At 35.2% G+C, this 144,179-nt stretch overlaps 1 protein-coding gene across 1 annotated transcript; it reads left to right on the top strand.

The window, feature by feature from the left end:
- The first annotated feature begins 62,394 nt into the window (after positions 1 to 62,394).
- LOC109073908 (cadherin-18) lies at positions 62,395 to 128,962 on the top strand. The gene is given in 15 exon segments (XM_042768065.1): positions 62,395 to 62,871; positions 63,409 to 63,424; positions 77,339 to 77,475; positions 77,477 to 77,560; positions 77,562 to 77,625; positions 83,967 to 84,101; positions 95,295 to 95,324; positions 95,327 to 95,473; positions 96,938 to 97,126; positions 99,505 to 99,757; positions 103,578 to 103,714; positions 108,301 to 108,422; positions 110,537 to 110,654; positions 123,222 to 123,473; positions 128,081 to 128,962. Coding segments are annotated over 15 exon segments (2,487 nt in total). The 5' UTR covers positions 62,395 to 62,622; the 3' UTR covers positions 128,635 to 128,962.
- The last annotated feature ends 15,217 nt before the right edge of the window (positions 128,963 to 144,179 follow it).

The raw sequence follows: 144,179 nt of genomic DNA, 5'->3' as shown, positions 1-144,179 counted from the left end.
GGGATTACCTTTCGAGAGGCTTCCATTTTAATTGCAGTTAACTGAACAACCGAAAGTCATTAAACATTGGGCCATATTTTTTAATGATCGTATGGTCTAAATCGTACAAGGCACAATTGCACTTAGGGCATGTGCGGAATCATATTTTTATAGTTTAAGGCTGGGAAAAAACTGGATTTCTGATTTAAACAATAGTGGCGAGGACGTGAAAAGGGACGAACTGCATGGGCGAGGACTAACAAAACATGCCTGGCGACGCATTGCCCCGCTGGTGATTTATGATAGGGCCATATGTTTGTTTTTTTTTTTTTTTTTTATTTATTTCCTTGATCATGCGAGTTAAATATGAATGGAACCTTTGACAGACACCACAACAAACATAATACATCATACTCAAGCAACGCTTCCTCGTTTAAACAATTTGGTTATTGATTCATAGATGGATTGGTGTGTTTTCAACTGTTTATAGTTGGCCTCTGTGATAACTTGACCTTTTGTGCATCATGAGTAGGTCAAGTGAGACATGCCAATGACCTATGAAGCATTAAACTGTAATGACTGCGTAAGCATTAGTGCCGCATCACATCCCACAATGCTATGCACATACCGATCGTAATACCTGGCTCAATCACTAAGTGAAATGGTCCATCAGTGAACAGCGTCATAAGCAGTAAAGTCCCATTGGCAATCCAAAACACATTACAGGAATCAAAAGCGCGTTGTTTATCTGTAGGTGATGGGAACGTGGTGTGTGCTGCTCAGATACGCTAGCTAGATGAATGTGTGTTATTAGCGTGAGCGTGCAGTCATAAAGTGCATCAGAGAAGGTGTGCTTCTGATTACATCTGCTGAAAATGCCATAACTCTCATGTTAGACCGCTGTGAATGTTTCTGCATTAATGTTGGAGAGATGTGTTGATGGTCATACTGGCAACATCTTTACTTCTGAAGAGGTCATATGATGATTGATTCATGATTCATAAACGTTTGAAGGCATATCAGCAAATAACAGCCTGTTCAATTTTAAGAACCAAAAAAAGGTAAATTAAATTACTATATATATATATATATATTCATCAATTCATTCATTTTAATAATATGTTTCATTTCATTTGTTAATTGAATTGAATTTGTGGACCTCAGGGAATAAAATAAAATGCTAAAAATATACATTATGTCATAAAATTATTAAGCACATGGTATATGTGGGTGTGTATTTATAATAGATTATTTATTCTTATTTATTCTAATTTGTAGACCTCAGACAATATAAATAATGCTCATACATGGCGAATTGCGAATCCCTTTAACCCTGATTTGTAAGTATGGTGCTTTTTACTGTTTAATGTAGGTGATTAGGTACTAATTTGGGGGATATTTGGTCTTCTAATATAGGTAAAAACCACACCATACAAACACACACACACACACACACACACACACACACACACACACACACACACACACACACACCACGTTTAGTTAGCTGTCTAAATGGGGGACATTGCATAGGCGTAATGGTTTTTAACTGTACCAAAAACGGTATATTTCTATGGCCCTACACCAACTACACCTAACCAAACCTCAAACTTTGCATTTTACAATTAAAAAAAAAAAACAAAAAAAAAAAAATACAACTTTGTTTACTTTTTTTATACCAGTTTTACAACATGAGTTACGTCCCAAAAGGAGTGTTTGAAGATTCTGTCAGGTTTTTTAGCTCACTTTGGGTACACATTTGTCCCCAAAATGGTTAATTATGTCATACACAACCACACACAACACACACACACATATGTATACAGTATGTGCTGATAAATGTGCATCAAGATGCCTGGCTTAAAAAAAGAAAAAAAGACTCTATTAGATTTGCTATTGAATTTCCTCTGCTCTAGTTGGGCGATCAGGTTGTTTTGAAGGCAAATTGTGATTTTCCGTGATTGTGTCAGCCAGAATACAAGAAGGTAATGTACTGCAGGCCAAAACTTGCATTAAATTATAGTGAAATTTTTATTCTGACGATAAGAGGAAGTGCAAAAGGCCAACTATTGTTTCTCACCTCTTGACAAATTCTATTCTGAACTTCTTCAGTGGAGATGAGGGAGATGAAGTGAGGTTATTTTTCATTTTATCAAAAACTAATTTCTGGAACATTTACAGTAGTTCCTCTTAAAGGGATAGTTCACATAAAATTGAAAATTATGTCATTATTTTTTCAACCTCATGTTGTTTCAAACCTGCATGACTTTCTGTGTTCTGTTGAATACAAAAGAATACAGTATATTTGCTGTTGGTATGTCGGTAACCAAACAGTTGATGATAGCCATTGACTTCTATAGGATTTTTATGTACAATCTGTAACTTGGAAGTCAATGGGACCTGAAATATTTCACTTAGCAACATTCTTCAAAATATCTTGACAGAAAAATGACAGAATTTACATTTCTGAGTGGACTATTAATTTAAATTATTTTTAGATATTTAACAACATCTTTCTTCTGAAGAGATCACGTCATTTGATGGGGAATATAAAATAATCATTGATGTGTAGACTATTATTTATTTATTTATTTATTTATTTATTTATTTATTTGGTGAACTTAAAGGAATAAAAAATTATGTGTTTTGTAGAATATTATATATAATATATATATATTATATATAGATTATATATATATATATATAGATATATATATATATAATGGTTAGTATTTAAAGTACTATTTATTTATTTATGTATTTATTTAGAGTTTTTTTTCTTGTATTTTAATTCCGTTCATGTATATATCCCTTTTAGTAAAAACGTGGGTGCACTGTTTGTGTTTGCCGTTTTCATCATTTTTGACCGCTGTATGACCATCGACCAGATCAGCAAACTGTTCTTTAAACTGTCTCATTGGGAAATTATTCAAATGCAAATTCTTAAGTATGTACATTTTTCAAATGCAAATTCTTACATTCTTACAAATTCTCACAATACATACTTTCTATCCACTTTATATTTCATGTTTACTGTGTAAATGAATATTTTCTTCTGTTTTACTGTCAAATGAAGTCCAAATATTGAGGCTGATTAGAATTTTATGTTTTCAGAGAGAAAAACATCTTTGTTTATTCATGAGGGATGTGAAAAAAAAAAAAAAAAACTTTTTCGAAAAGTCCTATTCATGCTCAACGGTTGGTGTAACAAAGTCTACGGCACTCTATTCAGGATTCTTCCATTTCTTTATGCCTCAAATGCCAGCAGACACTTGCGTCTTCGTTAAAAGCTAATTATAACAAGACTTCCAGAGACCTCCAATGCTATTTATATTTAAGTGCCTTGACTTTATTTAGTGTGTGGTACTGTCATGCACCTAGTTCATATCAGCAACAGAACTTCATGCATTTTCAAGTGAATGCGTTGAGATTTTCGCAGGATGATGAAACTGGTGGTCATAACATTTAATCTCACAGGGTCTCTTTTCATATTGGTGGGTTCTAAATCATGTGTGCATACTGCTTTATTAAGCAACTTTGTTTATAAGCTGTTAAATAAGAAAAACAAAAGTCAGTTCCACAACATTATTGAGAAGTAGTTTTGCCTTTGTATCCCACCTCCTAAAAAGTTTTTTCATGCATTAGAGTTTTATAGGCTCACGTTTGAAACCAGCTGAAAAACATGCAGATAACCGAATTCAGAATTCACAGCAAAAGCATTGAGTGTGAAAGCACCCTTAGGTTCCATTCACACAGGATTGCCCTTCTTGCATTCAAAACCGCTAGATTTTTGGCATCTGTTGTGTGATGCGCCAGACACTCAATGGTGTTATCTACGGCCGCATGTTGAAGGTTTAATGATTTTACAAGCCAAAAGGATGTTATGTTGACTCAAAGGTAACAACAGTCTTTTTCATTTTTCAAATGCACTGCGCAGGTGAAGCTCTGTCACACCTGTGTGTGATGTGTTTATCATGCAGATTATATTATTGTTTGCAAACAGAGAAAGACTGAATCAACACAAGGATTTGATTACAGGTAGGCCTAATCTTAAAGGTATCATTGAAAAGACAGTGCTCAAGACGGGGGGGGGGGGGGGGGCACCAGTGGGGTTCTGTCTAGAACCACAGCTGTTAAAGCAGGCTTTATCCACGATCAACTGCATTCTTTTTGCCTGCCATTTGAATAATTTGAAGAGGCCAGCGATGTTCGATTTTCATGACTGCAATAAAGGCATATCAGTGTATTTTACTCGTTAAACGACATAAAAACAAAAACCGCAAAAGGACCAGCGATTACGGTGTAGTACTTACAGGCGAAGAGCACAATATATAAAGCCTTTAAAATCAGAAATGAGACGCTATTGTTGGAGCAAAATACTATAATCTTTTTAAAAGCACTTAAGGTATTTTGTCTTACAAACATGTCTTGAGCATGATCAAAACGCTGTTTCAAAACATTTCACAATGTTTCGCAACGTTGGAGAGCTAGTCTTAAAATGTTCAGACATCAGTGTGAAGTATCTATCCTATATATATTTTCAATCTACATTTTTTGCATGTTTAGCGGTCTTTAAGCATTTTAAACCTTGAAAAATTATCATTTTAACAGTTGTGTCGATTGTAGCTGGAATTAAAATAACAGAGAAGACTTGTGCATTCCCTTATCAGTGTTGTATATTAGCACTGAAATGAAATCCGTCAGTTACAACTTGTGTAGTTATCTGGAGCAACGATAAAGATGTTTAATCATATTCGGAAAATTTTATGTCAGGTGTTTCTTTGCATGCAACAGCGTGTAAAAATGGATTTAAAGTTAGATTACCAATGACCTAAAAATGCACTTTTAGAAATTATCATTCAAATCGCTTGTACAACGCTGCAGAATAATGCCACAAGGTACTTGCTATACAGTGTATAGGTACTAATCGATCTAGAAAGAGTTTCATTGCCAATAACAATTGTCTTGGTGGGACAGGCGCTAAATCTATGGTTAATGCAGGTGACTCTGTCCAGTTTTTAGTTTTTTATTTTTGGAGAAGGGGGGTTTGCTGTAGATAAACACAGTTTTTTGGTCATTTGTTCAAGCGCTGTCTACCAAGCGGGGGTGGTGGAAGACAGTTCAACTGGTGATCTCTAGAAATCGTGGTGATGAATTGATGTAGTAGTGGTTGTGTTCTTTGTTGGTGTTTCTGCTTTACCACATGTCCACTTTGAACACCTCAAAGGGCAGTACGAGAATAAAGATATAAATATAGTTCTCCTGGTACGATGTGTCCGCAAAATAACACGTAACAATACTGGAAAGGATATCACCTGAACCTGCAAGAAGACACAGTGGTGAAGTGAGAAAGTGTGACCGTTGGTGAGACTTTACATCTCATCCTGAGGTTGCGCAGGTTTAATCGTTCACGGTAGTTGGTCCAGAGGTGCAACACTAACCAGAAAAACACATAACCACCGGGTGTCTGCGGACAATGCACTAAAGCACTTATGATCCTTTGCAGTTTAAGTTTTTTAGCGCATTATTTTGTTGACTTGAAACAAAATTGTTTAACTTTAAAATATATATATGTGTTGTGTGTGTGTTTGTGTGTGGTTATGTGTGTGTGGTGTGTGTGTGTGTGTGGTGTGTGTGTGTGAATTCACGAAGTCAAATTGCAATTACACTGTGATCAAAGTGCATTTTTATGCCATAGAGTGGGATCTGCATGTTTGTTAATTGAAGTTATCGTGAACTCGCATATGGTGTATGGTTTTGATTATTTAGTACTAACAAAAGGTGGTGGGAACAAATGATTGGTAATTCACTGGGTAGCGTGAACACTATAGTTTGACTGATTTTGAAAATGTAGTCGGACCAGTTAAAAACCAAACCTACGGCCTTGGACGTGGTTTTGGTGAAATTGATTAAGGTCAGCCTTGAACTGAGGGCAGTGTCTTGAGGAGGCTCAAGCAACAGGGTAAGAAAGCTGTCAGGACTAGATTGTTTTTGTGTACAAAAGGACATGGTCTTCATTGACGGGATGTTTAGACCATGTTGAACACGCTGCAGCGACGTTACAAGTGTAACGTTTATTATCCCACGTGTATGAATCTAATATAGAGTAAAAAAGGGGGGGGTGTAATCTACTAGTATTTAGCTCAAAAATATCAGTGTGAGGGTGAAGTAGGGAATAATAATAAATAAATAAAGAAGGGTGGAACAGAGGTAAAATGTTGGCTTGGGAATTTTAAATTGGTCATTTTGAAAAAATGACGTAATTTCCCTATGTTCTCACTATAATTTTACATCCACCTTACTTCTTTTGTAAAATCCCTTTAAATTACAAAAGCCAGTGCTAATAAGGGATAGAGTCACCCAACAAGTTAAATTCATGGGTGTACGCCCACCTAAGCATTTCTTTGGCCAAACCTGTACGAGTTATCTTTGCCGCTGTTGTAGCACAAAACGGAAGATACTTTTGAAAAATGATATAGGAATTCTCGGGGCCAAAATTGGACACTCTATTGGGTGGACCCTTTGACGAGTCAATAGTATAATAAGATTGTAAGGTTGTGTGAAATACATGTCGGATGGTGAAAAATAAAATAAGTAAAGAAATAAATGGGGTAAAACGAAGGGGTGGATGCGCCTTGGATAGAGGCACCATTCAGCTTTGCAGAAAGTGACGTCGTCATCAGTATTAAATGAAAAAAATACGAAGAGTTAATGGAGAAGAGTCTTGAAGCTTTGGAGAGTTTGTATTTATACAATTTATGCAGGTATTTCGTTTATTTATCTTGTGTAATGTTTGAATAGGACATCAGTCGTGAAGAACCATGTAGAGTTTTCACAGACGTCCAGAACAGTAGGGATGGGGCAGGGACAGGGGGCACCTTTGTACGACGGTGTGTGTTAAAATAGACCGATATGCAAAAAAAAAAACAGAGAGAAGAACAAGAAGAAGAAGACAGTGACAGCAGCATGTTTGGGGCGGGAAAACAAGAGCACAAACTTCAGTAATAATTAGCAGGCATTTGGAAGGTTGAGGTTTGCGAGTATTTTGTGGTTGTAGGTTGTCCAGTTTCACAAACAAAAGATATAACAAGCAAAAAAAGAAAGCAGGACACAACTACATACTGGTGTCTGTTTTCCGTAGCCCAGTCGTCTTGAGCAAAATGATTAGGACTTGTAACATAACAAGCCACAGCACATGTCTTGTTATAAACACTCTTCAAAAGCAAACTGACTGTGGTGTAAACATGTCTTACTACATGAAAAACTATAAGGCACTACTTATTTGCCCTACATATGGCATATTAAGTGGGAGACGAGGTCTTTTTTTGAATCTGTCTGCCTTTGATCTATAGTGGAAAGCAGAAGAAAGGAAGCGTGAGAGATATATTTCTTTACGCAAAAGCGTACATAGAATTCAATGCTAGTTTATGGCGGCTAGAGAACAGTCAGACACGTGATTGGAGGAAATTTGGTTTCATGTTGTTTGTGCCTATTCGTCGTGGTGCTGCCCTGGAACAACGTATGTCGGGACTGTCGACGGATTAAGAAGGAATGGATGTTGTCCTGGGCCGGTGGAGGGGATATAATGAAGAGTCCAGAGTTCATTGTGTTTGGGTCTATTACATCATTTCTGGCAATGGCTTGAATCTGATGCCATATTTGCCTGGCAGAGCTAGCCTTCCTCTTGGATGATATTTTTTTTGTGTTTTTATTTTATTTTAGGTTTCCCTTTGTGTTAACAAGAACAATTTAATTTTAAATTGTGGATGCGTGTACAACTAACAGGGTGTCGAATCACAATACACGCAAGAGTAATCCACTTTTATAATATGTGTGGGATGTTATAGGAATTTGAGAGTTTTAGGTGTGTTTTTATAGTTTCGGGAACTTTTTATTTGCTATAGGGTTTTTGTTAGACTGAAAAAAACGTAGAACGGGAAATGTGACAACGGGGAAAAGAAAGTGTGGCAACTCGGTCATCTAAGGCCGTGATGCAATCTAGTTTACAATTCAGAGTCATGACAATTAAAACAGAGAGGTAGAAGCAAGAAACACCAGAAGGGTTGTTTATCCAGCTGTGGGAAGAAGATCGTGATGATTTGTTTATCCTAAGTGCAAGCAACATCTGGCACAAGTACACCGACAGACAAACAGGCTATTAAAAGACAAGTCCAAACATTCGTATTGTTTTAAACAAAATCAAAAGGAGAGTTTGATGAAATATTTGGGGTTTCATAAACTATAGTATACCAGTTAGGATGCGAGTTGTTTTCTTGTGTGACTGTGTGGCCGTAAAGTGGTCAAGTATAAAGGTATTGAAAGTCAGCACTGACAATAGGATCGATCCGTAATGCGAGTAGGGTTGTTTTATGAATGTTTTAAGTCCGTTGGCAATGAACGAGTTAATGTATTTTGCTATTGTGATGTTATGAAATATTGTGTTCGTCAAATCATATTCTTTTAACCAGATTAAGTTCGCCAAACGGACTTTTAGATCCCAACTGTATAAAGTATAAGAATTTCCCTCATTGGAATTTAAATGAGAACAGTGGGAGTTATTCTCAGAGAAGGGAGGAGGTCGGAAGGGAAGAAAAAGGGAAAAAAAGAAGAGAGGGTAGGAGATCTTAATTTTCCTTAATTATGTTCAGGTGAGATTTCTAAATGGTTTAAGATCAACATACTAGGTAGGTTCTTAACTTACCTTTAGGTAACAGGAAAATGTGAATTTATAAACAGTCCTCCTGCTGTTAGATCCAGCATAGGAAACTGAAAATCCTAACTGTGGAACAGCAAAAAGGCGTCAATTTTACAGACAGAATGTTCTGTGCCCCTGGTCTCTTCTATACAGTGACATGGCATGGGACCCCATCTGATATCAAGGTTGTTCAAGATCAAAAATAGCACGTGTAACATCAGTCTGTTTTTGACTCATGCACTACTTTACGTCATGTCAGTGCTTTGTAACAGGAACACTGTGGTCACTTTTGAATAAATTGGGACGCAGCATGAGCCCCCACCATCCCCGGGTCCAGCATCTTCTTTAGGTGTCCACACATTGCATTGTACATGCTATTGTACTGTACATGTTGCACTATGGTTAGAAACTGTGCTGCAAATGATCACCACACTTGCACGGTTTTGTGTACTATGAATAGAAATACCCTTCCTTTGATCTTTGGAAGGCAAAACTGGTGCCCCCCGCACAGAAAAAAAAACCCTTGCGTTGAGAAACGAGTTGGTGCTGTCTGGCCCAATAATTCTAGCCGCTCTGATGGTTCGTTGTTTTGATTAGACTTGGATTGCCAAAACGAGGAAGGGGAAGGCATGCAGGAAAGAGGCCAGAAAAGTTTGAATGAATGTCTGCAATGCGTTCACCACGGAACAAAACTGTAACCCGTCACGAAATAATTCAATCGACTAGGATCCTTATCTCAGGCGTGGAAAAACTATTTCCAAAGCCCATTGTAATCAAAATCCTTTGTTAAATTCATTGATCATTTTCTCTGGCCCTTGAAGCCAAACAGTCTGAAAACTATCCTCCACAATGCTCCAAGTACATCTTCTCTCACTCCATCCCCTCAGATCTGTTTGCTAAAGGAAAACAGTTTCCCCCAGAACATCCCCATGTTACCCTGCTTGGTGGCTCCTGGCAAATGAGGTTAGACGGTTTTGTTGGGTTAAACCTCGAGATTTCGCTGAGAGAAAAACAGCCTTTGGATGGGTTTTTATTGTGCGAGATCGTCATACAAAGTCTCATTACTGGAAACTAAATCGGTTAATTCTTGTAGCTTTGTGTTCATTTTACACTTTTAGGAGCCAGTGTGTTGGTGACATTTGGTGACTTTTTTTATTTCAGGAAAAAGGAGCGTCCTTACATTTTGGTTGAATAGACACTTTCACCCATGTAAAAGGGGTTCTGAATAGCAATTCATGTTCCTTTAAGTAAAATCAAACTGCCTGCAAATTTATTAAACCTTGCAGTGAAACATTTCATTGCAATTTTTCATTGCGATTTTTGAAAACTGGATTTTACTGATTATCACTAAGCTTAGAATTATAAAAAAATATTATGAAAGTTATTGTGAATTATTATTAAATTAATGGATTAATTAATTTCCAAGTGTTAACTAAATTAAATTGATTAATATGTTTCCAGTACACATGACCTGTTTGCACTCTCGTTTTGTCCTTTATGAATAAAGCAGTTTATTAATTATTATTATTATTTATTATATTATACCATAATATTGATGAACACATGTTACACTGCTCCCCATAAAACACAGTCAAAGCTTTCAAAAAAGCTGATCAACCACCCCATTTAAAAAATGTAGTGTTACGCTTAGACATAGATCATATTTGAACTTAGTTGGGTCAATATATTAATGTGCTGAGGAGTCTGACATCATAACCAGAGCTCCAGCGCTTGTTTGGACTCTCGTGATTGGTGGAATTTTCTTTAATATAATCATGGCTAATGTAGTTTTTCCAACAAGGGATAAATGGTAGTTATAATGCAAAACTGCTGGTTTCAACACAAAAAAAACACATACCATACGATTAACAACCTTGCAGCTCACACGCTTGGTCTGACTTAAAAGGTTTAAAAGTTATCATTACAAAAATCAGTGGTCGGAGAACAAATAGAATGGGGGCATTTTTGGGCTTCTGGACCCCAATAGTTGCAGTGTCCACTTCACAACTTTCTCGGGAACCAACTTTTATATACCATTTATTAGAGAAAGTGAAACTGGTACCGCAGGTCCTTTAAACCACAAACCAGTATCTTTTTAAGCAAACACTATTATGATATAATGGTTGTTGAATTACGCGTTCAGAAAACAGCGTTCAACATCATCCAAACAAACCTCTGATTGTCAAATGTAATGTGAGTGCACATTACCGTATGTTTTCAACATCCTTTATATTTTCAAACAGATCAAGGAGGACATTTGGATTTCTCAGTTAATACTTGAAATCTAATATCTTCTTTTCTCCTCAGGTTATGAAAAGAAAAGCTTTGAAAAAATATGATTTTTACTCCACAGTGTCTCAAAGGTGGAAATGGTAGTACTAGTAATGTATCACAGAAACATATGAACAAGAGCAGCACTTTGTGATGCAAGTAGTTAAAAAAAAATGCCACTTCTAAGAAACTTACTTATACTGTTTATCTGTGGGCTTATGTTCAAGTCGGTGTACATTTTTAGTGATTACAAGCATCTGTCAACGGTTGCAGCATCAGAGCAGAGTTACGGAGGTGGGCACCCAGTTATTGGTTTAGGTCGCAAACCTCAAGTTTAACCGCGCAGATTACAACCAGTGGCTGGCATTCATGGTCACATTCTAGAGGTGAATCACAGGCTCAACATCTACCGGGACCAAACGGATCAGAGCGAGACCACTGTACAATTAAGAATTCCAGGATTCAATTAAATAGGAGCACTAAACGCATTAGTGCTCCTAAATTCAGGTACTTCTAACTTGGTTAATGGTACTTGTTGCAGCCTATCTCCTATCTTTAGTGTGGTGTAATGTGGTTCATTTTTATGTTCAGTCTCCATTTAAAAAAACACACTGCTCCTTAGAATTTATTTGATCAGGATATTGATTTAATATAAAGCACTGTAATGGAAGTGCACTTTTTAGCCGATGAACGTGCTCGAAGAGAATGGTTTCAGATAGACAGATAGATAATAGATAGATAGATGATATAGAATAGATAGATAGATAGATGATAGATAATAGATAGATAAAATAGATAGATCGATAGATAGATAGATAGATAGAAAGATAGATAGGATAGCAGATAGATGATGTTCCAGCGGATGGACAATACACTACTGTATAATAATAACATCTGATTGTATTCGTCTGAAAAAAGCATCAAGATACACATTAGGGATGGCTGGAGCCCGTGCGGGCGTGAGTTTAACTCATGGGGGACTTTGTCTTTTTTGGTGTGAACTAGCCTTAAAAACTGCTCCTCTATGTCTTTTAACTGTAAGTCATGCGATACTTTGTGTAAGACAAAAATTTAATAATTAGCACACTGGAAAATTATGGGCTCTGTTCCTTGGTATAAGAAAATAGTCATCTGTGATTGGTGACATATTCTTTTAAGGCAAATCTGTTGGAATGAATTGATATATATATATCTATCGAATATATATATATATTATATATATATATAATATTATAGCATATATCCGAATATATATATATGTATGTTGACACACCTTTTCACACTAAAAAATAAAACTTACAGCTATTTTTGAAAAAATCCCTAGGGATTGGCATTTTTTTTTTCTTTTAGTGGTAGATAATGTTTCTTCATTTATTTTAGTTTTTTTTTTGTTTTTTCTGTTACTGAGTCGCTGTTTTTTTCTGTTCAGCTTCTGAGGGACTTTGCCGTTCAGGTTTCAGGGTGGTTGTAATAGTCAATCAGTATGCTCTTTTGCTGCCTAATGGGGAAATTACGATGTTTTCAGGAATCAGACTGCACGCTCTACGGAGCACCCACTGTCTATTTTACTGACCCGCCTGATACATGTTCAAACCCAGGAGGATATACGAGCTTTAGTACACAACATCAGCGGTTGCAATTGGATTGGGTGAATGAATTTATACATAGAGATGAAGTCTACAGTCCCCCAGAACAAAAATGGTGCTTACATGGCCAAGACCAGGTAAATGAAGGAATACTTGGTGAACGAACCCAGTCAGTGGATTTGACAGACGTTATGATTATAAGTCTGTTACAGCAAGTGGACCTATATAACGTTTCTGTTTGTATGTATTTATACGTGTGTCAGTGTGGGTGTGTGTGTTATATATAGATATATATTATATATATATATGTATATATGATATCAAATACTATATATATATATTATATATATATTATATATATATATATTATATATATAGATATATATATATATATTATATATATATATGTATTATTCGTTGTGTTGTATATTATTAGAAATTATACATAGGGATTTGACATGTTTATAATTACTTAGGTCTTCACAATGGTTGTACTGTGTTTTATTTATTTCATATAATATGTATATATATATATTATTATTTCAAGTACATGACAATATAATAATATGAGTTTATTATTATATATTATCTGTTCAATGTTGTGAAATGGGTTTGACAAGTTAGATGTTACAAAAATTTATTTCTGTATATATTTATATGTAAATTCTAAATAATATTTAGATTATACTTACTAGTAGTATTGAAACACAAGTTATATATTGATATGAAGGTTTAGACAACATAGTTTAAGTATTTATCTTTTTAATGTAAATGGATATGCTAAGTATTTATAAAGTTATTTTAATTTAGATTATATGGTTATATATAGGTGTATATATATATATGATATGTATATACTAATATATATATTATATATAATATATATATATATATGTATATATGTATATATTATATATGATATATACATATATAGATATATATATATATATATGTGTGTATATATGTATATAGATATATGTATCTATGTGTATATGTGTATATTATCTAGATATATATATATGATATATATATATGATATTATATATATGTATATGTGTATATATTATATGATAGATACTGTATACCTACATGAATATAGATATAACTTTTATGTATTAATGTGTTAAATATTACTTTATATATATCCCAATTATCCTACATTAATATAATTATTGATATACATTAATCATGTATTAATTATATATATTATATTACTAACCAATCACAAACTGTGGTTGTATCAGTTTAATTAATATTCATACAGTTCTTTTCTTTGTGGCATTAAACCAGATATTATGTTAATTATATTAATCAACTCAGTTTCAAACTGGTGGAATTAGATCATTTTTAAATGTTAACATACAGCTACCGTCATTTTAGTGCTGCTGGTACAGAATTAGCAACCAGACTGTGTAAGATTTCTTTTAGCACTCAAACTTTTTCTGAGTATTATTCTGCAGGTTTACATAGATCAATGTAATTACAGTTTATTTGCAAGTACCCTACTGATCATAACACATTTAAGTGCCTTCACACCAGAATACCCATGTTGGGAAGACTGTGAAGAGCCAATAGTTTCCGTTGTTATCTGAGCCATCGCGCTCATCTGATAAGTGACATATTATGGCTGACGTTAGAGCTAGGGTGACCAATCCAAAACTTTTATATCAACGATCTATAGACCTCCACACTTGTGCCCCCATGTTTGCATCATGCTGAAAAAGCCAAGTTTACTATAGGTGTATTTTTGCCATCGCGCTCCATCTCTGCCAATACGCTCTTATGGCTTGAAGTAATTAAATTGGGACATTGCCAGCTGTGTTTGCAGATTAGATTTACGTATTCCCAGACCTCTTTGTCTCACAGAGCCATCCTTACGCAGCCTGCTCACATCTAACCTATAGGTGTACATAGATGGCACTGTATAAGACCTGCGACAGTGTGTAAGATATGCATCTGGGTAAAGAATTAGCCACCGGTTGTTAAAAATGGCACAGCTGTGTTTTTGACAGAGACGTGACATCACTGTTATTACCGACCTCCGGTCCTCTCACCCATCTCTTCATTGAGTCATCAGCGATTTACATCACAAGGGCGAGATCTGTCAGTAGACCACTAAGATTGTTGGTAGTTTATAGGTGCACGCCCGAAGCACTAGACACACTCGTTCTTGCTTGACACACCGGCACAGTTCAGTGCCTTCTGGGAAGACAGAATGCTGACAGCAGTCTGTTCGCAAGATTGGCTAGACGCCCTATTTGCTTGACGAGCACACGTACAGAGCTTTGCGATGTTTGTATCACAAGGGCGAATCTGTCCGTAGCAGCAGATTGATTAGTCCCATGGTGCACCGTGACACATACACAGACTCGTTCTTCTTGCTTGACCCCACAGGCACAGTGCAGGCATTCTGGAGATGGATATGCTGGCGAATCTGTTCCTAAGATTGGCCAGAGCCCTATTTGCTTGCAGGCACACAACCGAGCGTGGTCGATGTTTAAGCCAGTGGTGTAGAGATCCAGGAACGGATTGCTGCCCACATCTGTCGGCTTTGGGGGGCCGTTCACTAGCCACTCAGGCCACTGGAGGAGATCACTCTGCTCCGGAGACGGGGGTCTGCGGCATTTCCTGTAATGCACAGCTGGAAACCCAGGAAGGATCTGCTACCAGCTAGAGTTGAGACAGAGGCATGGGACAGTAAACAACGGATTACGGGATTTGTGTCGGTTGGGTGCAGAATTAGCTTTACTCGTGATGATCACAGTTGGCTCTGCAGTGTTTCCAGAACTGAAATATGCTTGATACATTGTAATTTCTTTCGTGGTTTTGGTGTTGTTCCTATATAAAGAGAAAGCTGAGGTTGGAAATTAGCCACACGTAGGAAGCAGGCTTTAGTTTACTTCATATCTTTTATTGCAGTTACGTGCTATTGGCTAGTGTGACTAGGTGGTATAAATGTTACTCATTCTAGAAGAAAGTATTTCATTGGCAAAAGAAATACAAATGAAAAAATGTAATTGCACCCCAAAAATGTACAATAATGTGTATTATATTAACTTAATATATCCTAAATTGGCATTGTACCTATATATATTTTAATAGTTATACCTTAATTCTCAATATACAATATATATATATATATATAAGATATAATCATAGGATATATTATTAATTTAATTGAATTGTTTTGTATTTGAGGTCTGGTATATGCTAAATAGATGACATTCAATGCGAAATAGCAATTACTTTTTTTATTCATTTCATCTATAAGCTAACACAGAATGAGACTCAACGCTAATTAGACGATAGCTTTTTTTAGTTGTATTGCATTTTCATGGAGGTCATCTATAGTCAATATCAATTGCCTCTATGCTAAATAGACAATAACACGAATTGATATAATTGATGTGGTTGGATTCATAGATTTTTTTTTTTTTTGTTTTAATAGATTTGTTTTAGGCAAACTGTATTGTTTGTAGAAACATCTAATTAAACTGTTTTATTTAGGATTTTTAATTATTTAAAAATATTTCACATATTTGACCAAGACTTAATCAATCCAGCGGTATGAGGCGACAGCAACAAAATAATTTGTAAGAATTAGGGTCCAGGATAGAATATCTTTATGTGTAACAACTGCAATTGTACCTGAGTGTATGTAGGTACAACTTTAAGACACAAATAATAACCAATCATGAGGTCAGTGTGATAATGGAAAAATACATGGCCTGGCCATTGTTTTTGGCAGTTGTGTTTCTTCATTGTTAGTTTTGGGCATCCACCCTCTCCAGAATGTCAGGAAACATAATTTTAGTTGTTTTCTCTTGGTTTAACCCCACTAACTCATCAAGCCTGCCTGACACAAAACATTGAGTCCCAAATTCCTATAGAAGCACATTCCTCTGCTCTCCAAAGCCGCCCAAAAAAGTATGAGGTGTTCGTTTCTGAGCAGCTTTTCAGGAAGCAAACTGACAGCTCCTAAATGTTTTCCCCCAAAGTGCATAATTAAGTGCTCATACTAAGGGTGGTTACTTAGACTCCTGTGTTGTGTAAAGGGTGATTTTTACAGAAAACACTGCATCGATGAAAAGAAAACCAATATACTGAAAACAGAGGATAATAGTGAAAAAATAAAATGTGGATCTTCATAGAATTGCAATATAATGACAGATAAACAACAGAAAGTCAAGTAATTCACTCTGTTTACAGTTACTAAAGACTGCTAGTGGCAAAAATATACGGTGTTGGGGGTGGGGGGGGTGGGTTTTTTTGTTAAGATACATCTTGTGGTGAATTGACAATTTCAGCAACATATTTCTCTAAAGTGCTTTTGTTAAATCAGCATGAAACATGACCGATGATTGCATAGATGTGTGTTTGCTTGGCTCTATCATAAGAAGCTCTGGGGTCAGAAATTCATCATGCAGAGGTGATAATAGGAAATGTCATGGCTCAGACACCTTTGTCGAACAGACGTGGTGGAAATCTTGTATAAGTGACGCAATCCCTTTAATGTGATTTCTTCTCCTTAAGATGATAAATAGGGATTACTTCAAGAATTAGCAGCCAGTCTGTACCTGCAACATGTCACTTCCCAGAATGCACATCTGATTGCTAGAACGGGGATGCTAACTAGCCCACAATTTATCATGCGTACTAAAATCGCTGTTACAGTGGTGACAAAGGAAGCCACATTTGACTAGTTTTCCCTGTATTATCCTGTTACACAGGCTAATGAGGTAAGTGATTAGCATGTCAGCCTTCCTACATTAGCATGCAGGGGGATTCACAATGATTTGTTTCGTCAAGCCATCATTGCCTGTGCCTGCAATTCATCTGAAGCAGACAGCAGAGAGGGGCGAAGGGGACATTCGAAAGCAGTTTTTTTGTTTTACAGTGTTGGTTTTGTTTTAAGCAGCTGAAAAAAAAAAGTGGTTTAAGGAGTAATATTTGGGCATTTTTTAGGGTTAGGTTAGGGTTATTTTTAAAATAATATTTAGTTTGTTTTATCTGTATTCACATTTTAAATTATTATTAATATTACTATTATGATTATGGACTGTATGATATGGATTAATATTTAAAACTTTATTTTATTGTTGTTGGCCTTTTTCCAGTTTGTTGTCATTTTATTGCTTTTCACTTTTCTTAAAGGGGGCATTGATGCTATTTTTCCAAATTTTTCCTTTCTCTTTGGAGTGTTACAAGCTCTTGTGCATAAAGAAATCTGTAAAGTTGCAAAGCCTAATATCTCAAATCCAAGAGATATTCTTTATACAAGTTAAGAGTCGCGTGTTCGTTGTGAAGCGAACTACTTGTTTGGCCTTCAAAAGAGGACCGACTAGAATCAGTGGTCAAGTTTATTTCAACACTGTTCCAGAAACATTTCAAACCCAAAGATCAGATGTGTGCTGGGCATTTTATGGAGTATGAGGACTGTTTCCTGAACCAGTAGCCTGCAATAGTCACAATGGCTGTTTCGTGATAAAGTTGGGCAGTTCAACTTTGCAAGAAAAGTCGCCACTTCTGACTCAAAGCCTGTAAGTACGTTTTTTATATTTAAAATAATTGCCAATGATGATTCAACCGATGCGAGTTTGAGCAGTAGAGTAGGCTTGATCTTTGTTGTTTTTCTGGTCACAAAATCAGACATGGTTTTTACGTTTACGGAGCGCAATATGCAAAATGCAACTGTAAAAAGACAGTATAAGTCATTATAATCAGTGTCCCCCACTGGATGCAACAAATGCCTCATTGAAATGGGTTTATTGGTTTTTGTCTCAATCTAGTGATGTCCGGATCACAAACTAATCTTTTCTATTTTAACCGGCTCCTCTTAGTGAACCGGTCGAACCATTTCACCAATTGAACTTAATCGTTTTGAAATGGATCGTGTCTCCAGTACCACTAATCCACAAATAAACTACAATTATTGGTTTTTTTTTGGTTTATAAACATGCCTTACACTACCTCTGATACAAAATAAACCCATATCCCAAGTTATTCCTACAGTACATTGACTGAACTGCTAAAAGAACCGATGATGGGATGTGCACGAGCAGAGCAGCTGGACTGAGGTCCTGTGCTGCTGGCCTGGGAGATGGCATAGTATGTTAAGGTGCGTACCATTTCCGTCACATGCTTGAGGCATTCGGCCAATCACAACCCACTGGATAGCTAACCAATCAGAGCACACCTCGCTTTTTCACAACAATGAGCTTTGTAAAAATCAACGCGTTTCAAAGAGGGGGAATAGAGGAGAAACAATAATGTACATTATATGGAAAATAATGTGTTTTTTGAACCTTAAACCGCATAAACACATTGCATTACACCAAATACACAAAATAATGTTCATTTTAGCAGCCATCATATGACCCCTTTAATATTGTTACTTCAACTTATTTTATTTAGTTGGCATTTCTTATTTAATTTATTTCTCACATATTCATATTTTTATTTTATTTCAGCTTTAGTTGTGTTGCACTTACTATAGGAATGATTTTAGTTTTAGCTTTAGTTAACAATATTCTTCTTAGGGTGAGTATTGTTGAATAAAAAGCTAATCGAAGTGCTTCTTGAGGAAGGACAATTTAAAAAAATAAATAAATAATAAAAAAACAGACCATAAACAAACTACTCCAGACATGAAGCAGCAATTACAATCAAAATACTATGTGCAGAAAGTACACAAATTGAAAACAGGGACAAGACAGTTATTTCAAAGAGCATTTCTAAGGTTTGAAAAATATTTCTGCATAAAGATAAAAAAAAAAAAAAATAAATAAATGCTAATGTCTGATGTTGTTTAAAACCTGCAAAAAAAATTCAAGTTTTTGTCCATACAATGCAATTCAGTAATACCTGAAACAACAGCGAACCCCATTGACATTCTTTGTGTGGAACAATTATTATTATTACTATTTAAATTTCTTATTTTGTAATTTGAACAATGCGTGTTTTCATTTTTTATTTTTTTTTTCACTACCCCTTTACCTTAAATTTGCATATTAGTCTGAATGCATGATGTCACTAATTGCAGACCGGGCTCCGTCTCATTCTATGCAATGCGCTGTTGCTAAATGTCAAACTTATTTAATATTATGTAGATTACCTTCAGAGTGTCTTGGATGTGTAGAATTTATGAATCATTCCACATGAAAATAGAGCAGTCCAGGCAGCGACTACAAAGCTGTTCTTGTTTACCAGGTAGCCTCTTTGAAACAATCATGTCTCAGCGGATCAAAGCGATTTCTACATCTAGTTGCTTTGAAAAACACACCCCTGCTGTTTTATTAGTTGTTGTGGATATTATAGATTTTTGTGATATTTTTTATTATTTTTGAGTGTGATGTTGTGGGGGTGTGTGTGAAAAACTGTGGTTTTTATACTCACACTGTCACGAGGGCATGCTTAAATAATAAGGTTTTATAAGGTGTGAAATAAGATGGTGCTCTGATGCAGCAGGGAACACCCCACAGTTATGTTGTTTATCTTTAATAAATAAATTTTTAGCTAATAATTCATCGCTTTTTGTTTCTTGTATCCCCTCCCACGAAACGCTTGACATGAGTTTTGTCTTTGCTTTTTGACAACTCAATACCCCTGTGGTTATTTGCTCATGCAGAACATGCTGCTACGTTGCTAGGGGTGTTGTCATAGTTACTAAGGAGGGTTTTTTAGTGCTTTCCAGTTTCTAGGGTATTCTGGGAGGTTACTCAGAGTTTAGCGTTTTTTTTTTTTTTTGTCTAGTCTCTTTCTAGATATTGCTCAGATCCTTCTTTTAATTCAAGTCCATATGAATTATTTTCATTTATTTATTTATTTATTTTTTCAAAGCTGTGTCTGAACTGACCTTTTTAGACTGACCTTTCACGCTGTATTTCTGCTGCTCTTGGCCTCTCTCCACTTGACCTGGTCATGTCATTCAACCTGAAGAAGATTATCTGTGTCTACAACAGGCACTCACACACTAAACATGGTCAGGTGCTGTTGTAAGCCAGCCGTATTTAGAGCACACTCACATTTTAGCTACTTCCATGTTGGACCTGTGGATTACAGAAGCGTTTCTTCTGGCTCTTTGTTAATCCCTCATGCAGAAAATCACACACACACTACACTCAGAAAACCCAGGGATACTGTACACCAATCAACACCAGCTATAACAGGCTTACACTGGGGGAACAGGATTTACCAAGGTATGGTAGATTAGAGCAGTGAGCCCCTTGTTGGATGTTCATTTGAAGGAATGTGATGCCAGAACATTGTCTAACATGAAAAAATCTTTCTGGTGCACTTGAAGCTTGTATGAATGATTCTTATAAATGTATTTAACATTTCAAAATAAGGTTCAATACACTGCTCAAAACTCACGTTTGAATAGTCAGTGGCAAATTCCTTTAAATATTAAAAAGGTACTTACAGGCTGTGAATCAGAAGAGCCAGACTGTCCTTGTAAAGATGTAATTGCCCCACTTTATAGAAACAGCCTTTGTGCCTTTGGGCATTGTAGGCTACTCTCCCAAGTTCAGGAAACAGTCCTCCGTAAAATGTGCTGCACACATCTGAATATTTGGGTTGAACTGTTCTGGAACAGTGTTGTAAATACAACTTAACCACTGATTTCTAGTTGTTTCTTCTTTTGGATGGCCAAAAAAGTACAGGTGCTGGTCATATAATTAGAATATCACCAAAAAGTTGATTTATTTCACTAATTCCATTCAAAAAGTGAAACTTGTATATTATATTCATTCATTACACACAGACTGATATATTTCAAATGTTTATTTCTTTTAATTTTTGATGATTATAACTGGCAACAAAGGAAAATCCCAAATTCAGTATCTCAGAAAATTAGAATATTGTGAAAAGGTTCAATATTGAAGACACCTGGTGCCACACTCTAATCGGCTAATTAACTCAAAACACCTGCAAAGGCCTTTAAATTGTCTCTCAGTCTAGTTCTGTAGGCTGAATATAATATATGAATATAATATACAAGTTTCACTTTTTGAATGGAATTAGTGAAATAAATCAGCTTTTTGATTATATTTTAATTATATGACCAGCACCTGTAGTGTGGCTTTCACAATAAAACACAGTGTCTCGACATGGTGGCAGTGGCAGCAACAATACTACAGTGAGAATAAAAAGTTACCGCTTTCTTTCTTTGAGTGAACATTTGGGCAGTGTTATGCAAATCTTACCACATCGTGATGTAGACATGTGGGGCCGTGTTTAATCAAGGCATTTTAGGAGGGTGTAATAGAGTCTTAACGTTTATAAACAATATCTCTTTGGGTTTGAGACTTTAGTCTTCGCAGCTTTAGGGATCTTATCTATGCACGAACAGCTTGTAACACTCAAAAGAGAAAGAAAAAACTTGAAATTGCATTATATGACCCCTTTAAGAATAGAATTAGAATAGAGAGTTCTAGAGTTAGATAGTCAAATAAAGATAAATAAAGCCAATTCTTGAAGATTCTTGAGACAGTAACACAACTTTATGCCATTCCTGAAAACAGATCCAAGTAAACACGTAAACCATACCTGGTATTTTCAAGGTTTTTGCTGATTCTTTCCATGCATGCATGCATTCAAGAAAAAAAAAAAAAAAAAAAAAAACAGCCCTATCATCAGTATTTATGGAGCTTATTTTACCATATTTTGTGTAGAATATCAGCAGCCCACTCTCAGAGAAAAACAGTTTTAAGTGAAGTCTTTAAGGTATCTGGTTACCAATGTAAACATCTACATATATTCGCAAACAGAGTATATCTTGTACCATCTCAGAGTAGTCTCAGAGTGTTTCAGAATGTATATTTTTTTTGTGATGTAATGCTAAATTTCTCCAGATCTGTTCCCATGAAGAATCTTGGATAGCCCGAGGGTGAGTACATTTTCAGCAAACTTTCATTTTTTGGTGAGCTATTGCTTTAAGAATAATAGTGAGATTTCAAAACACATTACGAATTGGGTCACAACACAGATTCAGTGTTCCAAAATGGAAGGATGTTTAATTTTACATTTCTGTTCAGCTCTCACAATATCGAGAGAGGAGGGTAAAAAAGATCAGAAAGAAATAAAAACAGGAAGAGACAGGGATAAAGAGGTGTGAGAGAGCTCTGAATCGGGCCCACATGTGGATCCACAGGCAGAGAACATTTGTGATCCGCCTCACTTCACCGTGGGAGAGCGTTTCCTAGCCCTGGAATACTGCCGCACATTGGATATACCAAAGACACATTGTGTGAAAGTGTGTACATCAGTGGGAGATAAACACAGTACTGTGGAATGCTTATTTTCTCTGCATCACTAGCAAATCCGGATTCAGCCGTGTCCAGTCCACGCTGGTTGCAATGCAAACCCATTTATCTCTGGGACTGAAGTCAAACATGGGAATAATTAGACTAGAATGTTAACGTTGTAAACAATGTAAATGTAAACATTGCATTGTCTGCCACAGCATGCCAGTGCAGAGGATAGACAGGGTGACCCCATATTGGTGATTTTGCTCATTACAAAAGACAGTTTGTGTCTGAAATGAGGCTTGGGTTGAGGACTGTCAGCTTTTAGTGGCATGTGCAACTGCAAGCATTGCTATCAATAATAGTTAGTTTTTTTTCTTTAACCACTTAACTTTAAGTATCATCTTTCAGTGCACCATTAAAAAATGAATTATGACCTAACAGCTTTCTGAGGCTTCCACGCACCTCATGTCTGATTTTTCTGACTGTCAAATGTGCACATGACACCTCACCCACAACAGCATTCTTGTGGGTCATTCATACATCATTCATTACAACTAGCTGATGTAATAGTAAAAGCAGTGTGTATAGGGCGTACTGTATACGTGATACTCGTGTGAATATCTCTAACAGCAAGATTTTCTCACCGTGTATGTGCATGTTTTTTTTCGTGTCTTCACTCCCTGACTGTGAATCTAGTCCTTTGAGACGTCTCTGTCTGCACCTCTACAGACACTTCATGTCACAGCGAGGGGCCCGCGTCATCTGCCATTAGCTCCACTGTCGCTGTGAAGATACCAAAAGCATGCACGTGTATCTGAGGGGTGACTCTGCTTCCCACAAACACAACCTGATAGACTAAAACAGCAGGAGCAGTGGAGACGGATGGATTAAAGCAGTGTGAGATCAGATGAGATCAAGACACATTTTGGCTCAATTACAGATCCTATCACAGCCATATCTGAAAACTACATATCCAAATATACCCAAAGAGGATAACTTCTGTCATTGCATGCTATTCTTAACCCCAGCAGATGTGATATACCTACATATGTTGGTGTCCCTATTAGGCTTCTTAACTTGTTTAACCAGTAGGCCTCCCTTCAATATAAACCAGTGCTTTTCAGCATTTTTTGCTGGTGAATAACATGGATAAGCAACAAACTAGTATAAATCATATTGGACCAACATGGACATTCATTCGTTCATTCTGTTGATCATTTCATCCATCCATCAATTGTTCTATTGTTTTGTCGTTCCATCCATCCGTCCATCCAACAATTGTTCTATTGTTTTGTCATTACATCCTTCCATTGTTCTATCATTCTGTCAATCCATCCATTCAACCATTGTTCTTTCATTCTATCGTTCTTTCATTCCATCATCCATCCATCCATCATCCATTGTTCTATTGTTCTGTTGTTCTATCCCATCCATCCATTGTTCTGTCATTCTGTCGTTCCATCCATCCATCCATCCATCCATCCATCATTCTGTCATCCACCCATCTATACATTCATTGTTCCATTGTTCTGTTGTTCAATCCATTCATCCATTGTTCTATCATTCTGCCGTCCATCCATCCATCATTCTATTCTTCTATCATCCATCCATCCATTGATCTGTTGTTCCATCCATGCATCCATCCATCCATTGTTCTATCATTCTGCCATCCATCCATTGTTCAGTCATTCTGTTTTTTCATCTACCCCAAAAGTTTTAATTTAGCTAAAAACCGAAACTCAAAAAAGAGTTTGAGTGATTTAAGTATTTGGGTAATTGAACTCTTTATGCTGTTCAGGGTGTCAGGGATAAAATAAACCAGCTGTAGTAACGTTCTTTGACAACAAAATATCTGTTACTTACTGTCATTATTGTTACTCACTGCTAGTCTTATTTTTGGTCATGGAAAAGTGTGTTCACATTGCTGATGTATATACCTACTGCAGCTTATCCACATTGTGTGCAAAAAACGAAGCAAAATGCAGCCTCAAAGAAGTGTCAATTCAGTGTCACCAGAATTATTCTAGTCTTCCATTTCGACTGAAACATTTTTTTTTTTTTTTTGGCAATTCAAATCTTTAAAACAGGGGTGTGTTCCTGGAGCTCTATATCTGCAAGGTTCACTTCCAACCCTTATCAAAAAAGCTTGAAGTTTTCTTGAAGAACTTCATTAGCTGGTTCAAATGTGTTTTTTAGTGTTAGAGCTGAACTCTGCAGGAAGGTCCAAGATTGGGCACCCCTGCTTTAAAAGATACTTAAGAGTTCTTTTAGGTTAAACCAGTCATTAAGTGGCGCATAAAAGAACTTTGGTTGTTCACATTACATGTTTATAAAACAATCAACTCTTGTCTAAATGTGCAGTTTTTGGCTACAATGTCCTGCTAAGTAAACCAGACTTTGTCATTAACAGCATGCTTACACCGCAAAACCGTAAACACTTAAGGACTATACTCTTAATTTGTTTGCATTGAATTGTATCTTCAGTTGTAATTGTTTAGTTGTAATTTAATTGTTTACTGTAAGTTGGTTTTGTTTTTCCTTGTGTGAGCAATGCCAGGGTTAACCCTAATGTTGCCATCCTGTATCAGGAAAGATTTATAATAGGTTGGCTCAGATACAATGATTCAGTGGTATTTTAATGTACATAAATGGTCTTGACAGGCATTATTTCATCAAAACAAGTTACGGGATCATGCTTTTAGTGTGTCGTGACAAGTAATTATTTGGTTGGAAGAAAAAAATACAGTTTGTTATTGACACAAAGAGGTGCTTATGCTGACGATCACAAAATTAAGCTGAAATAAAAACCCTGACTTTTGGATATGATACTCCATCTAAATGACATTTAAAATTATTTTATAATGATCAATCATGCAGCTCTTTAGGACCTCATTTTAATGAGGTCATTGAATACCGGTAATTTATTTATTTTTTCTTCATTTCCACACCACTGTTTAAATTGAGCTAATGAAGACAAAAAGGAATAGTTCACCTAAAAATACAAATTTGCTGACATGGACTCACCCTCAGGCCATCCAGTATGTAGATGAGTTTGTTTCTTCATTGGAATAAATTTAGGTGATTTAGCATTACATTACTTTGCTCACCAATGGATCCTCTGCAGTGAATGGGTGCCGTCAGAATGATAGTCCAAACAGCTGATTAAAAACATCACAATAAGTCCATATAGAGTCCATAAAAAGTCCATCCCCTGTTGTCCTCTCACATCAAAACCTATAGACATATTTGTTTTGAATTGTTTGCTCATAAATGTGGCTTGATCTGTGCATATTTCATATTTGTGCTTTTTTTTTTTTTTTTTTTTTTTTTTTTTGGCTGGAGAAAGCATTTTAATGAATAGAGGACTTTAGAAGCAATGGTTTAAAGTTAAAAATGTCTTGATGAATTTCCTTACATTCACTGATGGACTGGAGTAGTGTGGATTGTTGTGATAATTTTCTTATCAGCTGTTTGGACTCTCAATCTGACGGCACCCATTCAATGCAGAGGATTCACCATGATCAAGTGATGTAATGCTAATTTTTTCCCCAGATCTGTTATGATTAAGAAACAAACTCATCTAGAGTACATTTTCAGCAAATTAAAATTTTGGGGTGAACTATTCCTTGAAGAGAAGATGTTTTTTTTTTTCTTCTTTTTTCACTTTCATATAAATATTAATCTAAAATATTGTTGTTGTTTTTAAAAAATAAATCCTTGGCCTCATTGTTCATCAACAACCCAAATCCAGATCCATAATGATCATAATGCATGGGTATAACGCTTCTAACATAAACTCCACATGGATTTGCTATTTATGGGCAGTTCAGAGTGAGGTCAGAAATAGTATATTTACCTTTTAAAATCATGTTTTTCTAGTCTCTGCAGATGAAGCTTGATGTTCAGTCTTATCACTTTGTGGAAAGCCTCTGAAGTCAGAAATATCTTTTAAACAAAAGTCATTTTCTAATATGTATTTTACAGATTAAACAAGTAATAATAATAAATAAATAGAAAGAGTCAAAGTAATAAGACATTGATTTTGTGCACTTCTTTGATGAGCAAAGTTTAGACAATGCTAGGGCATCAAACCTATCTGTTTTAATTATTCCCAAACAGAGGAATTTGTCATTGATGTCCATTGAACCAGTGCAGAGTAATTGGATGGGGGCTGACAAGGGATTTTACAAGTACTCCCTGAGCTGGTTTTATGCTTGGCTTAAATTTTAAAGAGTAATCCACACAGGGGAAGGGGTGGATAAATGGAACACCAGCCCAGCAGACTGCAGAGATTTTAAGCCTTTGAATGTCCAGCAACTGATGATTTAGAGATTTCTAGTTTTTGGGAACAAAGTTAGAAGGTTTTTGCTTCTGTCTCAGTAGTCTGTGCTTTGGCAAACACTTGGAAAATAAGATTACTGATACCTTTCTTATATAAATGATTCTGTCTGATAACTTTAGGCAATAAAGAGCTTCAAAAATGTGTTTTTTTCTTTTTCTTTTTTTTTTTCTTTTCCATTGTGTTGCAAGTATTTTTTTAAAGCATTGAAGTTATAAAATTTTCATGAGGTCCAATTTTGGTGGATTTCATAATGTGACTGTATAGGAAACCTGACAGAGGTCAGTTAGTATTCAAACCCCATTACAGATGTGATGCCTATAGCATCAGTTCCCAGTGTTCCAGTATCAATGCATCCTCGAAGGAAGAAGCAAAATAAGAATTAATGTGTTTCTGAAATAAGGGATTTTGTAAAGCGAACTTGATCTTCAGGCCAAACCAAAACAAAACATAACTAATGCAGGTGTGCCCAGAGCAACTGGTTGGTTTAAAGTATTAAAGGAAGTGCAACAAATGAGCAAAACCATGGATCCACAGGCTGCCTGGAGCTGATGAGGTTAAATGTGTCTGTACGCTGCTGTAGCTTGAGGTTGTGTGTTGTTTTTGCACACTGAAAAAAAAAAAAAAAAAAAGAAACTGTGGTTAAGCAAATGTCTGAAGAAAAGTTCAAAATATTAAAAAAAAAAAAAAATTTGTGCACTCAATTCAAGCATATAATGTGCTCTAACTTCAAGTGAACATTACTTATCACTTCTAAGGACTATGGTGGTTTTATAATGATTGAAGTATTGATTCAAATGCAATTTATGTTAACAGATTTGAGTAAATTACACAGATAAAAAAAAAGTCAAATCTAACATGATGTTATATGGGATCAAGGGCAGTTTGTGACATACTATCAATGCTAATGCACTATGAGTGAGAGTTTTCACTCAGAAATTGCTAGTGAATTTCTCAAATAATTACAAAGAAACGTGAAAACAGAAAGAAATTGTGAAACATGTTCTACAACTTTGAAAGGGGGAAAAAAGCTATTTGAACTACAGGAATACAGTCATTATTACTATTGTAATCAAAGACATGTCTATATGTGAATGAGTTGGTGCAGGGTTTTGTGTAGTTGTGAGGTTTGTGGTACTGGAGTACACGAGATACTGGTTTCTAAAGTTGTGGGTATTCCCAGCATGCACTGGGGCATGCATATTTAATTAGGTCATGCAGTTTCAGGGTTTTCAAGCTTTATTTACACTGTTGTTATGGTTGATGATAACTAGGTGCTATGTGACTTTGGGATTTCACATTCTACACAAAAATAACACTACCATTTTATAATGTTTTTTATAATTTTTTTTATTTTTTCATTGGGGGGGGTCATTCTCAGGGCTGCATTTATTTGAGGAAAAATTCAGTAAATGTAGTAATATTGTTAAATATTATTGCAATTTAAATTAACTCTTTTCCACTTTATTATATATTATGATGTAATTCATTCTTGCAATGAAAAGGTTAATTTTCAGCATCATTACTCCAGTCTTAAGTGTCTCATCATCCTTTAGAAATCATTCTAAAAATGCGGATTTGCTGCTCAAGAAACATTGCTGCTTAATATTTTTGTGGAATTTTATTAAGTTTTATTTTTTCAGGATTTTTGATGAATAGAAAGTTTGATAAACAGCACTTATTTGAAACAGGATTCTTCTGTAAGATTATAAGTGGCTTTTACTGTCAGTTTAATGGATCCTTGGTTGAGTAGAAGAAAAAAAGAAAAAAAAGGTTTATTGACCCCAAACTTTTGAACAGTAGTGTACTTGTGTTAAACAAAACATTGCATTTTTAAACTTTTACATGCTCATATGTCCAGTGTGTGCGGGTTTGTGTCTGTCTGAGGTGTTTCAATAACAACAAATTAGAAAGTTGATGAACTTGGTGTTTTTTAAATAGTCTTAAGTGTAATTATTTTTAGCTGTATACTGTGTGATTTGGTCATGAAAATAAGTTAAATTACTGAAATGTTTCAAAACTCAGCTTACATTGTATTATATTGCAAAGTTAATATGAAATAGACTTAATGTACTTTTTAAAAACTAAGAAAAAAAAAATCAAAATAAATTACTATAGTTTATTTATGTTGGTGACACCTATCTGAGCTGTTATAGGGTTCATATTTTGCTCTTTTCTATATTGTTATTCACATATATTTATACCTTGCAGACATAATGCTATCCATTCTTAGACAAGAGAGTTTCTTGTGTCTGTCTCTCCGTCTTACGTCGTGTTGATATCTTGTCAGATTCTGGGTAGATGTGTTCGGTTACATCGACAGCGTCCCCAGCCCTTTGATATCTGTGTCAGATTTCATCTGCAGACATAAATACTTCTCTTCTCAGGGTGAATATTGATCATGTGCATCATGTACAGGCACAAGACTCCATTAGTCTCCTCATAATCATCACATGAATGCATACAGGGAGTATTTATGATCAGTTGAGAGAGACTAAGGTCTTGTTGTACCGTGATGTCAGGAGGGGAACCTTGTTCTTGTCAGTTTACTCTCACCTGCTGTTCAGATTAGTATGCTGAAGATCATACAGCTAAAAATATTGCCTTGAGAATAAAAGTTGCATATGAGACACAATTAAAGACACAGAGTCAATTAAAATTCTAATTTGATATTACTGAAACACCCTAGACAGGCGCTCATCACTTCACTCTATTCTGGCATGACTTGCATTTGTTGTAACATTTGCTTGGATATAGCTTCCTTTATAAAATAACTGTAACTTTAGTATAAGATGCTGAGTTGAAAGTGTGGTTGCATAAATGTGTTGCATAAATGTGTCACATAAGGTTATGTTATGTTGAGTGAACTGAATTTTTTTCTGGGCAGTTATGGTGAAAACGTTAAATTGTGTTTTTTTTTTTTTTTTTTTTTTTTCAAGATTTAAAAGTTTGGGCCTGTTTTTTGTTTGTTCGTTTGTTTTTTTACCACCACAACAGAGTAAATCTACATGCTGTGCATGTTGTCAGATTAACTGACATCACTGTTGACAATCCACAGGTAGTGATTAAAAATAGCATTGACCGATGCATTGTATTTATATTAACATTCAAAGGTTTGGGGTCTGTATGATTTTGAAAGTTTTTGAAAAAAGTCTTTTATGCTCACCTAGGCTTAATTTATTTGATCATTCAAAATAGTAAATTTGTGAATTACTTTTAAATATCTGTTTTCAATGTTTAATATATTTTGAAATATATACATACATTGGTAATTTATTTCTCTGATGACAAAGCAGTGCCACATGATCCTTCTGAAATCAATTTTATATATATATATATATATATATGTTATAAATGTCTTTACTGTCACTTTTGATCATTTTAATGCAACTTATGCTAGAGCTTAAGCCATTAACATTCCATTAAATCATTTATTCCTTTGTATTCATTCGTATACACACAGTTCATACATAAACTTTCCACAGGACAAGAAAGGGAGTAAGGTTTTAGCTTTTGTTTCTGCATAAATGAAGTGCTAAATCAGACCTCTTTACCAGCGCACTCCTTGTTTTCTGTACAGAAAGACTGAAAATATCTCAAAGTAATCGCATCAGTTATTGAAAAAGAAAAAGCTGTCCCTTAAGCGCCCAACTCAAGTGAGCATGAATCAGTGTGGGTTTAAATAGTAAAAAATTAAAAAGATGACATTTCCTGCTCAAGTACCATTGATTATTTAAAGGGGGGCTGGTTTGATTAGAATCACATAATAACTGAAGGACCCTTTCCTGCAGTTATAATTGTTATTCCTCTGTTGCTTGGGGAGACGATGATGAAGGTCACTGAAACATCTCGAAAAGGATGTAATGGGCTCCCACTGGGGGACCTTTGACCCACAGCCTTAAGCTACAGTAGAAATGTGAGCATTATAGCTTAGATTTTGGAGTCTACTGAGGGAAATTTCAAGGTCGTTTGAGGAGGCACCTCTGGAGCGATATCACTGCACTTTGTTCTAGGAAACTGAAACCTCTTAAATAGAAAGCCTCTGATATGGCCTCCACAGCTACTGTAAAAAATGACCTGTAAATTTTACAGTAAAATACTGGCAGCAGGGTTGCCAGCCAGTTATTGTAATTACTGTAATACTGTAATTGCTGTAATTTAGTTCACAGCATTTTCCTATATTTCCTCATTACAGTAAATAACTGTATTTTAAAAATTGCTGTATTTTTTACAGTAAACTTTTAATGTGTGTAAGCTATATTTAGAGGAAGGATGTGAAATGCAGTATATATTTTTCTGATTGCTGAATATTAATAACTGGCAGATGAATTTTAAATTTAAACTATTCATGAACTGCATAAGCTTTAAACAATATTTAACTGCATAAAGTGTTGCATAAAGCATAACTTTGTTTCACTTATAATTTCACAAAACGAAAAATAAAAATAATTCTATAATTAATAACTTAATCTTGAAAAACAGGTCAAAATTTATTTAATCTATAATTTTCACATTTGTATGAAAGAAATGTCATAAAACAGTGTATTTAGTATTATTTTAAATAAAAAAATAAATTGGAGATGAAATTAAATATTTTTATATTTTGAAACATATGCAGTTTTACCGTGCATAACTTTGAAGACACAAGTTAACCAACATGATCATAATAAAACTAAAAGCTAAAAAGAGTGATGAAATTTCATCACTTTATGAACAGTCCAACATGTCCAAACAACAAAGCCCCAAGTGAGTCCAACAAAACTTGATCAAAAAAAAAAAATAAGGGAGAACAGTTCAGCTTCAGATGCTGTTCCATCTCAGGATGCAAAGAGCGGCTAGAAATATTTAAAAGAACAAAAAAATATACGATTTTCTGCAAACCATAATGATACAATCAGATGCAAATAGAGGGATGACAGGGATGAGGGAATCTTGACCATTGAAGATCCCACAATGCCTACAGTATGTAGATTTGAAATTTACAGCAATATACTGTACATTTGCGTCAAACCACCACACAACCCCAGAATGCATTGCAGTTAACAGCAATATGCTGTATTAAAAAAAAAAAAAAAAAAAAAAAACAGTCCGCTGCTGTAAAACATTGCTGTAAATTTTACAGCAATTCATCATGTAGTTCTCCTGAAAAGCAGACTATAAAAGCAAATTAATTCACATATGGTAATTAACTTTGAATGTCCTTTTTTATTTTGCTTTAACATGTTGATCTGCATGAAAATGCTTTGGTTTTACTGATCTTTTCTGAGTATCTTTGTCTAAAATGAAGATTTAGAATTGCCGGATATGATTATGTTGTTGTCGATTTTGTCTTGTTGTCATGGCTGAGCAGATGGTCTACATTTCCCTCTTTCCGATTAAATAAAGCATAAATGTAACCATATTTCAGTAGCTTTTAAGACAAGTAGACGTGAATGCTTTCGCCTACTTTTATAATGTTACCTCTAATTATCAGTGATGGATGTTCCATATTTATCTCTGAATGAGCCTGACCTAGCAGTGAGTTATTGTACTGTGCGTGTTGTGTCTAGATTTAGACTGTTGTTTGCTCAGGCACTTTAGATGCCTGTAATTATTTTGGTGCTTTTTACAGTTGTATTATTTCCAAGTATGAATGCAGGGGGTGCTTTGTATTATGTGATTAAGTACAGTACACATTAGTGTTCATTTTGTCAGCCGTTTTTAATTCAGTCTTAGTCTTAGTCTTTTAAATTAGTCTTAGTCCTGAGTCAAATGTATATCATTTAAGCTGAATATCTCACACGGAGATCGCTAAATCCCAGGTTACTTGTTTGTCTGTGTTTTCAGATCATCGTCGCTGCTTCTGTAATGTAGAGTGAGCGTGTGCGCATGGTTGCCAGATTGCAAAAATGTACCAGAACACCGGGCAGGAAATGTATCCTTTTAATAGAGAAGCTCTGATTTGGGGTATTTGAACTATATCTCTTGATATCTGGCAACCACATACATGAAAGCTCGCATAGTAGAGGCGTGTACAGCAGTCCTATAATATTTTGTCTCATTTTGGTTTTTTTTTGGTTCCCTCTTTTGTTCTAGTGTATCTCTCATGTGTCTCTCAGTTCTTGGTCCAATCTCGTCTAGAAGCGTGATGATGGACCTGATCTGAGGGAGTGACAACTATAGTGTTTTCTGTATTCATTTCCCATCTCCATTTAACAAACCCACAATGCATTTCCCTCATAATTTGGCTCTTACTTTCAACTCGTATTCAAATCAATTTTACATTTTCGCCTTTATAAATGCCAGTGACTTGCCAAACAAGATCTACATATAAATGGATTTACAGCCAGCCAAGTCTTCATCTGTAGGCCTACTTCATCTCGAGGAATGATGGTCTAAAAATTGGATGTTAGCGGTAATTTTCAGCACAAGTGCTTCTGTGATTTGTACTCGTATAAAAATATGGTGGAAGTAAAAGCTACTGCTCTATTCCGCTGTCAGGAGTGGCACCTGTTTTAGAGTTAGTGTCTGGTTTCCGCCTCTGGCTGCGGAAGCTGTAGTTTGTATTGGTCATGTGACTAGTTTAATTGCCTGAGTGTCTTCCATGGCTGTCCGGGGAGATCGTCCTTCCTGCTGGGAGACGTTTTTCACCAGTTTGGCAGCTTCTGTGAATATGCATGAGGGAAATCGTGGAGATATTGCTTCTGAGTTGTTGCTTCTGTTGTACTGTAATGTCATAAGAATATTCAGCTTTGGTCTCTATTCACTTCTGTCATATTCTGGGACAAGACATTCTGAGAATAGATTCAATCAGAAACTAGTGTTTTGTTTTGCTTTGTTCTGTTGTGTTATAGGAGAACGTTCTCATTTGAGAAGCTACAGTAACAATTGCTTATGAAGCTGAATATGTAATTAAACATATATGGGTTTGCCATATATGGGCAGGCATGTACTGTAGTTATGTGGAATGATTGACAGTGCCGTAAAGTATTCTGATAGGCTAAATGAAAAATCTGATGGCATCCGGTGACATTATTTTTCTGCAGGGTACAGAGTCTAGCGGAGTAACAGAGACCGGTTAGGCATTTTATTACCCCTTATTCAGTGATATCTGCCAGGTAATCTGTCACCCTGAATTCTTTTAGGTTTTCTCTGTTTTAAGAGTAATTGCTGTTGAGCTAGCAATAATGTTGAGTATTTTTAATTAATTAATTTATTAATTTATTTTCAGAAAATGTGTTTTGTCTGTATACATTTTTTCTGGGTTCTGTGTTTTGTGTGTTGATTAAAAAAAAACATATATAAAAAATGCATAAACCTTTATAAATTTAATGCAACTTTCTTTTATATATATATATATACCATTGTAGAATGTACTTGTCTAAGTAATAATTAAAAAAATACAGTTTAATATATATATATATATATATATATATATATATATATATATATATATATATATATATATATATTAAACTGTATTATTTTTAATTATTGCTTTGACAAGTACATTCTACAATGGTAATACAATTTCTGTCATTGTATGTCACTGAATTATTTCTTCAAGGCAAACCAAACTTTTATTTTGGCTGATTTTGAGGTTTTTGTGTGTGTGTGTGTGTGTGTGTGTGTGTGTGTGTGTGTGTGTGTGTATCTTCAGATAGTTTTATCAAATTAAATGGTGAAATGTTGGCTGAGTGACTCTCAGAGCAACTATGGAGATGAAGTTCATGTCCTCATATAGTGAGACAGCAGATGTTGAGACATCCCAAGCATTATTGTGCACTTGAGTTTTTGTAGTAGACAAAATTGACCACTCAATTACATGGAGACATGCAGAACATATTCAAAACAAATCATAGGACACTAATGATTAGCCTTTATGCATTTGGCAGTTGCTTTTATACAAGCATTCAGGGTTTACTTTGGGAATCCAACCCATGACCTTGGCATTGCTAGTGCCTGTGGTTATTTAATTGGTGAAGAAGCTCGTAATATTTGCCTTTTCTTTGAAGTCAAAAGCAGCAGTGGATTATGGACTTTGACAGAATCCATACAGCTTCCTCCTTTGGTTCTCCAATCTTTTGCTCACACTCGACCACTCGCTGGTCATTTGTCTTTGTGTCACTGAGTAGCCCACGCATACCCTCCCACCAGAGCGGCAGCTTGAAATGAGATTCACTTGACTGCATAATCTCTCTCCACTGAGCTCGACGCAGATTAATTGCCCAAACGGGCGCTGTCTGCAGCCTCGGCCAATCCCCGATCACACGGCCAATCGCATTCCCCATTTCCACAGATATGGTGCTGGTGCACAAGCTGGAGGTGCTGCTTAGCCAGGGGGCCTGTGATGTTCAACGAACCAGCCCACGTTCACATTCATTAGATAGGTTAAACTGTCACAAGCTGGCTTTATTATACAGATAACTATATTCCATAAACATTTTTTTTTACATAATTATTCATTATTATACTTAATAATAATAATAATAATAATAATAATAATAATAATAATAATAATAATAATAATTATTATTATTATTATTATTATTATTATTATGTTATAGTTATTTTAGAATATTTTATAATTGTATGATACTATTAATTATTGTTACTATTATATGTTTTTTTCATATAGTGATACATTTTATACATTAATAGAGCATAAATTTGTAAGAGATTATTTTTATTATGGTTTCTTTTTCAGAAAACAAATCTTAGAAGCAGGAGACATCTGCAAAAGTCTGAATTTGCTCTCCATTTAATCTTATCGTTGTCTGGTTGAGCCAACCTAAAGATTTTAGAGAAATCTTTGTTTGTGTTTCTTTCCTATGGGTGATTGGCTGCTGTTAAATCATGTCTTAAGCTATATTATTGGAAGACACCGAGGTGAAAAGAAGCTGTTTTTCCAGATCAATATGTCAATCACAGCCACCGTAAAGCAGTATGTCAGTGTTGAAGGTCTTTCTTGTACTTAACACATTATAAAAATATTACATTAAAGGCTGTCCTCATCAATATGTGCCAAGCAGTCAGTCCTACATATCACTAACAGCATCCAAGTCTGTTGTTGATTTCCCATCAAACATGTTGTACATTAACACTGCCTCAGGTAAACATGCCTTATACAGTATGTTGCCACTGTAACTGCTCCTCAGTTTCAAGTGAAGACCAACATATATGTTACGTGTTCTGTTTTCACTGCTTGCTCTGCGACAGATGATCAAAACCTACCTACAGCTCTGGACAGGGATACAGCATGGCAGATTTTATCACCAAAATTGAATGAGAACACATACACTCTCTTTGGGGGATTTTTTCATTTTAAAGCTGCATCCAAACTTGTTTCCTTTACCCCTGCTTCAGTATGACATAGAAGGCATCAGGTGTTGGACACAACACATTCACATTTATTAAATATTGCATATTGCATATTGTATTAAGATCATTATTTTATTGTAATTTCTTAGTTTGTTTCTTTAATTTATTTTTGGTATTTAATTTAATTGGTTTTGAGTTTTATTTTTTACTTAACTTTTGACTTAAATTTTTGTTTTAAATTAAAATAATTGTGGCCAATAAAAGCATGTTAAAACTTTCACCCATGCTGTCTTATATGTGTTAGTGTACTCCTAAAACTGAATAAAATTACTTTTTAGCATTTATTTGATTTTTTAATTTACTCTCAGTCCATACTCAGAGACCTTTATTAATTTTAATTTAGTATATTATCTTTTAGATGCTATTGCACTCCTAAAAGTGAATGATAAATGATTTAAATACATTTAATATATTTATCTTTTATTTCTTTTTGACCAATAACAGTACATGTTAAAGATTTTACCCATGTATATTATCTCTGAGGTCTTCTGTATCCTGTGTACTCCTGAAAGTGAAAAATATCCTATTTTAATAGATAAATGCATTTTAAATTTACCATCTCTCTTATCTGGGAATCTGGGAAAATTGACCAAAAATTGTTGGTCTGTTTGTTGGTTCTGTTGGTTTATTGTATTGGTATGTTTTAGATTGGAAGGTTCTGGAGTTTCAGCGGCGTAACACCGAACAGTCATAGTTGAAAGGTCGTCATTGATTTTACCACAAACACATTGGAGTCGAAACTCTTCGACAGTCGAGTCCTGTGTGTGGGAAATGTTACCGCTTGCACTCCGAGGACAGGACATGTAGCCTGTGTGAATGATAAATGGCTGGAATGAGTGAAGTTGAGAAGTCAGTGACTGCCTGGTGTCCCCGCTGTCTTTCAGCAGTCCTCTTTTCCTCAGCCTTCACATCTCCTTCTCAGCGGTTTAACCGTCTGGCACTTCACACGCTCCACCTCTCGCTCCCCTCTCTTCCATACCTCCTCCTGCTGTCCGCCTAATTGATGGCTGAACATGCTGGAGAGGCCTTCACTCATTCTTTTATTAATATATATATATATATATATATATTATATATATATATATATATATATATATATATATATATATATATATATATATATATATCCTTTCAAAGGTGATGGAGGCTGGTGAAGGGCCTCTCATTCCCACTCCCCATCTCCTAGTCTCGTTTTTTTTTCATTCCCTCATTCACTACGTCTCTTCTTTTCTTCATTATTCATTAAGTTTCCCTTCAAAGCCCCAGACAGAAGGCAGAGAGAAAAGATAAGCTGCTGAACTTCAACCCACCTGCAGGAGTGAGAGGAGTAAATGAAAAAGGGATGACAAACCGGTATAATAAAATGGAATAGTTTGACATATATCCAATTTATTTTCTGTTTATATTCTGTTTACTTTTTAGACAGAACTGACTGTTTACTTTAATATTGCTGCAATGCATTGCAAACTGTTCTGCGCTGTGTTATCAGTGGATATGGATGAGCAAATGGTTTTGTTTGCTTCCGTCTAGTTGGTTTGCATCAATATTGATGCATGCTGTTCAAGTCGGTTGGGTAGTTTTGTGCATTGTTTGGGCTGTTTGCCCTCATATAAAGCTCACTGATGAAATATATGGGATGTGTGACTGTCATGGGTTTGGTTTTGTGTAGTTCTTAAGTCTGCATCACCTCGTGGATCATAGGACTTCAGTTGCACTTGTAAGATTTAATAATGTTTTTGAAAGTCTTATGTTCACCAAGGCTGCATTTATTTGATAAAAAAATACAGTAAAAGCAGTAATATCAAGTTCAAGACATTGGTGCTTGCCTACAGAACAGCCACAGGCTCCTGTGATGCAAAGATGAATTTTCAGCATCATTACTCCAGTCTTCAGTGTCACATGATCCTTCAGAAATCATTTGAAAATGCTGATTTGCTGCTCAGGAGACATTTATTTTTAGCAATATTGAAAACAATTGTGCATTACGGTGAATTATTTTTTTTTTTTTTTGATTTTTTGATACATTTATTTAAAATAATTTGTAAGGTCAAATGTCTTTCACGTTTGACCGATTGAATGTATCCTTGCCACATAGAAGTATTTGATGTTTCAAGTATGAAAATAATATTAATAATAAAAATTACAAAATACTAAATAAATACATTTACATGGGATGAAGTAATGAATTGAAATGGAATTGATTGGAGGCACATTATAAACCTTACAGCCTGGCTCATGAATATTATTATAAGTGATAAATATTAAACAATTAAAAGTATGAATAATCTAATAAAATTACACCCAGGTAGTTTAGATGTATAGGTAATGCGTATATATATATATATATATATATATATAAATGGTTCTTCTGCAATGAAAGAGAGTCCAAACATCTGATAAAAGCATCACAATAATCCACTAGTAATCTACACCACTACAGTCCATCAGTTAACGGCTTGTAAAGTGAAAGCTATGTGTTTGTAAGAAACAAATCCATCAAGACATTTTTAACTTCAAACCATTGATTCTTACTAAATAAAAAAGAACTCTATCCATAATATTGATTTCCTCAGTGAAAAAGATGTCGTGTCTGAATCGGGAGAGAAATATGCACAGATCAAGTACCCTTTACAAGCAAAAACAGTTTAAAACAGTTCTAAACAAATATGTCAGTGGATTTTGATGTGAGGACAACAGGGGGTGGACTTATTTTTTTCCACTGATGGATTGGAAGTGTTATTACAAATTATGGACAATTAGTCAATTTTAAGCTAATTTTCTTTTTGGGTGAATATTTCCTTCAATCTAGCTATCAGCATCTCCACAGAAGGCAACTGTATCGCTATTCAGCTCAAGTCAGTTCAGTGTTGATTCAGTTCCGTTTCGATAACAGTGTTGATGCTGCAGAGACGAGTTCATCAGTTATGAAACACATTTGGTGTTCGATTCGATTTATGGAGAAGTCATGGCCTAGTTGTTAGAGAGTTTGACTCCTAACCCTAAGGTTGTGGGGTTTGAGTCTCAGGCCGCCAATACCACAACTGAGGTGCCCTTGAGCAAGGCACTGAACCCCCAACTGCTCCCCAGGCGCATAAATGGCTGCCCACTGCTCCGGGTGTGTGTTCACAGTGCGTGTGTGTGCACTTTGGATGGGTTAAATGCAGAGCAAGAATTCTGAGGATGGGTCACCATCCTTGGCTGTATGTCATGTCACTTTGTTTTTTTTTTATTTAGTGTGTGAAAAATACCTATAAGTAGGAGGCCAATAAAACACGTTTCCAGAAAGCAGCCGTGTGCAACGAAGAAAATTAAATACTAGTGGTGATAATATTGATATGATCAAAGAAAGACATGAAATTAACTCAAGATCAGACGTAATTAAAATAATAGTTGTGTGCAGCCTGTGAGAAATCGAGAGAGAGAGAGAGAGAGAGAGAGAGAGAGAGAGAGAGAGAGAGAGAGAGAGAGAGAGAGAGAGAGAGAAGCTACAAAGGCTGGCGCACACATGACAGACGCACTGTGAGCTCTGAGACGGCCAATCAGAGCGCTCGGCTCGCCCGAGCTGCTGCAGCGGAGGAGTGAGAGAGGATTCTCCCACACACACGCGCGCACACACGCATCCTGAACGGAGCAGAGCAGCACACGCTCGACAAGGGAGCGCAGACACGCGGTGACAATGGTACGCATGGGACGGAAAGTCTGTTTGGAAACTTTACCGCACGCACCGGATGCACAATTATGGACTTGTATCATTAGGTAATGTGGAATATTTTATTTTTTCGTGCATCGTACAGAACATGTTTTTATTTTAATTTTAATAGAATGTAGGCAGAGAGTGAGTGAGTTATCTGAAGGAAGTTGCTGTGCATCAACCGACTAAAGAAAGTGCGTAATGCCACTTTATTTTCCGGCATGCACGAGACAAGAAGTCAACATCAGGATAAAAGGCATCTATATTCATTGTGCGGTATCTGTTGAGTATCTCGACGTAAACCAACGCTGTTCAGCCGTGTATGAGATGATGTGCGCTTCATCAGATTGCCAGACGCAGTTGAGAGGTGCATGTCTGCGGCTTATAAGGCTTACCTTCTTACAGCCGCACTTAAAATCCAGCGCTCGGCTGGAGCTCTGAGCCGGGGTCGCGCCGTCATCTAGATGAAATGAGAGGAGATCAGGGGCGGCAGCTGAATGCTAATTAATGTTTGGTTAGATTCCACTGCTGGAGAAGTTGTTGATGCACGTCTGCATGTGTGGTGTGGTGCCAGGTGCTTTGCTTCTGCTTAATGTCACTTTTTTTTTTTTTTTTTTTTTTTTTTTTTTTGAGGCAGCTTGTTTTCTTATTGGTACATTTTCCTTGCACACACACACAGACGTGCACACAAAGCTGTTTGCTGTTGGAGAGAAAACGTTGGTCTATTACAGCTGCTGAAGGGCTGGGGCTTGATACAGAGCTTGTGCTGTCAGAGGGTTAAATGGAAGATTTCATAAGATAGAAAGAGAATGATGGTGAAGGATATAAAGAAAGCTTTCAGACTCTTCCATTTGTGGAGAACATTCTTTTTCTCCACTCCTTCTGAAATGATTCAATTTGGGCCACTTTGCAGAGGAGTTGGTTGTAAGATCTGAGGGATTTGATTCTTTCTGTATAAATCACACTCAGACCATTGACATACAGGCCTAGTTATGTATGGTAATGATGTGGACGTTTCAAACAGGAAAATCTAGTGCTTCTTCACATGCCGCGACTTCAGTTGACAAAGCATGACAGAGCTGTTCCTCGTGAACCATTTAGTTGCAGATTTTGTTGTGATTCATTCTGATTCTTGAGCTTTGTAAGGAGTGCCTTTGCTATTTCAAGTTTATTTGAGAATTATTATAGTTTATATGTAATAAAAACGTAATTTTTATATTTAAATATTTATAAATTAATTGCAATTTATAATAATAATAATAATAATAATAATAATAATAATAATAATAATAATATAATTAATAAATATATATATATATATATATATATATATATATATATATAATGACAATATATATATATATTATTCAGTTATGAAACACATTTGATTCATTATCAATTTAGTGTATCAAAAATATTTAGGAAGAAGAATGGTTGTCAGTGCAGCCTTGAGTAGAAAGAAATAAAACTTATTTCCAGAAAGACGGAAACAAAACAACACTGAGAACAACCAATGAAGAGAACAAAATACTAGTGGTGATAATATTAGACGTAATAACAATAATAGTTTGCATGCAGTGTGTGCAGCCTGTGAGAAACCAGGTCAAAGAGAGAAAACAAGAGAAGCTTAAATAGAAATAACAAATGATATAATGACAATAATAATATTTTTATTTAATTTTTTAGCTTAAAACCTGTATAATATCATGAATTCTGATTATTATGCAAATAAAATATTTAAATACTTCCAAATAGCACACAATATAAAAATATACAAAAAAAAAAACAAAATTAAATCAAACACATAACTATGAACATAATAATAATAATAATAATAATAATAATAATAATAATAATAATAATATATTGACACTTGTTTGTTACAAACAGGGTGAAGGCTCAAAGATCGAACCCATCTACATCTGGAATCCATGACTACATATACTATTAATACTTATGGCCTTTTGAACACTTCATTGAGAGAAGGGACCATCTTTGAAGGGTCTTCTCATGAGAACACACTGTGTAAATGGAGGCCACATAATAAATCAATCTTTGAACCTTCAGCCTGTTAACCTCTGAAAGGCGGTTCACACCAAACAAAGCAGAAAACCAAAGTGTCAATGAGTGAATGAAACCCTTGAGGCGTCATAACCTTATTCAACCTAGTTCATCCTCCGCACAACTGACTCGTCCTAATAAAGCAGGAATACATGGCTATCTAGTCCAGACAGCTCATTACTTCCTGTAGCCCTTTAATTAAGCAAATACTCTTGATGCTAAAAGCTGCCTGTGTCACAGTTCACAGAAAGTCATTAATACCATGAATTAGACTAGCATTGGAGGCTGATTTGGCTTTGCCTGCAGGAGGCTAATGTCTATACTTCTCTGTTTGTTGTGTTAGCATGTCTGAGCAAGACAAATACCATGTGGCATATTGCTAAGTGTTGAGGCAGTGATTTCAGACAGCACTTTGAGGAGAGAAACATTGTTGGGAGACAAAAAAGCCTGCAATGAAGTGATTATCCTGCTGTGTGAGATTGTTAAGGATGCTTATGGTTGTCATGAAAATAGCGATTTGTCTCGGTAAGAGAGAAGAATGTGTGATGAAACATGAGCGTGGATCACAGACAGGCTGTGATGGCGCATGCAGTCTTCATCCTTGCGTTGTTTACCTGTCTACTGTTCCTTTGGTTTGTCATCTATCTTCTCTCTTTTCATTTCTTCTACCTTGAATATCATTGTACCTTACATTATTTCCCCTCCTTTCCTTTTCCTTTCCTCTTGTTTTCTTGTCCCTTCACATTTCTTATCCACTTTTGCTTTCATTTCCATTCTGCTTCCTTTTTCTTTTTTTATTTCACTGTCTCCTCTATTAATAACTATTAATAAGCAGCAAATTAGTAATTTATTGAGGGAAAAGTCATAGTCAATAGTGAATAAGTGTTCCCTATTCTGAAGTGTTACCCAGATTCAATCCTTTTCTTCCCCCTTCCCCTTTTATTTTCTTTATTGTTCCTCTTCCCTTTGCCTTTCCATTTTTCACTTTTTCATCATTCATCACTTTTATTTCCCAAGCCATCATCATTTTCTAATTTCTTGTGGCACATTTAAGGGCTTTAAGGCATTTCACGACACCATTGGCATTTTATGGAAGTACTATATTCATAAAGCTGATTTGTTTACCGCACCAAAGGTTATATCACCTCATTATCTCTCTATCACTTTTTATCCCTCGCTCTGTCATTTCTGAAATCTCCTAGCATTCCTGCATCTTTATCTGGTCTCCCACCTCAGGATTTCCCATGAGCTTCACTCCTCAGTAGCTCTCCTGATAGAACTAGTTATGAGAGAGACAGAACTCAGTAAAACAGAGTATAGCTCACTTTAAAACACAAAGCCTACTCATAGACTCATGCAAGTCAATACCCCCCACTCCCTCAATCTCTCTCTCTCAAATACACAGAGGGACGATTCACTAAGAATGAAATGCACACAATGACAGCACTATTTATTTGCTGGAAATGTCTTATTTGAATGCCTAGTTCACTAAAGAAGTGATACATATCAGTTATAGTGAAATGCAGTGGATGCAGCAGACTACTGTGATCTGCTGTACTTTAACATAAATGTACAGCACTGCTTCTCCAGTGATCCAGAAACCTGAATTGACACTTAAAACTGCAGAAAGTGACTGCATTTCAGATTATAATGCTCTTCTTCACCATTTGATGAAAAACTTGTTCCAGAAATAATATAAACATGTTTAAATACCTTATTACATAATGCTTTCCATTGTCGGTAATAACGTAACTAAACAAACAGATAAATAAAGCTATGTTTGCCTAGAAAATGAAAATAGTGACTTAACGTAAATGCAGTGAAGCACATTTAGCATGCATTTAATCCTTTTCAGCTCATTTAGCACCTGCTAAACTGGCTTGTGAGTGGTAAGTGAATGGGTTGCGCGCTGAAACACTGTTTAGAGCTTTTGCCCTGGTATCTTTCTGTCAGAGGAAAAAGGAAGCTATAAACATTTCTTTACTAATGCTCAGTAAGATCATCCTTTCGCACACACACACACACACACACACACAGAGATTTTGACATGGTATATTTATGACACACACACACACACACACACACACACATGTGCATACTCATCCCATACACTCACGAGATACAAAAGCCACTTCACACATCACGCAGTAAATTAGACTGCAGGGGAAATGTGCATTCATGCTAATTGCTTTGAAATACCACACTCATCCAAACATGTACAGCCACCTGTGACTAGATGAACAGGCTGCAGAGGATGACAAAGCAAAGAAAGAGCAACAGAAATGCATACGGAGAACGTGCCCCAAATCATACCCATGCAGGGGAAGATTTCGTGCAAAGGTGTGAGGCAGAAATACTAAAAAAGGAAATGCAGCAGAAATGATGATAGTGATGTTTTGTGGGATATAGTGTGGGAAAAAAGCAGTTCTGTGTGCGTCACAGTGTAAAGGAAAGAGATGGAGGGTAGAATGGATTACAGAGCCTGTTACACTGCAGTGATGCCGATTATTTTAAAGACTACAGTCATCTTTTCGTTGCCATGAACCTAAGACTCAAAACACAGCCTTTAACATCTTTGCCATTTTGCTACAGAGTGGTGTTTGTCATACAAATAAACCGATAATATTCACAAACACTACAGATATTGTAGCCAACATGTAGCCTATAGCAAGGGTATAGTGTTTATTTTTTTTCTTATTGAACGCTGTGGCATAAATGTGGAGAAAACTAATCTTTTACTTTTTATATAGGCTATATATTAGTTTGAGATGGATAAGATTTCTCTTATGCTCAGCAAGGCTGCATTTATTTGGTCAAAAAATACAGTAAAAATAGTTATAATGAAAAATAATATTATTACAGTTAAAAAGCACATTAGTTTTGCATGTTAATGTTTTAAAATGTAATTTATCTTGTGAGGCAAAGCTTCAGTCTTCAGTGTCGCATGATCCTTCAGAAATCAATCTAATATTCTGATTTGCTGCTCAAAAAATAAATAAATAAAAAAAAAAAAAAAAATCTTATAGTTAAAACATTTCTTACAGTTTAAACTGCTTAATATTTTGTTGAAGCCATGATACACATTTTTTTTTTATCAGTTATTTTCTTTTTCAATGTATTTAATCAGTTAAATTAATATGATTAGTTTTAAGTAACTTTAGCAAATACTGCTGTTTTTCATGTTACGGTACAAGTACAAGTTTAGTTGTACTGTATATGGGTTTTTCAGATTTTATTTCAGATTTTAGTTTGCATTTTACAGGTACTGTATGCTTAAAAAAATCTATTTTGTAATCACTGTAGTATTGTTTTCCAGTTCAGATATCTAAAAGTCATTGATTTGATTTGGATTTGATTGAGCGTAAGATATTAAGACTTGTTATAGAGAATGAATCTTGAGTGTATTTTGTCTTATAACACTGGCAGATTTTTCCATTTGTTTTAAATATAAATAAATCTTCTGGTGCAGTAAAACAAAATACAGTTCATGTAATGCAATCCATGAAAACAAGTCGTAATATATTAAGCAGTGTTGCTTCAAGTAAAATGATATTGTTTCAATGATGTTGAGATATAATAGTAAGTAAAACAAAAGACTACCATGGGGTTAACATTTGTTTTAAAAGAGTAGCTGTAGATTAACTTGTTCATTAAAGTAGTTTCAAAGTAACTTCCCCAATGGTTAGGTTGAGACTGTGCTACCCAGCTTAAACCAGACAGAGTGACCCCTAGGTAGAGTGGACTGGATTAGAGAGAAACACGACCCGTTAACACTGCTTGTTTCACTGATCCGTCTGTGTTCAAATCGATCTGTTCTCGTCAGTCAGACTGTTTCGTGCAGCACTTGCTGTGGTTTGGCCATGTAAAAGTATCCACTTAGTGGCTGTTCGAAGGAGTGGTTTAATTGGGTTATATGTATGTATATGTGTGACTGTGTTTACTGTAAAAGGTAATTTGACAATTTGACATGAAGATACAAGGGCCAACAAAAATATGTTTAAAATTAATTTCAGTTGTATCATTCAAGCTGGTTACTGTCTTTTACCGTTTTTACAGCAAAAAATGTTGTAAAAACAATTTTCACTCAAATAATATGTTTTATTTACAACTGAAAATTATTATTATTATTATTATTATTTACAATGCAAATTAAAACAGATATTGGTGTTATATTTATAGTTTTCTTAAATCATTACATTGCTTTGAGGAACAAAGAAAAAGCTAAATCCTTCAGTTTTTTTTTTTAAACACAAAAGTTTCTAAAGAGCCATATCATTGTCTAAAGGTTCTCCTGTGACTGCAAATGGCCGTAAAACACTTTTCGAAACCATTATTTTTGAGAATCCACCAACTCAGTAGACAGCATATGTGTGTGAAGATCGTAAAGAACATCAGATCAGTTTCATAACCCAGAGCGGCATTGAGAGCCATTGATCATACATTATCTCTTGTCAGGATGTAACGTTAGGGGGTTCTCGGACGGCTGTCATAATCAATAGTATTGTTCCTCTTTGTGGGCATTTGACTCTTCTGTCCGACCTTGCAGTGTCCATCTAAACCTGTGTGAATCATTACGATTTTCAAAGGGCAGAAGCATGATGAATCAAACAGCTCATGGGGTATATATACATTACATCTGGCATGTAGCTGAAAATCAGGGACAGTTCTTTACAGAAAGTCATCACCTATGGAGCTCTTTGTGCTGAAAAACGAGAGATTGTTTCCATTTCCAGTAGCAGTGGTGCCCCGCCGAGGATCTCCAGAGAGAAAACAGGCACTCATGGGTCGTCCAGGCAAACATTTTTATGTGCATTGATAAGTTATTTTCCTCACTTATAGAGAGAACGATGCGACATGTTGATTTTGAAAAGATCCATTGGCTATAAAAAGGCATGGCATGTTTATTTAAAATAAGGGAATACTATAAATAGAAATAAATCAAGAGCTTAAGTGCTTGCTTGAATGTACAGTATATTTGTGTCTGTTTGTACTTAATTTGAATAATCTGTATTTTAAACCATGGTTTAGAGACATCATGATTTAATCATATTTTTATACTTCTGCATGCACCCCCAGAGCTATATATATAGAGAGAGAGAGAGAAAGAGAGAGAGAGACAGGCAGATAGACTATGAAGACTATGACAGATATACTAGACTGTGTTGTCTAAAAATGCAAATAAACATGTCTAAAAACATGACATCTTTTTTGTGTTATTTTGACCCATTGTCTTTTCATGTTCTAAATGACAACATATTTATTTAAAATTTCGAAGAAATGTCATCAGTAGTTTACAGAATAAAAAAACATAACTAAATCCCATAACTAAAAATTTTAATTGAATCTTTTTCAATGAATTAATGATATATAATTATATAATTAACTTATATAATGACTACTGAAGTGTATAATTTCTAAGGAACTCATTATCTGTGCTCTTTTTTCATGTATACTATGTATAAAAATTTCGATATAAATCAATATTTAATGTTCATTAATGTTATTTTGTATATTTTCTAGGTAGCGATGCAATAATTGGGATAATGTATGGTTATTTGGTAATTAATACAAAATAAACCCCTTCAGGGTATATTATAAGACCCCTCTTCCATTACACTGCATATACAGTATACACTTGATACACTGTATCTCATCTTTTATTTTGTGTGAACATATGCATGTAGAGGGATCACTCTGATGATGCTGTTCTGTTTCCTAGAGAGAGAGAGAGAGAAAGAGAGAGAGAGAGAGGGGCTAAATCAGTCTCACAGATCTGAGAACAGAAGTAAGAATAGTCAAACATCACAAGTAATATGAGAGATATTATGTGAAGGGGAGAAAAGTAGATTTGATTAAAAGTGAGAGAAGTTATAACAGGTGCCATAGTGAAAGTTTCAATGTTGTTGTCATATGGTGCACATAGATTTTTATGTGTCTGTTCTTTGACTGAAGACTGTATTCACTGTAGTGTATATTTATATACAGTATATTTGTGTCTGTGTTTGTACTTAATTTAATAATGCTGTGTTTTAAAAACGTGGTTTAGAGACATCATGATTTAATCATATTTTTAGACTTCTGTTTGCACCCCCAGAGCTTCCTTTCAGCTTTTGCCTTTATGTTCGCTCCTTCTCTATAATATATATATATATATATATATATATATATGTTTTCTGTGTGTTTTTTTGGCTTTTGGGCAAGAGTTATTTTTTTGATTTTTGATGGTGAAGTTTGTTTTTGTTGCAGTCAGATGGTGATCATGCAGTGTCAGCTTACCTGAAACCTCTATATCTAGTGCTGCATACAGGTTTTTCTTCTTAATTTATTGCAGCTTGCATTTATTATGTCTGATAGTTTGTGAATGGATGAGGCATGTTTAGAGCAATTCTAAAATGCTAATAAATGCACACCTGTGATTGTACAAGGTATTATAAAATGCTAATAAATGAAAAAATGTGATTTTATGTTTTGTTTTATAATGCATTACAGGCTTCAAGTGGTACTGAAACAATCATTAATATATTCATGAACCATTATTCTGTGTATGAAGCAGCAGTTCCTTTGTGTATATGTTTAATGGTAGCATTAGCCAACCAATCAAAATTTGATGATGATGTTGTCACAAATTATGAATTTGGCATGATCCTGCATTATTGTTTTACAAGTATGGTCAAAATATAGTTTATAGTTGAAATGTGTAGTAAAATCTGTTTAATTACTAATTATACTAATTAAAATACTAATTAAATTAAATGCTATTAATTAAAATTAATTACTCTTTTTATCCAGTGAATAATAACTATTTATTGTATTTTATTTATTTATTTTACAGTTTTGCTTCTCTGTGTGTATATTTGGCATTTGAAATCCTCATGATATTAGAAAAGTTATAGTAAAAATACATAGGACTAGGACAAAAACTATTTTTAAAAAGTATTTTTTAATCATATAAATTAAGCATATATTTGTATTAATATTAATAATGTTATTTTATTGTTGGTTCAGGACTGACCAAGAAAAGCAGTTTAGTACTGTTTTCGATGTTTACAATATATTTTATTTATTGTTAGCTATTTATATTATACTACTATTTATATTAGATTTAATATCATTTTTATGTTTTTTTTAATGATATTACTTGTCTCTATTTTATTATTTTATTTTATTTTATGTGAAACTACTATGGTCTGGTCTTTATATATATATGACCCTAACCCTATGACATAAAACATCACAATTAAATGCAAAAAAAAAACCTAAGCCACTGAAATTTAATCTATAGACAAACCTGTGATTGCTCACCATCAAGTTCTATCCTGTATACTGTACTAGATTCAATAAAATGCAAAGTTCTTCCTCGTCTTGACTTGTTTGGGTCAAAATCCCACTCTGTATTGGTCTCAATGTTTTCTTGATTGCTCTCATGTGAAAATAATGCAAAGAAAGCCCTGCACTCTGAGTGCTTCTAGCTTCAATCTTTGCACAGAAACTATATTCCGTTCAGTAGAACTGTGTAAGCAGTAGAGGTGCCGCCCTTCCCTACATACCGTAGGACTTGTGCTGGGCAGCACTGCACAGTAAAGAGCTTTTTGTTGCTACATGATATCAGTAAAACCATAACTCTAAGTGTGCTGCAATGCAGCAGGGGAATAGGACAGGGAGAGAGAGAGAGAGAAACAGAGAGAGATGAAGAGAGTTTTAAAGGTAAATAGAATGTCAGAGTGAAAATGGGCTCTCTGCAGAGTGTAGCAGATGGATACTGTCTCAGAGGCAGTGTCCTCCTTCTGTGATGAGAAAGACAGGAGAATCCCATCTCTCTTTCCCTCCCCTCCTTCCTTTCCTCTCACTCCCTTGCCCCCTCCCGCTCCTCTCTTCATCAAACGCACGGCATATGGGATGGCAGGAGTGATTTAGGCCACTAAAGCCGTGCAGAGATTGTCGCTTACACTGGCTTTCATGGCTTCGGGTTGTCCTCTAAAAATGGCTGCAGACAACGTCAAGAAGAACAGAACAGAGAGCTGTCACTTTGCTCTGGATCTGGGATCCAACAGTGAGAAGAGAAAACAGTGAGTGAAACAGGGTCAAGCAATATGCTCAGATGCTTGAAAAAAGACTGTGAATTCACCAAAACTCCACTTTAGCTCTCAGTTGCTTCGATGAAGGGGTCAACTGATCTCATTTCCGTGGAGAAGTAAAAATACACACAAAGAGAAAATGGTTGGCAGACTGTGAGAGTATAGAGCTATACAAGTTAATTTGGGGGGGGGGTAATATAGCTCAATCATATGATCTTTAAGAATGGTGAAAGAATGAGCATCTTTATACTGAAATTTCTTTTGACTGTTGCTATCTTGGCTAATTTAAACGAAGTTTTGATACTTCACTGACAAAAAAATTATTATAGTACTACCATGTTTTCGTAATATGGTACAATAGGTGTCTGGCATCATGGTAAAACTGGTTGTTTGGATATTGATGTTTGGATAAGATTTTTGTGATCATTATAAATTGTATTATATTATATTAGTATTATATTATATTTATTATATTATATTATATTATATTATATTATTTCAGTTTATTTATTTTTATTTTGAGATTACTCGGGGTCTGTCTATTTTCTTTATTATTATTTTTATTACTCTGTCTAGGGATGGTAAGATACAAGTTGGCATTTGTATCATGATGCATCGGTTCTAACCATGTTGTTGCATCGGTAAAAACTATTATATATACTATTATTATAGATGCGCTATACTTCTGTTTTCTCCAATACCCCCTATCCCTCTCTCTTCACACCCACACCCTCTAGAGTCTGGAGGTCTGCATACTATAGAGGTTAGCATGGCAGACCCATGCTCCACCCCCAACCAAATAATTACCCACACCCAACACACATAATCCACTATCTAAAACCCATACTTGATTGCAACAGCATTTTTTTATTTTTATTTTAATGTAGAGTGTATTGCATCAACATTAGGTGACTCTTTTATTTATTTAAGTCGCACTTATGGAACTTTCATTTTGATTTTAGTTTAGTTCATTGATGATCACTATGGTGTGGTCTAGTTCATGTAATTTATTTGACTGTTTCATCTAATTACAACATTATTTTATTTAGAAAAAATAATTACGCAGCATCTCACAAAGCATCTGTTTGTGCATCATCGAGCAAACACTAACAGAAATTTGAATGACACTGCAGGCCTCTGTCCAAAAGAAAAGAAAGCAAACTGCTTTCGCTGCTGCATGCAGGCTCTCCTTAGGAATAATTCCCAACAACTAAAGATTGCTCACATAACTTCCGCTTCTGCAAACTGCAAACTGGCTGGTCATTTCCCCTGCAGGTGCTGGTTGATGTTATTTCGTGACTCTGTCTCGGTGCCTTCGCAGGTATGCCGGAAAACACAATGTCACCACCCGAGGACCTCCCCGCCATTGCAGCCTTGCCAAAAGATAGTGGACACATTGGCTTGCCACGCCAGCCCCCTGAATATCTCAACCCCGATTATGGTCGCCCGCTGTTGTCCAATGAAATCTGTTTCCGTCCTTGCTATAATTTACAGTAACCTACTCTCACCTCCCACCCGTGATGTGTGTGTGTGTGTAGAACAAAATGGCGTTCTCCCCACGCCGCCCACCACTGTGAGGGTCTGATTTTTTCTGAACTTTTATGTATATTAAGAATAAGATTGCCCCCTCCACCCACCCCCATGGGGATGACATGAGAGTTAGCTGCAAAATATATATAGCAGCAGTACTGCAAACGTCCCTCTGATATCTCTGACTTGTTTTACAACACGCGAGCCCTTCCAGGTCTACGATGCTGTAAAGTTGCTCTGCGTCCTGTAATCAGTATATTGTCTAACCCTATACTGTGTCCAATCGGCGTCATGCAAGCTTTTAAAGCCTAATTCCGGCTAGATTCATACCTGAAAAAGAGAGTGCTCGAGGATTCCACGAGGGCTCCCAGGTATAGAAGTGCTGCGAAGAGCTAGAAAAGGGTATGCTTGGGATAAAAACGGGAAGAGTGGTTTTCCTATAGGAAACTGGCGGATTAAGTTTCTGAAATGGAAAATCATACCGCTGGAATTTTGATGTAGAAACTGATGATGGATGTCATGTTTATAAAATGAAATAGTTTGAACCCAGCCATAATCATTGTGTAAAGTCCACACAATTACACTGAAATTTTTTTTTTTTATATTACTGAAATAAACGATAAATGAAAGAAGAATGGCATGAACCTGCCGTCATATTAAAGTGCAATAGATTCATAAGTTTACACACATTTTTGGAAAACATTAAACAATTAATCACACACGTCTGGGACCTATAATTAATACCATATGGTTACTATAACTTTAAGTAATATTATTACATTATTTATCACTTAGTACCTCATATAGTATTATTATTATTACACATATAAAACAATTAGACTACAGTAATAAAATATTACCAGTATCTAAAATTACTTTGTAATGTCTGTTTTCTTGTGCACTGTGGTCTCTTTGCAACTTTAGTAAATATCAAATAATTTAAATAATATATCTGGGTATAACATAACATATATTAAATTATGCACATATTATATTATAATATATTAGATATATTATATATATTATCTAGATTAATTATATTATATTAATGTAGGGCCTGTCAAACAATTATTGACGATAATCACATCCAAAATCAAAAGTTTTGTTTATATAGATATGTATGTGTACTCTGTATAATTATTATGTATATATAAATACACACACATGCAATGTATATATTAAGAAAATATGTACATGTGTATACTATCTATTTATATATTTGTATATATAATATAAATATATAAATATATTAAATCTATGAATGCACATAATGTAATATTTTCTTTAAATATGTATAATTTATGTGTGTGCATTTCTATATACATCATAAATATACCTGCTACACACACATATATTATGTCAACAAAACTTTTATTTGGGATGATGAACGTGATTAATCATTTGGATAAGTCTCTAATAAAAAAAAATAATAATATAATTATATAATAACCATTAAAAAATACACATTTATTTACACACAATATTTTCCTTAGCATTTTTGTATATTATATTTTTCCTTACATTTACTTTATATGTGTAAATTTGGATTTATTTTATTTATTCTATTTTACTGACAGATAATAGTTTAGTCGGTGATAAGGTGCTATTTCTTTTTGAGACTCAAATTACTTAGGATCCAATAATGAACTGCTATTCAAATAATAGTGTATTTCGAAACACTGGGGTCTACGCCATAGTAATCGGGTCCGTTTTACCGTTAGTGCTGACATTCTCCATCTGCCTGACAATGTGGTTCCATTTACAGCGTTATCATTAGTCTTCTCTCTTCTGCCGTGGGTAGTTTGACCCTCCATACCCTCCGATCTCCTTCTGTAGTTTGATATCAGCAGAGGGTCCAGACTGAGAAATCACAGCAGGTCATGAAAATACTCGCTGCAGGCAACACAAGGCCTCATTCTCTTCCTCGCCGTCTCATTTCTCTGCTCTAATGTTATCGACTCTTGGTAGATTTTGGTCTTACTTGTTCTTATCAGTCTTCCTCCTCTTTCTGAATGTTCCCACATATATTTTTGTTGTCTTAAGCACAAATCGGAAAAGTTTCCTAAACAGCCTCCTAAATAACAGTTGTGCTTATCTTTAATGAATAGAAATTTCAAAAGAACAGTGTTTATTTGAAATAGGAATCTTTAGTAACATCGTCAGTGTTTTTGCTGTCATATTTGAATTTAATGTATCCTTGCTGAATAAAAGCATTAATACATTTAAAAAAAAAGAATTAATTTAATAACAAACTTACTGAAGTATATCAGTGAAAACTCTTAAGTCTGTACCAATAGGGCGTCCCAGTCCCAGGGACGCGGGATGAACTAGAGAGAACCAAAGGTGACATTGTGCTGTCCCTGAGTTTGCAAAGATGTCTCTTGAGCTCTGCCAAAAATCCTCCTATCTGCTCCACCACCTCTGGGTGAAGCTCCATTCCCCGGGCCCGCCCCCCTTTTGCCGCGACATAATGTCTGCTTCTCCACACTTCAGTTCCCAGGAGTATAACTGCTCTGGTGAGAGGAGTTTTTGCCCTGGACCACACAAGGCATTCTGGCGCCAGCTTGTACAAGGGGCGCGAACGCAGACCTCCCTTGTGGTTGTGTAAAGCCACACGATGTTTTGGTCGGTGCGCACCAACACATGGTGATATCCCTTAGGTCTGGGGAGGAAGTGCGTCAGTGCACGATAAACCACCTGCTAGCATTTCTAGACAATTGATATGCCATGTCAGATGGCGACACCGCCTCCACAGACCAAGGGCAGGGTGGCCACCTCATGATCGGGCATCTCAACCAGTGAGGGAATCACCGGCCGCTAGTGTTGCTCCATGGCATTCAGGGAGCTCCCAGCATTCAAGCCCTGATTCAAGAACCAAGGTTTCTTCCATTACGTCTAAGGTAACGGAGTCGCAGCCAAGTGACCTTGATAGTTTCGAAGTGGATTGCCCTCGGGGAAAATCCCTGGTCTTGAGCCAACACTGTAGGGGTCTCTACGGGCCAGCAGGCCAAAGCATAGCACGCTGGGACGAAGCCTGCCATCAGACCCAACAATCCTCTGAAATTGATTTGACAGTGGAGTGACTGGCCTTCTTTGACTCCTCTCGACTGAGAGTGAGGATTCCATCTGGACACGCAGCAGGGACATCCACCGCGGCCTGCATCATGGTCGCATCCCATTACTTACGCCTTAGATAGGTGGTTCTCTGAACTGGAGAAAGATACACTCTCGTCTGGTGTGGCGTTTTGCAGGTTGCTCAAACCCAGCTCCCCCCCATATAAAAGGTGCGAGAACCACATCTCGATGGCCGAAAGTCAGCAGCCTGCAGTTCTGAACTGAGCTAAAATCCAACGCATGATCGCCGATGTAGTTTGAGACGCGGATGTTCTGTAATGCTTAGGGGATTCAGGAGCCGCGATCTGGCTAATACTGCGGAACGCAAGGGGTGAGAGTAAGCGAGGCCAAAGGGAAGTACTCGATATTGGTACTGCTTCACCCCCGAAAGGAACCTCAGAAACTTCCACTGTGTTGTGGAAGGAAACTGATTGATATGGTGGAAGCATGCATCTTTGAGATCTCCATTGTGAGCAAACCAGTTCCTCGGACCTTTTCACGATTTCTGGCCTGATCTTCGCAACAACTGCTTGATCGTGAGCATCTTGAACTTCAGTCTCATAACGATGATCGATTTAAGACCCCGCGAGTGTCTAGTGATCGGACGAACCCCCATCCTTCTTGGGAAGAAGTGAAATACCGGCTGTAACATCGGATTCCTCTGTCTTTTGAGGAGGGACCACCTCGATGGCCTCCTTCTCTAATAGGGCTTTCACCTCTTGTTCCATAACATAGACCCTGCCGGCCGACTATCGTCGGAGTAACACCTCGTTGAACATCGGCGGTTGGTCAGAGCCGCAACTGAATACGGTAAACCTTTCCTCTACCGTGGTGCAGGACCCCATTGAGATACATTTGGCAGTAGTTTCCATGCTGGCAAATACCCTATTAAGGAATCAGTCTCTCGAGACTGACCTCTGTTGTAAGAGGCCCCCGGCAGGGGTGGCGAGCGGTCTCAGCCCTCGCTACGCGCACGGGGCGGAAGATACTGAGAATGAAGCTCGCTGGGGGACCGATGCGCCCTGGAACACTGGCAGGGTGGCAAGACCGGCCCCCAGAGGGCGCTGAGGGCGAGACGGGCACCGTGTAATGCGGTGTGCAACCGCTCTACCCAAAGCAGAGGCCTGCCCTCTGACGCCCTGGCTCTCTGGCGTCAGGGCTTCTTGGCCGCAGGCCTTCCTTAGCATCAATGACTGCCCTCAGATCTTGTTTGGGCCTCAAGACCGTCGGCCGAGCGCGTCGCTTGAGGCCTCCCGTTCCCTTTATGGGGAGCACGAGAGCTCGACGCTCTGCTTTTGAGCCTTCTCGGTATGAGGAGCTAGGTGTGCGGCTGGGGCATCTCCCCGCCCAGATGCCCCGAGGGAGCGACGAGTGGAGGAATTTTATGGAACGCCGGCCGCCCTGTTTGCGAGCCTCCTAAACCTGTCGACGACAGTGTTGGATTTGCGTCGCCGAACAGGCCAGAAGGCTGGATCGGGGCGTTCCATAAGGCAGACCCTGTCCCCGCTCTTTCATTTCAGACAGGGTCAGCCACAAAATGCCTCTCCGCAGCCACCATAGCTGCCAGGACCGCCATTAACGCTTCGGGCGGTCTCCTTTGGGTGCGCGAGGGAGAGAGATCAAGTCGTGGTCCTTCTGAGCTCAGTGAAGTGTCATTTCGGACGTGATCTCCTCTCCCTCATCAAGTACCTTCAGCAGGTCAGCCTGGTACCGCTTCTGTAACACCGCCATGGTGTGTCTTGCAGAACAAGCGCACCAGCCTGACCTGCTGGCCGCGACTACATTCTTGGGTTTGCCCACCCAAAGCCGAGTGTTGTTCTGAGCGGCTTGGTCAGGGCAAATTTGGTCTCGTGTTCCTTCGTCAGAGACGATGCCGTGTACGTCGGGGGACAGATAGCTCTCGCGATGCGTTCCTGTCTTGTCCACCCGGGTACATCGCTTCTGAAGCCGTCGCTCTGTACGTCCCCACTCACATTGCCGTGAGTAAGTCTGTAAGAGGAAGGAATGATACATGTGTCGGGCTGAGAATGGCCTCTTCCACGATCTAGCCGATCTCTTCATGTAGATCGGAAACAAAAGGAAGGCCCCGGCAAGGAGGTGGTTGACTCCGCCTCAAGCAGAAAGCGTTCGTCGAAGCTGCTTTTCTGCGGTTCGGTATGTTTTCTCGTCGGCGGCCAGTCAAGACTCAACTTGGCCACCGCACGAATGTCGTGACCACCCCTCCAAGAGCCTCCTCATACCCTGGGCGAATAGTCGTTAGGGGCACATGGGTGGCGAATCCCTGTCGACAGACTCCACATCAATTCCTCCTCGCTGTAGGAAGAGAGGCGCGGAGTGATCCGATCCCTTCTCCCTGGGTGGAAGGAACCGGCAGAGCGTTGCTTCCGACTCAAGAGATTGGGCGCCGGATCTGGCAGAAGTGGAATGGAGATAGGGACTCGCCCGGTCTTTTTGCTCCTTCCCTCTGTCAGATCCACTTGCGAACCCCCACGAGTGCAGCTGCCGTTCTGCCTCGGCAGAAGCTGGGCCAGCACCGCGGGGAACGCTGCGAAGGGCTAAGGCTCCCTCCTCAAAGAGAGCCCGGCCGGGAACGGCAAGCAGCCGCGACCCATTATCCTCTCTCACATCAGGCGGACAGTCAAGGCCTCCCTCGAGAGCCGACTTTAGGCGCGCTGCTTTACCCATGACCCAGTCGCAGAAAACCCACGCACAGATGTGTGTATCCCCGCTCGTTTAATGTAGCGCGGGCAGGGAAGGGACACACATCTGAAACGCGATCCGGTATTCGGCCTTTAGAGTGTTTGGATTTCGCCTTGCACTTGGACATTGCTTGGAGCTCTACTGGACAGACAAAAGTAAATAAGACTCACCAAGACAAAATGACATGCACACACACGAGCGCTTGCTGTAAGATCGCGAAGCTGATGCCAGCTGCGCGGCATGTGCTTTTTTATAGCTTCCTGGTCGCTTACGTCACCTCCCCCGCCCGTGACGCTCACGCTCTATCCATGGACTGATTTCACACGATATTCAGAGTCGCTCACGCTAGACGCGTTCCCCAAAGCGCTCGACGCAGCTCGAGTTCCTGAAGAGGAACTAGTCTCATCCGACTATGAATTACAAAGTTTTTCCATTGTTTTTTTGATAAACTGTTTCAAACATCATGTTCATCTGGTGATATTCCAGTTGCTTGCTATAAATAATACAGATTTTTGGGAGCAGAATCCAATACTGATGTTGTAATCTTAACCATTATGACATGAAATTCATATCCTGCTGTTCTCTGATCAGACAGTAGAGAGAGTCCCCACCGCTGCATGAATGCCTCACTACTGGAGACCAGCTACCATTGATTGAATACAGCTTGTGAGCCGAACCAATGGACTGAGAGGAAAAAGAAAAGGTGGGTGGAGGAGTGGGGATTGAAAGGGTGTTTAATTATAATCAGCAATACAATCATTACATCAGCGTCTCTGATTGAAGAGCAACTCAGGAGGTGCCCAAAACCAACACCCACACACACTCACACACACACTGGAGAGGTTTAAAATCTGAACACGACTTGTCAAATCCTATCCACATACGCCGCCACTTGCCTACACCTCAGAGAAACAGTAGCCCGAGGGTGACAACCCATCGTTTCACCACCCAGGGCAATGGAAATCTTAAAAACTATTTGTGTCAATGTATGCTGCTTCAGTGACATGTCAACGCAACATTCCTTTTCTAAACTCATTTACGATAGATATATTAATAGCTAGCATAGATAGATAGATAGATAGATAGATAGATAGATAGATAGAGGGTATATAGATAGATAGATTAATAGTTGTTAAATACTGCTGGGTTGCTAAGCTAACATTCGAACGATAGTTCATGGAGCACAAAGGGAGATAGACAGCTATTGACTGCTGAGACAAGTATTGTCCAAAATCAAGATAAAAGTGCAATAAAAACAGTGCAGTGCAACTTGTGTGCTTCCAATACTTCGAAGTCTTCTACTAAAGCCATATGATAGCTTTTGTGTGAGGCCAGATTGGAAATTTGAGTCATTATTCACTTTTGTAGTTGAGTTTGTTATTAATGGAGTCTCCAGTAATAACCACCACACCTTTTGAGAACCACTGCATTGTTCTGTTTTATAGAGGCAGGGCAAGTTTCTATGCATGTTTTGTGGACTTGTTTTGTTGAAGTGTTGCAGCCAGCTTCATTGATTTAGTTTGAAACCCTTTTGACAGCTCAGAGACACAGGTTATGGTTTTAGATTAGGCCGTTTTTTGGGGGGGTCAGAATAGGGACCCGTACACCTTGGTGTTCTTGAGGAGGAGGCATTCCCAACAAATCAGGATGCAGCTTGGTGTTTATTTGTGTACCACGCAATATATTTATATAGGCTTGTATGTTTGAATTTGTCTCCCTCGGGTCTTGATGGAAGTCTTGGTTTAACACAGCCTCTTTTTATAGGTGACAACCGGTGACTAAATGTAGAGCTGCCATTATTTTCCTGAGTGAAGAGCTTGCTCAAACATGAGGATTAATCCACGAACCAGAACATATTTTAATCCATGTCCCTTTTTAAGTGGATTTCAACTGTGTTACACCTGTTAAAGGATTTTGACGCTCGCGCCATGACAGTATTAGCATCGGAAGCTTGCATGTGCTGTTTGGAGGCTTTTCGTTGAGTTCTAGAGTCTCGTGCCTGAACAAGTGATGGTGGTTAGTTAGTTCTTGGATTTTTCTGTCATCCTGAAATTAGCTGCTGTAAACTGTTTGGATGCACAAAACATTAAATTTCTACTTAAAATGTATTTACTGTGTGTATATTTAATAAGAATGTCAATTATGCATGTACAATGAAAAATATGTTGTAAACATGTTTTTTCCTCACAATTTGCTAGAAATTTCACAGTTTATTACAAAGAATAGCAAGTATATATAGTTGTAGTTATCATCTCACAAGTGAAGGGGAATAATAACATACCTTTTTTTGACAATTTTTTTGACACGTTTTATATTTTTCTCTTATTCTTGCGTTTTTAATTGGCTAAGAAATCCAACACTACTGATGGACAATAGCCATAATTTTTTGAGTCTATAATATGTTGTTCTTATATTTTTCACTCAATTTTTACGATTTGCTTATATACTACTGTACAGACACTTTTTTTTCCCTTTTTATCACAGAATAAGGCAGAATCTTTCTATATTGTAATAAATGCAGATGTCAGTTCTAGCACTGCTTATTCATATACTTTATTTATTACCTGTGGAAGACTTGAAAAAACAGACATAAACCCATATATTGTCTCAATCATGTGTTTAATTTTCTTCATGTTTCATCAGTCCAAACGTTTCTGCTTTTTATTCAGCCTTAAACAGCGATTGCTGGATTCTTTTTGTCCAATAAGGGATTTCCTGGCACTGGTCATAAGTTATTACTTCTATTAGTCTTCCTTGGTACCATTCACATTCTGAGCGCAAGTATGGAATGAAACATACCTGAATGAGAGTGTTGTAGCACCTCTGTAGATGTTCACATCGCCCTCATTCTGATACAAATACAAATATCACGCTATGCACAAGATTATCACGTCTCTTTGAATTTAAGTCTAGACTTAATGTCATATATGAACATAAAAATCCAAATACCAAACACACTCGCACTCTGTGTGACACACACCGTTTGTGAACACCTCCCCCCCCATTTTTTTTCTCCAGCATTTTTGAAACATAGTATATTTCCCATTGAACACAAAACTCTTTGATGCTGCATAAACCGTAATTTGAAGGTGACCTTATCATTAGCTATATGTAACCATATACATATTTATGGGGCAGCTGGTGGCCTAATGGTTAGAGAATTGTACCTGTAACCAGAAGGTCACAGGTTCGAGTCTCTGTGCTGACAGGAGTTGTAGGTGGGAGGGAGTTAATGAACATCGCTCTCTTCCACCCTCGATACCCATTGGCTGAAGTGCCCTTTGTGTAGGCACTGAACCCCCATGTTGCGTCCCCGGGCGCTGGATATAGCTGCGCACTGCTCCAGTGTGTGTTCACGGTGTGTTTCACTTCTCACTGTGCTGTGTGTGTGTGCACTTGGATGGGTTAAATGCGTGAGCACCATTCTCTGAGATGGGTGTTACCATACTTGGCAAATGTCACCACTTTCACTTTCATATTTAGTCAAGTCTTCTTGTTGTAGTAATTGACAGCATGAAGAATCCTGTAGATTTCTCACAATTAATTATATTTTATAACATTTATGACCTTTTTAAACCTTGTTGGTGGTCATCGATGAGAGTGCTGTTGGTGCATATGAGAGTGCTGTTGGTGCATAGAAAAGGGATTAGCATGTCTGCATTCATTAAACTAAATATGCCGCTCGGCGTTTTTTTTTAACCAAGCATTGACTAAAGAAACTTATGCTTTTTCTGGGTTTAGCAACCCTTCTATATCAACCAAACACTCAAAATTTCAGGTTACCCGAGTGCAACTCATCCTTCCTGAGACATAATCATTTGCATTAGATATGCGTTTTACAGGGTTCATATTTACTCGTCTACATGCTGCTAATTTAGGATGAGAAACTATATAAAACTGCATTGTGAATGTGTTCGTCTCCACCGCAGTCACTGCAGATGACTGAATCCAAAGGTATTACACTATAGCAGGCCTTGTTAAACAGCGAAATATTGATTATAACCAGGAACTAATTAGTTACGGACTTACTGTGCCAAGCATCTGTTGTTTTGGTTCTCTGTGAGGAAATTTCATAAATTTCTTCTTTTAATGGAATAGTTCACCCAATAATGAAAAATCTGTCTTCATTTACTCACCCTCATGTTGGTCCGACTTTCATAACAGATGAAATGGCATGAAAGAATGTCCAATCTAATCTTTTCCATTCAGTGATGGTGGATGCTGAGAGTAAATGATATTCATTTTTGGGGTGAATTGCCATTTGAGTTGCCATTTTACATCTTTTAGAGTAAAAGAAATATGACAAAAATGTGAAAAAGTGGTTGTCACACCACCACAGTGAAGCCACGGTGATTGTAAAAACTGACACAAAAAGCTAATTGGATATTGGTTAACATTATCAAGGGAAATAAGGCAAAAAGGCACATTAAGCAATGATTCCATACTCATAATTAAATGTAATTTTGAGATGTTTCCTTTCTTGTGGTATTTTAAAACATATGAAACCATTAAAATTGATTGTCCAATCTCATCTTTCACAGGAGATTCAACATGGCTGCTGCTGTCGTCTTACATGTTTGTTGCATCCGGGCTTGAATGCGTCTGTGTTCTTCCTCGAGTGCTCTTAGAGTGCATGATGTCAGTGCATTTCTGCTGCTTTTCCAAGATGAGCAACTGAAATATGAACCTCATTCAAGCTTTCTGGACCTCCGGTCCTACATCTGATTAAAATCAGGCCCCCTCAAACGACCATCCATGGGGGGGAATAAGGAGTAGACGTGGCTGCTGGTTGGTGGCAGTGGTGGACGAGGAGGTGGCGGAGGAGGAGGATTTGGAAGTCATCTATATCCTTTGGAATATATCATTTGTGGAATACCACTGTGTTTTTGGATTATTGCAGAACTTTGGGAGTTTTGCTGTAGTTTTTGGAATCATTTCGGAATATTGGGTATTTTGCTCCTGTTCGCAGTCATGAAGGTGAACCCGAGCTCTTGTTTATGTCCTGTACTTTTGTGCCTGTGTTTTCTGGAGAGGGGTTATGAGGCGAGCCATCATGGCCAAGCCAAAATCATTTCCAGGAGCCACAATGCAACTCACAACCACAACCAGACTAAGGATGGGGAAACAGAGGTCCACCATCGGCCCAAACGAGGATGGATATGGAACCAGTTCTTTGTCTTAGAGGAACACATTGGTCCAGATGCACAATATGTAGGAAAGGTAAGCATGACATTTTCAGTTCTGGATTGATAATCTGGTTTGCCTGGTATAGTTTGCAGTTTTTAGAGAATTGTTGGGCATTTGTCATTGTAAATTGTAAAAAAATTTAAATTTTACAATTTTTGTTTCATCCAGTTGTATTTACATATAACATCCAAGTGAAAGATAAAAAAAACACCTACATGTCAGAAAAAAACATGTCAGAATTTAAAAAATCACTGAGTTGGAAAAAGGATCACCCCTCCTAAAAATGACTTGTAAACCCAATCAGGTGTCGCTAACCACCTTCTCAATTGCACACAAAGCCATTTGACTTTCAACTGTGATCAGCCGTGCACGTATTGATTAGCTCAGCATGAAAACAGCTTTCCTGGAGCATTTCAGTCCTTGGTAGTGCAACTGAAGCAAACAATCAACTATGGTTGGCAAGGCACTGTCAAAAGATCTCCGGGAGAAAGTTGTTGTACAAGTAACAAGGCACAAGGCACAAGTCAGGAGATGAATACAAAAAAAATGAAAAAGTTTATCAATGCCTAGAAGCACAGTGAAGTCCGTTATTAAGAGTGGAAGGTATTTGGTACAACACAGACCCTCCCTGGATCAGGATGTCGCTCCAAACTGGATGAAAGAGCCGGAGGAAACTGGTCAGAGAGGCGACCAAGAGGCCTACAGCAACTCTGACGCAGCTGCAGGAATTTATGACAAAGATTGGTCACTACATGCACGTGACAACAATATTACAATTCTCCACAAATGTAGCTTGTATGGGAGGGTTGGGAGAAAAATGCAGCTCCTCGGAAAGGCCACATGCAGTTCACGATTTGAGCTTTGCCAAAACGCACCTTGAAGATTCCACATGGAAAAAAAGGTGTTATGGTCAGATGAAACTAAAATTGAATTATTTGGCCTCAACACCAAAAGATATATCTGGCAGAAATCCAATCCAGCTCACCATTCAAATAACAGCATTCCTCCAGTAAAGCACGGAGGTGGTGATATCCTGTTATGAGGGTGTTTCTCTGCAGCAGGGACTGGATCGCTTGTCAGGATAGAAGGCAAAATGGATGGTGCAAAATATTGTCTTGAGGAAAATCTGCTGCCCTCTGCCAGAAAGTTGTCAATGGGAAGAACCCAAAGCACACAGCAAAACTGAGCACACAGTGGTTGAAGGAGAAATAGGTAAATGTACTTCCATGGCCTAGTCAGAGCCCAGACTTAAACCCCATTGAAAATCTGTGAAATGACTTGAAGACTGCAGTCCACAAACACTCACCATCAAATTTAACTGAATTTGAGCTGGTCTGCAAAGAAGAGTAGGCACATATTGAAGTCTAGATGTGTAAAGTTAGTAGAGACAAATCCCAACAGACTAAAGGCTGTAATTAAAGCAAAAGGTGCTTCATCAAAATACTGATACAAGGAGGTGATCCTTTCTCAAACTCAGTGGTTCTGTTTTTTGTTTAGTTTTTTTCTGACATATTGCTGTTATATCTTTCACTTGGATGTTTTAAGTGACGTAACATACATGACATACAGCCAAGTAATGGTGACCCAACCCATACTCAGAATTTGTGCTCCTGCATTTAACACATCCAAAGTGCACACACACAGCAGTGACACACACCACACACACACCATGAATACACACCCGGAGCAGTGGGCAGCCATTTATGCTGTGGCGCCCGGGGAGCAGTTGGGGGTTTCGGTGCCTTGCTCAAGGGCACTTCAGTTTGTGCACCTGCAAATCAACAAAATTCGATTATTTTAAAGGAGGGTGATTCTTTCCTATACCCACTGTACAATAACCTTTTAGTTATGTTACACCAATGAATCATGATTTGCTACCTGCCATTAGAAAAAACATTGGAGTGCACGAGGCTTTGGTTTGTTTTCATTGAAGGCAAGGACTTTAAATGGGTTTATCAAAACTCAAATTTGAATTTAAACTAGCATAAGGTGGTTTTTGGTGGTCTTAGCTGAATTAAGTTGGTTTTGGTTTCCCAGCCTGACCAGCTGATAAGTGTCCAAAACCCTTAAAACCATCACATAGACCAGCCTGGCCATTTTGGCTGCCTTTAAGACCAGCAAATACATTGGGCTTGTTGGTGTTAAACATGGATATAACAACAGTCTAATGTTGAAACATGTTAGACCCTCTTGAACAACATCCATTTGTAATTCAAACAAGTGACCTTTTGCTCTTTCTCTGACCTTATTCCTTCACTTGTCTATACCCGCTGGCCTTGATCGATAATGTCTTTGCATGGGAGTTAGCTTATCACAGCAAAACACAGCTGAGAACTGCAGCTTGACCTTATTGGTTCGTGTTTGAGATATGACAGCCTTCATCACTTTGGCTAGAGTCATGCGGGTTCTCCTGTGTTTGCCTCACAGGCTTGTCGATCTTGTGAAACATGAATTTTATGTCCATGCCAAATCACACATAGGGCCATGAATCTATTAGCATTAGCAAGTCAGTCTGGAGTCAACGTGAAAACTTTTGCACTTACCACATTTGGGTGTATTTTACTAAATCAATGCTATAGGGCTACTTTGGTTCTTTTATTTTCATACACGGAGAGCTTTTGTGCATGAAAAGAAATATTACTTTTTTAGGATGACAACGTTTCTTCTTCAAAATAACTTCTTTACTTTTAGAGTTATTTCTTTACCTAGCTAATATAAGCTAATTCATTTTATATGTATGTGTCACTTTTAATAACTTTTTCCTTCCAAAATACTGTTTTGAAATATTAGACTTTGAAAATATTGCAAAAATAAATACTGTGGCAAATGGATTTCTGACAGAACATGCCATTTTATCGTCCTCCCGAGAAGAACCCAATCCCAAAATTTTCAAAATTGGGCCATGAATAAACACTATTTTATTTCATTTTATTTTATTATTATTTTTTAACAATTTCAAATAAAATGTGTGGAATTGTCCTGCAGTGTAATCTTAATCATAAATTGAATTAAAGAAACAAATGAAAAACATGTATATTCAAATGGAAAACTGTTTTTTTTTTTTTTTTGTTGTTGTTTATTATTATTATTAATTGTTATTTAAATTAAGTTGATTTTACCTTATAATAATATTTAATATTTATTATTATTTAGTTTAGTTTTAGTGTTGATCAAGTAAATATAGCCTGTGTACGTTTTAGAGACTATGGATAATATATTTCAAATATGATGTGGTCATGAATTTAAATTAAAATTTAAAATTTTTACACTTCTGTTATACTGCACATTTTAGATTATTATTGTTTTTTATTAACAACAACAAAACAATAATGCAATTCACACTGCAGGACCAATGAAATTCACAACTGAAAAAAACAAAAATACTGCAAAAATGTAACAAAATAAACGTATATATTTATGCAGAAAAAAAGGATATTTTTTTTTTAAGAATCCATTTGTCAGATATAAACATATATTCATCACCAGTACCTTTTCACATAACAGTAGCAGTCCAATGAAAGACACACCGTCACCGTCCTTGAACTCCCCAGTACTCAAAAACTGCATTAGGCATTGTAAACTGATTCAGTAAGCGTTGTTTAATGGGTACTGGGAGACTGTTAGCGGGGGGCACTGCTCCATCCCAGTGTCCTCCTTTTATTCTCTTTGTGTATCTCTCTCTCTCTCTCTCTCTCTCTCTCTCTCTCTCTCTCTCTCTCTCTTTGAAGCAAAGATTGATTCAGCAGGTCATGTCCGTGTGCTTTACGTCTCTTTACTGAAGCGTCACAAAATGAGGCCACAGGAAGCTGGTTAAGTTGTCTGCGTGCAGATTGACTTCTCTTATCTTCAGAAATATGGAAATGTGTGGCGGTTGATCATTATTCAGGGTACTCAAGCATAAGGTAATGCAGGGAGAAAGAGCAACCGATGTGCAGACAGAGAAAGAGAGAAAAGAGACAGACATTATTTCTCACTTGCTGCCTTCAAATCATATTGGAATGATGGTATTTATGAGGTGAGCTTAATGGCAGCTGCTCAGTATGCAATTTGAAATGTTTTGTTTTTACATCATGGATTTATTATTATTTTTTATGTGTTGAATTTATGTTTTTAAAAAGAGGCTGCAGAGCATGACATTGTGTCACGACCGTTGCAGTGTTCGAAAAAATTTTGCACGCTCAAAGTCGAGTGTGTCAACGACTTTATATGATTATAGCAGATTTAATGCCCCTGACTCCTGGAGAAGAATAGTGGTAACAAATACCAGAAAAAATACTGCTAATTTAGTTGGTTTTATGATGTGACAGACAACATTTCACATCATTCTCTGTGCCTAAATGATTCATACAAAGCATAAAATATAGACCAAGCATAAATTAGTACCAAAACATCTTTTTTTCCTCACCTAAATTAGAATACACCTCTCAGCAAAATTCCAACTTCTGAGCTCATAAGTATAAACTTCCCAAGAGGACTTGAAGGCAACAATGGAAAATTACTTCTGCGAGAGAAAATCTAGTAAAAAAAAAATGCATCTGTGTGACACTCAGATAAATGAGATGACTATCATCATGAGGTTTTTAACCGTATAAGCAAACCTGAGTTTTGCATCTGAGCTTTTATATTGAGTAAAATCAGACTGATAAAATGGCAGTATTAGTGAGCCACAGACGGGGGTGGATTCTTTCTTTTCCTGTGGCCTGACATTGTAACTTGAGTGCTACATGGGTATTAAACAGATGGCAGTAATTCAAAATTGCATTACTTCAAAACCGAGCCTTATCAGGTTGCTAATTGCATGCAATAATAATTACTTTTTGTCTTCCTTTATTAGCATATCCGCACGACTTCTTCAGAAGAGCGCTGATTGGTTCACTGGCTAAGGCAGGTTGGATTAAGAATGCCCTGAAGCCCTCTGGCCACCGCTGCGCTCTGTACTCAAACAGTTTACAAAAATTGAACTGAGTTTACAGTGTCAACAGAATATGCTAATCCTCAACGATAAAATGCCATTAACAGCAAGCTGTTATGAGGGATTTTAATTTGACATGCACATGCAAAAGGCAAGGTCCCAAGATCGTTAGTGCGGCTAACTCCCTCATATTTAATTACTGCCTCTATCACAGGGTCTGGTAAAATATGGCCATGATGCGAAATGACCCTTAATTAGATCGGCAAAGACTCTAGACAATTAATCCTTCAGCCCCTTCGTTTGTGTGTATGTGTTAGTGGATGTGTTATTCTGAGACTCTGCTTAATTAAAAACTTGCAGATGCTTGCAGCAGCACAGGAAAAGTTCCCGTGAGGGACAAACTGAGATGATAGACCCTGCCTTCCTTCCAACTGCTCTTTATTTTCTGGCATTCATGTGGTTGAGTGCCTTACTGGTGGCATCCTTATCCTCAAAGATGGACGAAAGGGACCGGAAAAGCTGTTTCGTCAAGAGACTTGCACTGTCTTTAGGGGTCGAAGTACAATGTTGATTAGAGTAATCACCTCATCAGCGGTCCATGAAGCAATTTTTTGTAATGAACAAATTATGGGTACAAAACAACTCATTAGAGTTTTTCGCAGTACCAGAATTTCAGTAGCAGTGCAGTTTAAACAATTTTCAACACCAATTTTTAAGTAACAGTAGAATGAATGTGTTTTGGAAGTCCATATCTCACAAATGTTACTATTTTTTCATAGTAAGGCCTTTATGTCTTTAACACTTTAACAGCATCAAGGTACCACTTTTTCAGTCTGTATACTTGTGGAAAGTATACATGCATGTGTAGGACATTCACACTTAAACTTTCCTACAAGTCCTTTGACTGAGGTAGTAACTCATCCCCGAGCGATCATCCTCGGCACTGTGAGAATGTAATTCCTCATGTTCCGCATCATGACACATGTGTAACATGTATGATATATAATGTTTGTGCAGGTGACGGAATATTCAAGGCAGAGCCGCTTTATATATTGTCAGACCTTGAAAGAGAAATAGTGCAGTTCTAGCTCTGGTCAGGCAGGGTCTCTTTTTGCAGAAGGGTCCTTGAAAAGCTTCAGTCTTGGCCTATGTGGCATTAATACATTACCCAAGAGAAAGAAGAGACACAGACTCAGAGAATCCTGTGCAAGCGAAAATCCTTCTCAGATTTGATAATCTTGCATTTTTAATCTCTTAATCTTTGGTAGGAACCAAAAAGGTAGGCTGGATTAGTGTCTTGAGAGATCTTTCTAATTCTGGAGTATCTAATGTCATGGAGTAAGCCAGTCATGCAGTAACTTAACTCTACAGTACATTAATTTTGATAGACATGTAGGTGCATGCACTCAAATTTTAACTATAGCTTCTTCTAGGCGTACATAAATATGTGCAAATGCATGTAGATATAGCTCTCTCTCTCTCTCTCTCTCTCCTCTCTCTCTCTCTCTCGCTCTCTCTATATATATAATATATATAGCTCTTCTAGGCGTACATAAATATGTGCAAATGCATGTAGATATAGCTCTCTCATATACTCCTTAATAATTAGTAATTAACATCAAAATTGGCTTACAAGAAAATACATACAGAAATATGAGGAAGGATGGCAAATATGTGTGTTTCTCCAGTGGTGACTGGCTATAAGGTTTTTTTTTTTTTTTTTTTTTTTTTTTTTTTGCCTATGAAGGTCTTTTACTAAGTTTTTACATAAATGGTTTGAGCATATTTCAACATAATGTGTCCCAAAACCATCTAGTCTCCGATGTGTTTTTTCTGCTCTGTTCTGCTCTGTCAGTGTTACAGGTCTTGACATCCTATGATACAAAGGTGTTTGGATGTTTTATTCATATGTTTATATATGGATGTCCCCCTTGGCAGAATCAAGGAACCGTTTCCCACTTTGAGTAGCACAGGGTGGGGAAGCGAAAGTGTTCAAGGATAAACTTGGCCTTTTGTTATGCAGTTTCAGCTAAAATGCAAATGCTTGCCCTCACATAGGTATATTTTAAACACAGTTTGAAGAGAGAGTCGTCCCCATTTTACAAGCCTTAATCTCTTAACAAGTTGTAGAGGGTGACAATCATTCCTCTGTAAAGCAAAGATATATGGGTGTTCCCTCATAATGGTTCAATTTCTCCATATAAATTCACACAGGAGAAGTCTTTAATAACTCAGTTGTTTCTCAAAAATGGCATTAAATGAAGGCCAATGGAAGGGGGGAAAAAAGTTTATAAATGTGCTTAGATTTGCCAAGACATTAAAGTGTCAAAAGTTTTTGTGACACCTTATAATCAGAGTTATGCGATCTATAGAGTTAACATGAAATTAAAATGTAATGCGTTTTCTTTTTTAAAATACATGTTCCTGATATTTGTGACCTTTTAGAAAAAAATGTTCTGCACCTCTAAAATGGCATTCACTCCTGGGTGAGGGTGTGGCAAATCCTTCTTATGAAACTTTTTCAAACCCTTCCCTCCAACAATATTTAGAATTATTCATGTGTAATGTAATATGAGTAGAGTTTTTCAAAAAACTAGAGGAGATGTGTGAGATTACTTAAAAGAAAAATTCCCCTCCCATTTAATGTGATTGCCTTGTATTGGAGAAAAACAGTTTAGATAATAATAATAATAATAATAATAATAATATAATAATAATAATATAATATAATAATAATAATATAATAAAATAAATAAATAAATATATAAATAAATAAAAAGCTTTCCTTCTTGGGAGAGTTTGATTATTATTATTATTTTATTATCTTTATTATTATTATTATTATTATTATTATTATTTATTTATTTGTATTATCTTTTGTCTAATACATCAGCTTATGGAAAATAAATGCTACTTCTGTTGTGTACAAAAACGATAAAACAAATTGACCAACATTGTTTTTTATTTATTTATGTATTTATTTATTTTATTTATTTGCTCTCTGTACCTTTTTTTGTCATGTCTGGTTAAATGTAAATGGGTTTTTCTCACATTTCTTTTCAATGCTGAAACAATCTAGTAATTGAAATCCCAAGAAAAAAAATAAAAATAAAGCCGCCCATAAAACTAACACCAAAACAACCTTTGGCAGTATTTTTGACTGCAAAAAACTGATCTTTTCAGTTTCCATTTCCAGTAAACTTGCATTTCAAAAGTTCTAATTTATTTAATAATTTAGTGTTTGACAAGCTACAATAAATGATTTCTGTTGTTGTTGTTTTTTTAGTTTTTCTTTTTAAACCTGCATCTTCAGTGTTTTTCAAAGTGTTGCTTTTTGGCGATCTGCATGACGCACGACACCAATGGAGAACAAACTGATCCCAACACAAAATCTTGGTTGCAACAGTTTTTGTTTAGCCTTTCTAAAAACACCATTTACAGTTGAAACTCGGCATGCACACATTCATGACCCTAAATAATTAATATTCACCGGTTTTCAATAAGAAAAAAATAATTTAACCAGTATTCGGAGCAGTTTGAAAATCAAACGATAAGTGGGTCAAATCGACGCCCCAACACAACAGAAGGTTCAATATTGATTAAGATTGTATGATTCTACCACTTATCTCATTTGTTTTTCATTTTTAATTTAAGAGAACACATGAGACCAAGTGTGTATCTCAACCAAATGAAATATAAAAACAGTCTCCAGCGCTATAAAGAGCAACTACTAAAAAAAATAAAAAAATAATAATAATAAAACTGGGGCGGCTGCACTAAATCATTTTTTGGTGGTGCAGTGTTGTCCAAATGGACCTGATTAGAAAAGTGCAGGCTGGAGAAAATTAAGTGATTTATTGAACGACTAACAAAGGCACTGTTCATATTACACACAGCCAAACAAACACACTGATTAAAAGCTCTTCAGTGGAAAAAGGGATACGTTTAATCAGAGACAAGTCCACCTTACTAATTGTGAATATAAAGCTCGGTGGTGATTGATGAGTTTACTTTACTCTTTGACCTCATTCTCCTTCGCTCCTTCTCATACTCCCTCCATCTCCCTCTCCTTCATTCTGTCTCCCTCCCGCATCTCAAAGACATTCTGTCCTGTCATTGAGGGTTTTTTTTTTTCCATCCCACCTCCATCCATCCTGACTATTTTACACTTAATGAGACTTGTCTTCACTCATTTTGCTTTTTACAGCAATTTTGGGTTATTTTACTCCAGGTAATATGATTGCAAACATTATATGGTTAATAGACCCATTAAGTGAATCAAACTTGCATGCTTTGAGCTGGTAATAACTTTTCAAAATTATGCTTTTATTTGTATGATTATTTAAGTCTAGAAGGTGCAAATTTATGGAAAAGCCTTTGCAAAATTTGACTTTTTTTCTCAAAAAAAAAAAAAATCTGGAATATTCTCTCAAGTATGGACAAAATGCTCAGTTGCTCTCTTCTGTCAGGGGGAAAAGAAAAAGTTAAATTTGCTGAGGTTTCCAAGGTTACAGGGTTGCTGTTTGAGCATTATTCAGAGGTAACAGTCACTCTTTTTAATGGATGCTGCTGTACAAGTGTGAGACTTTTTATTTCAAGGTGTCATTTTTTTTTGGAGGGTATTCTGAGTGCAGATGCTAAAATCCAGAAATAATAAGGTTTTTTGATAAGCGATGATTGAAAAGACAGTAAAAAGTGAATGGATATAAAATCCATTAGTAGAACATATATTTTTGTGTTTTTAGTCATTGCATGGGGTGGGGGCTGCATTCTTATTATTATTATTAGTAGTATTATTAGTATTAAATTTAAAAAAAAAAAATAATAATAATAATAAAATCTTGTTTAAGCATGTAAAGCCTAAAATATGAAATATTACTTTTTTTTAACAATTAGACACAATATAAATAAATATAATAAAGTATCATAAAGTAATATTTAGTAATGTAATATCTAAAATTTTATATAATGATAATAAGATCCAGTTAAAACTGAAGGCTGTGCAATGATAATTTAGGCATAGAAATTTGTGTATCAAATATGATACCTTTATATTACTTTATTTTTGCAGTGTAAAACTGAACTCACACTATGCAGAGACACTCTCTCCTCTCTCTTCAAAAAAGAGCTTTGATAAAGTGAGGAGGAGATGTTTCTTCTTACTGTCACACTGCTTTGCCTTTTAATATTTTAGCTTCATTTGTTCGGTGGGCTTGAAATAGTTGATATACAGCTGGGATTCAGTTTTTATAAGTGGCACTTAAATTTAATTGATAAAGTTAATACATGGCACTCTGTTATAGCACTCCATACCCTGTGTTTTAGCTGGCTGGTCTTGGCTCTATTGACCCAGTGCCACTTTTTGTTTCCTGCCATTAGTGAGGGCTTGACTGAGCGTCAGTGGAGCTGATGCAGAGAACAGAGTGTGATATATTAGGCCTGTGCCCAGCTAAGCCAATGGCCAAATTAGAAGCCTGACTGCAGGTTAAGTGAAATTTATGTTCTCTTGTGTAGCTGAGACCAAATTTGGAAGCAGCAGAGCTAGAGTGTAAAAGGAATGGGGTTGGGTTCAGCAGTCCTGATTGTGTAGCGTTTGGGATTTCACATTGAATCCTGTTTAATTTGTCATGAGGTGTGTGTGTGTGTGTGTGTGTGTGTGTGTGTGTGTGTGTGTGTGTGTGTGTGTGTGTGTGTGATCCCAACAGCACCTATTATCACAATGCCATTATTACAACATCAGCAGAAAGCAAATTACACACACACCAAAATAAAAGTACAAAATAGGAAATATTTCACTTTGAAAAAGTGTATTTAAGATGTGTTTAGTTTGTTTGTTTGTTAGTTTGTTTTAAAGATGTCCAAAGATGCACATAATGGATTGCTGTTATTATTTTTTACATACATACACAGCATTCAAAAACTTTGGAGTCAGTAAGACATTTTATATTTTTTAGATTTTGTTTGTTTGTTAGCCAGCTTGGATGTATTAAATTGATCAAAAGTGACAGTGAAGGCTTGTGTATTGGCTAGGCGAAAAATACATGAAGCATTGAAATTACATTGCTCCAGTAGGGTATTGATTCTAAATAAAGAATAATAAATGTTTCTAATAATTAAATATATTCCCTCAATATGGGGGGGGGTACATATTTAAAATGTGTTCAATTTTGTTTATAAAAATGAAGCTTCTAAAATGTTTTAGCTATTATTGTAATTTAAATTAGTGCTCTCAAGATTAAAAAAAAATAATCCAATCACATATTTTTTCTGAAATTAATCATGATTAATCCCACCTAACATACAGTTTTTAAATATACTTTTATGTTGCAAATAATTTCACATTCAGTCTCCAAATTATGTCTTTATTACAACAAGACACTATATTTTTTATATTTGTTTAACATCTTTTTTTTTTTATCAGTGATACGAATACTACTGATGTCTCTAGGAAATAGTGATGAGGGTTTTTTTCCAAATATTTAACCATTGACTATAGCCATTCAACATTACAGTATAGATCGGGAGCTTTAATATTGTAATATTTATAAGACTTTAAAAAAAATTACTTCTAATTTGCCCTTCACAAGGGGGGAGTTAATTTAGAGGGGGGGGGGGGGGGGGGGGGGGGGGGGGGGGGGGGGGGCACATAAACCCCATTATAAATAAATGTCATATTTACCTGTGCCCTTCAGGAAAAAAAAAATAAAAAAAAAAAAAAAAAGAAAAAAAAAAAGACAATAAAAATAAGAAACTGACAAAAGTTCAAGACACAGAAATTCTGCAAAACAATTAAATATAGAATATATTCCTTAAAGCTACAAAAGTTATTGATTTCCTCTTTTTTTCGTTTTTTTCGTTTCTTTAAATTAACACACATCACAGGCAGCTGGTTATTAGGTTATTTTTGGCTGCTTTAAGAGCTGCAAAATGGAGTATCCTAACCCCTTTTTTTTCCCCTCTGATCGAGGTGAATCCAGAAAAAGCTGATTGTTTTTTTTGAGAAGATAATGTGTAGAATAATTGATTCAGATTATCTGTGGCTGCAACTGATTTTGTTTTTGAGCTTCTACCATAAAGTATCATTAGCTTGTCTTCTGAATGGAGAGTTCTAGCCCGTGTGAGCTCTGACCGTTCCGCTAATTACTGACTGCTCACCTAAAAGTGCTCTGTTTACTTACAGAAAATGACAGTTCACTCCCGCCGACGACCCGGCTGTGCAATCAGCCCACGCTATCACTTTAAATTACGAATTAATTTCAGCATCGATGTTTTGTATTACCAGATACAGTTTGCACAATTCTTGGCCTCCAACAGTCAAATAACCGGGAATGAGTTTCACCCCTTCATGGGATGGTGTGATTGAAGTGGTCTAATGTCTTTTGTGCCATTTATCTCTGGTAATTTCCACTGACTGGGCTGCCAAGACAATACTGCGGTCCCTTGTAATACACTTTTATCAGATTATAACTTCATAATCGAGTCTGGGATCTTATTTGTGCGCTGTAATGTATTTTAAAGTGTTTCATTTTGTGTTGTGTTAGCTACTCATAGTTTTCGAAATTGCCTTGAATGATCATTAGGCCAGCTGAGATGTGACTACCAAAATGCCACGTACAATATTAAGATTAAATGAAGGGAATTTTCTTTTATTCAAGCTGCACTTTTCCTCACCTAATCTGAGCCCGAGAGGGAAATTTGGTTGCTCAGACATTGATCTTTTATAACTCGGGTTCAGATTTAAGTAACTTTATCTACAATGTTTCTCCTAAAAGTCTTGAAGAATTAAAACAGGCACTAATGAGCCATTCAAATCTATCTATCTATCTATGGGATGCACAATATGCCTTTTTATATATGTATTATATATTTTACATGTACACTACCATTCAAAATAAATGTTTGTTTATTATGAAATTATTAGTAATTCATAAATATTAGTGATAGTGATATTTAATGAGATTAGTTTGTATACAGCTAGGATGCATTAAGTTGATCAAAAGTGACAGTAAATACGTTTTTTTTTTTTTGTTTTTTTTAAAGTTCCAGTTTCCATTAAATGTTATTTTAAACTTTCTGGTTTAAAAAATATTTCTTGAGCATCAAATCATCATGTTGAATGATTTCGGAAGGATCATGTGACACTGAAGACTGCAGGAACCATGCTAAAAATTCATAGTGAATTCAGTATATTCAATGGAATTGAATTGGAATTGATCAGATGATGAAAAAATTTTTCATCCTGGAATGAATCCGAACCTGAATGCAAGTTTGCTATGAAGAGAGTGCCAAAGAAAAAAATTGGTTGCTAGTTCAATCATTTCTGTACTGATAATTTATGCACAGTAAGACCGTGATGTTTATTAGGCGAGTAAATAGGTTTGATGTTGAATTCTTGTGCATGCATGGCTCAAGGTATAAGCTTTTTTGCTTGCTTTAGTCTGTGCTTGAGTCATTAAACTGGAATTTGAGTGGATCACAATCTGACACTTATTGGATAGTGACAATAAACACTCAGGAGAACCAGAGCTTGCAGCGCTATTTTTTTTGAGTGTTCTGTCAATGTTTTGCCTTATCACAAAACCAATGAGCCTTGAGACACCATGCTTAAGCAGACTACTTGTGTGCAAGAGCTCAGACAATAGGTATCCCCATGGGTTCACATTACGCCTTCCTGAAACATTAACCGATCTTGTCCATTTCTTGCCAGGCTTTGGGAATGACAGTATTGTGACATTATTTAGAGCTTTATTAATTAGTATGTGCGTGACGTGCATCTAGAGGGCATGCAGTGCAGTCAGACATCCAAACCCAACATGTGCCAGTTTTGTTTTCAATCTCTGATCACGTCTCATTTCAGTTCCCAAAGAGAGGGAACTGTCAGCAGCAAAGACTTAAAGAAGTCTTGAAAGAGCAGATGGCATTTAGATATGTAATCTGCAGGAACCATTGTTTTCTAGAAATGTCTTGTATTTGTCATTAAGGATTTTTGAGAGGATGATAGTCATCGGCTTCGAGAGCTGTGCAATCCTCTTTCTATCAGTTAAACAGGTTTTTTTTGGCTTGCAACTTCTCTCTCCTCTTTCAGTCGACATTGCAGTAGTGTAAAGATCTCATGTCAACACTTTGAATGATCAAGATGACATCCAGGCAAATACATAATTCAGTGCCACATACAACAGTAACACATCCTCATTTTCCTAATATATCATCACTTTAACGGTGATGTGTATAATGTTTTGATGTTAAATTCTTTCTCCTGTTTCAGTTTAATGTGCAGAAACAGTTCTAAGTAAGAAATTGGTAGGTTGACTTCCTGAAGAGTGCGTATTTACCTAACAACCACAGAGAGCAACCCTAGCAACCACCCTAGACCATTGCACATGACAAAAACCACTCACATTTTTGATTATAATGAATGTACTTATTTTTGTAAATCAGTACTTAAAAGGTTTCTAGATTAAGGTTTTGTTGAAAGATTATGTGTTTAATGAGCCCCTGGTATTGAATATACTGTAATATATTGATTCATATCAGTAGTCACCACACACAATGTTTCCTTGTCTCTCATTTCAGCTACATTCAATTCAGACAAAGGCGACGGTTCAGTGAGGTTCATCCTTAGTGGTGAAGGAGCAGGGAGTATCTTCATCATCAACGAGGTAACGGGGGACATCCACGCCACCAAAAGTCTGGACCCCGGGGAAAAGAAATCACATTATGTTCTTCACGGCATCACGCGTCGACCTCAACACCAACAAACCCCTGGAGCCAGAGTCAGAGTTCATTATAAAAGTTCAGGATATTAACGACAAACGCCGCCCAAATTCTCCAGACGGACCCTTTTTGTCCATCTGTGCCTGAGATGTCAGAAATTGGTGAGATTTCCTTGGTTTCTCTTACCTTTTTTTTGTGTGTGTGTTTGTTTGTTTTTTTGTTTAATCCAGCCTTTGGCTTTTATGCTGTTGTATTGTGTTTTGCGGCTGGAGTTCCCTCAGGAGACCGACAGCTCTTAGAGAGCACTATGTGCTTGTGCTTTCTCCAGAATGCTCCACTTCCACTAGGAGAAAAAGTGAAAATATATACAGAAAGAGAGAGAGAGAGAGATTCCCTTACAGCAGGGTTTCCCCAGGGTTTGCAAACCCCTAGGGGTTTGTGATGGAACTGCAGGGGGTTTATGAGATTGTGATAGAAAATACTAATGTGGAATTAGTTAATACATTAACTTATGAGCTCAATTAAATTTGTTTAATGCTGCTAAATTTAACACAGTAACGTTTTAACCTAATTTTGTATTTAACCCTTACTTGCATCGTGTTGCTTCTGTGAAAAAAAATCAATTTTTCTTCACTTGTCCTCTAAAATTATTATTTTATTAAGCTCAAATTTTGTAAATTGTATGATACATATACAGTACATATATACATATATGCATAAACACACACACACACACACACACACACACACACAGATGGGGGAATTGTATTTTTAATTGCCTATTTTTTAATTTTATATAAGCTATTAAGTTAATATTATTAATTAAAATAATCATATTTCATTTTTGCAGATTTGGGTCAAGTTTAGTCTAAGTGTGTGCATTTAAAGTTTTGGGTTTAGTTTATGCATCCCTTGTTTTTTCAAACAGTTTGATGAATGTAATGCAAATGTACTGATTTTTGGATAAGGATGCATTGAGTAATTACATATTTCTTGATTTCTTTTTCATACAATGAGCAAGGGAGGATTTTAAGCACCAATGCAAAAATAATAACAGCTGAAGATGCACAGTTCTTTTTATAAATTTGTTTATCAATGTATTTATCTTCCTAGAAAGTAGTTATATTTAGATTAAATGAGGTATGAACCAGTGCTTTAGAGCAACGTTTCTCCTGTAAAACTCACCTTCCAACCCACACACAGTATGTCCCTGCTGATTTTCCAGAAAGTTTCTGTTATGTTATTGATATATCAGAAGTGAAAGATTTGATGTAATATGTAGAGCATGTCACTGCAGCACATGTTTCTCACACTCTCTCAGCCATGCCAGATATATTTTTGGATCTCTCTGGGAGTCGTGAAGGCTATATTCCTTGCTTGCATGTACAAATGAAATATTCTCTCTTATTCTGGCAGTGTGAAACACTTCTCGGTGAAGATGATGTCCTGTGTGGGGTTTAGAAAGCTTTGTTTATTGTTTTTATTTAGGTCCCAGTTGGCTGTTTGCTGTGTAGCAACGGAAGCCCATGCAATGATATGTGGTATCGTAAGACTTAGTATCAGCTGCAATCAATGTTGAAGCAGTTTATTATTGCCTGGCTGTTGTCCATTACTGTTGGCGATTCATGTGCAGAAGTGGGTTCAAAATCCCAATTACAGATGTCTTGGCGAACACGCCGCTGTTATGTTAGAGCTCTACTGTTCGTTCACATCAACCATCATAGATTAGTTTTTCTCTCGAGGTCCAATGCTCTGCCTTATAGTCTCATCTGGTAGATTTGTTCCTCTTGTTAAAAAAATTTAACTATATATATATATATATATATATATATATATATATACATATATATATTCATATTTATATATTGTAATAAATCATCATGATTTTGTTAAAACAGTTCAATTGTAAAAGTAATTGCTAAATTGTAATAATTTTTTATAATTTTATCATGATAAAAAAATAGTCAAAAACAGTAACCATAATCTAAAATATTATTAGATATAGAAAATGTTGTAATTATTTGTGTCATTGTATTGCAATTGAAAATATTATGACTTTATTAGTTATTTTTTTTATTTTTTATTTTTAGCATTATTTTTAAGGTATTATATATACATATTTATATGATAAAGAATGCTGTCAAAACAGTAATATTACAAAATATTATTAAAAAATTTTAATAAACCAGTTTTTTAACCACTTTTAATTTATACATATATATCAAACTGGTAACATCAGAATGAGCTTTATTCACCAAGTGTGTGTAAACGTAAGGAATTTTTTTTTTTTTTTTTTTTTTTTTTTTTTTTTTTTTTTAACGAGCTGTAAAATATTATTGTAACCAATATTTAAAAAAATAAAATAAAATACTGTAAAAGAGTATTGCCAGTTGAAATGTAATTTAAAATCATAATAATTCAATACTACTTTTAAAATTATTTTACAAATTGCATACCATCAAAACAGAAATATTGTAAAACACATATTGCAATTTAAAATAACTATTTAAAATAGTTAACAATTAATCTTAATTATTCCATTATTACTTATATTACATACAATTTTCAATTGTAATAAAATTTTACAATGTTACTACTATATATTCTACAGTGTTCATGTTAAAATATATAACGTAATATCTTGGTTTAGGTATATTTAGAAATTTTTTTACTGGAAAACTAGACAAAAACACTCATTAAGAAAAATGATTTTGTTCTGCAGTGCACACAGATCAAGGGCACATGTACCACAGAATGTGCACTGTTTCACTGTTAATTAACTCATCTCCAGGTATCCACTGTGGGGGTTTATTTCCGTATTTTGGTTTGGTTTACTTGTATCTAAGTAAACAAGACATTCAACATGGGAATAGCACTCAATGTGTTTCCATAGGGATATAAACTATCAGTGCAACCAGTTTCATAATCATTCCATTTGGAAATGTATGACTAACCATATAACCCATAGTTGGTCTGGCAGCACAGCACCACCTCAGTTTGGCAGTCTGAGCTGGAGGAACACATGCTCAGTCGATTAGTATTGATGGGATGCAAGGAGGAGAGATGCTGTGGTAAAAAGATCGACAGAAAAAGAGGAAAATGAATAATTAGTCTTGTTTTCCTTCTTATACTGGCGCTGAGCGTTTGGAGGCCGTTTATCTGTAAGCATCTGTGAGCAGACTGAGTCCGTCTGGACGCTCACACTTATGCCCCCATGCAGCTCTAGTCCACTGCTGTCAATATTCCCTGTGTGTTTGAGTGCTCTGGATCTAATTGTGTGTTGATGGTTTGTCTCTGCCAGTCTGAATTGATTGACTGGATACGAGCCAGACCTTTAGCCCTGAGAGACTGATAACAAGAGCTGTGAAAGAACAACTACTGCAAACAACCTTCCCTACCTATCTATCTATCTGTCTGTCTGTCTGTCTACTTATTTGTTGTTCCATCCATCCATCCATCCATCCATCCATCCATCCAGTATTTATATAATCAAAACTTATTTTATTTTAACGGCTTATTTTAAGCAGTGTGGCCGTTACACCTAGGGTGTGCATTATTTTTCTAATAATCCACGTTCGTCAGCCAATCAGATTCAAGCATTCAATCTTTGTTTGTTTTGTTTGTGTGTAGGCAGATTTTAAAGATTAAAAAAAAAGTCCAGGTCAAATATCTAAAAATATCTTGAAACTGCATGAGATATTTAGACTTTTTTTCAGAAATTTTATATTGAATATCAGTGTACTTTTAAATGTAACTAGTGATTATTCACTAATGCAGTAAGGCAAAATACACTTTAACTGGAAAACAAGTCAAGTAGACAAATGTGCACCTATGCCAGCCTGGAAATTCATGCTGGTGTAAGCTGGTCTTTCTTAGCAGGGTTTCCTAATAAAGTGGCTGCTGAGTGTTTGCAAAACCATTTAAACAGCAGAAGATCAGTATTGACTTCTAATATTACCCAGCTTCCCACTTAGCGGCTGCTGCTTGCGTTGCATTTTACTGTAATTTTAATTATTTATTTTTATTATGGGTAAGATTTTGATTAGGAGTTGTGTAAAACTCAATATCTTTATTAGTGATAGAAACATTACTCCCTCCATACACACACACGGTCCATCTGCTGGTCCTGGGAGACACTCTTGTCAGAAAATTCTAGACAAGCTGTTTCAGCAACTTTCCAGCTGCTGCTAGAGTCTGATAGAAATGGTTTTCACTAATGCTGAGAGCTGGATAGAGTACAGAGAGGGATGAGATAGCTCATTTTAACCCACTGAAGCTTCAGGATTAGAACCAAAATTACGCTTATCTGAAGCTGTAACAGTAATTGCGGCTATCAGGTCCTTTATGCTGTTGAACTATGCAGAAAGCAGTGAACGTTTGTCTCTCACAAGTGCATTACGCTGAGTGATGACTGTAATTGAAAAGCTTTTGAAAGTCTTTGTGGGAGAACACGGCTTTTCGACTTTACTCTGGCTGGGTCTCACCACAAGAAAACACTGCAGAAAATCATGTTATTAATACGTTTTTGTTGTTGTTGTTGTTGTTTCATCAATGGGGTAATGGAATTGATATTTATATGAACTATATAAACAATGAACATGTTATTTTTATTTTTATTTTATTTTTTTATTATTTTCAATTTGCCCTGCCTGACTTTTTCAGTAAGATACATAAAAACAGAACAGAAAACTTTTATACTAGAATAAAAATTCTTCAGTAAAGAGAGACAGTTTACCACAGCAAGGGAGACTGAGAAAGATAAAGAAGGAAATTCAAGATTTTGCCTCCATAATCCTATTTTATGCCTCAGCCCTCAAAACTGCATTAAATGTTTTGTGGTGTTTGCAGTTGGTCAGCATCAGACAGTGCAGATGGATGGATTGAACCCGGTGAGCTGTGATGAAAGTGAGAAAGAACAAGTGCAGATGAGAAATGTGACCTGAGTCAGCATGAGGAATGAGAGATCTACTGTCAGCTGAAAAAAATAAATAATACAATGCTAGAAAGACAGACTGTAAGTGATGGCTGAAATGAACAAAGACAGAGCAGGGAATGAGAGGGCTTAAAGTACACAGAGAGAGATTACAAAGCACACAACTGCTTTTCCAGCCTGTCTTTAATCTTTGTTGATTTAGTATGGGCAGAAACAGTAGAGAAACTCTCCTAGTTTTTGATGGAATTGTTTTAGGTCTCCATGAAGATGATGTGATGAGCACACAACTGCTTTTCCAGCCTGACGTGACATTCAGCCAAGTATGGTGACCCATACTCAGAATTAGTGCTCTGCATTTTTAACCCATCCGAAGTGCACACACACAGAGCAGTGAAACACACACACACACTGTGAACACACACCCGGAGCAGTGGGCAGCCATTTTATGCTGCGGCGCCCGGGGAGCAGTTGGGGGTTCGATGCCTTGCTCAAGGGCACCTAAGTCGTGGTATTGAAGGTGGAGAGAGAACTGTACATGCACTCCCCCCACCCACAATTGCTGCCGTTTTGTGATTTGGAATCAATTTTATTCTGTTGGGTGTCGGACTGTGTATCGATTTGGCAAACGTTTGATTGGGAAAGTGTTTGAGGAATCGTTCTGTACAGTCCACTTGTGTTTGTATTTAATTATCCCCCTGTTCTAGTGATTGTGACCAACAATTCTAGTAATTGCACACACAAACACAAACACTTATTTAACACACCTGATTCATGTAACCAGCTGCTTAGAAGCGAGCTCCATGTAAATTTGTTTATTCATGGGAACAGATTTGAAGAAATGTAGCATTACATCACTTTCTTACCAATGGATCCTTTGTATGAATGGGTGCCGTCAGAAATTGGATAGAATGGGATTGATAAAAACATCACAATAATCTACAAGTACTCCATACCACTTCAGTCCAGTCCATCAATTAACGCCTTGTGTTTGTGATAAGCAAATCCATCAAGAAGTTTTTTTTTGTTAGTTTGTTTTTTTTACTTCAAACAATTGCTTCTGGCTAAAATATGAGTGTTCTATCCATATTTCTTTCTCCAGTGAAAAAGTATTTTCATCTGAATCAGGAGAGAAATATGCACAGATTAAGCTGTTTACAAGCTAAAAAGGTCCAAAACAGTTCTAAACAAATATGTCTGACTAATATTTTGGCCAAAACTGATGGTTGAAAATGTTAAAATGCTTCATTGATGTATTTGTTAAACATGCAACTTTTTGCTTATCATGGTGTAAATTTATGAAATATATGGAGTTGTGTGCATTATTGTGGTGTTTTATCAGCTGACGGCATCCATTCACTGCAGAGGATCCATTGATGATCAAGTGATGTAATGCTAAATTTCTCCAAATCTGTTCTGACAAAGAAACAAACTCATCTACATCTTGGATGGCTTCAGGATGGGTAAAATGTATAGAAAATTTATATTTTTCGGGTGAATTCTTCATTTGGTTACATACATACCGCCCTTCAAACAAACAACAGCAATAGTTTATTCTTTCTCTTTCTGCAGGTACATCAGTTTTTCAAGTCACAGCGACAGACGCAGATGACCATATGGAACTGCCCGGGTAAATTGAAACAGTGCACGGGTGGTTGTACAGTGTTCTGCATGGACAGCCGTAATTCTCCGTCGACCCCAAATCTGGTAAATTCATGAGATCTTTTCATTGTGTGTCTGTGAAGGTGAATCAATAGTGCTTTTATTGCTTGCAGGTTTAAAACTGCTTCCGCAATTCGTCAAGTAGATGTACAATTAAAAACTATTCTCAGGATATTTGCCCTAGCTTGTCATATGAGTTGTTCATATTAGACTGTGAAGTTTGTTTCTCAGAGAACAGCTGTGAGCAATACAATACACCACCGGTACCTTTCACTGTTCAGAAATAGAGCTTGACATGCGTGCTGTATTGTTTGGATCTCAGCTGCTTTATAATGGAGAGCTTCCCTGGAGAATGAGGTGGAGAGAACATTGTGTAAAGGCTTTCAGGGATAAAGACAGACGGTAGGAGAGAGAACGGGATTCAGAGTGCTTTGAGATGGATTTGGTGTTCATTAGAGGTGGACATTGTTTGAGGGTTTTTACAAGGAACCATTAAATGTTAACGGAGACACAGTTTGTTTTGTGTCAAGAAGCAAAAGTTAAGATAGCGTAAAAGGATGGCAAGAAAGAAAGAAATTAAGGAATGAATGAGAAAGACAGAAAATAAGGAATAAAAAGAAAAAAGAAGGGGAAATAAAAAGGAACAAAAAGCAAAGAAAAAAGGAAAAGAAAAAAAGAAGCAAGAGAGGAATGAAAAAGAAAATTGAAAGTGGAACAAAGGACAAATAAGTAAGGACAGAAAGAAAGGAAAGAAATATAGTAATATAATAGAGAAGGAATAAAAAAGCAGGAAGGATAAAAAAAAGAAAAGGTTTGGTAAAAATAGGGTGAAAAAGAAAGCATTAAAAAGAAAGCATTAAACTAAGGGAAAATGGATAAAAATAAATGAGACAAGGAAAGACAAAGAAAAAGGGTGGAAGGTTACAACTGAACAAACAAACGAAGGAATTAAGGAGAACAATAAGATGGAAGTGTCTAAATAAGAATGTAGTGATAAGGCAAGAATGGAAAACAGACGATTAATAATGGAAAGAAATTTATAAAGAATAGGGAAGGGGGAGAAAGAACAAAAGGAAGAAAATATAGAAAAAAAAGAGGGAAGTAATAAATGAAGAAAGGATGAAACCAACCATTTCCCAATAGATATAATAATGTCCTGCACTGTGTTAAATGAATAGTCTCTCACTTGGATATGTCAGCATAAGGAGATAAAATGGTTTGCAAACACTTTACCTTTAAAGCAAAAAAAAAAAAAAACATTTCCACACAACCTCTGACATTATGCATGTCAAATCTTCAAGTAGTTGCAGCTGACATGCTGTTGATTTTCTTCCATTTGTCATAAAGGGGAAATATGTTGATGCTGTCCATGGTGCTGAAATGCTCCTTCGTCCTATTATCATAATATCAGGTGCTGTCCATGGTGCTGAAACATCCACATTCCACTTCTTTACCTCTCTCTCATTGTATACAAGCACCTACAATGCATCCCGACATAGTGATGACCACAACATAATGATTATTTTGAGAAATACAGCTAGAAAAGCATAATAAAAAGTCGTTCATGGTAATCACAAGATATCTCAGGGTCTTAGCACAGGCTCTCGCAAATCTCGTCCATCAGCACTGACAGACTAGTGCTTTGATAATGCAGTCCACCAGGTTTGTAAACTTTTGTCCTGTAGTAAAGACTAATGTAGCATTTTTGTGGAGAAACTGTGAGGAATTTTGTTTTGCACAGTTGTCAAGAGCATGCGGGCATATCAATGACTTTGGTGAGAATTTTTGGAGATAAAAAGCTTAATGGAATTGTGGCGAGAGACAGTATCAGTTATGCCAGACTGATTTATTTTAGATGGTGTTCAAGGACTTAATGCCATTCAGACAGGAGACATGAGAACCAATTGAGAGGATTGTGTGAGGAGGAGGAAGAGACCAGAAATATTAGCCTTTCTTTACTGTATTGTCTGTTAGTAATACCCCACTTTCAATCTCTCACAAAATACCTTTTGGAACATTTAACACTGTAGACACAAATATACAGTGTGAAGATACAGACATAAATATTTGAAGATGCGTAAAATTAATATACTGAGATGTCTTTTTTATGATTTATCTGAACATTTTAGAAACAAAATACACATTGAAAAGGGAAAGAGAAAATAATAGTAATAATATTTTATGTATGTGTGTGTGCGTGGGCAAAATTGTTAGTCATGAAATCCCTGATGTCGGCCCCGCTGAAATTAGATCGCCAAGCACTAAATACCATAAACATGTTTTTGCAGAGTTGAGCAATGTAGCCAATCACAGACATATCTGTTGATTTCTTGAATGTAGTGTCATATCAGAAACGCTGTGTCATTTTGCACACTTGTGTATCATCTCATGACTAAGTACAGATGCGATGTAAATAAGAGATTCATTGTGCAGTTTAGAGAGCTTTGTTGATTATAATGGAACTTTGTGAGATCACAAGGAACAAAGATGAGTGACACTTTTTAGTGATCAGGGGAGTGTGCTTTGCGCACTTTATGGTATAATCCCTTCAGAATTTGAATAAAACTTTCGTTTTTTAAACACATGCACCCTGCAAAGTTTCAGGAATGACATCCGCATATTTATGTGAGACTCACTCTCTAAATAGCAATGATTGGCACTGAACATAAAATATATGTGAAAGCAGCCTCAGTGATTTAATTCTGGAACTGATCCTGGCCAAACCTTTACAGAGAGCGCACATCCCAAACGAGATCTAATTCATGGATCAAAAGTGTGTGTAAACCATAGACTGTAAAAAAAAATATGGACAACGTTTCTTCAATTCCACTATATAAAAGTGATTTTTAGCATCAAATTACTAGCTAAAACCAAACTTATCACAAAAATTAACAATAGCATTGCTAACATAGCAGACTCATCGAAAAATATATTGGCATAATCTGTATTAAAGAGAAAATAAACACTTCATCCGATGTGTACGTGAATAAAATAGCCTTGACAGCCTTACTAACTGATGTTCAACAACTATTGGCTTTGTTCTATCTCACCAGACTTGTGTGTGTGGGTAGGTGATGTAAAAGAGGAAAGCAGGCATTTGGACCAAAGCACTGTGAGGCAAGGGAGGGACACAAAATGTTTAAAACTTAAAATGCATTGTTGCACCGTTTGTGTTGTTTTAATAATACTTAAAATTATTTAAAGTATAAAACATTATTTTATACAATGCACAGCATGGTTTTAATAATATTTTTAGGTGGGACAATCCTCTGATGTAATATTCAAAATAATAATAATAATTTATTTATTTATTTTATTTTATAAATAAAAAAATAAATACTCAAGAGTCAAATGTCGCCCGTGTGTGTGCAATATACATATACATTCTTAAACATCATATATACATATAACATAATGGTTATTTAGATTTTTTTTTTTTTTTTTGTGAAGTTCAGGAACTTCTGTCACCTTGCTCTCATTGCAGGCGGACATCTGAGTAAACTTCTAAAGTATTTCAAACCAGAAGAAGCATTTGCTAATGACAACTCTAATAGTTCTCAACGCCACACATTTGATCAAATGGAGTTATTGTTCAATTGTCACTGCAGGAAATGATGCCTGTCACTGACGTCTGATTTACTGTCTCTGACAGCTGTGAAAATTCAAAGTATGTGAGGCACAAAGATGAGAGAGTAGATGTATTAGATTGGGGAAAGCATTTTGCTTCTAGCGTGTATGTCAAGAGTTTGTTCCAGTGCTGCTTGCCGAAGCCCTGACCCAGTGATGTGGGTGTATATGCAGATTTCTAACATGTATTTATAAGAAGTAATGCCAATATTATGCATGATGCCCAGAGTCATGTTAGCACGACTTTTTTAGAGATTTTTCTTTTTGTATATCACTCCCTAATTTGCATCTTTGTTAAATACTTTCTGACAGACAGTTGAGGAAGGGCTGCTTTTAATATAGATTTTTCCTTGAATGTTTTCTGTTGTCAACCGCTGTATCAAGGTGTGTTGTGTGACAGTGTTTTTTATTTTCACGTTTTTTGTTTAATCATATCACAGGCAGGGTGGTTGAAACGCTTTTAGGCTGTAAAACCCAACCTTCATGTTAGATTTTTTTTAAAATATGATTAATCAAATTTGACCTCTGTTTAGCTGTGCCATCTCTGTAAATACTGTCTTTTCAAACAGATCCTCAAAAGGATATGAATGAATTTTCAGCTTTCATTTATATAGTTTTATAATAATTATATATTATATATAATATTTTATATTTTTATAAATATAATTTTTTTTTTCAATAAATGTACAATTTCTATTTCTATTTTATATTTTTATATTTTCCTTTCTCTTCTCTCGTTTTTATCCAAAATATGAATGTACAGTTATAAAGTTTTAGCAAAATTCTGAAATGGACAACTGTGGAATGAATCACAGGTTAAGAGTTTCTGATTATTGGTTTGCGTGTACAGTTTACTAGATTTTTGACGTCCAATCAGAAAACTCACAATTAGGAAGTCAAACACTGCTCATTTCCAACACACCTAATGTTGAACTCAGAGCTGCAGGTGAACTCAAATCATCTCTTGGAAATGAGATGCTATCACCTTCCTCCCTTCAATGCGCTGCTGAATGGCTTCACTGGTAATTAGCGGTTAAATGTTTTCTCTCAGGATGTCAGAGAACACATAAATAGACAACAAGTAGGATTAAAAACTTTAGATAAAGCACCCTAGGATATAGAATAGAAGCCTGCATGAATCAATTCAGCTGAGAGTGTGCTAGTCGATAGTCAATCTTGCTTTGATTATATGGTAAGTGCAACCATATTGTTTTGAGCTGGATGAGATGATTGTGGTCATTAGGTCAGCAGATGCACCCAGAAAGAATAACAAAGTCACGGCCAGAAAAGGACATGTCATTTAGGAGGAGAATGCTATAGTAGTAATATACAGTTTAATTTAGTTTAATTTAGCTCTAACTGGTGGCAGTTACAGAGGCACCGTAAACAGATGTTTAATACCACGGTTATGGCTTTGTGCTCAACAATCCTCTGCAATGCAGTACGAAGCAGTTAACTAAAAGCAATGGCTTTATTTCTTTATTTAGTTAGTTAATTTTCATGCAAACAGAGGAGATATTAATGTCAGGTGCTGGGATTTATTCTGCTCATAAACTAGCAGTTAACAAGCATTATGATTCTTCCTAATTGATAATTTGAATAATTCATTAGATGAAGGCAAAAGTGAGTGGTGTTTGCTGGTGCAAGTCTTAACATAATGTTTCTGGTATTGTAATGGTGGTTTGCTAAGGTGTTCTGTATGATTTCTTGAGAATTTTTGGTGCTCCAGTGGATGGAAATTTTAGTAGATATTTCTTGAGTTCCTCCTTCAGTACAAGTCAATGCCCCCCTCACCAGTTTAATCATCTGTCAATTTATTTGTCTAATTATAAGTAAGTGTTTGAGCAGAAGTAACACTTTCAAACATTCTGAAAATAAATAAATTATTAAAAAATAATGAAAAAAATGCATTATAGTTTCCAAAAAAATATTAAGCAGCAAAACAGCTCTCAACATTGATAATAATAGATGTTTATTGAACAGCAATCAGCATTTTAAGAATGATTTCTGAAGGATCATATGACACTGAAGGCTGGAGTAATGATGTTGAAAATTCAGCTTTACATCATGGAAATAAATCACAAATTAAAATATATTCAAATAGTAAACAGTTCTTTTAAATGATAAAAAGTTTTCACAATATTGCTGTTTTTACTGTATTTAACAAATATATGCAGTCTTGGTGAGCATAATAGACTTATTTCAAAAACATGAATAATAAATAAACCTTTGAACAGTGTAGTGTACCTTTCCTTTTCCAAGCTATGCAGTTTGAGGTATCATTAATTTCTGTAGCACAAACAGAGTTTGTTCAAATCAATATGAGCAACAGTAATAACAATGCTAATTGTCACAGACTTTGCAAGTTTGCCCTCTCCTGTTGATTTATGATTTGAATCCAAACATATTCTTTAGAAATAAAGTAAGCATTGTTCTGTGAAGACAGCTCATTATCAGCTAGTGGCAATGCAGAGGCTCAACACGTCCCGCTCGCTGGCACACAAAAAGCCAGACGTTAAGCTTGTTAATAAGTGAGGTCGGATCTTCGTCTTCCCCCTTTTCTTGTAAGAGGTTCCAGGGAGTAATCAGGATTCCCGATTTCAGAGTCCCTCGATATGAGGGTAAAAGCGTAGCAGTCTCTTTTCCTCGTACACACACACACACACACACAATACTCACCAGTTAAGTAGGCTAATTTCTCTGCTGATCAGGGAGTCTGGAGGGTTTCAGCATGTGAGTTTCGAGCTTCTCTGACACAGATCAGGGAGTCTCTAAAAGGAAGGATTAGTGCAACTTCCTGTTCTGATCAAATTAGAAAAGCACACCCAGTTTGTCGAGGCTTTCCAACATATAACCAACCCCTCCTGTTCTATTTTTTACCTCCAGAGGGAAAAAAGAGCACAGTAATGTTCTATGCAGTAAGTTTTTTTTTTTTTTTTTTGTCCATATGGGGTCCAATGATTTGAACACCACTGACTTTCACTGAACAGACAAAAGGAGAACAAGCATGAGTAAATGATGACAGAATCCTGTGTGTGTGTGTGTGTGTGTTGTGTGTGTGTGTGTGTGTGTGTGTGTGTGTGTGTGTGTGTGGTGTGTGTGTGTGTGTGTGTGTGTGTGTGTGTGTGTGTGTGTGTGTGTGGGAACTTTTTGGGTACAATCGAGTCCCAAATATAAAAAAAAAAAAAAATCCATCATATCACAGAAGTAAACTGCTCAACATCCTGTTTAACAGCCCTTAGCACTCAAACAGGCCAAAGGTAATTTCCCATAATCTCCTTTGCTCACCTAGACTGACCTTCTCTATAAAAGCACAGGCTGAGAAAAGTGAGGGATCGAGAGGGAATAAGATGTAGCGATAGGACGGTGTCAGCAAAAGGCTTGAACCAGTTTTGCCCACGTTGGGGTTTCATGGGGATTTTTGGTATTTGGGGACTTTTTGTACATCCTAATAACAAATACTACACTCTCCCTCATTTACAGCCAGCTTGTTTCAAATTTCCTCAAGAGCACTTACCAATTCCACACAATAAACTTGAGTGATATCTGCGGAGAGACACTCCCTCATCTCTGACGGATGAAGAAAAGGTCACAACGTTAGTCTTTGTGTTGTTTTAATGGAGTGAATGGCTGTGTGCCAGAGACTTGTGTTGCCTTAGGAGCCTAGGTTAAGTAATGCTGCAGCTCGAGTAATATCTCTGCTACGCCGCCGGCGTTCGAGCGTTGGCAGGCTAGAATGGCATTATGCATTAAAACAGGAGAAAATGGATGGAGGATTCATTTTGGAGAATTTACAAACCTCTTTTTGTACCAGTGTGCTGGGGTTTTGTTCACTGAGAAGCATTCTGGGATATCTTCCAACATTTGCTTGCAGATTAGAAGACGATTTGAATGTGTTTTATGACATTGTTTTATTTTTATTCCTCTTCTCATCTGTAAATTATCAGCTCCCAGAACAAGGGCTGGTGACAGCTCCAACAGGTTTGATGGGTGGGATGGGACGGACCGCTTGGGTTGTGAGGCTGGGATTCGCAGAAGATGAAACATAAATGAAAGAGTGCATTTAACAACTGCAATGCAGTTAAGCTAGGTGTTCTCAAACCTTAATCTATGATTTTCTGCACTGCAAGTGTTTAATGTCACAGTGTTTTTTTCTTGGTTGTGGTGGCTGCATCCATGGGGTTATTATTGTTTACCTAAAGCTAAAAGGCATTTCTTTTTATTACTTGAAATAAAAAAATAAAAAAATAAATTAAAAAAAAAATGTTTATAACTGCAACTTAATAAAAGTGTATACATATATTTAAAAAATAAAAAGGGGACAAACAAACAAACAAAATTTCTAAAAATGTAACTGAAATTAAATGACATTAAATGAAAACAGAAAATATAAAACCTGATTCAAAATATTAACAAAACTGTTTTTTTTATATTAGTTTTTTTGTTTGTTGTTTGTTTTAGCTTTGAAAAGTTCAATTGTCAAATGGTTGTTCATATTATTCATATTTGTATTTCATTCATTCATGTCATGTTTGTACTTTTGTTTATTTTGATTTTAAAAGTTCAGACGGGTTTATTTATTTAAAAAAAAAAAACTAATAATAGTATATAAATTATTCTAAAAACTCTCAGAAAAAAATACAAACGTATTAGTACTAATTGGATCCTTTCAGAAGGTACTAATATGTACACATTAAAGATACTGATATGCACCCGTAAGGAATAAATAAGGTACAAATTTTTTTTTTTTTTTTGTGTGAAATAACTGGAGTGATCTGGTTTTGTTGCATCAGAACACTCACTTGTAGTTGCAGATTGGGACTATAATGACTTTCCTTTTTGAACCTTTTGATGTCACCAAACCTCTCTTGACTAAAGTGCTAATGAGTTTTTCCTAATAAATATTGTAATTTTATGTGCAACCTGAGGAAAAGATCAGCATATGTTTGTTTTGGATGCTGATCCCTGGCATGGGATGCTCGTGTACCCATCAGGCATCATAACTGCAGTAGCTTGACCAACCAGACTATGGTTTCACTAGAAAAAAATTAAAAATAAAATATATATATTTGTAATCTCTTTTGACGTAGGCCACTTAGTAACCGATAAAACCCTAGCAACACACAGGAATGCCATTTTGCATTGTGATTGGCAGTTTTGCACGGCAGATACTGTCTGTAAAAACCCAGTAAAAAAAGTTCAGTTGTTGTGGACGTTCTCTCTGGGTATTTTTGGAACCGTACAAGATATGCTGGTCTGTCCCTTGTGCATTCAGCAGCCTTTGCCCTGCTCTCGCTGTGACAGGTGACAGTGGTCAACCTCACTTGCCCTGCATGTTAATTTTGTCGCCTGCAGTCACTCGTCTAATGTTATAACCGCCCACGGACAGCTTATCCTGAGCCTGTCACCCAACACTCTTCACATGCAGTCATCATCATTTCTTTGTGTGTTTATTTTGGGTTCTTTATTATCATGAGGGAAATGAAACAAACAAATATTTAAAAAGATTCTGGATGATTTTAGGTCAATAACTGAGAAAACGACGGTTATTTATTGTCTACTCAAAACCACTTTTCACTATAATAATTACAAATCAATATTTTCTCTCTGTTTGCACTTCATAAATTAAAGTAAAAAATGATTCAGTCAGTTATAGGGATGCAAACAGCCCACTGAATTCCTGTTTAGAGCCCGACTCAAACACCCAGCTTGTTTATTCATGAGTCTGTAATCTGTTCTTTAATGGCGTTTGTGTATTGACTGCATGTCACAGTCGGAGCCCTCTATCAGAGGAAGCTGCGGGCTAGAGGGACTTTATTGTTTTCAAGCAAATTTAAAGTAGGATTTGATTGTCTGATAACACTTCCATTTTGTAAAGAGTGATAGTTTCTGCCGTTCCTCCTTGACTGAACATCTCTCAAATCTGACACAAATAAAATCTAACATTCTCAACATATTTGGCCCGTCTGGATGAGTTTCTTTTCTGTGGCTGTCGGGATGTAATCACAGAAGAAGAAAAGCTTTCAACATTGATAAGAAGATTCTGCAGAAAATTCAGCTTTGTCATCACAGGAATAAATTAAATTTTAAATTATATTAAAAAAGAAAACAGAAGAAGCAACTGAACCACAAAGCACCACAGAATCCATGAAATCTTGATTTGATTTTCACTTGATTACCTTGATTTGAATCCATAAAAAAATTATTTATTTTATAATCTTGTTTTATACTATCATTTATTTACTTATTTATTTGTTTATTTATCTGTTATTTACATTATTTTCTGTTATTTATCTGTTATTTAAATTATTTATTTATTTTATATGCAAAATGTATTTATTTATTTATTTATTTATTTATTTTTAATGTGGATTATGTGGATTGCCACTGAACTGGTTCCCGGATTGACTTGTGGATTTAAATTGTATCTATGTTACATAAACTTTAAAAAAAAAAATATGTACCTGAATAATGGACAATGCATAAAAAAATCTAACTAAAAACAATATCATCAAAAAAAAAAAAACAAAAAAAAAAAAAGTATTCTCTATAATGACAACATCATATCTGTTACACTGTGGCACAGTGTTGCTTCTGGGCAGCAAAAACACATTTAAGCAATTCCTCAAAACATACAAATAATTTGTATTTTCTAAATGTAAAAAATATATTTTTGATGGCTGAAAAAAAAACAACAACACATTTTCAGTCTGGAAAAACAGACTATGGTTTATTTTCACCAGTACTTCAAGGATTTTTGTCATTTGAATGCTAGTGTATGGTGTACAGAAACTGACCTTGGCAGAGAAAAGATTTAACTGACAGGACCTCCCACCTGTTTTATTTTAACAAGCCGTGCAGTCACTGCTGCATACGATTGTTTTAAAACAAGATAAATTCAAGAATAAAGGTTAGATATGAGCCTTCAGTGTGTAAATCTGATATTTATTTACGTTTTTGGTAGACATTTTATAATAATATTAAAAACTAAATATATATATATATATATATATATATATATATATATATATATATATTATATATATATATATATATATATATATATATATATATATATAGTATATATAAGAAATTGTAAATTATGTGATGATCACCTAAGTAAGTGATGTTGCAAACAAGTTTTGAAATTATACATGTATTTAAGGAAAACAAATAAATAAATAAATAATAATAATAATAATAATTCATAATATTGCTGTTCTTATAATAGTAATATGATACAAGAAACTGGTGTGTTATGGTAGTAATAATATTCATAACTACAATAATAACTAATTATAATAACATAATAACTACAATAATAATAATGCATCATGTTGCTGTTACAACAATATGATGCAAGAAACGTTGTTTAATAATAGTAACTATTACTATTATTATTATAATTGTTATATATGTTATATATAACAATGACCGCAACAGTAATAATAATAATAATAATAAATTTATAGTTTTTAAACATTGATTTCTGTCATTATATTGGTAAAGCACTGTAACACAGTTGCTTCTGGCTTATTGTTTTTATACGCGCAAATGATGTGCATATGATGTCTGACCCGCATGTTTGTGTGTATGTGTATGTTTTGCCAGGAATCATCAGAACAGCGCTGGCAGACATGGGATCGAGAGGCGAGAGAGGGGGAACATTACTTACTCAGTGGTGATTCAAGCCAAAGACATGGCGGGGCAGGTGGGAGGGCTGTCGGGCTCCACCACAGTCAACATCACACTGACCGACGTCAACGACAACCCACCCAAGTTCCCTCAGAGTGAGTGATGTGAAACCAGTGTGAAAACAAAATAAAGTGGCAACATATTGCTGTAAATGGACAAGACCTAGAGAACAACCTAGTTGATGAACAATTTATTGTGTGTTTATACTGTATGTCAGTTAAGATGCTGCCTTAGAAGGCTGCAAACTTTGAATGCTGGTAGCCAGCTAGTTGATGAACTTCATGATACATCCACCTGCTAGATCAACACCAGCATAAACCAGTCTGCAAATTCATGCTGGTCTTCTACTGAAGGTCTTGTTTTTTTGTTTTGTTTTTTAAGATAAAGCATGATGTTCACTCCTGAACACTACATCCTGACTGAATCTTAAGCGAATTTGTGAGAAATTGAAGGACTTTCTTGATTATTATGCCTTAGATCTTGTCAAAAAGAACCGAAATAGCTTGACCATGCTTTTCTACTATTCTTTATCTGAGGCAAAAACACTCATTACTGTTTGAAGGTGAACCATACAGTATGCTGTTGTATGTTGTAATGCACTTTTTCTCTCTCTCAAAGTAGGTTCTCACGCATTTTCAAGATATTCATTAGAAAAGAGTTTGTTTTCTTAAGGGCTTCTTATGGATACTACATAATTAGATGGAAGAGATGGAAATATACCTTACATATTTTAGATGCAGTCTTGCTATCAGATGACTCATCATATAAATTGTGCATTGCGGCTAAATTTTTTTACCATTAATTAGCATGAAGTGAATAGAGGCAGGACCAGCATGTCATATTGTGTAAGCATCCAATTATGAGACCTTGCATCTTGAGTTTTTGTGGTCTTATTTTTATCCACAGAAACAGAGCAACACAGCAGGGTTCTGGAAATAAAACCATATTAATTTCCTCCCTAGAAAAAAACAGTTATGTTTAAGGATAATGTAGAAGTAATAAGCTCTAAGATTAAGCGATGGAACAGTACTGTATATGCTTCTGTAGGTGCCATAAGTCTTTAAATGAGTCACTCCATCTTAGTTTGTTTCCAAACTCTCTGTGAATAGCTACACTACCCATAATCCTGAAGATAAACCTACCACAGAAGTTGCTGTAACATGGAAATGGAAATGGAAATGGAAATGCATCAAGTATTGCAAATGATGTAATTGAGTCTCCCTAGCCTGTCAAACAACTTGTTTATCTGTATTGAACTGGAATATTCAGAAATATTTATATTTACTGCATCTCCATTTTCATGTAACAACAATGTGAATCTTTAGGATTATGGGTAGTGTAGCTATATTGCGCTCTACTGCATCCAGCTTTTTTTAATCAGGTGGTGTGGGACTGTAAATGTGTCTGATTTTGGTGTCTGGCGGCCGTATTAAAATAGAGCAGCTCAATGTGGCTTGTTCAGAGGCACAGCCAGATAAGAGGCATCATGATAGCTATACTTCAAAAATACCATCCAGCCAATCGAACAAACCACCATGCGGGCTTTTGTCTGTCTGCAGAGAATTACCAGGTGTTTGTCCCAGAGTCAGCACAGGTGGGGAAACCAGTGGGGAAGATCAAAGCCAATGATGAGGACATCGGAATCAATGCAGAGATCAAATACAGCATCCTGAACCCCGAGGGGGCTGGAATGTTCTCCATCTCCAAAGACAAAGATACTAGAGAGGGTGTGATCACGCTGAGAAAGGGTATTGCTGTCATTTCTATTGGTGTTTGCCAAGGCAAGCATTACTGCTATTATTGCTTGTTAGGGTTAGAGGCTTTCCTGAACCCTTAATAATAAGCGCCGTTTCTTCAACTTTTGGTCTTGTGGACTTATAGAAAATCATTTCCTTCAACACTTTGTAACACTAAAAGTGTTAAACAGTGGATATACATGCATCACAGGATATCATGTCATTTCTGTCTGAAAGTAATGGACATTTCCACCACAGTGACATCTCTGCAACTTCAGTTTACAATTGAAATTATAAAAAAAAATAAATAAATGACATTTCCACCAATATATATATATGATATATATATATATATATATATATATATATATATATATATATATATATATATATATATATGTATATATATATATATATATATATATATATATATATATATGTATGTATGTATGTATGTTCAGCAGTGGACATTTTACATACGCACTTAATGCTCATCGAGGCATTTATTTGATCAAAAATACAGTAAAAAGTGTGTAATTATATTACAATTTAAATTAACTATTTTCCATTTGAATAAACTTTAAAATGTAATTTATTTATTTGATACAATGCTGAATTTTTAGCATCATTACGCCAGTCTTCAGTGTCGCATGATCCTTTAGAAATATTCTAATATGCTGATTTGCTGCTCAACAAACCTTTATGATTATTATCAGTGTTGAAAACAGTTGTGATGCTTTATATTTTTGTGGAAACATTTATTTTATTTTATAATTTAATAGTTAGCATTTACATACATATGTAAAGTTTACTAAATGTGCAATTAAATTAAATATTTAATATTTGTATAATATATAATTTAGTGATGGCTCCTTGGAATCAAGGAAACAAGTGTTATACACAATTTTTGATTGCATTGACAATTGTCAAACTGAAACATTTGTGTGGATTTTATAAAAAAAAAAAAAAAAAAAAAAACATTTTTAAAAACTGTAAATATTGACATGGTTTATGGTTATTTTGCTGTTTATGTTTTCAAAGGTTATTTGAGAAAAAAAAAAAATATATATATATATATATATATATATATATATATATATTCAAGCCCGTTTCTCTGTGACCTTAATAACAAAAATAAAAATATCTAAAAAAATAAATAAATAAATAAATAAAAAGTGCCCCCTGGGAAATAAAAGTTCATGTAGTAGAAATACCCAACTATTAAATTTCAGGTCTTAACTTGTCATTTGTTATTTGTGCTGCTGCTGCAGATATGAATGATGTCTCAAATGTTGATGTTTATTGAGGAGAGGTTGCTTTTCTCAGTAATCAAACTTTCACCAGGCTTATGATAAAATGGGCCAGAAAATCCCAGACTTGCACTGGAAGAGGACATGAGTTGTATCTGGAGAGTACAAGATCTTATAAATACAAAAGCTCATGCACAAAACCTCATTAAAACTCTGAATAACCTCTGGATTTTAAAATGTTTTCAGTTTTTCACACTTTTCACTTGAGTGTTGCTTGTAGACCTTCAACAAAAGAACAAAACAGGATGGCATAATTATCCAAGTCAAGATGTTGTCAAAGTAGCCTAATATCAGATATATATAATCTGTTCAGCCAGACTGGGTCAAGCAGGCGTCTGGCAATCTTCGGGGCTCAGATGCTCATTAATGGTTTCTTTTCTGTATTCTGAGCTTCTTCAATTCCCTATTCAGTCCCGGAGGTCAGGAAAGCTGTGAATTCAGTGAATACTGAGTTTTCCAAAAGCCAATCTTGTAAATAAATGCCTGCCAGATCTGTCCGGCGAGACATCGGTGAAGGTCGGGCAGGTTTCATGGTGTTTACAGAAGTGACCCCATCTAGAGAGCGATTTAACTTCTGTGCTCCGGAAGAAAAAGACTGACCTCAATATGATCCCAGCTCTTAACTTTTTGAAGTACTTGAAACCACTAGAAGCCACCAAGAAAGTGGCTAAAACTGAAAGCAAAGTATATGTAATATGTATTTTTGTAACAGTGTTATTTTAGTATCATTGATCTATATTATTTTATATTATTTAAGGTAATGCTTATTTTAAAATATTATGTTTATTTGTAACAGATGTGATTTTAAAGGGGGGTGATAATAGTATATATCCTGTTTTCATTGTAATTTTAAGTACATTTTTGGCATTTTTAAAATATGTCTGTATAATTTAATTAAGTCTTAGTTTATTTAGTTTTAATTATTTTATTCTGCACACTTTAAAATAGGCAAAAAGTAGATGTTTTTTATGTAGCAATTTGTTTTTGTTATTTTTTTTATTTTTTTTTTTGTTTATTTTTTTTTTTTGTTTGTTTGTTTGTTTTTTGTTCTAGTAAATTTTTCTGTTTTCTCTTTTTAGGTACTGAACTATGAGAAGAAGAAGCATTACAGTCTTCACATCGCTGCAGAGAACACGCACCTGGATCCACACTTGTCCTATCTGGGCTCGTTCAAAGACGACGCCACACTCAAGATCACAGTCGGAGATGTGGATGAGCCGCCAGTTTTCTCAATGGATTACTACATTATGGAGGTGTATGAGAACGCCAAGGTTGGAACTGAAGTGGGAGCCGTCACAGCGAGAGACCCAGACAGCAAAAACAGCCCTGTCAGGTTAGAAGACATGATGATTTTTTTTTTTTTTTTACATTTAATTTTAATGTAATAATTTTAATATTACTGTTAGCATGTGTGGCTATTTGTGCAATTCATAGTAAGTCACCTGCAATACACCCACAAAATACAATTTGTACTAGCAAATCACTACAGTTTGTTTAGGTTTTTTCCTAAATTGTGGTGTGTATTCGCAAATGCAGTGCTAAAGCACAATAATCTGACATTATCTGTCTCTCTTCCATGCCCCTCCCATTTCTCACATCTCTTTTTAAAGGTCAAATTTAATAGGATGACATTGAGTTGATATGACATACAAGGATCTTTTACTGCTTTGACTCGCTCTCTCTTTCTCTCTATGGAGGATATTGTTAATTAGAGTAGTTAAGGCACCCCATATTATCATGGTAGTGAAACACTGCTGCCAAAGGCTCAATTACCTCCACACACTCTAATGAAAGAGAGGTGTGAGCAGGCCAGCTCATAAAAACATCATTGCTTTAGTGCTGATATCATGCTGCCTGCCAGAGATGCCGATGGAGAGGATTCAGATTAATTAGAATTCCTGTTTCATCCCACCTGGTAAACACAGCATAACTGATGCGTGTGCTTTCTTTCTTTCTTTCTTTCTTTCTTTCTTTCTTTCTTTCTTTCTTTCTTATTTATTTATTTAATAAAAATATAAAAAATAAATTAAATTAAAAACTATAAAGAAATATGTATATAAAAAATATTCATACATGTTTTATATTTTTATATTATTTAATGCATTACATTTTATATTCACAATATTAATTTTTAATTCCAAAAACATTTTATTGAAAATTTAGAGAGATAGAATTAGATAGAATCATCTATGGAAAAAAACAGTCCGGAAATGGCACAAAGGTTGTTATTAAATTGTTGCACGCTGTGTGCTGTACTTGATTGATCAGTGTTTTAAATGTATATAATTATGCAAATATTCAATATGCATTAACCCTGGGTTTAGAATTGCACAGTGAGAAAATCTTAACTACCCACAATTAATCACTAACCAGAAATAATTCTGGATGATGAAGAGTGTAAAATATTACACCAGTTAATGTATGTTAAGTGTGAAAAGTCCATAAGAATTATATTATATATAAACAAAAGTTAATGAGGAGTCTTAATATGAAAGGCAATGTTGTGCACATCATTGTCTGTAGAACATGGAGAAAATAACATTAGGATGACATGCAAGCAAACAACGGGAATGAAAAATAAAATGTCAGAATGTTCCTTTCAATAGCAGTAAAAGGCATGAAGTGTAAAATCCTCATTGTTATTTCTCTCTCATGTCTCATGCAGTCAAGGACGGTGCACATTTTCTTGTGGTAATGAGATATGACCTGTATGGTTTATTAGCATCTCTGGTGGTTTGAGGACGTGTTTTCAAGCCATCTTTAAATGAACCTTCACAGTTCGTGCGTGACGGAGAGGCCGTAACTCTCACCGTCATGCAAATGCTGCGAATCTCATTGGTTGATGTGAGTGAGTAAGTTATTCAGTTTCAGATTTTTTATTTTTTTTTTACATCAGTATTTATCACTGCTCTAAATAAATAAATAAAATACTTAAGAGAAAACAAGAAAAGACTCATACATGCCCCCTGGCCTTTTTTTTTTTTTTGCATTTCTGTTCCCAGATTTTAATATGCACTTCCCATAAAAAAAAAAAAAAAAAAAAAAAAAAACACATTTCATTCCCATAGAAGAATTTATACTGCATCATGTCCATTAGCATAACAATAAAATGGCATAGAAGTTTGAGAATCATCATTAGCGTTATGGAAAAATAAGCAAGGTCACTGTTATCTCCTTAGTTTTGTTCCTAACTGTTATAATGATGCATCTGATCATTATCATATTTCATGTAAAGCATTTGTCTCATGAGACGTTGCAGGGAAAATGGTTTTTAAAGGCATATTCTTCACAATAGACACCCTGGTGTTGCATGAACAGGATTTCGGGATGAGCTTTTGTGTTTTGCTGAGAAGATTTTTGTGTTTCCTGTATTTCTACCTAGTAAGCATGACGAAAACTACTAAAAACAGAAATAATTTTTAGAGTACTTATGCCATTTTTCAGCAAGTAGAGGGATTTTGGATGGTGTATTGATATAGTTTTAATCTATTACTTATTATTATTATTATTATTATTATTATTTGCTTATTTCTCTCATCAAAATATATGGCCACTTTTGAACTGCCGTTAATTGGGAAATGTTTTTTTGGCATCTACTAGCTAACCCAACCATGCTAACCAGTAAACCTTGACCCCCACGAAACCAAAACAGCAGAACCACAACTAAACTCTTATGGTTACACATAATGTTAACACTAATTTTGCCTGCCTTGCACACTCTAGTATTTATTTTAGAAAATGCAAATGTGGTTAAATTTCACATAAATATTTGGAAAGAGAATCTGACTGTCCTTCTTTTGAGCATCTTTACCAAGCATTTCACTTGAGAATTTGTTATTTATGTCCAACTAATGCTTCTCCACTGCAGTTTTTCTCCTTGCACTTTTCTCCTGTAGTTTTTTCTTTGCTTTTCTTTTCTTTTCTATTCTTTCTTTTTATAATCTTCAGGTTGTGTCAGTTCTGTTATCTAAAGCTGTGATTCACTGTTGTTTCACCTGGAATATATACAGTATAAATCTGTGCATAAAGCCAAACGCACTCATAAATCTCACTGAAAATGACCTGTTTGCTGTCTGCTCATTTAGGGAAATCATATGAACAAAATAACCTTAAATAGTTTCAAGGCAATGTTAATGCTCAATGCAGTGCACATTTTGTAACGTAATTCAAGCTCAGTTATTTAGAAACTGTAAAAAGTACTCTTTAGTTTTTAGTGCATTCTTCTTTAGTATAAATGAACCCCCTATTATGTTCTTTCTTTACTTTTCATCTTTCCATGAAGTCACAGTGTTTTTCATATTATTAATTCCACTCTGTATTTCTACAGTAATCTGTCATCAAGCTGGGTGGCATAATGTTATGCCATGTGACGTTAGAAATGGTGTCTAGATTTGAGTGTTATAAAATTTGAAGCTGTTTTTGCTATCAAATTATTATGTTTAATTATTATCTTTATTTGTTAATTATTATTATTAATTTGTCTCATTTGTTTATTCTGCTTTTTACTTAGTAAAAAAGATGCCATTTAAACAGATATTTAAAATATATCATCTTTATGTTATTATTAATTTTTTGTTGTTGTTGTTGTTGTTGTTGTTAATTTGGAGATTCGTTGTGAAAATATTTGATAACTCACAAAAAAATATATGAATAATCTTGATTAATTAGAACAATTTTAAATTCATTTTTATTAAATCCATTTTATAATGTAATATAATTCATATACTGTACATAATATATTTGTAATTTTATATATGCATATATATATATATATATATATATATATATATATATATATATATATATATATATATATATATATATAATATATATTTTTTTATATAATCTGTAAAAAAAAAATTAACTATATGAGTATATGTACAATTACTCACTGTGGTATAAGCTTTTGGACAATATAATAAAAAAGAATTGATATAAAATAAAAAATATGTCCCTTTAGGCTGAGCTTTGTAATATCGAGTAGTCCTGCCATAAGTCTCACTGTAGCACGACTCAGTCATGTATAGAAATACAAGCTTTTGGGTAATCATGCACATCCCAGTTGTCTTTGCTAATAATGCCACCATTATGATATAGAGGGGTGAAAGACGGAAAGGCTCATGCAGTATTCATGCTCTCTCTTCTATATTTAGGTATTTCATCGAGCGGAGAGAAGACAAAGAGGTGTATTTCGATATTGAATCCATCAGCGGAGTCATTAGAACTACTCAGCTCCTGGACCGCGAGGACACACCCTGGCACAACATCACTGTCATGGCAACAGAGGAAGGTGGGTACCAGAAAGCATGCTGGTTGAGCTTCGCCACTTTAATAACTCGCAAATTAGTCTGCAAAGACATTCTCGACAATAAACGCCTTGTGCATTCATGAGAAACGGACTGCCGTTCCCTTTCTCTCTTTGAAAATCGCTCGCCCTCCCGCTGCTGTGAAATCAACTCTGCAGGCCTGTTAATAGTCAAAGATCTAACCTCTAAGCACATGAGGAATAGTTAGCTCAGAATTGAACATCGTGGTTATTTACTCACCCATCATGTTGTTCTAAACCTGTATGACTTATTTTCTTCTGTGGAAAGAGAAAAATGAAGACTGCTGGTTGTTGTCAAGGTTTTTTTTTTTTTTTCTTTTTTTTTTTCATGCAATTAAAATGAATGGGGCCAAAAGCTTTCAAGCTTCAAAATGGATCCAGAAGCACTGTAAAATGCCTTTGTAAAAGTGATCAAAATGGCTTGTGTGCTGTGTTCTGCAGCTATGCAGTCTGAATGTAGTTGTAGATGTTGTTCACCTATAAAATCCCCCTCCAGTGAGCTGTTAATTGCTGTATCCAGATCATTGATTTAGTTGAATTTGAGAACCAGTTCAGTCTGATTTATGATTGAATCTTTCAAATGTAATTTTTGGACCAAATTCTTTGAAAGATCCAATCACAGATTGGACATTGACACTCTTTTGAACATGGTAGATGTGAAGATTTAAAGCCCCTCATTGGTCAAAATAATATTTTAATGTTGCTAACATGTCTAGCTGGTGTTTATAATACGCCTGAAGACAAACCATGTGCATTCATCAGTCAACACCATTTTTACTATTAACTTAGTGTTTTCCTTGAACAAACTCCTAATTTGCTGTTTATTAATAGTTAGTCAGGTAGTTGTTAAGTTTAGGTATGAGGTAGGATTACGTGATCTAAAATATGGTCATGCAGAATAAGACATTAATATGTGCTTTATTAGTACTATTACAGTAAACAGCCAATATGCTAGTAACATGCATGCTAATAAGCAGCTATTTAATAGTGAGAACTGGTCTTTAAAATAAAGTGCTACCATTATATCAATTACCGTTACATGTCTGATAGTGTAGAGAGTGATACATAAAATGCATTACCATTCTGATACAGTATGTGGACTAATAGACGACTTTGTATAATTCGCTCTTCCTCTTCATCATCAATCAGTTTCTGGTTCAAACATTATTGGCTGAATTAATCCAATATTGGCACTTGCCATTGTGTAGCATTTTCTACACTGCACAATGGCAATGGGCTGGATGTGGGGATGGATTTGCATATTCATGTGTCCGCATATACTAAATGAGGTCAGGGTGTAGAGTTATACTGAAGACATTTTACAATACCTCTATAAGATTAGCGAACTATTTCCAGGAATTATGGCATACATACTTATAATATTGTATCCATATTAACAGTAGTGTATTTGTTTTATTGTAAAATAAATTATGCCTGCCTTGGTCATCATGTGCATTTTCCCTCTGAAATTAAATAAAAAAATGAAGAATATAAAACGTAAATAAATAAATAAATAACTTTCACTAGAAAAAAATGTAAATATGTAATTTGGTTATTAAAGATGAGTTTTAAGTGATTAATTTAGTGACTGCAGGAAGGCTTTATTACCTTACTGTGTGTTCCTCAAAGCTAATCATATGATTTCAGAAGATGTGCAATAAAGCTCACAACTTTTATTCTATTACAATGCCTTTATGCCCTTTTTGATGCTCTCTAACTGAATGAAAAATAGCGATTAGCACAATCTTCAAAGAGTCACCTTTTGTGTTACGCAGGAGCAGGTAAAACCGGTTTGGAACAAAATGAGGTTGAGGAAATGACAGCAGAACTGAACTTTTTTGAGTGAAATACCCCTTTAACAAACCCACTCATGCAAAAGAACAAAAACAGGGAAAGATTGGGAGTATATAATCTCCCAGATGATAAAAATCACAGGCCGTAATGTAAATGGAGTCACATGACTCTTCTGCTGCAGATTTTATCAGAGTAATTACCCTTACACCCAGCATCAATGACACACATTCAGTCTTCTATATGATAATCATATTCCACATTTATCCAGCATGCGAATGAAAAATCACACATTGCTTTAATATCTCACTTATTTTCCCTAGACAGCAATGACATCAAATGGAGACTTGGCAAAAGTCTGCTGCTCAGAGATATACATTCATACAGCCTCAGAAGAGATCTTAACTCTTTCAAACTGTGCTCAGATCTGTGTTCTTCAACATTTCTCATTCAATTCATTGTATTTGGCCAATACTTCAGCTTACTGTGCTTTCAAGGTATATTTTATGACCACATTATCTGAGATATGTAACACTGTTACACTCTTACTTTTTATGAACTATTGCCTCATTTGTATATTTTTATTTTTATAAACCAGAGATAAAATTGATAATTACAAAGCAACATTTCTAAGAATCACAATCAAATCTGAGGTATGGAAGTGCAATAAAATATTCCTCTGTGTAAACACAAAACAAACATCCCAAAGGATAAATAAGCAAAATGACAGCACACTAAATCACATTTCTGATGTTGTTTTGAAGTGTTTGTGTTTAACATTGTTGTATGCAATCAAAGATACATTGAAGGGAGTGTGTTTTTTTTTTTAACTAATGGTGTGTTTGTTGCCATGGAGATGGTTTGCCGTTAAAGGCTTCATTCTGAGAAATGTTCGTTTCTGGTCCAGCTGTGGGTGTGAATTCATGTTAGAGTGCTCATTAGTGAGGATGACAAGGGAGCGGAACTCACTTGGCCTGTACGCTTATAAGACGTCTCAGTAATTATGCACACTTTTATTGCATTTAACATTTAATGTGCCATTGACAGATATCGTGCTATTTTATTAGCTACTTCTAGTGGTGCATAAACATTCTGTATTATAAAATTGATAGATCTGGCTGTTTTTTGCTAGATCTTAGACAGCCTATGCTCAGCTCAGTTGTTTTGGTTCAAAATTTCTTAAAGAAAAATACCAAACCAGCTCTTCAGATGAATCACAACATTACAACCTTTCATTTGAAGTAAAAAAAAAAGTACATACTGTATGGTAATGATCCACGGTCAGAGTCACAACCACAAAAAAAAATAAAAAATACATAAAAAAATAAACAACGACAAAGCTTACACACAGCATTAAAGTTACATAAAATATAATGTGATGAGATTTTGCTATCAGCCAAAACTATTTGCTCTGGAATAAATAATAGATTAATGAGACCAAAGACTGCCCATTAGATTTACCCAAAACAAATTATATCTTATTTTTAACCTTAAAATTACACATAGATGAGAGATTCATATGAAGAGAAGGGAGTAACAGAAACACAGCAAATAAGAGATAAATATTGGTTGAAATGAATACTGAAAAGCAGTAAACAAAAAGATTAAGTTGGGTAACAAAAAACAAATACTGCAGCAAAGAAAGACAGAATGTTTAAGAAAATCTCTTTTTATTATATTTTAGTGCTAATTTGAATTTACTGGAATAAAATATCCATCCATCCAAGTTTTTGTCATATCATAGTTAATTAATTAAAAACTTTGATACGTGAGTCTAAAAGAAGCAAAGCAATTTCAAAAGGACCTACCTAAATAGAATATCTTGTTAATTACTCAATGTATAATTGCACAGAATATTTTTATATCCTTGTTATGGGCCTGTTTTTAATTTCTGAGCATTATAATGCCTCGTTAATTTCTGCGTGTTTGTATTTATAGTGTTTTGATTCTAATTATTTTAATCAGTATGGGTCAGACTCACTGAGAATTGCTATAAGATGATTTAGCAAATTTGTAAACAAAATTAGCCTGGTCCCACCCAGGGATCAAGAAGTGCATGCAAATATACTTTTCAGTTCAGATATGTGTTTTTTTGAGACAGACTTGATAGAAATTAGCATTTCCTGTGTAGGCTAATCAGAAATGATTTGGTCATTGCCATGTTATTTGTTTATCTGTTTTTTTTTTGTTTGTTTTTTTTTTTTTAAATGTAATTTGATATTCAGCAAAACTACATTCCAGTTCACTAATGTAAACATAGAATCTTTCATTATTTCTACATAATGGGAATGACTGTTATTTTATAGAGTTCTACACATCCCCTCATCTGTGTTTGTTAATTAAATATCTTGCTAATTTGAAAAATGCTTTCAGCTGCTAATAAGAGTGTAGTGCTCTCAGATCTCATTACTGTGTTTTAACATTTTAAATATGGTTATTTTGATTTAGTTTGCAAGCTTTCATTTCAAATCAATGAAAACAGTGTAAGTGTAAGTTTGATTGTGTTTTAACCTTCTAAGAAATATCTTCATGAGAAGTCACGCATCATTTTCAAGAGATTTTTATTGTTTAAGCACTTTAAGTGCGCCACAGATAGATTTAATGTATGATTAAAGTGATGCATTGATGAGATGATGGGTGTATTAATGTTTTAATGGATAGATGAATCACCATTTCCATTAACTTCTGTTCACAAAACACTGCTTAATGTTCAGATATTCTTTCATATAAGCTATCTGAGGTTTTTTTTTTTTTTTCAGATAACCCCAGTCTTCAGAGTCATGTGCCCGTTACAGTGCAGGTTCTAGATGTGAACGACAATCCTCCAATGATCAACACAGAAGACGAGATCATCATCTGTGAAAGCACCAGAGCAGGACAGGCAAGTCCCATAACAGTTGAACTGCTTCTCTGTCTCGCTTTCTCTCTGACATTCCCTGGCAGAGAAGGCTAGGGAGGCCGAGTCTCCTTAAAACGAATGTAACAACTAAAGTAATAAAACTAAATGTTGTTTTCATCAGTTTATTTACTAATGAGCATAAGTTACTGTATATGCATGTATTTTTCTGATTAAAAATGCAAGCAATAACTGTATTAACAAATGTTAAGTTGGTCATCTGAAACATTACAGGTTTGATCAATATGGATTTACACATCAGCCTGCACAGAAAATTCCCTTACATTCCCTGCCATGAATGGTGTGGAGAAAAGAGCAAGCTGAATATTTAGAGGGGCTGAAATAGAAAAATGGAAGGGGGTTATAGGAATGCTAATCATCTCTCAATGAGAATAAAAATCTGATCAACAAAGCGTGACAGCTCTGACTCACTAAAGCACACTCTTATTTTCCTACCCACATTTTTCCATTTAATTTTGAAATGCTGTTTTTCACCAGCGGCCCAAAGAAAGAGAGGGATGAGAATGAGAGAAAATGAAGGACAGATGAGGTCAAGCCTATTTTAATATCCCCTGTCATCCCAACATAAAACAGTACATCCAATTCCAAAAATTATCCACACTAAATTACGGGAGTGGAACATTAAAGTGCTTCTGAGCACTTTTCATGTGTTTTAAGTGGAGTGTGAATTTTCTGTACTACTAGAATCATCAAACTGACTTTAAAAAATAAAGACAAATTTGCACGTGTTGCAAACTCCTTCATCATCTGCCACTGGTCGGAAAAACAGATGGCCCCGCCCCTAAACTCACATCATTGGTTGATCTGGTGTTGTTGAGTGGGCTGGTTGGAGATTCAGCTGATTCAAAGACACAGAGAAATGACAAAATTGACAAAATTATCCATTAAAGTATCATGAAAAATCATGAAAATCATGACAAAAATACTGATTTCAAAATTATATAATGATATGATAATGATAAGAATTTTTTCTTAAGCAGCAAATTGTAATATTAGAATGATTTCTGAAGGATCATGTGACACTGAAGACTAAAATTTAGCTTTATGGATTTTTATATTATATTATATTATATTATATTATATTATATTATATTATATTATATTATATTATATTATATTATATTATATTATATTATATTATATTATATTATATTATGATAAGAAATTTTTCTTAAGCAGCAAATCATAATATCAGAATAATTTCTGAAGGATCATGTGACACTGAAGACTGAAATTCAACTTTAAGGATCATTATATTATATTATATTATATTATATTATATTATATTATATTATATTATATTATATTATATTATATTATATTATGTTATATTATATTATAGTTTATTAACCTCAACCAATAGTGTGAGGTTTAGTGCAGGACTATCTGTTTGCAGAGTGTTTTCCTATAAATAATTAAAAAAAAAAAAAAAAAAAAAAAATCAATACTAAATTGTACAGTGATACAGATATTGATATAACAACAACAAAATTATTCTTAAAAACCATGACGACGACTTTCATACCTTTTATGGACCTTGACACTGTTATTTACTTGGCAGTCTATGGGACAGTCACAGGCCTCCCGGTTTTCATCCAAAATATCTTAAATTGTGTTCCAAAGATGAACAGAGCTTTTACGGGATTGGAATGACATGGGGGTAAGTTATTAACGACAAAATTTTCATTTTGGGGTGGAGTATCCCTTGAACTTTAACAAATGGCATTCTGAATTTGTCAGCCTTTTATCATTTCTGGTTTCACACAAGCGAAAGGCAATCCAATTAAAGTCTCCTTCAGTCTGAACCTCTTCAGTTGGAAAGTATTGCTCTTTGCAGGGAGTAGAGCACAGGGATGTGCAACCCATATGGGACTGCACTCAATGAATCAAATGCCTGTTGGGTTTCCAAGACAACTCAGACCAACAAACCAGCTGGTTTAGATGCACAAAGCACACAGCATCCTACAGCTGCTGAGATGCCAGCAGAGATTTCAGAAGTTCACTCTGATATGAGAATGGTGGGGGGTCACAGTGTTTCTCACGTCTTTTCTTTTTTCTGTTTGTTCTGTTGATGGCAGGTCATTCAGACAATCACGGCTGTGGATAAAGATGATTTTGCCAATGGAAAGGGATTTTCCTTCTCTTTTCCCGGAGGAGTTCCTGCCAACCCCAACTTTACTATTAAAGACAATGAAGGTATGGATGTAGAGGATTAAACACACACACACATTTGTTTTTGTGAATTGTGGGGACATTCCATAGGCGTAATGGTTTTTATACTGTACAAACTGTATGTGCTATTGCCCTACACCAACCCTACACCTAACCCTACCCCTTACAGGAAGCTTTTGTGCATTTTTACTTTCTCAAAAAAACTCATTCTGTATGGTTTATAAGCGTTTTGAAAAATGGGGACATGGGTTATGTCCCCATAAGTCACCCTCTCCTTGTAATACCTGTGTCATACCATGTCATTAGTGTCCTGATATGTCACAAAAACACGCACACACACACACACACACACACCCACACACACACACCTACTCAAATTGATTCTATTTACAAGGCTTTTTTGACATATTTGTAGTGAGCATACATTTTTCTTGATATAATAACAGGTCTAAAATATTTCATAGTTGTTCTTTGTAAGTGTCCTGTAGTCTCTATAAAATTATATTTAAATATCCTTGTCTGGTAATCACAGACAACTGGAAAAGTCATTGAAATGCATTAGTAAAAATGTGTGGGAATCGTATAGGCTTGTGTTAATGTGTTTGGTCTAATATTCTCTTCCATTATGACAAAAGGCACAAAGTAGCATTCAGAAGATGTTCACTACTGTATATATGTTATTTTAATGCAAGCTATAATAATTAATTCACATATATAGGAAATTCAAGCTTTCTTTAAAAATGTATATATTTTCAAGGGAGAAAAAAATGACTGCAGAAGTCTTTTCATATGATCAATAAACTCCCAGGGTTAATGTCGACCAACATTTAAGTTATAATTAAATGTTGACCGCAAGCTTAAGAGAGACGATTGATGACAGTTTAGATGCAAACGGAAGTAAAATCCCTTATGCATGAGTAATAGCTGCTGTGAAGGTAAATCAATGAGCTGTAATGGCATTTCTTTCAATAATCAAAATCAGCATAACACTAAAGTTGTTTATAGCTCTTGCTCTGTTTTTAACAGTTCTGTGTTTGTTTTGGGACTCTGTATGATGTGAGAAATATTGGTTTGTTTTCATTCATTTTCATTGATTAAAATCAACATGCAATCAACCTTTTAATTTTCCAACTGTTTCTGGTCGATTGGTCACCCTATTTAAAACCTGCATTAACAAACCTACAGTGGTTTGCCAGTTTTAGGTGGTCTTCCAGTCTGATTAAGCTGAATAAAAGTCCCCAAAACCCTAAGTCCAGATAGCCAGTTTATGCTAATTGTGTTTTACAGCATCAGTTGTTCATTTAGACGCTCCACGGAGTGGCACCTTTACTCTTCCCTAGGGCAGCCTCAATTCTTTTGTGTCTGTGTAGCCTTGGGTGAACTTTAAAGTGACTGGTGAAGTTTTTGTACTAATGAAGTTTTTTGTACCAGCCACCACATTTCCAAATTGTAGCTCAATCACAGTCGGCACGGTTTATTTCCTTCATCGTTGTCCCTCGCTGTCGAAGTGCACCAGTATTCTTTTTGAGGGATTATGGGTCTAACCTTGCACAGTGGTTCATTCCCTGTTGTTGCCGAATGAATTACCAGCTCCCTAAACTCCCGAACCGACGGCTTTAATGCAATACTCACACAGATGGCTGCAGGGTGGAGGTTACCATGGAGACCGCTCTTATCCGAGGTGTGCTGCTCCCGGGTCCATATCTGTACCCTGAAATCAGAAGGAGATTTGAAAAAAAGATGATGAAAAAAGGGTTAGAAATCAGTTCATATTTATTTTATTTAGGGTTGTCAATTTAATTAATAAGAGCAGGCAAATTCATAAATTCAAAATCAGCTAGACAACTGGAGGAAACATACACAGTATATGTGTTTTTCAAAGCTGTACGCTTTTTAACTTCACACAGCTTCTTAAAAAGGTGATGCTCATGCTGCAAGATGCTAAAAAAAAAAACAGTGAAACTTGATGCAAAAGTTAAAGATGTCACTTTGAAGCATTTGTACAATAATTAAAAATTTGCAGACAGATTACAAGAACAAATCCAGATAGACTTGATTACAAAATGGACTGAGATGAAACATTATATCAAATAACACAAGAATATATTGACTTTTAAAGCTGTTTATGTCCATTCAAATAGTGTAGTTGTCTGCTGAAATAATATCTTCATTCGGGGGCTTTTATTAGCATACATTGATATACACGATCAATTAATTTAATTAGCATAGCATTTAATTAATTGTATTCATTTTAAGAATTTTAATCTACATGACCTATTAAGAAATGATGGATCTTTTAAGGGGTAGAAAGTGACAATGTAATGTGATTTTAGGAAATAAAGAAGTTACAATGTTACATTTGTAATAAGAAAATTATTGAATCATCTCTAATTAGAGTGCAAATGTTGCTACTTTTAAAACTAATTGCTGGTAAAGTTTTATATGTTTTATTCCCTGTCTCAAGGTCAGTTGGGGAAAAACAGAAGAGAGGTAGATTAAAGTTATATTGGTAGACAGAATAACTTAGCTAGTATCGTGAGTTCCACTCCTTTCCTATCGAGCCGACTGCAGTATGGAGTTTACTTCATTTATACAAGTGGTACTCAGTGCAAGTCTCACGCTCTCTTTCTACTTCTCACACGGTTTCTCGCTCTTTAATCTCTCTCTGCTGGGACACGCCAGTGTTTACCGGTTTCAGAATTATCAGCTCTTGCCACAGGTGGTCGATGTCGGCGCGCAATGCTCTTATTGAGAGATTGCAAGTAAGTGAAGCCCCCTTGTCTACAAAGACCTAAAGTGCTTCAAATTTAATAATAATACCACTTTCCCCATTCATAAAAGTGCTGTAAAAGAGCAATAGGGTCTTTATGGAAGTACTTTAGCTCTTTGTATCTAAATGGCTGCTTTGTGGTGAATATATTTTAACATGCTGCCTGCCTTTTTCCAACTTTGACTTTTTAAGGCATTCAACGAAATTACCCAATAGCTGCAAAATAAATACAATTTCCCTCCATCACCATTTCTGGATTTAAATGTGCAAATTTATTTGGTGCACAAGGAAACAAATGCTAAATGGACTAAATTATTGTCTGTTCACGTTTTGCTTTATGAATGCGGTCCCTCTGTGAATAACAATGTAAGACGGAGGGCCCCAGAGCGCTAAGCGAGACCCTTGCATGGATATTCAGTTTGATTATGTTCTTTAGTCAACTGCGCTTTGTAGTGGAGCCGAGGGTAATTAGAAAGGTAATATTCATGAGCGCGCTTATGAATGGCATGGTCAAAAACATGCTGAAGGCATGCGACCGGGAAATCACAGAATCATTGGCATGCTAATCAGATCCACCTTTGCACACATAAACAATAAAACACTATTTTAAAGGAACAGTGCACCCATAAATTGTATTGATTGATTGATAAAATGTTGAATTTTCAAAATAAGCATATCTAAACAGATAAATCAATATTTATTTATTTATTGAGGGTGAAAAGCAACAATTATTTTTTATTATTATTGGAGGAACTATTTCTTTAAGTTGGAATCTCTACCAAAAAAAAACCCATATATATATATATATATATATATATTCACACCTCATTATTTCTCACTCCTCTCCACTTTCGATCTATTGTTAGTCGTTTCTGTTTCTCTCACTCTTTGTCTATCCCTCCTGTTTCCCATCTGTCTCTTAAAAACTCTCATCCTATTTCCATTGACTTTCTGCGCCTGTATCTATAGGCCTTTAAGGAGGCGTGCTTTTCTTGTCTAACGCTGCCTTGTTTTAATATGCAGTCAGCATCTGAGAAGGCTTTTCTCATATAGGGTGTCAGTCGGTCGGTGGGCGTCTGGACAGGAAACCAGATAGACTGTAAACCAAGAAGTAACAGGAGAAATGAGTCATTATCCAGTAATTATGATCATTATTATGATGATAAACATGATAAGGCCACTTCCTAAGAGGAGGATGATGATGGTAATGCAATACAGTCTGGAGATAACCAGTGACCAGATGACCATGATAAAATGTGTGGACAGGATATCTTTTCAATATAATGCAAGTAAAGAGGTCCAGGGGTGGTTCATAAGACTCATGTAATAGCTGTGTGTGAGAAACAGACAGAAATATAAGCCATTTTACTCTTATAACCTAAACATTTGGCCTAGTTGCTCTTGGTGCTTTCATAAAAGCTTAAAAGTGTGATTCATGAACAGATCTTTATTTTGAGTTGAATCATTGCAGTGAATCAGTAGATCCAGTTCATCAGATTATTTCTAAATAAAAGCTTAAATTCTTTAGTGTAATGGCTTTATTGTAGTTAGTTTCTGTTAGTTCGCTTGAAGGTTTTTTTTTTTTTTTTTTTTTTTTTTTTTGCAAAATATGTGAGAAGACTAGCTTAACTTTCATTGGACTACTGTGGATCGGGTAGCATCTATTTTGTTAAACTTCAGTTTTAGAGTATCTTAATCTAATGTATCTATGACAGTGATATTTATCAGTATGGAAATGAAGGCCGGTGATATGGATTGCATCATGAGTGGTGCTTGAAGAAAAGAGCTCAGGGCTTTTCTCTGTCTCCTCTCTCTCTCTCATTCACACGTATATTGTTTGCCTTAGCTCTAGATGGCCCTCAGGCAAACAGCAGGATCTTCAGGCTGCCCACACTGCGGCCCTCAACACTTCTGCCACCTATTGAGTTTAACACCTGCCGGTTCTCAGGAGAGAAGAGCTCTGCTTACACACTGTGTACTCAAGGGTATAAGTGGTTTTTTATGTCTCACGGTGTGGTTTTTATCACAACTCTGTGGTCACAGGTTTGATGGTTTTTTTGATTTTTTGTTTTTTTTATTTTTTATTTTTTGTTTTTTGTTAAAAGTAAAAAGTATGTATTATGTATATGATGTGTGATTTGAGTGATTTATGTGTTTTTTAATTTATTTATTTATTTATTTTTATTATTAAATATGTATTTTAATTTATCAATGAAAGAGAGAACAACTCTCATGTAACCAGACTTTTGGTCCACATTGCAACTTATTCTGACCAAAAATTCCCGATCACAGAGGAAGAGACAGTCATGGAGAGACATGGAGAGAAAGTCCGTGCTGTTTTTGTGGGTCATTTAGGGGTTTATCTGAAGTCAGTTTTGCTCATCTAAACTAGATGGACAGAAATGGTACTGAAGTCAAGAAAATCTCTGGTTTTGAGAATATGCTTGAAATTGCGAATATGAGTGAATAAAATAAATTTTATTTTATATTTTTATTATAATAATTATATAATTATTTTTTTTATTTTTATGTGTTTTAATTTGATGTGATGTAAAATAAACTGTTGTATATAGTATTTTTTTATATTTTCCTAATGAAAATTTTGTGATTTGTTTATAAACTACAAATACTTTTTTCTTTTTTTTTCTTTTTTTTTATGACAGAATAAGCAGAATAGTTTCTATACTGTAACAAATGCTGTTTCATTTAGCTCTGCATTTTTCATATACTGTATTTTATCTATTACCCGGAGTTGACTTAAAAACACACATAAATGGATAGAAAATGGATAGATAGATCGATCAACATACTTAACATTTAACTTATTTTACTTTAAATTTGTGTTTAAAGGACTGTGACTGATTACTTTTTGTGCTGATAGTCAAAGGTTTGGGTACATGAAACTAATTATTAGCATTACAAAGATGCTGCTCAGACTGACTGGCTTTCTGGCTGTGAATTCAAAGATTTTTGCCAAACAAAGATGTTCAAAATAAATGAGGTCTCCCCCGGCTGGCACCTGGCTTGGGCTGTTTTTCAAAAGTGCTACCTCAAAGTGTCAAATTTATTTATTTATTCATACCAGACGCTTAATTTGAGTGAGAAACATCCCCTAACTTCACAAATACTCAGAATTAGTCTTCCCTTGATCATTGTGTTGGTGCCAAATCATCACGATGACATTTTCTTTTCCCTTTTTTTTTTTTTTTTTTTTCATGGGCAATTAAACCAGCGCTTAGATCTCTAAACGACCCAGTTACTTTAATAGATCAATTGATTTCTGAAGGCATCATTTTGCACGCTTGCATACAGAAGGACCTTTCTAGTACAGCCCCTCATCAGAGGAGTTGAAAGCTGTTGCTGTCAGGCTGATGATATTTGGGAATTTTAATTAGTCGGAGTGTCACTCAGATATCCTGCCACTGCAGTGAAGGTTGAAGTGTTGTTATGCGACAGAACGTAGCTGTTTTCCCCACTGAAAGCTACTTTTTATTGCTTCAAGATTATCATTTTTCACAGTTTTTTTTCTTTCTTTTTTTCTCCATCAGTTGTTTAAGGGTAAAGATAAATCAGCGGATATTCTGACAGTAGGTTAGGGAATGCCACAGTATAGCTTAGATATTTTCTAATTCTATTAAATACTTTATTTCAGTTTTTTGATAACTTATTAACCACATTATGCTGAGGTTTTGAAGTCTTTTGAGATCAGAGAGACGAACACAGACTGCAAAAAAACACTTAACAGAATTATGGCCAAAAATACACACTTTATAGGGTGCAATTGAAGACTTCTGGTAAAAATGGCAATCAAAAATTTGAACTTTTGGTAACACTTTATTTCGATAGTCCACTTTAGACATTCTACTAACTATAAGTAACTTTGCAACTACAAGTCAAGTAAGTATTATTAATTTGCAACTACATGTCTACTAACTCTCATTAGGGTATTCGTAGTGTTAAGTTAGGGTTAACAGAAGTTAACGTGTACAGTACTTGCAAAATTACTTATAGGCAGTAGAATGTCTGTTGGTGGATCATCAAAATAAAGTGTTAGCATATATTAAGCAGACATTCAACTAATACTATAATGACTGCTAGTTGACATGTAGCTACTTGTAGTTATTTGTAGTGGACTATCTAAATAAAGTGCTATTACTTGTCTTTTTTCGCTTGTTATGGCAGACTAATGTTAACCAAATAATTATCAGTGTTATTTTACTATTATTAATATACTATTATAATATTTTGAATTGGCTTTTATTTCTATATTTTCAGTTTTCATTTTAATTTAAGTTTTAGTTGTTGTTTTTTTTTTAGTATTTTTTTTTTTTTTTTTTTACGTATTTTTGGCATTTATATATATATATATATATATATATATATATATATATATATATATATATATATATATATATATATATATATATATATATATATATTTCAGTTTAGCTTTATTTTATTTCAGTTTTAGTCATTTTAGTAATTCAGCTTAAACTTATTTTGTTAACACTGTTAACATTATTGTGTTAACAATTTGTTAACATTATTGTGTTAACAATTTGTTAACATTAGATAACTATGTTAGTTAACAAGAACTAACAATGAAAAATGATTCTAACATTTATTAATCATAGTTAATGTTAATTTCAACATTTACTAATACATTATTAATATCAAAAGTTGTTAAATGGACCTGAGCTGACATGAACTAACAAAGAACCACTAAGTTTTTATTATCTAACATTAACAAAGATTAATAAATACTGCAGCAAATAAATTGCTCATTGTTAGTACATTTTAGTAAACGTTAACTAATGAGACCTTATTGTAAAGTTTTGAATGGTTAGTGTAATAAACGTTACAGCAAAAATAGCAAATAACAATATACTTGAAAAAGAGGCGTTACCATTCAAGTCTAACTTATTCTAGTACTTCCATTTTTTTGTTGTTATTGAATACTTAATGCCCTTCCATGTTGGCTTTAAATTACTGCTCTCGTGTACACATTTCTATTCAGTTGCTAAGGTGTTCTGTGTGGTTGTTAGGGTGATTCTAGTCCTACGGTGCAAGTCGTTGGGATTTTTTTTTCCATCTGTTTCATCGCATGCCAGGGAAAATGCCTAAAAAAAGTCTGCTTAGGAAAATAACATCCCAACAAGGTGTTTGAGGATTTATTCATGTACAAATGGTGAAGGATGAATTATGCCAGAGTTTAATATTTTAGGATTGGAGTTTGTTCAAATCTCTAACCTTGAGTATGAGCCATAGTAACGGTGCTACTTTCCACATAATCCGCCCTGAATAAACGCTCAAGTGCACAGACTGTGTTGCATAACAGACATTTGGGGGCTGCTTTTGACAAGGATAAATGATTAAAAACGATGGACTTAAAACAAGCGTGTAAATATTGAGCCGAGAAACAGCATGCGCACCAAGTGCCTGCCAAACGTTTGTGTAGTAAGCCGTTTTTTTCCATCAACTCACCCGTTCAGCAGAAACAGCAGTTTAACTGTGGAAATGGCAGTATTTGTATCAAGTAGAATCAAAATGGCCCTTTTTCCTGCTAAAGTGGGCACAATGTGACCTCCTGCTCACCAAGGGGCAGCTGTTTGCCCCGCATCAGATTAAATATGAATTAAAAGACCAGTTTTGGGAGCTGGAAGTTGAAGTACTAGCAACAAGATGAGAAAGTGCACTAGAAGCTACATTGACTTGTCTGTCGTATTCATCTTCATGAAAGTATTTCAGAAGCATCCATAATCCTCATCAAATAACTTAAATATGATATTTATCTTTGCAAAAAAAAAGAGCTGATTGACATTGCAAGTGCTTGACATCTCAAATGAGCTGTTTGACAGACTTGAGTGAAGCAGCAAATTGAAAACAAATTAATTGGCTACGGAGTGCTAGCCGCCAATCAAACAGCATCTCATTAGCATAGGCACATTATTTGACCAATGGAAATTAATTCCTTTGAAACTATATGGAAATGTTGTGTTTGATGAGGTTGAGTAAGACCTTGTTTTCCCCCCAGATCAGTTGTAGGTTGGTTGTTTTGCAGACTGAAATGTTGGCAGATGTGAAGGTGGTGGTTTCAGTCTGGTTTTGTGTCCTGAACATACAGCTTATTTTCTCACATGTCAGTTTGAGCAGTGTTGCAGTGCAATTAGAGACAGCGTGCTGTCAGCCACCAGCGGGTGAGGACGAAACGTCAACATAAACCAAGACAGAAATGCTTCCCTGTCTACAAAGCTTGAACCTTTTTCCGTTTATTTGTTTTAAGCAACATCTGTGGAACAGCTTATTGTTTGTAAGACTTCAGAGTTAGAAGAGTATTTTTTGTTTTGGAAATTCATCAGGGTGTATGAAATAAATGTTAAATAAATGTTGTTCACTGCCTGCATTTGATTTTCTGCATTTTTTCTCTTTACGAAGGTGTATATAAAACCACTTGGAATCAACCTTTGGGTTAAATACTTCATATGAATGAATTCATTAAAATAAAATTGGAATAAATAGATACATCATCACCTTTTAAATTCATCTTATATTAAATTACATAATAATGTGTGTGTGTGTAACTCTTTTAAGAGAACAACTTTTAAGTCAAGAAAATTAAGTTTTGAAGACTGACAAAATAAATAATGCATAGCCTCTTTGGCTTTCGTACATTTCTGACCCTGCAAGCAGGATTTCTTGTATCTTGTAATGTCTGCAGTGAACAAGGTGTTGATGTCAGATTCATAAGGGAGTAGATATCAGGCTTTAAATCTGTCTTGTTCTCTCTGGCTCTCTTGTTTGATCATGCATTACAGTACATTGTTTAGAAATGCGTGTTCTCTGTAGTGTGTCTCTGTGATTATTTATGGGACACAGTTGGGTGCCAGGAGTGATAGCTTTTTGTGTCTGTGCAGGTGTTTAATGCTGCTGGCAGGAAATGTTTTCAGTAGCAGCAAGACACATGGCGGCTTCTGACGTACACATATGTGTGCATTATTCATGCTAAAAATCCATATGCATGCACTCATCCATATGACATGTAATGCAATTGAAGTATCTGTCAAGTAATATGGACCATATGTAATCAAGTATGTGCAGAAGCATGTTTTTGAGAGGGGAAAAGAAATACAATAACACTGTATAATATTGTATTCTTAACGTTAACTCGTGTACTGTATATAAGCAATATCACACAAGCAAGAGCACATATTAGAATCAATAGCGTGAATATATTTTGTTTACACAACAGTTCAACTAAGACAAAATTAATATTTAGCAGCTTGCTTTTTAGACACACTGTAGCTCAATAGCTTATATGGACAGTCAATTGTTTCATTCTTGAATGAATCTGTTTTTAAACAAATTGTTTGAATGAATGATTCAATGACTCACTCAAAGATGGTCACTTGTTTCATTCCTGAATAAATCAGTGTTTTTTGAACAAATGATTTGATGACTGATTCAATGACTCACTCAAGGACATTTTTACTTGTTTCATTCCTGACTGAATCAGTTGTTTTGAACAAATTGGTTGCATGAATGATTAAATGACTCATTCATAAAGACTGTCACTGTTTCATTCCAGAATGAGTGCATGTTTTTGAAAGAATTGTTTGAATGAATGATTCAGTGACTCACTCACAAAGGCGGTCACTAGTTTCATTCCTGAATTAATCTGTGTATTTGAACAAATTGGTTGAGTGAATGATTCAGTCATTTCACTCAAACATGGTCACTTGTTTAATTAAGTCACTCATAAAGACCATCACAGTTTCATTCCTGAATGAATAAGTGTATTTAAATTAATTAGTTGAATGATGTTATGATTCAGCAACTCACTCAAGCCACTTATCGACACCTACCTGTGTGTCAACCTCAATCAATGTTGGTAATATTCTTTTTTTCTTTTTTTTTATTATTATTATTTATTTTTATTTTTTTTACATGTTGCATAAAACATAATGTTGAATTTTATTTTAAAGGTAAAATGTACAGAATTATTCTGGGTTTTATTTTATATATTTTTTACCCAAAGGTTGATTAAGAGTGATTTAAGGTTGATATAACGTCACTTTATACAAAAGCAGCTGTCTATCAGGAGTCTGTAATATGCCACATAAGCCTCTAATGGACTTGAATTCAAATGTTGCTCAGATCAGATCTGCCATACCCCTTTCTCTTGCTATTTGACTCATTTGCTGCTCAATTTCATTTGATTTCCCCAAATCCTTGTCCGTATAGCATCCTTCCCTCAGAATGCTTAGAAACGCAGGGATTGCTGGAGGACGTGATGAAGTTCAGAAAGAGCGAGATGGAGGCTCATTAGGTTGATTCTCGGGTTAAGAGCTTTGCTCGCTGTGCTGTAGGCAGCCAGTATTAGACAGAGCTCGCATGTTAAGGGCTCAGAGAATTTGAGTTCTCCCATTAAAAGCCCATCTAAGGGAATGGGGCTCCTAAATGCTCTGAAACGGCACACTCAGGCAGAGAGCCTCAGCGAGAGTGGCCTGTGCTCAAACCAGGCTAATTTAATACAGTGATCTCTTATCTGCCCTTTTTCCTCCTCTCTGTTTTTTCTCTTGTTCTCTCTTAGTCTCTGTCTTTATCTTTGTCTGTTACTGGTCTCATTACTTTTGCTTTTCACCCTCGAATTTTCCTCATTTTCTTCATTTTCTTCATTCTCAGTTCTTAATTTCAATTGAATTGCTCATTGTTCTGTTACCATTTATTTGCCCTTTGTATTTCTTTGACTCTTTGTATTTCGTTGACTCTTTCTTTGTATTTCTTTTCTTTTATAATTGTATTTCTTTGACTTTGGGCACTTTTAGCCCTGTGGACTTCTAGAAATCAAGCTCTTTGGAAACACTTTTCACATTGTTTTTTTTTTTTTGTTTTTTGTTTGTTTTTTGTTTTTGTTTTTCTGGGGGGGGGGGGGGTCCTGTGGGTCAAATAATGTCCAGCAGAGATTGCACATGCATTTTGCCATAACCATTATTTTTCTTAAACAACAAGTGTCATTCAGAGGTTGGTGATAGTGGTAGAAATAGCTTTTTTAAAAACAGTTTGGATCTTTTTTTGTTGTTGTTGTTTATTAACTAATAATAATAAAATGATGCACAATAAAATATTCTGATATTTTTTTCTTCAAACATATCTGATATCTCATTTCAAGCTCTTCTTTGATACTATTTTTAATTTTTTTGTGACCTTGGTTTTGATGATCATAGTTTTTTTTAATTATGTTCTCAACATTATTATAATTATTATTTATATAAATGATCACTGTTGTTATTATTATTATTGTTGTATGATTGGTTTTCATATTTCATTATCCAAAAATAAATGACACAATCTCATGGCAATTTATTACTGTTTTACAATTTGGCAAATTGTTGGCTTATTCATATGGATTTGTAAAATCTCAATCATACATTTTCAAAAAATCTGCATAAGATCAGTGCTTACGCCCCACTGATGGTTATGTATATCTTATGTGTTTATCTTAAAATTTTATGTTTTTATGTGAATTAAAATGAAAAATAGTTTTTTTTTCTCCTTAAACTTAGGCTAAAATAAATGACAAGACTATTTTTATAGACTATTTTTAATGTGACAGCCATATAACAAAGAAAACAAATTGAAATCTGTCACTGTTCACTCCCCCTCCTGTTCCACATTTAAAAATTGTGGATTTTTTTTTTTTTTTTTTTTTTTCAGCAACAGATGTCAAGTTTCAAAAAGCAGTTTAAAGCCAGACATTCCATCTGATAGCTGTGTGAGTGCTTTCTAAGTAATGGTGACCTTATCTGTGTGTCTGTCCACAGACAGCACTGCCAGCATCATCGCCAGACGGCGGCGGTTCCACAGACTGACCCAGGAACTGTACGAGCTCCCGGTGGTGGTTTGGGATGACGGGGAACCCGTCCTGAGCAGCACCAGTACCCTCGTGCTCAGGGTGTGTTCCTGCCAGAGAGGCACCAGACTGAAGATCTGCCAGGGTGAAGCGTTCCTCTCCTCCGCAGGGCTCAGCACAGGCGCTCTCATAGCCATACTGCTCTGTGTGCTGATTTTGCTGGGTGAGTTCAACCTGGAAATTATTATTTTATTTTATTTTGCCAGAACCAGTGAGATATAAAAATAAAAAATAAAAAACACTCAAACACATGATCCTTCAGATTATGAGAGCAACATAATTTAAAATGTATGAACAGGGCCAAAAGAAACATAGGAACTCAATGTAAGTGTTGTTTATTGGTAATGTGATATGGCATTTGTAAAGCTTTTAACTTATTTAACATTTTATTTATTTAAGAATAAATAATCTAATGCAGGGTTTTGTAGGATTATTGATGTTAGGTGATAATATAATTGCTTAATTTAATTTAATGACTGATAAATTAAAAAAAATGTAAATAGGTAAATAAAAAATAGTGTTTCATAAAATAATATTATAATAATACAATTCAAGTAATTACAAAATAATATTTATTATTATTAACAGTAGTTTTAGACACTATTTGTCTAACATCTTTAAATTGTTATTGTATTGTGTGTTTTCATTATTTCCATTTTACATTACATTTACATTAAAATGTTATTTAAAAATGACTTATTTAACATATTTATCGTTTTTACATTAATAATATTATTGCTTTTTTAATTAAATGACTGGTGGATAGTTGTATTTTTTTAAATAATTACATTATATAAAGTAAATAAAAAAATAGTAAATAATGTTTAATTAAAATATAATATAAAATCAATTAGATTTTTTTATTATTTCATTATTTACTATTTTATTTAATTTTATATAAAATGTTTATTTACTGTATTTATATTTTTTACATTTAGCAGAATTGAAAAAATATAAAAAATATAAATGAATAAATAAAAGTATAGTAAATAATGTTTAATAAAATATATAATGCACTAATATTTTAATGTAATAGAATTGAATAATAAAGAAAATGAGACTTTTGACTAAAATGCATATTAATGTAAATCTGATGGGTTTTCTTCTTTAGCTGTTGCCCATTTATCACCTTTCCAGTTTTATTATTCATAGCAGGATTCTGGCATTCATTGTCATAATTCCAGTTGATCCAGCCCTGTTTAACTCTTGACTTTTCATCTTTCACCTGTGGATTAGAAGCATACTTAAAGGATTTCATGGGTCTCACAACAGCAGGTGAGGGGTCATGGCCGCATCAAAATGTCATGAACAGAAAACTGAAGAATACTTAAGTATTCACAGCAGGGCAGATAGAGATGAGCAGGATGACACATGACAGCAGGAATACAAGAAGGTCATGATGACAGTATGACAATACAGTTATAATCAAATAATTTAACATGTTACTACAATCTACAATAGTAGAATATCTACCAATCACACATTTCTATTGTTGCACATATACACATTTTATAAAAATGCTTAATTTTCTTGATTACTCTTTATTATTCAATTATATTACATCAGAAATATTCTATAATATATTTTAGTAAACATTGTGTATTTCTCTTTTACTTATTTATATTTAAACATTATTTTATATTATTTAGTTCTATTAAATGCAAATGATAAATATGATGAATGAACAATATTTAAATCAAATTAAAAATAAAATACATTAGTAAATAATTAAAAAATACATAATATAATATAGAATAATAACCATGTTTAAATAAGTTGTCTGTTTAATGTTTATTTTTTATTTATTTAATATTATATTGTATTACATTATTTTTATTATTTACTATTCTTAATATGTACCTATTTAATAAAAGAAAAATATTTAAGCAATAATACTGTTTGCTAATTTTAATAATATGGTGGTAGTAAATAATATAATATAATATAATATAATATAATATAATATAATATAATATAATATAATATAATATAATATAATATAATATAATATAATATAATATAATATAATATAATAGTATAAGCCGAAATGTAGATGTAAAATGTATGTAGAAATGTAAGAAGAATTGCGGAAGGTTACAAAAAGTAAAGTATATTTTACAAAAAGTGCCACGGTAAATGTTGAATGGAGTGTGAAACAGCGGAACAACAGATGTGGAGAAATAGCAAGGAAATCTGCGAACAGAAAGGAATGAGAGACAGAGAGTGAGCCGCTGACAGTTTTGTATTAAAGGTGCGAGTTGAAGAAAGTGAGCAGCATATGTATTAGTCCTCTATCATGCAGACAGTACCACCTTTCATCCTCTCATTGTCTGCTCTCATCCCTTTCTTCCCTCTCTTCGGCCCTGGATGGATGGGTTAGGTCTCACCTAGCGGCTGTGATGCTCTCTCCTGTTCAAAAGCGAGAGAGATTTTCAGCACTCACCCTAGCAGATGCCGGGGCTAAATATAGTCCTGAAGCTCTCGCTACATGTTGCGCCCGCTCCGTTCAGCACATCCCTGCTCAAACACGACTCTGTTTGCTCCTGCTAAAATCTACTTGTTGATAAAATCGCCCTCCTTCCACTCCACAAATCTGCTTCGTAGATTTGCTTGCTTTAGCAGAGCTGATTACATCGAGACACATGTTTGTTAGCAAACATTGAACAGAATGTGTCACTTTTTTTGTGTTTTGTGTAACAGCACAATGGTGTGGTTGCTGTGCAATATTCTTACAACAGATTGCAATATGTTTCATTATATTTCTGTCTTCCAGAATTACCAAAATTGCATTCAGAGCTGTAGTCAAGACTACAAGACCCAAGCAATATCGCTAGTTAGAACAATCCACACACCATATATAATAAAAAATATTTATTTGAAAAGTATTCATTTTTAAGTAATAATAATTAATATATTTCCCTCATATATATATATATATACAATTTATTTTATTTAGTGTGTCTGTATTTAATTTCTTCACTCCTGATATTATATATTCTATTAAATATTATACATTCTATTAAATATTATATATAATATATTTATATAAATATAATATTATATCATATAAATTGTTTGCACTTTCGCATTACATTATATATTTTAAAAATAATTTATCATTACAACACATACACAGTATATGTGAGTATATGATTTTTATTTGTATTATTATTTATTTTATTATTATTTTATTATTAAGTGTATATGTAAACACAATTCCCAATATAAAATGAAATATATTTTTTTTATTTTTGAAACATTTTCATAACTTTTTGTCCCTATGGATTTTACCTACAAATCAAACAGTTCTTATGTGGAGACTTTAAATATATTGAAAAAGTATATAACTTGTCCGTAATGTTATTCATATTTCACGTGTGCACTGTGTTAGAAGTGGGATCATGGAAAAAGTGCTTACATAAAGCTTTAGTCGTGTCAGCTAATAGTGTATCAGTGAAGTGAAAGCTCATCTAGACTAATGTGTGATATTGACTTGCTGTTCTTTTATCGTGGCTCTTACCATTTAATGGGATATGAAAGAATCATCATTCATTTGCACTGATCTCTGGCCCCTGATGTGTTTGCTTGCTCATGCATTGACGATGCTTCACACCTGCTTTTCCCTCATCCTGATAATGTTCCCCACATCTCCTACTGCGTGACATATTTACTGTAGTGCCATAACGTTCCCTGGAGAAATTATTCAGTGTTAATAACACTGATCAATTATTTTTAGTTATTTATTTATTACTTCAGTTTTCCAGTACCTGACAAGAATATGTTATGTACCTTCAATTTCCCACAGCTCCCAATGATATTTAAACACGGTGCAGTTATTTACCATTCCTGTTGATTTTTAAAATATCAGGCATCACCCCATTCATCCGTATATCCATCCTTTTTGGATTGCATTGCATTTAATTTAGCCCTCTAGTGTTGCTCACATGGCAGTCAAAAATGTTTATCATTTAATATTTATTAAATATTTTGTATATAACTACTTTAACTACTTTAGTTAACATGAACTAAGCATGAACAATACTTCTACAGCATGTATTGATTTTAGCTAATGTTAATTTCAACATTTACTAATGCCTTATTAAAATCAAAAGTTATGATTGTTTACATTAGTTAATGCACTGTAAATTAACATTAACTAACACTGAATGACTTTATTTCCGTTAACTAACATGAACAAAGATTAATCAATTAAGTGTAATAAATGTACTGTTCATTATTTTTTCATGTTAGTAACTACATTAACTAACAGTAACTAATGGAACCTTATCGTAAAGTATTACCAATATATTTTATTTATGGAGTAGTTATGAACTGTTTATTAAAATTTATTAAAAGTCTTAAGACATTGTGATCATAGACCTGAAAATTATAATTAAAAATTTAAATCTTAAATTCTTAAATTTAAATTATTTTTAAAGACAATTGGGAAATTATTGCTGAAATTGTTGATCAAAATTATTATTTCATTATTATTAGTGAAAAAAAAAAAAGTTAGAGAGGTTTTAGTTTATTATTTAATTATTACTATTAATTACTAATTATTGCTATAATTTTTTTATGTGAAATACATATTTCCCAAAACATGTTTTACTCTAAATCTATGTGAAAATCAAAGCTGTAAATCTTAAAAGAAAGAAGTGTTCCAAATTTGAGGTTGATATCACAAAGAGAAGCATCATGTTTATGAATATAAATCAATTGTGCTGTTTTATTTTATATAATCAGCAGCATTTTTCTTGTTCCTTGCAGCCATCGTGATTCTCTTCATCACGTTGCGACGAAGCAAAAAGGAGCCGTTGATCATCTCAGAGGAGGACATTCGTGAGAACGTTGTGACGTACGACGACGAAGGAGGCGGAGAGGAGGACACCGAGGCCTTTGACATCATCGCCCTCCGGAACCCAGCCGCCGCAGAGGAACTCAAGTTCCGTCGGGACGTCCGGCCCGAGTGCATCCGGCCGCGGTCGTCAAGGAGACCGGCCCGTGGCCATCACAGCCCCTCGTCCCTAGACATAGATGAGGAAATGGACATCGGGGAGTTTATCAAACAGAGGGTGGCTGAGGCGGATCAGGATACTAGTGTACCACCCTATGATTCTTTACAGACCTACGCCTACGAGGGTCAAGGGTCACCAGCAGGCTCCATCAGCTCACTCGGGTCGACTGGAGCACATTCCGAACTGGACTACAACTCCATGGACGACTGGGGTCCAAAATTTGAGAAAATAGCAGAACTTTACGGAGAGGAAGTTGAAACGGCGTCGGAATCCACTGAAAAGGCAGAGTCCGAGAAGCAGACATAAGTATTTGTCAATGTCGGAGTAAACTGTGAACAAAAAAAAACAAAACCCTGCTTTTTTTCGACATCCGCCGTCATGGTTTCATCAGTACAATGAGACGCTCTCGGACTACTGCGCTGCCGTAACTCTACAGCTGTAAAGTCAGACTGACTACCTTTTTTCTCTCTTTTCTTTTGGATGTTCAGAGCTCTGAATCCCAACAAGACAAGAATGATTTTGAAAAGAAAATCTAATTTAAAAAAGAATAAAAAACTAAGGAAAATAAGGAAGCTATTTTAACTGGTGTATATTTTTTATTGTTCAATAAAGTCCTGAATTCCTGACACATGAATATGCTGTATCTGAACTTATCCTTCGCTGTTGTTGTTTTAATTATTTTTTTAGTTAGTTAAGTAATTAATAGTTTTATTTTTTGTTGGTTGGTTGGTTGGTAACATCTTCAAGCTGGTCAAAAAAAAAAAAAAAAAAAACAAACAAAAAAAAAACAGTTAATGTTCATGTAACAATCTTATTTGATGCTTTTAGAAAATTCAAACAAACATTTTAGACATACAACACTGTGACCGTTTCTCATCAAATCAACTCACTTCTTCAGTTTGTAGTTAAGAAACAAAGAACACAGAATATTTTAGAATTTGTTAATTGTTAAAATAAAGATAATTAGAAATTATTAATAATACGGTGTGTGTGTATATATATATATATATATATATATATATATATATATATATATATACTGTATATACACATAATTAATCAATTGTGGTTCTTGTTTCCTCGCACACACACACACACACACATATAATGTATGTATGTATATATATATATCATATATATATATATATATATATATATATATATATATATATATATATATATATATATATATATATATCATGTAACTTTCCAACGTTTCAATATAGTTTCATGTCAAATTTAACATTTTTATCAAACAGTCAACTAAGTGCCTAATTTCCTTTAAATAAGTTACTGAGTCAATTACCTACACATGCTATATTTCCCACTGGAATATATTAAAGTACACTTACATATTGAATGTTACTTCAGGCTTCTCTAGTCCACTGCATCATTCAATTTTAATGTAAAACTGGTACTGAAAATCATCTTCAAAACCCTTGTTGGCCCAGATTTGCCTTGAAGCATTTAAATTATCGTGAATAAACATTTTCATAATTGCTCACTTTATAACATATACAGTACAGTCTCTTTTCTAAAACCTCGTGAGCTCCCTTGATGACTACAGCCTACATAAACGGCTGCCTTCCCTAGGAACCTTATAAGTGATTGATTGCTAAGCTACAGTAGCAACATGTTACTCTGATAAGTATAAAAATACATATCAAGCACAATTTAACATAAATTACATTGATGTTACTTGTAACAAATTTAAAGTATGCTTGCCGAATAAAATTATTAATTTCTTAAAAAAAAAAAAAATCCTACTGACCCCAAACGTTTGAATGGTAGAGCACACTACTAGTCAAAAGTTTGAATAGTGTAAGCATTTAAGCATGAACCTTTAGATTAAAAGCATTTTAAAAGCATGGAAAAGTATTTCAGTTAAGTGTGTCCAAGTTTTTGACGGTAGTGTTCTGTTAAGTCACAGTAAATACAAATACAATAACTTCAAATACAAGTATTATAGTTGCTGCACAACATTATGGCAGTGAAGTGTATAAAGCAGTGCTGTTTATCTTTACATGGGGGTTTAAGTGAGCGAAAAGGAAACAAATATGTGTACAGTATGTTTGTTTCTGTGCGGTAATCCTGATAGGCTGTACGTTCTGCTTGGGTAAATCTGCTGAGTGCTATATGCTTTCCACTTTCAGTACCGTGGTCTGTTCTCTTTATTATTTTCCGGTAAGAAACCTAAACATATTTTTTCGGTAATCACCTCTGAGATTTCTTGTTAACACGACCGAATGAAAGTTTGTATTGCTGAATTTGGGTTTGACTTCAACAGCTGTTATAACTGTACAAGAGTTGCCAGAACTCAAGTGAATTCAAGCAGCTCAACAGCAGGAACTTCTGCAGTCAGCAAAATGGTATTTAAAAAAAAATAATAAAAAAAAAAATAGGCCCTGTTTGAGCCAGCAAGCCTGAAATCAATCACTTTATTTCTCAAGACAACAAGTTATTTTGTGTTTAGACAGTGGCTGGGGATCAAAAGCAAGTGAACTGACTACCTAGACAGCATTTTTGGACTTTTAAACATTCTATATATAATATGTAGGAATTATATATAGTGGTTTTATTTGTGTTACAGTATGTCCGTAGCACTATATGTGAGTTTGTTCATATGCATGTGCCTATAAGAAATAGTTATATTTGTCTTAGTAAGCTCTATAAAAGGGATTTTAAAGCAGCAAACTCTTCAGATAAAAGCAAAAATATGAATTGAGGATGGAGCAATTTTTGCATATTCTGAATTTTGTCTTCAAAGCTGAAATGAAGGTGGAAAAACATCAAAGACCTTAAGTCCAAAAGTATTTTTTTTTTTTTTTTTTTGCTGTGCTGGGAAGTTTAGAGAGTGAAGCAAAAGTGTTTATAGTCTATGAGAAATATCATGTATGACCCTGAATCAGAGAGAAAACCTTTGTACTGGTACTTGGAATTTGCTGGAAGCTGCAAGAAAACTAAGCAACAGATCTATTCTAGAATTTCAGATTTGCTGCCTAAAGATGTGTGCTTTTTTTTAAGACATGATGATAAGAGATGTGTATTTTTATGTTTGTTTTAGAATATTTTACTTAGACAGTAGCTCCGCAAGAGGATGCAATAATAACATAGAGTGTAAATGATTTCATTTATTAAAAGGATTAAATAGACACTGCTTTACAACAAAGCCCTCCCTATAGCCTACTAACCCCTAAACCTACCCAATTAATACATAATTGTTAAATTTTGTTAGGTAGTTGGTGTATTGTTGTCCACTTTTCCGATGTGATATGTGATGAAAAAAGGAAGAATAGCTCAAAAGGCAGATTCAAACTCTGGTTGACAGCATAGGCCACAGTTGTTTTATTCTCAGTATTTTTATTTCAACTTTTTTCTCGAAATTTAATGTTTTTTTCTCAAAACACAAAAATTTTTCTCATAATTTAATGAGTTTAATCTCACATTATAATGACCTATAATCCCGAGATAGTTTATTTATTTATTTTTTTTATTACTGCCTGGCCCTAATCCTCTTCCGTAGCTAAAACTGTTGGCAGTTCGCGGAATCACATAGACCCAAACAAAAACAGACATTCCGACACAGAACACACATTTCAAAGTACAAATACTGGCAGTAGTGCTGTTTTTCAGAGAAACAAGTATGTGAACTTATATATATATATATAGATGTGTGTCCAAATATATATATGGTATTTTTATGCTTTAGTACATAAAAAAACTAGAAAATACATTTAATGTAAGGTTTAGTTTTTTTTGTTTTTGGTTTTTATTTTCTTTGTATGAAAAGTTAGAAGATTCTTCATGTCTCCTTTTGTATTCCACAGAAAAAAAAAGAAAAAAAAGAAAAAAAAAAACAATGGCAGTTTATTTTCTTTTTTCTTTTGGGTGAACTGTTCCTTTATGCAATGATTATATATTAAAAATAGCACTTTCTTACCTTATTTTCTTTCTTTCAGCGTTCTACTGAATGTCACGAAAGATGATGTTTTTGCATTTGGTATTCCGAAAGCATGCACTCTGCCCTCAGCACCGCATTCAAGACATCGGGAGTCATGCTGTGCAGGCATGGAAATTGGGATTAGATCTGTTGGCCTTGAAAGGGCAAGCTTTTTGAAGCACATTACTGGTACCTTTCAACAGAAATGTTACCTTTTAAGTTTTATTTCTGTTTCAAACTGGGGAAAGGGAGGAAGTTATTAAAGTATTTTTTTGTAGGAACTCACACATAAACATAAAACAAGTACACTGGGAGAAAAGGTTAGAGATTGGGGGAGATTTTACGTGTAAATCATCGGGGCCATCTCATACTGAGTCCAAAGGGCACTGTTGCCAGCATAGGGAGGATGTCAATCAAAATTTCACTTCATGGGAATTGGATAGGGATGTTTACCCACAAGTCACTGCAGCCTACACCACATGAGTATTAAATGACTAAACATGTTAAAAAGGATGCTGTGGAATTTTTATATAACTTAATTCACCAGGAGTAGTTTGTGTGTGTGTGTGTGTGTGTGTGTGTGTGTGTGTGTGTGTGTGTGTGTGTGTGTGGCAGTGCTTTCCATTTAAAACTAGCTAGTATGATACTACGTTGCTCTGCATGCTTGCTAGGGCATAGGTGGTTATAGTTAATGGCCCAAGTAAAAAGAGCCCACTCTTAAGTTTCATATTTTCCTTCCATCAACTAATAAACCATATTCGATTGCTTAGGAAAGTACTAGAACACACCTCTCTTCCATATGCTGCATGATTTCTAGCAATTGTGCTAATAGCACAAGCAGTTTGGGAAGTTACTCGTCAAGGTTTAATATTTAAGGTTATTTCTACGTTTCTAAGTATGGGCAATAATAACACTAATGTTTGCTTTAGCAGTCTCTACTTATGAGCTCCTAACAGTCTCTGTTAAACTTCCTGCAAAAGTTACTGCTTCTCTTTCACCACAGAGGTTATCTCAGGCTCTTACTGCAATTTTAAGAATCACGTCAAAGAATCTGAAAACCAGTTTGAACTCTCCGTTCCCTCATATCCATACTTTTCTGTGAAGAACTCTCAGTTTGTTTCAAACTCTCGCGGCACAGAGGATTTTAACACTTTATTATCACATTTGTGAATATCACAGGCATAGATCCGCAGGGATGTAGAGAAGAAAGAGGAAATATATTTGAAGAGTGGGCAGGCACGGATGTATTAACACTCGCTAAATAATGTATTGTGTTTTTAACAGAGTGATTTGTTGGAGAGAAATTACGCTTTTCTTAAAGGAAGCCATTTACAAAGTGATAATGCCCTAGTAAAGCGCTGCGTCTGTATTTGTGTTTGCTGCATATTTGCATATTGCCAATAGACTGTCTGCTCCAATAAACAGTGATGCATGCACACTTCCAGAGGTCACACATCACCTGAGAGCAATGCAACATATTTTGTTTCATATTCAGCGTGATAAACAAGTGCATCAGATGGCTTACATTTCTGAACGCTGTCCAGTGGTTTGCATATTAAAACCTCTGAGAATGGATGCAGTCCCTAGTTTCTTCAACAGCCATGAATATTTTATCGAGCCGTGTACATTCCCCTCCACATATTTGTATAAAGGGCCAGGATTATAATTTGAATAATTCAGCATGGAAAAATATCTCAAAACGAATGCCCCGAGCCAATGACATTTCTATGCAAAGGACATAACTGATTAATGGAGCCTGTGAATAGTCAGATGCATTAGTGCCAATAGAGGCGCTGATCAAAGGCTTAATAATGGAATTGCTATCTACAAACTGCATGGCATGTTACACGGTGGGTGGGTTCCCATTTTCTGCCATTTGTCCTGTTTGCACACATGACAACCACATAGAAGGCATCTAAACAAATCTGGTGGCATTTCAATAAAGACAGATTTTACAGTACCATAAAATAGTTAAATCAATAAATTCCTTAGCATTATTAGAATGATTTCTAAAAGATCATGCTGAAATTTCAGCTTTGCATCACAGGAATTAATTATATATTAAAATATATTCAAGTAGAAAACAGTTATTTTAAATTGTAATAATATTTACAGTTTTTACTGTCATTTTAATAAAATAAATGCAGTCTTGGTGAGGAAAATATACTTTCAAAAATAATAATCTTACTGAACCCAATAAAACATAAATAAATAAAACCATTTCAACTTTTTTTTATTTTTTTTTTTTTTTTTTTAGGTGTAGCCTCAAGAAAAAATGTTAATAATACTTGAATAAAACAACAATCTTGTTCCACATTTTTTTTTTTTTTTTTTTTTTTTTTGGAATGGAGGGTACTGAAATCAAAGCATTATATTTAATTACTGAAATATACGTACTGGGCAGTTGTGGCCTAATGGTTAGTGAGTTGGACTTGTAACCCAATGGTCATGAGGTTGTAGATGGGAAGAGAGAATGACCAGTGCTCTCTTCCACCCTCAATACCACGACTGAGGTGAGACCCTTGAGCAAGGCACCAAACCCCCCACCGTGTGTTCACTACTCACTTCTGTGTGTGTGTACTTGGATGGGATAAATGCACAGCACAAATTCTGAGTATGGACACCATCTTTGGCTACATGTCACATTACTTCCACTTTCGTCATAGCATAAATGTGTCTATTTCACAGGGTTACACATGAGGCTATTCAATAAAAGCCAATGAGGTTCAAACAACACTGGACCCCACTGACTTTCACTGTATGGACAAAAAAAAAAAAAAAAAATTAAAATATTTTTCAAAATATCTAATTTTGTGTTCTACAGAAGAGAATGTCATACATATTTAAAAAAAAAGACATGAGAGTGAGTAAATGATGACAATTTTAATTTAGATGAACTACTGTATCCCTTTAAAACCCATTCTGGTAAAATCCATTGCACTCTTGACAGCTACTATAAGCTCTTTTATGGGGAAAAGGATTTCACATCATCTGATTTGAGAACAGCTAGACACACAGAAGAGCTTAAATCAAATTTCACAATGTCATAAGCCGTTCGATGTGGATTTTCTTACGATGAGAGGGCATCAGGAGTGTCCGATTGCTCTGTATCTGAATTTCCTTTTTTTTCTCAGCTAAATAATAAAAATGTGATTATTCAATTAGTGGCACTTTTGAGTACTTGATGTCTTTCGAAAGGAAACTTCTGCAAACCATGTTAAAACTTTTATCACATTCTGTGAAATGAAATGATAATATTTTTTCATAAGTAATACACAAAAATGTCAATAAGATATCTTTAAAGAAATTAATGATTTTACTGAACAAAGATTCTTTAAATTGATAAAAAGTGATGAAAAATTAATGTATAATGTTACAAGATATTTCTATTTTAAATAAATTATTTTAAACTCTCTATTCAGCAAATATTTCTGAAAAATCAGTTTCCACAAAATGATTAAGCAGTAACTGAACTATTTTCAGCATGAATAATATTATTAAATGTTTTTTGAGAAGCAAATCAGCATATTGATTATGAAAGATCAGGTGACACTGAAGACTGCAGTAATGATGCTGAAAATTCAGCTTTGCATCACAGGAATAAATTACATTTTAAAACATAGTAAACTGGAAAACAGTTTTAAATTGTAAATTTAAATTACATTTTAAATTGTAATATTTCACAGTATTACATATTTTATTGTGGTTTTAATCAATTCTTAAAAAAATAATAAAATAAAAAATAAAAAAATCCCAGATTGTTTGTTATATAAAAACCCCTGATAAACGGGGCTCATAAATAGCAAATTATTTAAAATGTGATTTTTACTCCCACCAAGAAAAAAATGCAAAATACACATGTATTTAACACTTATCTAAATGTAACGTTTATACAACTCAGATTTTGAGGTAAAAACTAAATAGAGAGAGAGAGAGAGAGAGAGAGAGAGAGAGAGAGAGAGAGAGAGAGAGAGAGAGAGAGTGAGAGAGAGAGAGAGAGAGAGAGAGAGAGAGAGAGAGAATTTTTGAAGTTAGGAGACCTTTGTAACATAGTAAGTTTCATTCATTGCATATGGCACATATACCATCCACCCATCATAGAGTTATGCTTTTTCATATTCCACTATGTGAAACTGATGTCTGTGCTATTTTGTCTCTCTGTTCTCTGTATTCACATTCTTTATATCTCATCTTGCCTTTGTAGTGCCAACCAAAATGTAAGATTCTCCACCAGTCGAAACAAATCACTCCACAGGTGTCAAACCAGGAAAACAGTGAATAAAGTTTTTCTTCAGCACCCTGATTTTTACCTTGGACATCAACACCGGCACCCATAAATTACTTAATTTATTATTTTACAATAATGCATTTTAATCTTTAAAATCATAATATGGTTTAAAATCAAATGCCAGCATAAAACAGTGCTAAATGCTTATTGTATTTCCTGCAAAGGCTCAAATAGGGTATACAATGCCTGATCACTTGGTAAATAATGCAATCACTTGAATTGTTTTTGTACACATGCAGTGAAGTACATTAACATATATTCACACAAATTATAAGCTTTACTGATTAAGGCTGTTATTATATTATATTATTAGTGTCCCTGAGTTATGATGAAATTCATTTATCCATATTTACCTAAACTCTCAAATGGATTTCAATATGCTGCACTGAAAAATAGGCCTACTCCATATTTGTTATATTACTCTAAGATTCCTAAGTAAATACCAATTTCCCAAAATCCGTGGCTTGTTCGCCACATGATGTGAATCAAAATAAAATTCCTCTCCAAACTGCAATTCTGCAGTAAATATATAATTTCTCCTTGTTGTCTCATATCCTGCGGGAAAGTAAGTGGAACAGATTATTTAGCCAAGGATATGAAAGTCGATTTGTTCTGCATTTTATTTCGAAGAACAAAAATCCCTGAGCTAATCCTGTCTTTGGTTGACAGACGGAAGACCTGCAGGCAGGAATCACACACACTTCCATACTTTCACATTAGTGTGCACTAACCAGACATTCACTCAACCTTTTTATGCTCACGTAATTCATGTTCTTCAGAAAGCGAAATACTTCCTCAGAAGGAAATATTCAAACTCAATTTCAGCGACGGATCCTGGCCTACTTGCACACACGATTTCTTGCCTACCAGGAGCTGCAAAGTGCAGAGAGAGGGAGAAGCTAGATCTCAGAGGATGGTTTATTTAATATGAAGCCTTCCCAAAAATCAAGAAATAAAATGTAGCCTGGAGGCTTTTTAATTATGTCTTGTGCCGTATTCCCGTTGCAGACTCAGTTACTATGAACCCCCGAAAAAAACTTCAGATCTTAAAAAGTAAAACATAAATGTCAGGAGGAGGTCTGAATATAATACAACCTGCGGTTCCTTGGACAACAAATCAAACATAACGTCCTATTAAATCAAGTTTTATTATAAATAAAATTTGTATTATTATAAATTCTTGTCTGACAGTGGAAATTACTGTATATAATTGACTATGATAATATTTCAGCAATCGCATTGTGTGTTTTCTATCAGCTATTTAGAGTCAGAACAAGCTCAGGTTTACCAAAAGGTCATTTGTTTTTCACGCTGTAACGTGATACTTTAGAAAACAAAAAGGGCGTTGGATGAGGTGTTATATATCCGACAATCCAATGCACTGTGGGAAACAAAACTTGAAAATGTATTATATATTTTTTTCAACAATGAAGAAGCTCTTTATGAATGACTCAAGATAATTATAGCCTATCCAAATATACTTAACAGTATGAAAAAAGGGTATAATAATATAGTACTGATAGGTAAGGCTAGAAACACTCTAGGCTTTAACGTGTCACATGTAAATCAGTTTGTGAATTAAGGTCTAGACATTTCTGTTGGAACATTCGTTTTGCTTAGTACTTCTGTTTTTAACCATAACTAAAAAAAGTCCTGTGGAAGAGGAAGGTTATTAGACAACACTTATCACTGAGTGTTATACTGTAAATATTTGTTGCATTCAACACTTTACAATGCACAGCTAGCATGTCCTCCCCATTTGAGCTAGCGCCACTGTCTTTTGTTTCTCAATTGTGCTGAAACTTTTTGACACTGAGGCCATCACATATCAATTAAATTCAGCTGTGTGTCTTCAGCGTTTTGATGGTAATTCATACCCAATCTAGATACAAACCAGCTAGAGGGTGCAGCTCATAAATTGCTCAGCAATCAGCATTTATCAAATTTTGACACTAGTCAATGATTAATTATATTTGAGGGCTTTTTGACTTCTTTTTGCCCCATACTGCAACACAGTCAGTAGACCTATAGAGCATGACACACAGGGGAAGCAAGCGGAGCTGACAGACAGACCGTGACAAACAGGTAAAGTGGGTCATACATGTTTATACCTGAACCAAAGGTCTACAGCATAGAGTTTTCAAGGGGGAATGTGATGGCCAGGATTTAGGCCAAACGTGATGTTTATACATTCAGCTTTGCATGGGTCCATAAATAAAGACATTACTATATTGGTTTGTTTTAATATCTTTCTTTGTCAGTGCACAGGCTTAGTTGGTTGGCTTAAGGTTAAAATGTTAAAAACCAGTTAAAATCCTTTTGGCTAAAATTAGATTTTAAATTTTAAATTGAATTAAGGTGACTTGAATTCTTTGGTACCTTGTGTGTTGTGGGGATGGACCAATGTGGTGACAGAGAGGTTCAAATAGGAAGTTGATCTGTTTTTATGGGAATTCTAAAGGAAATGAGAATGTCCCACAAGGTACATAGAGCAGTGTGATGTCCTGATTATTGTGAAATATATCTAATAGAAATTCTTTATGCATTAACTAAAATGTATCCATGGCTCTAAGTTAGTTGAATGCATTATATTTATGCCAGGGTTTGTGTTGTTATTAGTGTGAGAATTTGTGTTGTTTTCCCTTTTTGTTGTTTATTGGTGCTGGCCACCTCTCATAAATTTAGTGTATGTCTTGTCTAGTAAGTCTCTCTCTTATTGTACCCTGATCGGTGACACCGTTTTAGTCCTCTGTCAGTTTGAGAGGCTTAAGCATAATTATATGCCCTTGGATATGTTCTATATCCTGTGATTCAATCTGAATGGATTATAAATAATTTTTTTACTTTTTTCATTATCTTGTGTCTTTTTCCCTAATGATGTTTGATATCATTGTGGTTATGGACAATTATTTATTTATTTATTTATTTATTTATTTAGTAACCTGCTAATGTGCATGGCAGATCCATTACAGGGAACAAAATGCACTGAAAGACATTTAAAAGGAGATTTATTATTTAGGACCGTCATGCATGACAATTGATGACTTTGCAATAACTTGCATATTTTACTTTACTTGGAAACTAAATTAACCTGTATAAAGAGCATTTGCTAAATGCCTTACATACTGTATAAATGTAAAGAAAACGCTGGAGTAGTAAAAATGTTTCAGCACAACTAAATGCAAAGTTATTCATAGGAATGCAAATTATTTTTAGCATTAAAGTGACTGATCATGTGCCTCAGGGTATACATAAGCATTTTGCTCCTGAATAATCAAGGGAAATAGCTTAATTATTAACTTTGTGAGCCATTTGTATATATTAAACTGATCAAAACTGGCTCAACCAATGGCATGAGGTTGGTTTCTGACCAATGGAAGATGGGGAAAGTGTTCGGGGGGAAACATTTTTCACAACTGGACTTTTTTATTTTATTTTATTATTTTTTTTTAATTCCATTTGGTGTGATTTAAGTGGTGCTAACACTGCACATTTCAGATTTAAGTCAATGCTCAGCCTAAAATGCAGGTATGGTTTCTGAAGGAGTGAAGTGTTTATAGTGTTCTGGTCTGACATTTTTAATCCATTTGAAGTCTTTGTCTGAGACCATTTAACAGAGAGAGGAGCTTTCAAACAAGCGAACACAGAAACTGATCTGTATCAATGGCATATAAAGACTTTTTTTTAACTTGGTTATATGCTGCACGGCTCTAGGAAACACTGCAGCATCCATAAAGAGATTTCAGGTTCTGAAGTGATTTTGTGACACAGTGCTGAACCCTACGGCTTATATAATTATATATGGTGAAAGTTTTGAATTATAAATGTGTATGAAGAGCTGCCACACTCAAACCTTACATGTCTGGTAATCTGATTTATTAGGAAATCTACATCACCATTCCAAACCTACTGCTAATGAAGCGGGAACAAAGATTTTTATGGCCCCAAAAGCAAAGAGGAGTGATGTAACATTTGTGCGGTTTTTGGTTAATAAGCTGGGGAAGTATTATGCTGGTGAGAAGGGTCTTGCTGTAGACGATGGCGCTGGTAGATGGATGTGTCCCAGCTGAGATCGTCCCCTCCAAAGCTGCGCAAATTTAAGAAAAGTACACAGAATTACCATCATAATGAGACAACGAGCAAATGAGTCACCACCTTCAGCGCTCACTCATTTTGTAAGGTTATTGTCATCTATCTGTCTATCTATCTATCTAATCTATTAGTCTATCGATATATCTACTTCTCTATTATCTTATATCTATCTTTCTGTCTATCTTCTATCTAATCTCTCTATCTATATATCTATCTATCATCTATCTAATTATCTATCTATCTATCTCTCTATCTATCTATCTATCTATCATCTATCTGTCTAATTAGATTACATTACATAATAACAACATCACAATAAAACATTTTGAGCTTTCAAAACGTTGCTTCCCGCTAAAGAAAAAAAAAAAAGGTCGCAGTCCCTAATGCTTTCTCCAGTAATGAAAGTTAACGTGTCTGAAAACATCAGAGAAACATGCACAGTTCAAGCACAAAACTGTTTTAAACAAATATTGCGATGTTTTGACTCTCATTCTGATGGCACCCATTCACTGCAGAAGGATCCATTGAGTGATGGAATGCTAAATTATATCCAAATCTGTTCTGATGAAGAAACAAAAAATCATCTACATATTGTATGGCCCTGAGGGTGAGTAAATGTTTAGCAAATTTAAATAGTTAAATATTGATTTAATATTTGCATTTAGCATTGCTTTTCCCTGCGATCTGCAGATCAGAACAGACCTACAACACATTTTTTTGAGTTGCAAGCCACCAGTTGCAATTGAGGAGCTCTATTTACATGCATCAGATAGCAAGCATAATTAATATTTCCGATAGGTGAAGCTATTTATACACAAACACAGTGGCTTTTGAATCAGCATTTGCATGTTCGTCTGCAAAAAGTAGTACTCAATGTAGTTTTAATGAGGGAATGACACAGTGCAGGCTGCTGATGAAACCCAATAGATGAGCCCTAATTTCACAGTTCTTGCAAATAACAGCACAGACTAAATCCAAAAATTGTGTTTACCTGAGTCACAAAACGTTTTTTTCATTTATTTTCTGCCTCAGAGTTTACTTACCGACATTAAGTGATAATAACTTGGGTTTGGGTTGTGTTTGTGGATCCATTGGGGTTGTGAACTGTTTTTGTTGTTGTTGTTGTTGTTTTTGTTTTGTTTTTTCACACCGATTCCTAATTTTAAATTGAGGTTGATGCAGAATCAAGATGCAGAATCAAAAGAAACCTAATAATTAAAATGATTATGGATTATGGAAATTTTGGTTTTTTGGCCAGAAGTAACCATTTAAAGTTAAATTGGATGGATTTGTTTTTTACAACATGCAGGCTTTTCGTTTTCACAAGATCTTAATTGATGGGAACTGGAGTGCTGTGGATTACTTGTGGAGTTATTGATGTTTTTATCAGCTGTTTGGACTCTCATTCTGATGGCACTCCATTCACAACAAGGAAATCCGCCGGTGAGCAAGTGATTGAATGTAATGCTCAATTTTTTTTCAAATATGTTCTGATGAAGAAACCAAACTCTACAACATCTTTAAGGATTCTATGTCAAAGTATTTATTTTACTTTTTTTATGGCTAGCTTCATGAATTGATTTAATTTGATCTCGTTCTGTATAGCGATTTAGCGTCAATTCCTTTATGATATTCCATATTCCACATGTTCAGCATATGCTTACGTCTGCTTGCAGCTTCTTCTGCATATGTGTAGTAGCTTAAATGCATGAATAAACCAACCCCTTCTAATAAAATGGACATGAATTCACAAGCAGCATGCCTGTCCACGCCACACTGGAGGTTTTAACACCGGAGCGTGTCTCGATTTACCCCACTGATTCCGACATCAGTGCTGGGGTCACCTGTACGCCACTGTTATTTATATGGCAGGACAAAGGTTCCAGCCCAGCTATAACACTGTGGCCGTGAGCTACCGATGTCCGTACAGGCCGCGAAATATTGAGTTGACACCACCAACTGCATTTATGGAACACCTGAGGGGAAGAAGTGGAAATCTATTTACACATTTAGAGATGGATGCGGACATAAAGCACACACTCATGCACAGTCAGTCACGGACAATAGACCAGGACACACTGACCCTTACTATCTGTTCTCATTGATTGAACCACTAAGTTCATCTAGGAGCTCCATTGCAGTTCCGTCTGAAAATCCCTTTGCTTCTTCCCAACGGTGAAAGAAAATCGTAATTGTTTGTCCAAGGCAGCAGTGAGATTAAAAGCTGCTAAGGTCTATTACTACTCGGACTACAATGAACGCACATGTAGCTGCATTAGAGCCAATCTTGATTTATTTTTCATTTTATATTTATTTTTTAGCACTTTTATATTTACATTTAGCATCAATTTTTACACACTATTGGTTTATGACAGAAACCATATTTGAGTCCTGACTCAATTAGTAGTTTCAGAACAGTAATATTTTGGCAAATATTATCTGCACACTAAAAGACATTAATATGAATTTAAACATTTTTCTCATCAATTTCTTCCAAGACCAAATAAGTGAGTTTTTGCTGGAAGCAAGACAAAATATCTGCCAGTGGTGGAAGAATAATAAACATGTTTTCCTTTTGAATTAAGTTTAATAGTCATTCTTCTTTTGTTTTAGGCATAAAACTTGAATTGAGATGCAGTGTTTTTCAGAAAGTTATTTTGCCTCTCAAGTAAATGTATCTTGATTTAACAATGTTAATATATTTGTACTGGAAACAAGATGTAAAAATACCAAAAAAATGTCATTTATTCATTTGGAGTGTTCATTAATGGCACATAAATTTATATATGCACTATTGTGGCATTACTAATTACCCAGCATGCTTTGCAACTGGTGTCAAAATCAGAGCAGGCTTGATCTGATTATTCACTGGGAATATAAAGTATAAAGAACATTTTGTGGAATGAAAAGATTCAACGGATGTTAAAGGTTTTTCAAGGAACCACCAATGACAGCACATACACTTTTGTGTGCAGTATATGAAGCATATGAGATTTATTGTACAAATGTTTATTAATCATTTTAAGTTCAGAATATTTAATTACTTTTTAACATAGTTAATGGATTGATTTTCCTAATCTGACAGAACAGTTTATTTCTGTTCTGCTTTTTTGTTGTTGTTTTTTGTACAAAAAACATAAATGCACATTCAAATAAGCAAATGAATGAAACACATAATTGTTCCTTCTTTAAACAAGCAATTCATTAACATACAGTTTTAATGCTTTAAAAAAAGTCACTTATGCTATATGCTTACCTAGGCTGCATTTAGTTATTGAAAAATACGATAACAAATCTGAGCCGATTGCCTCATGTAGCACTGTTGTGCAACAGGTGTCCCAAGTTCGAGTCCCAGCTCGCAGACCTTTCCTGATCCAGTCCCCATCTCTCTTTTCCACTTCACTTCCTGTCCACTTACTGTCCTATCAAAATAAAGGCATAAAGCACCATAAAAAGGTAATATTGTGAAATATTATTGCAATTTATAATAGTCATTTGAATATATTTTAAAATGTAATTTATTCCTGTAAT

This window comes from Cyprinus carpio, chromosome A12, assembly GCF_018340385.1.
Source record: "Cyprinus carpio isolate SPL01 chromosome A12, ASM1834038v1, whole genome shotgun sequence".
In the NCBI taxonomy this organism is placed as follows: Eukaryota; Metazoa; Chordata; class Actinopteri; order Cypriniformes; family Cyprinidae; genus Cyprinus; species Cyprinus carpio.
This window is presented reverse-complemented; position numbering and strand designations above follow the sequence as displayed.